The following is a 144,179-nucleotide window of genomic DNA, read 5'->3' as shown; positions in this document are numbered from 1 at the left end:
GCAGCACCCCCTGGGCCTCCTGGGAGAGCAGGAGACGACAGCCTGAAGCTTGTCCCCTGATTCCCCCAGTCCTGGCCCAAGGAGCCCTGCGGCCAGCTGAGATGCAGCCTGGCCCCACCCCATGGTCTCCCACAGCCCCCTCCCAGACTACCAAGCCCATCTTCTCTACTCTGCAACGGGCTGGGACCAGGTGAACACTTGGGGATGGAGGCGTGACAAGGTGGGACAAGTAAGCCAGGCTAGCAGCAGGGAAGGGCTCCTTCGGGAATCCAGTGGGCAGGAGAGAGCTGCCTTGCCAGCATGGGGCCCAGAGGGGGGCCTGCCTTGACTCCCTCCTCAGCCTCTTCTCCACCCCAGGCCTTACTTCCCCAAATACCTCTCTGCCAAGCTCCTCATCCTGGGTCTCTGGCACCCCTGGCTCCTCCCTAAGGAAGGCTCAGTGCTCTGGGAGGGTCGGCCCCAGCACTGTCAGCACATCCTCTGCTGGGCCCCCGCCCAACTTCCCAGCTTCCTCCTGCCGGATCCCAGAGTTCAGGAAAAGGAAATACCTCCCCCACTCACACTGGGGCTGTAGCCGCCCTCCAGGCCCTCCTCACCCCTGACCTGGGACACGCAGGAAAAGTCCATGCAGAGTGTCAGAGAGTGCACAGAGGGGAAGGGGCCTCTGGGAGGGGGCCAAGGCCCAGGTGAAGAGGGCTGCCAAAGAATTTCCAAGGTCTCCCTGTGGGCCTGCACACAGAGAAACGGGAGCCCTCAGAAGGGGCAGGAATGACTCAGGGCTCCCGAAAGTGTAGGCTAGGCAAGGGGGTGCGTGTGTACTTCTCCTGGCCCTGTTTATGAATGTGCCTGTGGTTGGCATGTGTGGGGGAATGTGTGTGTCTGTGAATGAGTGTAGGTGTGTCACAGTGAATGAGTGTCCTAGCGGGGCTGCGGGTGGGGGTCGGAATGGAGTTGGGAAGTGGCCGTGTGTTTGTGTGTGCGTGTGTGTGCACGCGTGCGTGAGCGTGTGTGAAGGGTGGGCACGTTTGGGGCCGTGGGTCACGTGAGGCACTATGGGAATGTCCGAGGTGTATGCGCGCGCCGGAGCCCGCGTGTGCGTAGGAGAGGGGGCTCCTGAGGTGTGAGTTGAGACAGTGGGGTCCGCGACCTCCCAAAGCCGGGCAGCAGAACCTGGGATGGAACGGGCGCAGGCCCAGCCCCGTTCCTGCCCACCCCCCCCCCGCCCGCCGCCCGGCATTAAGTGACAGGGAAACGCGTGTGACCGTGTCTGAGTAAGGAGTGTGTGCGCCTGTTTGTAGGGCTGGCCCCACCTTTAACCCCTTCCTCCCAGGCCCATCCCCTCCCCCCAGCTCCGCTGGCCAGCTGTCACCACACTCCCCTACCCCAGACCCCCTGCCTGCCCCCTCGGGCCCAACCTCACTAGCGGGGACTCAGTCCCTTGGGCCGCCCCGATAACTGTTTCCTTCCTCTGCATTCTCCCCTCCGCTCAGCCGCCCCGCGTGAGAGCTACAGAGGGCGGATGGGGAGGGGGTGCCTTCTCGGCCCCGGACCCCTTCTGCGGCCCCTTTAAGAGCCGCCCTTTAAACCCCTTCAGCTCTGCCGACAGAAATTGTCGCCCCTCCCCTCTCGGAGGCTGAGACCATACAGCCCCCTCCCCCGCTGCTGTCCGGGCCCCGGGTCCCCCATCCCCGAGACAGGGAAGGGGCTCCGGAGGCGGTGCGGCCTGAGGAGCAGCGGATCAGGGCGAAAGGGGAGGATGCGGGTGGCGGACGCCGGACCCTTCCGCTCTCCGCCAACCTGGGCCAACTGCCCGCCAACCTCCCGCCACCCTCTCCCCGCCCCCCCTCGCCGCGACCCCGGGGGGGCCGGCCCCGGGCGCCGCTCCCCTCCCCCGATCAGCCCCGCCGGGGACTCACAGCTGCCGCCGGTTCCTGCTTGTAATCGCAGCTTATCCCCTCCGCCTGCTCCCTCCCCAGACGGGCACCGGTGCCCCCACCCCCCTGGCACCGCGCTCTGCTCTCGCCCTGTCGCCGCCGCCGGGTCTCTCCCCACCCCCCACCCCTCCCCCCAGCCCCCCTCCCTCCCTCCCTCCCGCCCCGCTCCTCCTCCTCCGCCGCCGCCGCCGCCGCCTCCTCCTCTCCGGCTGCTCCGGGTTTCTCCAGCTGGGAAGGCGCCCCGGACCCCGCCGCTGCCACCACCACGTGGCGAGGGGCGGCCGGCCCCCGCGGTGCGGCCCGGCCTGGCAGCGCGCCCGCCGCCCACTGGCTCCCCGCCGCGCCGGACCCGTGCTCGGGGGGCCCCCCTCCCCGACGCCTCCCTAACGCAGTGTGGCGTGGCTTGGGGTGCTGTGTGTTGGGGGCCTCTGCGGACCATGCCAGGGGTCAGGTGCTGGTTTGAGATTTGCTTCGGGGCTGTACATTTTGGGTGAAAGTGAGGTTATTTATTTGGATTTTTTTTTTTTTTTTTTGGACTTTGCTCTTCTGGGAAGGAAAATATTAGACCTACTCTTCATTGCTGTTGGGCATTGCTCTGACAATAGATACACACCACAGAGTCCAGTCGGAGACATGAGAATTAAACCAGTAACTACTTCGGAAGAGAAAGTGAACTAAGGAGGTCAAAGGTTCAGTAAGGAAGGGGACAGCTTTCCTTCCACACACACAATCCCCTTCCCCCAGCACACAGAAACATCCACAGGCCAGCAAAATGAAGAAACAACAGATTTCACCCTTTCCACATAGATAATTTGAGCACCTGCCGAACTGCTGAGCAGGAGATGCAAGTTTGTCCGGGGGGGGGGGCGCGGGGGGGGGGTTGGTTTCTTTGTTTGGCCACTTTCTCACTGTGTGACCTTGGGCAAGTTACTTAACCTCTCTGAATAAATTTGGAGATAATTCCCAACCCATGCGACCATGGTGGAAGAATGGGGATCAGAGCTAAAACTGCTGTGACACTCAAGGTGTTACTGAGTCATTTTGGTCAGACTGGTTGCAGGAAGGGAATGGTGCGCGAGGCTCTGGAGGACCCTGGCTAAGCCCTGACAAGCCAGCCCTGGAAGCAGGTGGAGGCGGAGGCGGCTCAGCATACAGCTGTGAAGCTTCCAATCTGGACAGAGTTCAGGCTGCCAGGGACCTGAGTCTACCTTTTTGGCTCCTGGCAGGTGGAAAGATGAATCTGGAAGGGGGAGAGGAGGAAAGAAGAGGTTTTATCGCTTGCTGGGAACTTTGAGAACCAGCAGCAGCAGCAGCAGCTGCCATCTTGCCCCACTGTAGGGAGATGGGACTGAGGGGTGAGCTGCTCTCCCAGGAGAGCCAGCAGGGCCTTGGACTCTTTCTCTTCAAAGGGAGTCCCACTGTTTGCCTTCCTCCTCCTCCTCCTCTGGGTTCCTTTTATAGTCCAGAACAGGAAGGCAGGTCATCCACTTGCTCTCTGAGGCACTAGCTTTCTCTGAGCCATGTGGGACAACCCTTCTGCCCTCTGGATGTGAAGGCTACCTAGCTGGGACATCTATCACCCCACTAATCCCAAAGACTAGGCAAGTGTCACCTTCCTTAGTGCTGCACAAGTTCTCTCCTGAAGCAGACGACCAGGCCAAAGATTGGAACTAGCTAGAAGGTGTGGGGCTCTCTGGGGCCTTGACTGTGGAGTTGGCCACCAACTAGCAAAACTGACTAGCAAACGCTCCCTCACTGGAAAGAGTAATGGGTCCAGGTGCCGTCTGAGCACGCTTTCTAGCAGATGAGCCGTCAGCCCCTGCTGCTGCTGGGCTGCTCAGGGAACAGGCCTGAGTCACAGCCAAATGGTTTGTCCCCGGTTCTTGGTGGTTGGTAACCTAGGCCTGTTTTAGGTGCCCCCAAAACACCCCTTCACCACCCCCAATCTGGACCTGATCTCATTGCGCTCCCTGTTTTCTGGTTCTGATGCTCATACAAGACAGTTCTGAAAGCAGGGACTGCATCTCATCCATTTTCACATCCCCAGGTGCCTTGATGCTACTTGTTCACTGTGCATTAATTCAGCAAAGATTTCTTGAACATCTATCAATGTGCTGGATCTGAGAACACAGTGATGAGCATGTCTCTGAAGAACAAACATGCCCCTCTTGCCCTCATGGAGCTAATACTCTAGTAGAGGAGTCAGACCAAAAACAAAAAGGTTAAAAAATGAAACAATTACAAATTGTGATAAAGGATAAAAAGCTAAGGGAAAGAAACAGAGAAAAATGGGGGGCAGCATATGCTTTAGATAAAGAAGTCAGAGGACGTTTCTCCAATGTGGTGGCATTTAAGCTAAATCTTTTTTAAAAAAAGTGTTTATTGATGTTAGAGAAGGTGGGGAGAAAGAGAAACATCAATGTGAGAAACAGCTATTGGTTGCCTCCCATATGCACGCTGACCAGGAGTCTAACCCTGAAACTAGGTATGTGTCCTGACCAGGAATAGAACCCCCAACCTTTTGGTGTTCCAGACAATGCTCCAACCGAGCCACACCAGCCAGGGCTAAGCTAAATCTTAAAGGGTAGGGTGTGTTCCTAGTTGAGTGAATAAATGAATGAAGCAGTGTGACTTTGGATTAGTTATTTCCCCCCTCTTGACCTGTTTCCTCATCTGAGAAAGCTGGAGGCTGGTCTGAAGTTCTAGGAACCCCTGATACTATCAGGGCTCATCGTGGTAGAGGCAGAACACAGGAAAAACCAGAGGCATGGTCAAGGGGAAGTGAAGTACGAGCTAAAGTGGGAGGAGAGGAGGGAAGGTGGCAGACAGCTGGTCGGGCAAGAGTTGTAAACATTTCTAGATGGCACTCACAGGCACAGTAAGAGAGGGAAGAGAGGGCCCGCCTCCACTAGTTATCGGTAGCAGAGACAACCCGAAAGCAGGGCTCAGTTGCTCCTGCATGTTTCCTCCTTGGGAACCATCAGGGAGAGATTGTCTCCCACTCCAGGACTTTTGCTCTGGAGAAAGACTTTTGTCTTTCCAGTCCTGTTCTTGCCTGAAAAGAGTAGGAGGAGATGATGTTTGTTAGCAGCCGGCAAAGAAATTGAATCAAAATAAAACTCAGATGACTCAAATAGAACCAGGCGGGCAGGAAAATTGACTAGACACATAGGATAATGCAGGATCCAGGTGCCACCTCAGTCCTCCAGTTCTAGACCTTAGAAAATTGGGGTTTGTTGCAGAACCATTCTGGGACTCCAGTGCAGCCTGCCAGTCTTCCATCAAATCAGAGATTTGGGCAGTGGTAGAAGGACCTTTATTTCTTCACCAAATCCTCACACACCTTTGGAAGAAATGCATATCTTCTAATCCAATTAGCCAGGTTTGGGTGGAAATTGTTTTAATAACTTTTTGTTTCATGTTCTTCACAACCATGTTCATTTCTGCTGTCTCCCAAACAGAACTTTGAAAAAAATTACAATTAGTATAATATTACAATTTTGAGTAGTTACAAGGTATCCACTAGAATGTGACTTCCATAGGATGGAGATTTTATTTGCTTCCTTCTCTAGTGTCTTGAATGGTGTCTGGTACATACTCAACATTTCTTAACACATGTGCAAGGCCCTGTGCTAAGAACTTCATACGCATTTTCTTTCATTGGGATCCCTACTTTACAGATGAGGAAACTGAAGATCAGAAAAGTTGAAGAATTTGCCCAAAGCCATACTCAAAAGACTGTACAATATCTTGAAGGGCAGAGCTCAGAAAAGAGCAAGCATTGCTTATTGCAATGGAGAGCTTATACAGAGCCATTTCTTTCTTTAAAAAAAAAAAAATCCTCACCTTAGGATATATTTGACTTTATTAAGAGAGGGAGAAAGGAACATTAATAGGTTGCCTCCCGTACCAGGAATCGAATCCACAACTTAGGTATGTACCCTGTCAGGGAATCAAACCTGTCACCTTTTGGTGCGCAGGAGGATGCACCAACCAACCGAGCCATTCAGCCAGGGCCAGAGCCATTTCTTAATTCTTTCCCCAGGACGGTGACAGGCTGCCCCTCTGCATCCAGAACTCAGGCAGGTGCCAAAGCTGAGATGTACTTTCCTTTCAGAAAAGAAGGTACATTCCACAATGAGAATAGCTCAGCTCAAGAACTTAGGGCCTAGGAGCACCTGGGAGAGGGAACAGCACAGGCTTCAAAGGCCTCCTGCCCACACTGCACTGCCCAGAATCAGCTGACAGCACTGGGGTAATTCAGACACAGATCTTACTCCGTAGCCCCGTGGCCACCAGGCACCAACATCCACCCTGCCCTCAGCCCTGGTTTGCAAAAGCTTCTAGCTCAGAGGGAAAACGGAGAAGTGCAGGGAGATGACCATGACTGGAGTAGCTCAGTGGGTTGGGTGTCATCCTAAAAGGTCATCCTGAAAGGTCACCGGTTCGATTCCAGGTCAGGGCACATGCTTGGGTTATGGGGCAGGTCCCCAATTGGGGGTGTGGGAGAGGTAACCAATTGATGTTTCTCTCCCGCTCTCTCCCTCCTCCCTAAAAATAAATAAAACCTTTAAACAAAAAGTTCAGGGAGATGGTTCCAACCCCAACTGGGAGGGAGGACTTCATCCCTGAATAAGTTTGACAATTGCCAAAAGGTTAAGAATGGACCTCATAGTGAATTAAGACAAAAATCGCTTTACTATTTAATTTCAAAAACACTTCATCCAGGGCTCTCTCTGCTTCACCACAGACCTAGCTTTTTGGGAGCAGAGACCCATCTGCTCCTCCTACCATGCAGCTATGCAACAGCCCGGGGGGACAGCACAGTCTGTGGTCAGCGCTGCTTGCCTGGCCCACGACTCTGAGCAAGGTGCTTAACCTCTCTGTGCTTGTTTCTGCATCTGTAAAATAAACCTAAAATGATGCCTCTGTTATAGTGTTGGCGAGGACCATTTTTATTCCACTACCTAAGATGCTTATTACAAGCCTGGCATCTGCATAAAATGGATGCCATATGACGACTGTTGACTAATCCTGTTCCCATCCCTCCAGTTAACCCATGGTTAAGAGGCTAGCCTGGCCCTGGCCAGGTACCTCAGTTGGCTAAACCGCTGTCCCAATACACCCCCAGTCAGGGCATACAAGAATCAACCAATGAATGCATCAGTAAGTACAACAAATCAATGTTTCTCTCTCCCTTCCTCTCTCTAAAAAAACAAACAAAACACCAAGTCTGGCCTGAAGACATCCAGCAAATCAGAAGCAGAAGAGCTGAAGAGCCCAAGACATCTGAGGCTCTGCCCTTCAAAGGCTAAGTAATGCCATTCTAGAAACTCCCTGAACTGTACTGACATGTCATTAGTTCAACAAATATTTATTGAAGGTCTACTATACTTCAGGCGCTGATCTAGTCTGGGGATACAGTGGTAAATAAGACAAAAGGGCACCACGCTGAAGAGCTTACATTATAGTTGAGAAAACAGGCAAAAAGAAAAAAAAGCAAATTTAAAATATACTCTTGTAGTCCTGTGAAGGAAATATATGCATATTACATGTACAACATGGACTCTTGAAATGATATTGCTAAGATGCTGACAGCATCTGTCTAGGGCAAATGTGAGAAAAGCTTGGGTTTTGTTATCTGCTGGACCTGAAATTGAATTTGAGCTCCATGTGACCTTGGTCTGGTAAGTCAATCTTTCTGCCTCTCCTTCCTCAACAGTAAACGGGAATAGCAACTGTTAAAGTAGTCCAGAATAAGATATAATGAACATATAAAATCTTCCCAATGCTTTACTATTTTTCATTTCAGGCTGGAAGCCTTGCTAAGGCTAGGTGGAACTGTAGCTTTGTTGTGTTCTTTTTGGGTATTTGTTGAGGAAGGGAGATATGGAAACGGGGAGTTACCTTATGAACTGTTTAAATAGATTTTTGAGGGGGAGCAATCCTTCCCTGCCATTTGATAATGAACCAATGCCATCTTTTTCTCTAAGCACATCTTTCCTGGAGAGACATCCTTGGTTGGTTACCATCACTCAGGATTTAATACAGTCGGTAAGAAATGTTACCCTCTATAACCTAGTAATCCAAAACTGGACGTAGAAATAAAGTATTAGAACTTCTGTTTGTATTTACTTTTCATATAATTGTTTTTTAATTCTATTTTTGTGTCTTATTACATAATATATGGGTACAGTAGTACAGGTATGTAATTTATAAACATTTAGGGCATGATCAAAATTTCTTAATGAGAAGTGTGTGCATCCAGAAAAGGTAAAAGGCCACATGGAGCCTAAGGGAGGAGAATTAAGGTTAGCCCTCATTTTATTTGCGCAACATAAACTAAGTACGTCTTTCCATAAAGCAGCCTGTAGATGCCACTGATATGCTAGTAAGCAGGAGGGTGAAAGGACCCCGTTCCTTAAGTTCTAAATTAGTGTTCTTTTCTCTTTAAGTTTCAGGGGGCAAAAGTGGAAGTAGAAATTAAATACATGCTGCAAACTAAGTAAAAAGCCAACCTTTGGATGAGCCTTTAAATAGCCCAGAGCATTAACCTGAAAAATACGCACAAGACAGGGGACAATCTTTAGCAGCCTCACAATCACTCCAAACAGGAAACCTCCTTCATGTAGCACTTTTGCACTATTTCATTTGTAGGAAATACTCATTTCCCATTACACTATATACAGTCCATTTTTAAGACAGATGTCTGCCCTTCCTCTCCCCAACTCACGCACACATCACCACCACACGCTCCAACTTCTTTCAAACCATTCATTTCACCTCCAAGGAGGTGACACCATCTGGAACCAAAAATGAAGCAGCAAAATGTTCAAAATAAAAATAAAGCGGACTTTATTTAGAAGATAAAGGTGGTGGTATCAGTTTTGGTTAATAAAGTTGGGCTCAAGTGTTTTAACAGGTCTTTAATGCCATCACAGACTGGCATGCCAAGGGCATTCTAAATGCCAATTACAGATTGAAATTGTTTCAAAAACCAAGATGCTATCAAAAGCTGATGGAGTTTGGATTTCTCTTAAAGTCGGACTAACACACTTCTTAAATATGAGTGACTAGATTACTTGGTTTTGAAAGTGAAAACACTACACTGAGCAATTCCCCTCCCTTTCTCCTCAAGTCCCTAAGGCAGTATTACAGTTGCCTTTAGACAGCCAACATTTCAACAGGGGAGCTGAGGGGAACTTGGAGAAATGAAAAGCAAAATTAATAAATGTAATTGTAATTGATATAGGCAGCTGCCACTTGTGGCAAACCAAAGCCTAGTCTGATGCCCATTTTCTTCACGTTTGCATTGACATCTTCCCAAGCAGACGGTAACTACATTCTTGAAGGAATGTGCCAAGACTAGGGTGGGGAAGGCCCAGGCAGAATGGACAGAATGCATTTTGCATCCAGTTGCCTTAGGTGGTACAATCGATTAAGGATAAATACCCAGACTATGGAAAACCCACTAGCCAAAGGTAACTAGCAAAGATTAAATGCATAACCAGTGCAGAATAACTGCGAGGCACCAAGACCACAATCCAGCCAGCCAATTCTCCTCTCCATCACTGAATGGATCTGGGAGAAAGCATTAGTAACAGCACTTATCAACTGCTTCCCTGGAACAAAACATGACAAAACACACGGAAGGTTTTGTTTTCATTATGGTTCTTGGTGTACTTTATTCTCCTGCTGTCTAGCTAAGCAGCCCACACAGGACAAATGGGTAGCACTGAGGAATGATCATTTTTTTTTCTCCCCAATATTTCTGCCCCATCCCTAAGCCCTGACCAAACCCTATCTATCAGGAATGGTTAGCGTATCCTCCTCCTTTTCCTCAAGGAACTAAAATTTAAACAAGGCATTAGCGGGCCAGGTCTCTTCTTAGTAGGGCTTAAGAGCTGGTGCACTCTATTCACAACAGAGCGCCTTTTCTTCAAACACCTGGATTTTTTTTTTTTTGTACACTGGTTCATAGATCGGCACTTGACTTTGAACCTGGCACCGAAAGGCACAATATCTGATACCCTGTACAAGAGCTATTAGAGATGCTGCCATATGGATGGGTAAAACTGAGCCAAACCCACTTATGAATGCAAGGCTTGGATAGGGAGGGAAAAACATGGCAGAGAAAATATGTAAGCCCCTATTTTTTTTTTTTTTTGCTAGAATGAAAATGAAAGTGGGAATTTAAGGTCTTATTTTTTAATCCTCCAAATATTAGGAAGCATTTTTAAAAAAAAATTCTTCCTTGGTGTTTTTCAAAGTAGCATATTCAAAATGCCAGCAAAAATTCCTAGTAACTGCAAAACCAAAGAGGATCAAAGCTCACCAACATCCCTTATTGCTGAAAGAGTCTAAAACCCAAATTCGGGGTGCCCTGTTCCCCGTGTAAAAGGGAAAAATAATTAAGTCTGATTTATGGTAATCACAGCACATCACACTTTTAAAAAAATATTAAAGCGTGTGACCAGGGGAATGTTTGACACCATTTTATTAATCTTCAACTTCAGTGGAAAAATATAACCTTTTTCAAGTGCCACTTTCATCACAAGAGTTCTAGTCTATATATATATATTCTTTTTTTGTTGTTGTTGGTTAGTTGGTTTTGAAGTGCAGCAAGAGACCAATACCGCATTGCAGTCAATCAAATAAGAGAACAGAAGGCCAAGCAGTTTCCAAATGGTTATTTTATCAGATTGTTCGAACATTAAATTTATCCTTGTTTGCAATCCAAAATAGTTACCTGAAGTTTGCTGTACGTATTTACTTTATTATGTATTTGTTTTCTAAACTCTTTGGCACAATTTTCTGGGGGCATTCAGACTGCCTTGATACATGTCAGAAGAGAACTTTTGTGCTGCCAATCTGAGCATTTAAATTTTGGTTTGTTTGGGTTGTGGCTTTCTTGTTTTTGAAGTCTGCGTTCTTTATTTGTAACAATTGTATTTTTATTTTTTCTATATCCTCTAACTCCAGAGTTTTCTTTTTCCCCCCTCCCCCCCAATTCTACATTCACAGTTGAACCATATTATTAGGAAAGGCGCCTTGATGAAAAGATCAGGATGGGAGCTCTGAACATTCGTCAGTGTTTTCCCTAGAATTTAAAAAAAAAAAAAATACACAAACCTAAAGAGCGTCTTTCCCTTTTTTCTTTTTCTTTTTTCTTTTTTTACATCTCTTGTGCTGCATCAGTAGACCAAACTTCAGTTAGTTTTATGAAATGCAATGTCTAACCCCTTTTTTTCTGGGAAAAAGAAACTGCAATGACGAAGTTGAGAATGTGGATACCGCCTCACTCACACACACTCATTCTCAGACTAGACTGTAAAGAATCCCTCACCCTCCTTTTAGCCAGCACGTATACAGTACCATGTGGCCAGGGACACCAAAGGTGGGCTCAAGACCCAGGCTCCATCTTTCTTATCAGTAGCAAAGGCCAAGCTGCCTTTTACAACAAAGCACCACAGCTGAACCCAGTCCCTCCTCCTCTGCCGAACTAGTCATTCCACTCAACACTGGCCAAAAGACAGAAAAGCTAGTTCTAGCCTCTGCTGGGAAGAGATAACTTTCTTTCTTTTAAGCAAGTAAATCCATCGTTTTTTTCCTCTCTTCCAAGATGGCCGACGTTATGGTTTTCTACGAAGTCAGTGCTTACTTAGCTCACTAACAGCGTTGCTGTTGGCGGCTGCGGCTGCGGCTGCTGCTGTGGCAGGATTTTCAATGTGGTGTGTTTTCAAGCCTCACTCACTCATCCTCTCATTCCCAAACATTCAGCATCCGTGCACACTCCTCACTTCCGGGTTTTTCAAAAGATTGGAGATTTCCAGTGGGGGTCTCAGGTTATCATCCCAATGGTAACAGATCTAGAAACAGATGGGAAAAAGGTGAATCTTTGAGATCACATATACTCAATAGAGCCAAATATCTCTCTGATTCCTACAATTAAGTACTCAGAGGACTGAATGAAATGTGTCAGCTTTTCAAGAACTGATTATTTTTCTTTTCTTCCTATGTGCCTTCTACCTGTTCTTATTAGCACCTACATCAGAGGGTAGCAGGGAAAGTCAAGATAAAACTCAAAATAGCCACTTTTACTGAGATCTGTGAAATAAATGTGTATGTGAGAGGAAAATAAATTAAAACTACATTGCCAAGCAGGATCAGACACCTCTGACTCTGGCTATCTCCTTGAGAGGTAAGCAATGTCTAAAAGTACTGTAGTGAAGAATGAAAAATTGGTTGAGTGTTGCCCTGCAAATCAAAAGGTCTGATTCCCGGTCAGGGCACAAGTCTGGGTTTTAAGCCAGCCCCGGTCAGGACGTGTGTAAGGCGCAACTAATTGGTGTTTCTCTCCCTCTGTTCCCCTCTAAGAATAAATAAAAGGAAAAGGAAAAGGGCATGGGGAGGGGAACAGAGAGTAGAAAAGAGAATGATGGGAAAATGCCATTATCAATTTTAATTAGGGCTCAAAAAATGAGGGGACTTCAGTGAATTCTAGTTATGTAAATATAAGTTGTGTTCTTCACCATGAGGAATCAAGTATTTGTCTCAAGGAAAGACTGAGGTTGTCTGACTCTTCCACTAACAAGGCTTAAGAACAAAGGCCTGGCTCAGAAGCACTTAAATGGGCAAGAATACGAAACAATACCAAATGAAGGGCCGCCTTGTCAGAACAATCTAAGTAAAACGCTCTTCCTCCCCAAGAAAGCAGAAGAAGGCAATAAACACAAGCTCTTACCAAGCTTGGTTCTTCAGTTTCCTCAGTTCTTTTGTTGCCCACGTAGCGAGGGTTTTTGCTTTGTTAGTCTTCGATCTCCGTCCTTCAGTTAACAGTTCATGGATCATTGGCCTAGCTTCTACTAATTTCAGTACATCCTTCCCAAATGCTGTACATAAGTCCCTGTGCAAAATAAACACACCTGAAAATGAGCTCTTGACCTGATACCAATATTATGTACTGAGCCTCTCAAACAAGTGCTAAGCTGAAAGAAAAAAAAAAAGTAAAGACTACTTATTTTTAGACAGAGAGGAAAGGAGGGAGAAAGAGGAGAAGAGAAACATGGATGTGTGGTTGCCGCTTGCACGCCCCCTACTAAGGACCTGGCCCACAACCCAGGCATGTGTCCTGACTGGGAGTCAAACCAGCGACCCTTTGGTTCGCAGGCCAGCACTCAATCTGCTGAGCCACAGCAGCCAGGGCTCAAAGAAAAATTTTAATTTCTCCTTTTCTAAAATTTCTTGCGTAAAGTTAAAACTTCTTGGTCTAGCCCTGGCTGGTGTGGCTCAGCAGACTGAGTGCCAGCCTGTAAACCAAAGGGTTGCTGGTTCGACTCCCAGTCAGGACACATGCCTGGGTTGCGGGCCAGGTCCCCAGTAGGGGGCATGGAAGAGGCAACCACACATTGATGTTTCTCTCCTCCTCTCTCTCCTTCGTTTCCTCTCTAAAAATAAATAAAATCTTAACGCGCACACACACACACACACACAAAACTACTTGTTGGTCTACATACAAGTGTGCGCGCACATGTTTGCACTTAAGTTTCTTTGTGCTGCAATCTGGGCCTTTAGTTGTGAAAAATCTCTTAGTAAACTGAAACTCATTACAAATCCATTCAATTGTATCACCTTGAGGAAGTCTTTTCTGGGGCCTCTGCCTATCCTGTCTGCTGCACAGCTGGTGCCTTTGCCATCTCTCTTCTGTTAGATACTGATACCTGGAGAGCCTTCCTGGTTTATTCACTCAATATTGTAGAACACTTCTTCCAGCTGGGGGTGGGGGGGGGGGGATTACATATATGAATGATACACTTTAAAGACACTGCATTTGGTAGTGAAAGAAATCTTACGAATAAAAAAGTCTGCCCGGGCTGGTGTGGCTCAGTGGATTGAGTGCCAGCCTGCGAACCCAAAGGTCGTCAGTTCGATTCCCAGTCGGGGCACATGCCTGGGTTGTGTGCCAGGTTACCCAGTAGGGGGAGTGTGAGAGGAAACCGATCGCTGCATCTTTCATACATCAATGTTTTTCTCCCTTTCTCCCTTCCTTCCCTTCTAAAAATAAATAAAACCTTAAAAAAAAAAAAAAAGTTTAACATCTGCCCTCAACAGATAAAAAAAAAAATAAGGTCTAGAAGTAAAATGATTTACTCAAGTCATCCCACAGCTAATTCGCAGTACGATGAAACTAGAACCCAAGTCTTTGAGCTCCTCAAGACCAATGCTTTTTCAAATGATGCCTCAGAAACCCTCTATAGAGACTACAAAGGCAATTTGTTGCCCAACATCAGAATATGGCATAGACATAGCTCTGATGCTGCTTCTATACCTGAGAATTCACATCTTTAAGAGTTCAGTTAATTGGAATAGTAGTTAATACAAGGATATAGTATCATCATGTTAAAAGCCTTGGAACGAGCATAAAGAATGGCTATGTTCACCAAAGGAAATCAACTGCTTCTGTATGCTGCCTCTGCACAGCACCTGTTTTACTATAATATTTACATTGAACTTTTGTATTGGTAAAAAATAAAATAAATTTTTAATAAAGCTTTTAAAATATTAAGTGTCTAGAGCTAACATCTTGAATGATATCATTTGTGAGAACTCAAAACAGGATACCATCGGTTCTACTGGAGAAATCTCTATACCAAAGTAATATATAATTACCATCCAATCCACTCTCAAACATTTTCTTTTTTTTTTACATGTCCTGTCACTTTGCACCCAAAATTCTACTCAGGTACATAACCTACCCTATCAGTCCAGCAGCACAAGCTACTACTCCGTCTGTATGATCCTCATCTCCAGCAATGTGGTCAATGAAAGACAGAATAAATTCTACTCTGGGTTGTACGAGCATCACATCCGCTATAAAAGAGAGAGAAGGTCTGATGAACTTATTCCACATCTGGCAGGGCTACATTCCATTTCAAAACTTCCAAATACTCTAACCCCATCAGGCCGGTATCAGGCTGCGAAAACAGCTGCATATAATTATACCAAATTATTCTTTCTCAGATTAAGATGTCATTCAAGTCAACAGAAGGCAGATATTCCTCTTCTTTTAAGCTGATATAATGCAGAAGAAACAAATGGTTCCTAGAGGAACCATTCCTCTAGGCCCATGATATCAAACAAGTAAAGAAGTATCTCCCCAGCCAGTAACAAAACCATCAGGTGATAAAAGAAATCTGATCCCCCAATTCAGTTGCACAAAGTGATGTATGTGGGTCAAAAATTGCCATTCAAGGTTGGTGCACATGCAGCCAGCATCAATAGCTTTGCTGTATCCCATCCCTTGCAATGCTCAAAAAGTGTGATACAAAGTAGCAAAAGGGGGAGCAGAAATAATAAATGTATGCCCTCCCCCAAAGTTACTCTCTTCACTGGGCACTCTTCCTTTCTCCCCCTCCCTTTAGGTAGTAAGTGTTAGTTTACAAGCTACAGAATGAAAGACACAGCCCATTTGGCTAAGTGCACACTGAACTAAGTTTGGTTGTATACTCAACGGTGTACGTTCTCCTGGTCTCCCTTTAATCCCTGGACAATTCCGGTATAGGCTTCCAAGCAGCCTTCCCTTAGCTCATTCAGATAATCCACCATGTCATAGTCTGACTGTAAGAGACAAAGAAAACAATCTCCATCATATTGATTGTTTTTATTATGTTTGTCAAAGTTTTGCTCTTCCAATCAGGGCCAGACTAAAAGAGAGCGTTAAGCTTACCTTGTCCACCTGGGCTTGGGAGGCCTGCTGAAGAGTGTTCAATACAACCTCTAGGTATTTTTTAAACTCTCCACCAATAGCAAGGGCAATATCGCCAAACACCGACAGAATCTGTGGCTTCACAGACCTGTGGACATTCTCATTCTGACAAGGATAAAAACAGAAAAAGCAAATTATTAAAAGCCATAATTTGTTCTGTCCAAAGACTCAAACCTTTTTCTTTCTTCTTCTTTTTTAAATAATAAGCAACTAGAAATATGCTGGGTCTAGACCTTAAGGCCATACACACAAATTAATGGTGGTTATCTCTGAATAGAAGGATCATATATTTTATTTTCCTTGGCATTTTACTGGTCTTCCTAAGTTCCATGCACTGAGCACACATTCCTTTAACTTTATAATCTTTAGAATCATCTTGTGAAAATGAACAATTCCCTCCTTCACAAACCCACAGCCAACATGGGAAATTAAAGCCTCCGTCACGGATCTTGATATTTAACCATGTTTCCAACCAATGAGTTCTTCAAATACGGTTGAATGGGGGGGGGGGGTGTGGACACTCACCCCCAAGTTCTCCAGGAGGAGCTGCATCACCTCATCACAGAAAGGTAAGATGTTGGATTGCAGGGCACGACATAGGTCTCCCACTAAGCCCACAGCTGCCAAACAAACCTGCAAAGAAGCAAGGAAATGACCTATCAAACAGGAAAGGCTGCCTGCAGGGAGGGCTGAGGCATTATTTTTTACCTAGCTGCTGATCCTTTACCACTTGAACCTGGAGTCCAAGAAAAATAACCTATGTCCTAAGATTTGTTCATTTTAACAAATAATACGGCAGGAAGAGAACTAAGACCATCAAAGATATCATTAAGAAAAGACAATATTCACCAGGGATTGTGGTAGCTGATGCACGTGGTTTAAGAAGAAAAAAAGCCCTATTAGGATGCTACTACTTTGTTTTGATGTATCTAATACCGTTCCTCACTGACTACTTTTAGTTCAGACACTCAGAGCAACAAATAAAATAGCTTAACACTTGGGTCAATACACAGGGAAGAACTACCTGCACCACAGGAAACTTGGGTTTTTATCACAATGACCATCAGGTATGAGAATATAAATGTATTATAACTGATCCTTGAGCAACGTGGGGGTTAGGGTGTCAACACCTGCGCAGTCAAAAATCTGTGTAACTTTTAAAAAAGATTTTTTTTAATTGAAAAAAAAAAAAAAAAATTCCGCATGTAACATTTATCCACCACTCACGGGAGTACACATCACAAGGGCAGTAGGGGGCTATGAGATTATTGCAGTAATACAGTACATGCTTCAGTTATTTTCATATACTTATGATTTACTACTGCATTTTTACATTTGTTTACATTTCTGTTGACGAATGGCACCATGTCTGACCTACGTTCGTGTTATTAAGTTTTGATAAATCTTAACTTTTTGTAACATATTTGTGCCACTTTTGACAATATTGTGTAACATTTATGATAATGATAAAATAAACTAGTATCTACATGTATTTTATGTATTCATGACATATCTAATCTCTTAATTTTTCAATTTTCTAGTCTATAGGGTCCATGTGTGCAAATTTTTTCAAACTGTTGCAAATGTCCAAAAAATTTTCCAATGTATTTATTTATTGAAAAAAAGAATCACATACAAGTGGACCTACACAGTTCAGTGGTCTACTATATTTTTAAATGCATAGCCTACCTGATACTCAGCATAATTTTTTAATCCAATGCCCAGGAAGGGTTTAAAGGCCTCCATGTACTTTAGGAATTCACCACCCAACACTGTAAGGAAACAAACTATTACCACCACAGAGTATCACAGAAGTTAGCAAAAATAACCATCCTAGCTTTCCCAAAATATGTTCACACACTCAACAGTTTGGTGGCATATGAGTTAATTATGGATTCTATCATGAAGACATTCAGGTTGCCTTAATCAAAGCAAATTTATAACTCTTGGAAGGGCCTAACTATTAGGTCCTGGAGATGTCGTCACATCCCCAGAGTAGGATTTCACTCTGGCTCAAACAACCAAGTGGTATGGCCCTCATGGAATGTCAAGGTTAATCTGAATTGGCTGAACTAGCAATACTGCCTCTTGTCTCCCTCTTCATCTGACTACAACCATGTCCTCTTTGGAAGCCAGCTTAAAACTGGGTCCCTAGCAAGTCCATCAAGGACAGACTGAATTAAGCCAAAGCAGACTGGGCTTCGTATCCAAATTAGCCATTCCAGGAGCCAAGATGAACTGTTGTGCTGTTAGGGTGGCCACATGTCGTCCGACCAGGTAGGACACCTGCTCTGTAAGCTAGAAAGAGGTCTTGTCTGCAAGGGAGTGGCTCTCAGGTAACCTTATGGGCCACCCCTGAAGCAGCATTCCGGATTTCTGAAGTGCTCCTCTCACTATCCGAGTGCTCATTAAGTCAGACATGGCTTCCCCAAAGCAATTTTGCATAGTCAGACAGGTAACAACTAGAAATTCCTAGAATTCTCTGTTTCAATCCCTTCCATACCAGGCACTGTGATGTGTCAACCCAAGCCCAAAGCATTACAACCCAAACCAGGGGGTACCAAGTTCCAGGAAAGAAAATACAAACCTTTGCTTCCCCCATCTTGAAAAAAGAAACCTGATAAACCTGAGGTAGATGATAACACTCCCCTTCCAAAGGTTGCCAATCTGAGTTGTGAACTGGCTCCCCATTTACTTCAAGGAGAGTAAGTGGCAAGGCAGTGATGTACAAATTATGGTCCAATCAACTCTGAACCAACTCATGCCCCAGTAAACGAGGAAAGAGAACTCTGCTGTCTGTACTTGAAAACTTTTCATGGCCACTGTAACTCTGGCATTCGCACTCCCTGCCCAGTTTCGGCTCCTTACCTTCCACCAGTGTGCTAACTGCCATTAGGGCATCCTCCTGAACTCCCCCAGACCCAGCCGTGCTTTGGAACATCCTTAACAGGGAGGCCATGACGACATCAGAGATCTGCAAAGCATCTTGGTGTTGCACTTTCCGTAAGACATTCTGTGAAATGAACAAGAGTTCAGGATCTGTGGATTCGAAACCCTCCCATCAAATCCCTGTAGCATGTTAAAATTAGTTAAGTTCCTTGAAACTTTTTCTTTTTCTTTTTTTGAAAAGGCCGAACATAGCTTTTATACTCAAACATTTTGACAGTGCGAATCATTTGCAACATCCATTCTAATACCCCTTCTATTCCCCAATTCAGGACAAACACAAGATGACTTTCCACAGTGTACTGAATCATCTCTTTTGCATTTCATTTGTCTGACAAAAAACCATCAGCAGCCTCCATATCCCAGACATACTATTTCAGCTTCAAAGGACATGTCACATTAGAGTTCATACTCACAAAACAAACCAATAACTAACCCTTCCTATATCCTAACTCATGTACAGATAATGGTCAAGAAGCAGTCTTAATAAACTTAAGACAACCTGAACTTTCCTAATATTCCTCAAACTCCCCTCCCTTACCCTTTAAAATTTGTTTCAACTAATGCTACTGGATCATTTCTGTATTTGTCTATTGAATAAGGAAGCACCACTTAACAGTCATAGTTTAAAAAATTAAGTTGGTGTGCTCAGTGGACTGAGTGCCAGTCTGTGAACCAAAGAGCTCCTGGTTCGATGCCAGTCAGGGCACATGCCTGGGCTGTGGTCCAGGCCCCCAGTAGGGGGCGCACAGGAAGCAATCACACATTGATTTTTCTCTCCCTTCCCCCCTCTAAAAACAATTACATCTTTATAAAAAATTAAGTTTAGAGTAAGGAAAAGAAGGGAGTTCACAGTTAAGATTACCTAGTAAGCATTACTCAATACTAAAATCTAGTACCTACCTAAGCATCAGATAAGTTCCAGAGTTTTCCTGCTCTTTGGCAAAAAAAAAAAAAAAAAAAAAAAGAGGAAAGAGGAATACCTTCTCTATCTACTGCATGACTCCAGTCGGGAGGAGTGACATATACTTTTAATTATCCCATCCTCTCAGAAAAACTCTACTGTGAACACTAGGTACTATGAATGATGTAAATTATACCAAAGTTCCCAACAACTGTTGTTTCAAAATATAATGGTACAAATTCAAGGTTTTATTTTTAGTTGGGTGAACTACAGCTAGAAACCATATCTGACTGGATAACACTTGGACAGCCCAATGAACACCAAGACTGAAAGTTGCCACATAAGAGTTATAAAGAAGCAGTCTTATCAGTCTTCTAAGATCTTGCTTCCAGGTGTATCCTGTTTAACTCAAATAAACTCATAAAATTTCGAACACACACAAAAACAATGTACAGAAGTTTGGACCATCCTTATGCTATGCAAAAGATAACTTTCATCTTTCTGGACAAAAGAAAATGAAAAATTATTCTCCCAATCACAGACCAAGGCCTTTGGATCAGAACTTCTAATAAGCATCATTTCAGAGTTATGTGTGTACATAAACTTGTCATATTGGGATATGACTCTCTTCCTTAGAACTATTAAGTGATACGACACCACCATACCTGAAGAGTTGCGCAGAGTAATGACTGAAGGTCATTGAACTGGATCCTATCCGATGTGCTCTGGATATGTGACTACAAGGAAAAAAAGATCATTGTATTCTGAATAAATACCTTTTAAAGGGGCTCTAAACTCCCTCGTGTTTCCACTTTTGCTGGGTTTGCCAGGACCATTAAATAAGCTTTACTGATGCTAATTTAGGAAAGTAACTAAAATGTAACACATGCATGAGCAAACTGTGAGAAGCAATGCAAACTTTGAGTTACAACATTCTTTTTGCATAAGCTTTACATCTTTCTGAGAAAATTTATACATAAACACCAAAAAAAGAGAATAGCCTTTGCCCTGCGAACCAAAGGGTTGCCAGTTCAATTCCCAGGCTAGGACACATGCCTGGGTTGTGAGCCAGGTCCCCAGTAGGGGGGGTGTGAGAGGCAACCACACATTGATGTTTCTCTCCCTCCCTCCCCCTATCTAAAAATAAATAAATAAATAAAATCTTAAAAAAAAAAAACAACAAGATAAAGGTATGTTAGAAGTACTACACCCTTCCCACCAATAACCAGGAAAGCTCTAAGTCTCACCTCCATCTGAAGCACTTGTTGAAGTCGTTCCATGATGACTAAAGTAGTTTTCTGAACTGCAGGGTAACAATCCTTGGCACTGTTTTTCACAATTTCCATCAAAGATTCATATGCAGAACTCCTCAAGTTGTTCTGGTGTCCATCAGGTCTGTAAGGAAACACAGCAAAAACCTTAAAAGTCCCAACTGAGAAAGAATAGAGAAGTTGTTATAAGGTAGACATTGTCTCAACAAAAATAAGAACTCTGAAACGTGATGGCAGACCTGATTTGACTTTGGCAACAGGATACAACCAGAACTAAATTTTCAGCCTTTGAGCAATGGCTGTATTCATTATGGTCTCCAGACATGGTTAAACTTTAAGATGACCCTTTTGGAAATGGGCTAAAATTACAGGGAAAAATTAGATTAAAATGATGAAAATCTATGTAGACAATTGAAGAGGTTGCCTGAGTAGTTAATTTTCTTCATTCATCTGTGAGAGGTGCCATTATCTTGAACAGAGAAGCAGAAATGAACTAGGTGAGCCTGGAAGAATTAACATAGAGCTTTCTTCCTTGATGATTTCTTTTGAGTATGGCTTTAGTTAAGTATAGCTCACACAAAAACCAAGATAACTCAAGGCTGTCCCCAACTTATAAGCCTGTAAAACTGTATTTAAAAGCTCATTTACAAAACAACTGCATTTAATGCCAAGTTCTTCATCCAATATCATAAATGGCAATTAATAATCTTGTGTGGCAACTAAATTCCTACGAAGGGCTACTATTTCCCTTATACCATAATCAAACACTCCTGTTAACCATAGGCACTGTGAAACGAAGGGACCCCTCTAGATCAATTACTACTCTCTAACAAAGGAGACTATTTTCTGAGTTTAACTGTAAGCCAAACAATTCTAGTCTGCGTTTTTTCCTCTTATTTAAAAAATCCATTATTGAAATATTTCTATGATTAGTCCCTTCACCCCACCAAGGCAGGAGTTAAATGCAAAGACACCTAGTATGCAGTTACCTGTCTGTGGTCTCGAGGAGCTTCTGAACTATGAGTTCAAAAGACGACGACAAGCAATAGGTAGCTGGTTCTTCCTGATCATCAGCTACGTCTGCAGCTTCATAAGCAGCTTCAGCCAGACTAGAAAAAGCCTTAAAACCAGAGAGAGTTAATACTAGTCCCAAAAAGAACCCCATCGGAGGATGACCTCATTTTTCCCTAAGACACCTTGGGCAGTGTTCCTCTCCGATTGATCTAAGAATACATCACTGCTAGGGAATCCTCAACTTTTTTCTGTCAAGGTCATCTCAAAACGTTTTATAGGTATCCTTAAATACTTACTTATTTCTATTTTGTTTGTCCCGCCCCAAACTCTCTAAGTAGCAGAGTACTTTCACCTACTACAAACACCTGCCACTTCTATTTCTAATCACAGAAAGGCTTTTAGTCCCACCCCGTTCCTTATTTGAACTTCCTCCCCCACCCCCAAATGTCCCCAATGAACCTCATTCAGCGTCTACTGACTCAGCACTTACACCGCCTACCTTCCTTTCCTCTTGCCCCCATCTCAGCAATTATACTTTTTTGTAGCCAGAAACTCTCTACTTTAATCAAAATTTCTTGTCCCCAAGCAACTGAAGAAAGAAAACAGAGTCCAGATAGTTTTCCCACTGGGTTAGCATGACTGTTCGAAATGGTTCAGGAACCAGTCAGCATGAGTCAACAGCACCTACTGGCTCATGCGGTTGACATCTCCCCCACATTTTAATTGAAGAAATTAGAAAGGAGATGTTATTCAGAAAAAACCTTCCAGAAATGGGCAGACTCATTTCTCCCCCACACCTCATACTTCCTTACCAAATGGTTCAGCCAAGACCCTTATCTCATCAGGAAGAAAAATCCCTTACCCAGCACACATTTGAAGCCACTCTGGGTTCAGCACTGAGGCCCTCGATCAGACACTGCAGCAGGGGAGTCAAGTAGACATCATTGATGGCGGCTTCAGGGAGCAGTTCACAAATTCTGCCCACAGTCCATGCAGTTGTATCTCGAACAACCACACTGGGGTCTTTCATTAATTCTATTAGAGTGGGCATAGCCTGAAAATGCAACAGTTATTAGCAAGGTAAAACAAAGAATAAAACTCACGCTGGCTAATACCTAAGAGGAAAGTGTGATGGTTAGGTTTTAACTCAAAGCATCAAGATGGTTTTGTCATTTTAAAAGGTATGCTCATCAAATATTCAATAATATAATAAAAAGAAATAAAGTGAAGAATGAAAAGTCCTTCTCTCTTCATTAAATTCCAGTATAGAGTTTTACGTAAGGGTCTGGTATGAATTGTTGCAAGCAGTCCTTACTAAATTACTTAGGTAGAGATCCCAAGGTGCAGATGTGATGGCATTTGGCTATATCCTTAAAGGCTGAGTTCTATGTGTACTAAAACTCAATTATAACGCACTCTCGTCGTTTTTAATAGCAAAATACGTCCAATACTTCCTAAAGAGGTTTCATTATGTAAATGTCATTGTGTTCTAGGTACAGAATAATACCATCATTAAAAAGGAAATGTTAATGATACAGCATTGAGAGAAAAAACAAGTCAGAAGACTATTTGCCCAGTAAGATCGCCATCCTGTTGCACGTATATGCACGTAGAAAAAAGCTCCACGAATAAATACCAAAAGTGAGAATGTTAGCCCTGGGCAATGGGATTATAGGTGACTTTTTCTTTTGGACTTTCTCTGCATTTTTCAAGTCTTGTATTTTACAAATAAACAAATAAAAGAAATATTATACCCTTCAGTGACAACAAATGGCTATCTAGGAAGAATGTTTGTGGATGACTACTTACAGCTTTGTGTTTAAAATAAAGGCACGCTTTCCAGCAAAAACTTTAAACAAACAAAGAGCTCACTTTCCACTACAAAACTCCCTCAGCTTCACCTGTATAACTAGTGGTTTGAGCTGATTGGGCTCCGGTCCTTCCAATATACAGCCGAAGGCCATCACTGCTGCATCCCGGTACCGCCAATCAGGGTTCTTGATGTGTTCTTTAATGAAGGGAAGGACGTGTGGCACAATGTCATCTTCACAGCAGGTGGCCAGAAGCATGAGGCACACTCCAGCTGCTTTGCAGGGGTTCCAGTCATCATCATCATCATTTTCATCCTAGAAAAAGAATGTAACAATAGTTAAATTGTTAAAAAAAAAAAAAAAAAAATCACTTTAACTCACAAGGTACTCTCTTCCCGAACGTCAGAACTTATGCTTTGAAGACATAAATAAACACAAAACCTTTATACTTTATTCTCTTCCACTAAGGTTCATCACAGCAGACTTTGTTAAAATAAGATCTAGAGGGAGGGAAGAGTCCACTCAGTACTATACAATGAGATGAACAAACTTCAACTACATGTAACGAAAAGGATGATCTTGGACTTACGGAGTAAAAGGCAGAGCAAAATTGTATACACTATATGATTCTAGTTATATACATTAGAAAAACCAATCAGCCTGGCTGGTGTGGCTAAGCAGATTGAGTGCTGGACCTGCGAACCAAAGGGTTGATGGTTTGACTCCCAGTCGGGGCACATGCCTGGGTTGCAAGCCAGGGCCCCAGTAGGGGGAGCGCAAGAAGCAATCACACATTGCTGTTTCTTCCTCCCTCCCTTCCCCTCTCTAAAAATAAATAAAATCTTTAACAATAAAATAAAATAAAATAATTTAAAAATCAATCAAAATTAATCTATGGAGCTACTGACTAGGAAGACTATATGAGGAAGGCCTCTGGTGTACTAGTAATTGTTATTTCAATAAAAACTTAAAACAAAAACAACAACTAAGATTCCATTCAGAGCTCTCATGAAATTAAGAGTTTCAAGTTTTATCTTCCTTACTGCGGCCATTCACACACATGGTAGTTTAAAGGTATGATGCCCATGCAATTTCAGATAATTATGTACGTGAAAAATGATTTGTTCCCAAACCAGAAAAGCACAACCAAAAATATACAAAGCAAAGATACTAAAGTCAAAAGATAAAAAATAGCAACCATAAACCTGAAAGACGAGATGAAATTTTAAGGGAACATCCAGTTCATTTCAAACCAAATACATCTTTACGTATCTTCTGAGATTGAAAGAGCCATGTGCTCTCCTAAAAACAAATTACATTCTTGTGTACAAATACATTTTGCAGTGCTCCAAGTTATAGCACTGCTGCCTCAAAGCACTGCCAACTCTTTGGTAACAATTCACATGCACCAGAAGAGATATGGCAACAGAAAGACTATTTCAAAACACCTCACCAAGAAAAACTATTATGTCCTGGTTGGTATGGCTCAATAGACTGAGCGCTGGCCTGCAAACCAAAGGGTCGCCGGCTCGATTCCTAGTCAGGGCATGTGCTTAGGTTGCAGGCCAGGTCCCCAGTGGGGGCGCGTTGAGATGCAACCACACACTGATGTTTCTCTTCCTCTCTTTCTCCCTTACCCTCTCTAAAAATAAGTAAAATCTTTTTAAAAATTAAAAAAAGAAAGAAAACCTAAAACACAGAGTCAAAAGGGAACAACTGTAACAAAGATATATTTCGTATAAAAGACCCACATCTTCATGAAGTCTTATTGTTCTAATAAAGGATTGTCCTAATCTCATTAATGTTAATAACCATGAAGGATTAGATATTTCATGGGTTGAATTCCATCATTAGGATATTCATTAAGAATAACTCTTATCCAACCACATCAGTATTTTGAAAGTGTATGTATACCACAAACTCATAAAAATGTCCCAGATATTTAAGCAAGTATCTGAGTAGCCTAAAACTTGCACCTTTCTTCCTCCAACCTTTTTTTACTGCAACTTTTAAAAAATTCTCATTCATGGACATGTTCATTACTTTTTAGAGAGAACAGAGTAAAATATCATTGGTCGCCTCCTGTACCAGGATCACACCAGCAACTCCTTGGTGCATGGGACAACACTCCAACCAAGTGAGCTGCATCAGCCAGGGCTTTACTGCAACTTTTACAGAGCCTCTCCTGCTAGTTTGAACATAGCATTCAGGAAATCAGAGCAGTGTATGTGCCTTATTCCCGATCAAGACTGAAAAGTTCTCTTAACAACTGAGAGCCTAGCCAGGGGTGTCCAACCTTTTGGTGTCTCTGGGCCACACTGCAAGAAGAGTTGTTTTGGGCCACACATCAAATACACAAACACTAATGAAAACTGATGAGCAAAAAACGGTTTTAAATAAATTTATGATTTGTGCTGGGCTGCACCTGTAGCCACTCTTGGCCACATGCGGCCTGTGGGCTGGACACCCCTGGCCTAGAGGATCCTACAGATCCAGCTCAGCTGTTCCCGAGTCATCTATAACAGAGCACCAACTAATTGAAGAGCTGCTGAGTTCCTTCATGGAAACTGTTCCACAGCAAACCAACCCTTAACAAATTTTCATAGCTTACTTGGCTAGATTTGAAAGGTAACTCACCTGTTTAGTTAGTGTCTGTGTGAGGATTGGAACCAGGTACTGTAGTGCTCCCTTGGCATAAAACTTGCTGGTGTGCTCAGGGGGCCGTCCTTGTTCTGCTGCCTGAGGACAAACATAATGCAAATTCTGGACAGTAGCAAATAAACTATGATATTAAGACATACAGTGAGAACTTCCCAGGGGTCTGTACAGAAATATATGGAGCATATGGTAGCATTTGCTATATCTTTGAAGACATTTATTTTTTGGTCTATTTCAATGAGATTCTTTTAGGATTTAAAGGACCAAGGCAACCTCAAGAATTACATTTTTTTCCACAAGCTCAATTCACATCAAAAAGCTGTCATCTATAAGACCTTAAGAATGACAAAAATAAGATTGTAATTCAAAAACTGAAAGCGCAACACTAATTCTTTTTCCACATCTAATTTCTTCACCAAAGTCAGTAAACTATCAATTATATATGCCATACTTGCATCAGGACTTTCAAAAGGAAATTCAGCACCAGATGTCACTTCGTTGAACTGTGACTGCCTGCTGCCCCCTTGTGTTCAGAGAACTAATACAAATATTTACAATAAATTATACCTGACTGGGAAAAACATGAGATGCCACCTTATTGATCTGTCTCCCTCATGAGGGTTTTGGTTAATAGAAAAATGAAAATTTATATAAATGGAAATACACTCTAAGTCCAGTCAGAATAATGCTTTCTCACATCCACAAAGAAATTAAGTCCCAAAGCCCAGTCAGAACAGCACTCCCCTCAGCCCGACTCTCTCCCAGGCTCACCTCTGAAGCCTCAATGGCCAAATCCATTTCCTCATCACAGACATTGGACCAGAATTCTATCCCCTGCAGGGCCACTTCATCAATGTCACTTTTCATTGCTTCGATTGTGATCTTAAGAGAAAAAAACACGACACCCCAGGCCCCAAGTAAGTGCTGGTTCAAGTTACACCCCTCCTATAACCAGATGTTCAAGTTGCAAAAATGTAGGTTTATAAAAGCTAGGTCTGAAAGGAAAGCTAGAAAAAGGAAACATCTTTATTTTAATTTTAAAATGTAATTAATCTTTTAAAAATTTTATTTATTGCTTTTAGAGAGAGAGGGGAAAGAGGAGAGAGAAAACCACTGTTTGTTGTTCCATTTATTTATGCATTCATTGGCTGATTCTTGTATGTGCCCTGACCAGGGATCGAACCCACAACATTATACCGGACAACGCTCTAACTAAAACTGAGCTACTGCCCAGGGCAGAGAACAAATTTTAAAATACACTCTTTTTACCAGCAAAGATACTACTACTCTTGGCATACTACTTAAGCACTTAAACATTTCGTTGATTTCATTACATAGAGTAAAAAATTAACAGTTGACAAAAAGCACACTACTTAAGAACTTAAACATTTCCTTGATTTCATTATATAGAGTAAAAAACTAACAGAGTTGACTAAAAGCAATTAAAAATGATGCGCTTTGCAATTATCTACATGCTCAAATACATAAACTAGAAAGTACTTACTGCAAAAAGAGCAGGACCCATATATGTCTCCATGTACTGATAATACAAGGACATTATTTTCACCAGATTCTGTAAGGCAGCCACTCGTACCTTTCACAAAGGACAGGTAAAATGTTTCACCATTCAGTTTAATAACAAGGCAATCTCACAAAAGTAACTACTTCACTCAGATGGGTCAATAATCTAAAGAGTCAAGTGCAGTACATCTGAGTTACATTCATTTCCCCATGGAAGCCACAGCAGGACAAAACTCACTGATGCGGCTCAAACTAGATGTAATTCCCACCTGTTTCAAGGGTCAAGGTTTAGGTTACAGCAATAGCAAAGCTATTTCAATGGCTGTACTGGAAAACAATCACTTGAATAAACTATAGCAATTACATAGCAACACGGATCAAAAACCATCTCTCCCTTAAACCCTTTTAAAGAGATCAACTTCTGTTATGTTAATTTTCCAAGTCCTGTTCTTCTCTCTTCAATTTGCTGGAGAAAAATTCTTACTGGTCAAACCTTATTTCTGAAGCTTCCTAACATTTCAAAATACTATACTAGAGTTGGCATTTCCTAGGAAAGATGGTGACAAATTTTCAATGACCTCATACTCACCCTCGTATCTGGACACTGTGTGGCTTCACAGACCACCTGCATAATAAAGTGCCTTTCGGACTGCAGAAATAAAAGAGAATTAGAAGAGTGTAGACCATATATAAGAAGACTGCTAGCCTATACCTTTAAGAAAAAGCTTACTCCCTTAGGAACCCACACAATCCTGGACCAATCAGGCAGCTCTATGTTGACATAGTAATGGCACTATGAAGGCTATGAAGAGTTTCCCCCAGTGCCTACTGTATGACCTATTCTCAAAGGAGGTCCAGTGTCTTTTAAGCCCCAAAGTGACCTTCACTAATAAGACTTCAGAAAGAAGGTAGGAAAATGTAGGTCACACACAGGTTTTAAATAAAGATGGTTACTTCAAACAACAACAACAACAAAAAAAAAACCCACCTTCATTAGGAAAAATCTGTTCCTTTGTATTTAAAAATTAAGAGATTTAAAAATACCTGCTTTATTTCAGAGACAAAACTGGTTTGCTGGGAGGTGGCAAATCCACATCAAACGTGGCAAGATATGAGAGAATGAATTTTATTTGCTACCACCCCAGGTCTTCTGAAATCTAAAAGGAAAACGCTTATCTTCTAAGCAATTAGGATTTCAGTTTGCCTTAGCCTTCTTTAGACCTCCCACTTTGTTCACTGTAAGGCCAAGACGTGGCAAAAAGCCCAGCTGAAGTGTCAACATATATACAAAAAATACTTGCAGATCATATGATCCAGAATTCCACTTTTGGGTATACATCCAAAATAACTGAAAGCAGGGTCTCAAAGATATATACACCCATGTTCATAGCAGCATTATTTTCAATAGACAGAAGATGGAAGAAAGCAACCCAAATGTCTATTGACAGATAAATGGATAAACAAAATGTGGCATATACATATAATGGAATATTATTAATCAGCCTTAAAAAGGGAATTCACATATGCTACAACATGCATGAACCCAAGACATTACGCTAAGTGAAATAAGCCAATCACAAATGGGCAAATCAAATACTGTACGATCCACTTACATAAGCTATCTACTGTAATCAGAAACAGAAAGTCAAGTAACTATAGAAAAAGAAACTAGAAAGGTTGTTGCCAGGAATGAGGAAGGGGAAAGCAGGCAGTTGTTTAATGGACATAGTGTCAGTTTTGCAAGAGTTTGAAAAAGCTCTGGAGCTTGGTTGCAAAACGATGTGAATATACTTAACACTACCAAACTGTATGCTTAGAAATAAGATAGTAAATTTTATGTTATTATCTATTTTAACACAAAATAAATAAGGAAATACTTTTAGGCAAAATAAACTGTTTATAGCTTAATTTTCAAAAGCATCTTCCTCAGGAGGTATGAAACACAGCCCAATTTCTTAAATTTAAAAAAAAAAAAAAAATCCCAAAGCAGACTTTGGACTGCAAAATGAAAATCCTAAGCTTAGAAACTCTTTAGAGCACATTATTTCCAAAAGCCTGATGAAAAATGGCAACCACCTATGCCATGGCCACATCTCACACAAATCTTAACTAGATTAGACATAAATGCTTCTAAACAAGACAGTCCTTTCTAAATCATTAAAACAAACAAACAAACAAAAAAACCCCTTTCATTTAACTCTTACTTCTCACCCCCTGAACCTACATTTTTGCCAAAAGGCACTCACCTCTTTGTCAAAGTTTGCTTTGGTGAACTCCAACGAGTTCAGGAGTGCATTCGTAGCTGCGAGCTTCACATTATTACTAGGCTCTTCTTTCCTCATCCCCTGGATTATGGCAGTCAGAATCTCATTGGATTTATCTTGTAGCTGCTCTGGGTCCTGAAATGAGCAGGGAAGTGCAGTGACTGTATTAATGAAGTCATGACAAATCAGCAGTCTTTTTAAGTGTAAAACCCAATGGAGCAAGGATCATGACTTTTTCTGATCTTTCTCCACATATTTCCATTTAGGGACAAAATATCCCAGGGTCTGGTAGCCCAAAATTGAATGGGAACAAATTAAACTCATCAATTTCATCTGTTTTCCTCCACTTCTGTGAAAATGGAAATGGCAGTGTGATTTATTTTCCAGGCCACCTGTACCAACTGAAGGACAACTTCAGAACATCTGGGGGTCAAGGATCAACACCTGGACACACAACTAGGGAGTCTAAGTCCATGTCAAGTGCTATGGCATTCTTTGTTTCAAGTTGGTGTATCAAAACTGACACCAACACTGGTAAGCTCAGCAGCAACAGCAGTCCTAGGAGGGCTGCATTTAACATACTGTGTGTGGCTCCAGTGGCTAAACCAATTACAGCAAGAGCTGGTAAACTGTTTTGTAAAATAGCCAATGAAAATGAACCACAGCATCCATGTTACACAAAGAATCTTGAGAAAGGGATCAGACGAGGGATTCCCCAGGATAGAGAATACCCTTAAAAGTCTAGAATCCATGCCTCTCCAAAACATATGGATTTCCACTTTGAGTTTCTGACCCTCAAGTCTCTTAATTTTAGGGCATGATTAACAATGTGAGGGTAAGCTAATTTAGAAGTCTAAATTAACAAACAAAGCATTCTACTTTTAAAACACTTTGCAGAAGCTTGTTTTTCTTTATGATATGGTAAAGATAATTCAAATACCATGCATATCACAACTAGCTGAAATCATAGCTATATATGTTAGATAACATGAGGCAGCACTTACTATATCTTGGCAAATGTAACCAATAGCTTCCAATGTCGACTCTTTCATGTGCTCTGTGCTGTTGGGGTTTGTGACGTTGGCCACCAATTGAGGAATGAGTTCTGGCCACTGGTTCACTGGTATCTCTGCACAAGCAATACCAGCCACACACTGAGAGGCAGAACTAGGCCGGTAAGTTTCTGTGCCCAAAGTCTGCAAAACCTGCACGCACACACACACACACACACAAAATAAATGTTTAAACATCTCTTATATTCGTCTGAGTTTTCTGTAACACAGAAAAGTAGAAAAAAGGCATATACAGTATAGGTCAATTGTCAAAAAACAAACAAACAAACAAACAAAAAAAAACGGCCAGCCTCAGTACTGACACCAACACAATCAACATTGTTCCAGACCCCAGGGCGGGGGGGCGGGGGAACAAACCCCAACCACCCCCTACTTCCAATGGAATTCTCCAAAGCCAGACACCTCACTTCAATGTTCAATGAAAGGTAGAAAAGTTAGGAGGTAGCATTAATAAGGTGAAGGAGCCCTGCCTGGTGCAGCTAAGCAGACTGAGTGCTGGCCAAAAGGTTGCCCATTCCATTCCCAGTCAGGGCACATGGCACAGGCCTGGGTTGCAGGCCACGTCCCCAGTTGGGGGCGTGTGAGAGGCAACCAACTGATGTATCTCTCCCATAATGATGTTTCTCTCCCTCCTTCTCCCACCCCTCCAGCTCTTTCTAAAAATAAATAAAATCTTAAAAAAGAAAAATAAAAGCAAAGGAGATGACAAAATTCACCTTCTGGGTTCCTTGGTGGTGTAATGGAAGGAAGCTCACACAACCTTGTTTTGTGGAAAGTGTGGGATTTTAGGATGAGGGTAATGAACTCTGGGGCATTCAGGGGGGTCTGATTCACAGATCACAGTCTAACCTGAATCAAGGAAGACATGTTCCCACTCATGAAATGTGGAACACACCTTCTGCCTTCTGGTCATTGACAATTTAGCAGCCTGGGTGACTTTCATAAAAAGACCTTGGTCAAGTAACATCACTAGATGTGGCTACAAAGTTAATAACTATTTAACTTCCAACCTGCAATGACTTGTTCTGTTTCCCCCCAAATCAAAGAACTGTTCTTTCCACCATCAGCAGATACCAAGTACAGATCAGATATGCCAATTAAAACGAGACCTGCTTATCACTAAACATGTCTTGTTTGAAATAGTAATTATACAAGCATTTATGTAAAGGGTAAAGGCACAGGTACAGATAAAGGATGAAGCCACAATGGACCCAAGGTTAATCATAACCACGATCAGGTAATTCAGTCAATGAACTAAGAATCGTCAGTCCACTAAAAAGGCAAACAGTTAACTGTCCTTGGCATGAACACAGGACGAAGAATAGCTGCCAAATATTCAGGCCAGCTTGCTGACTAGGTCAGGTCACTTAGTATCATGCTTTGTAGCTAATAATAATGAACTCTCCATCTTTCCCCCTTATACAGTGTATCATCAGCCCTGGCCGCCCTCACTCTCAACAGCTCTACCCAATGTTGTAACAGTTCTGATTGAGTCTAAATAGTTTTTGCTCTCTAGCGGTACCCAAGCTACAAAGGACTTTAACAAAACTGTACATCAAAAGCTTAAGGGAGGAGGGGTCAAAATGAATTGTCCAAAACGGCAGGGGCTGAACAGGCATTAACCTGAGTCTAAGAGTTCCAGTCCAGAGTGCCTTTACATATACTACACTGCACCATCTCCTAAAACATATGTAGGTAGAGGATACTAAACCCAATCTATCTTTATCTTTGTTCCTTTTAAATTGTTCCTATAATCACTATTACTTGAGGTGATTGAGAGACTACCAATGTCCAATTCTGGAGGACTGAAAGTTTTTGCTGTTTTTTTATGAAAAACTAGGGGTGCCCTGGCTGGTGTGGCTCAGTGGATTGAGCGCCAGCCTGTGAACCAGAAGGTCACAGGTTGGATTCCCAGTCAGGGCACATGCTTGTATTGCGGGCCAGGTCTCAACTTGGGGGGGGGGGGGGGGGGGGGATGTGCATGTTAGAGGCAACCAATCTATGTTTCTCTTCCTCTCTCTAAAAATAAATAAAATCTTAAAAAAGAAAAAAAGAAAACTAGGAGTGACCCTAATGATAATACGTAATGATCTAAAATAAGAATAAAAAACTAACCCTCAACTGTGTCCAAGACCCAGATTTCAAAAGAGAAATAACCACCAGCACTGACAAAATATTAATTACCGTATGTGCTATGAAAGAGAAAAAGGACAAGATAATTGCTATTTTTTTCTTTATTCACACAGGCTCAACAAATTCTTATTTGAATCTTAGAAAAATTTTGGTGTCTAAGAGTGATGTGCCAAAAAAAATAAGTCAGTTACAGTACCAATCATGTATTATTTCATTTTGGACACTACAATATAGGTATCAAGATTGGCAGTGATAATATAAATGATAAACTTCATTTATATCAAATTGCTGAAGGGAGGATTAAAACGTTATTCTCTAAGCAGACCCAATGTGGACAGAAATAGCTCTATGTATTTCAAAGAAGATTCAAAATAAGTTGCCTTTCATAACCTAGTTCCCTGTCGTAAAGAGATACATAACTAGAAAGAAAATTTATTGCCTAAAGGAGCACTAATTTACCTAATGCTGACACCTAGAACCAGGAAACAGCAAGTGTATGTATAACCACACCTACACAAGTACACACAAGAATCTCCCATTGGTTTCCCCTAAAATACCAGGGACCAAAGATGCTTGATTTGCTCTCTATGCCTTATACATGTAGGACAGGAAGTTAAACACTTCATTTAAAAAAAAAGTCTAAGCACATCTCTCCATATATTGATTCTTTACTGCACCTAGAAATCTGAATTACTAATTCAAAATTTTAAAAGTCACAAGAACTCCTTAGTGCAGCAAAGTATATTCAATTCTCCCCAAAATTCATCAGCCCACTCTAAATGCCTTGATTAAGCCCTAGCTGGTGTGTGGCTCAGTGGATTGAGCACCAGCCTGTGAATTGAACGGTCACTGGTTCGATTCCAGATTGCAGTGCATGTCTGGGTTGCAGGCCAGGTCCCTGATTTGGGGTGTGGGAGAGGCATCCCATCCAAGTATCTCCTGCACATTGATGTTTCTCTCCCTCTCTTTCTCCCTCCCTTCCCCTCTCTAAGTAAATAAATAAAATCTAAAAAAAAATTAAAAAAATAAATGCCTTGATTAAAAGCCACATGTTTCTTAAGGAAGCTTTTCACTATTTGCTAAGTATTTGATAAAAGTACCATTAATGTCAATCTCGTATCACAAATTCTTTGGGTTTTAAAGGCTCAAGATAGGATTTAACTCCCTCTCTGACTTCAGATAATAGCATGCCTAAACCACAAAACAATGAGATTTACAGCAGAATTTCAACAAGAGCTGAGTGCTACCTGACTGGAAGGATCATTTGGGAACAGAGTTTAAAAAATACCCTCAAGCCTCTCACTGCAAATCAAAATTTCTGGAGGGAGCTTGAAAATATATTATTAAAAAATTCCCTAAGTAATTCTGAAAACCCAAGTTTGGGAACCATCAATTTGTATACTACCCCAATTCTCCAAAGACTGTACAAATTCCAGCATCTAAAGTTTCCCAAACTGCTTCAGTCTTCCTCAGTTATGTGAAAAGAATTCCAATCCATTAATGGGATTGGATAAGCTGAACTTAAACCAAATACAATTTTTTTGTCTTCAAGTGAAGTATAGGTAGGTATCAGAAACCTATTATACCATCAGCTCTATCCCATGCAAATGATAAAAGAACTGACAAAGATTTTTCTTGTTCCCTACGCTATATGATCAAAAAGAGATGAAAATTACTTACATAATTCTTGACTTCCCGTCGAGCATTAGCATCAATAGCAAGCCACCTCTGTTGATACTGTGCCTTGATATCTGGATCTTTAGATGTCAAAGAGTTCTTGATTTGTAGACCTGCGGCAACTCTGGCAACCTGACTGTTTCCTGGATTTGCTAGCACTCTGGACAGTTCCACAAGGAAAGTGGGCTGTTAAAAAAAGATGCATTGGTGAGTGAAAGTATCTATCTCTTGGGAATTTCATGAATTGAGGATAGCTTATGGAGCACCAAAAACACTGGAGAAAACCTAAATTTTTTAGAACATATGTCTCAGAAAACTCCACAATATCTACCTCAAGACTCCTGTAAAATTAGTACATTAAGGAAGTCATCCATCTTCCCATGAAGCTTCAGCATTTAACAAGAGCTTAGTGTCCAAATTTTCATATTAGATCCCCCAGAATTAAAGAAAGTTTCACAATCTAGTAGTCAAAGAAATTTTTTAATGTACCTAAAACAGTACCTGGTACTCAATATTTGTTGAATAAATATGTTATGACAAGGTAGAAAACAGAATATTTTTCTAAATTAAAAAACCTTAGTCCAAAAGGAATGATACTCAGACTGGCTTCTGATCTCAAGGAAGCAGGTAATCTTGCATGAGAAGGAAATACTTATAAACCTAAAACACAGATTTAGGAAGCGGGTCCTTTCTATTTTGGTTGTTAAGTGTTCAGCAAGTGGGGAGCAATGAAAAAAGTAGATTTGTAAGGGGAAAAAAAAAGGATACTTAGAATTAAGGGACAACTGAAAAGATAAAAACATCAAGGCAAATTATTTTCTATTTAACAGCCTAGAGTTAACACACTAAAGGCTCCTATGCATTCTGGACCTGAGCTGTCCACTAAACATAGTGGATTCCAGAAAAGCACACTCAGTCTTTTGTAATGCAGAACTCCAAAACTACTCCCTTTGCTTCAAAATTTTAACACACACTCTTCAACCTTGAAAAAGCTGTCTACAATCTCTTATCTTCCTGAAAAATTAACAGGAAAAACCAAAAGCAGATTGTTTCTTACCACTAACAAATTCTGCAATCACAGCGAAGATAACTTTTAAAGAGTTTTATTAATTATGTTCTACTAAATGTTAGGAATAACATAAAAAGACTTCTTGCAAATTAGCAAAAACAGAAACAGGAATATACTCCAAATGGATATATCATCAGCTTATGCCAGTGGAAAAAAGTCTTTTCTATAGAAAGTTAAGGATAAGAAGATAGTATAAAACCTAGCACATTTAAGGGCAAAGTAAAAAAAAAAAAAAAAAGGAAATCACTCAAAGGCAGTTTGTATAAAATAGGCCTTGTCACTATTTTTTGCTTACATTATTTGCCTAATTAACCCGAAGAACACATGTGGTTCGTGTTATTTAGACTTATTACCTACTACCTTTAAAAGATGTCAAATATGGTCTATCTTTCCCTCTGCTCCCCATTCCCCCAACAGGAGAGGGACACCAAAGGGAGACATTGCTGGCATAGGCCGTTTCAATCAATCCATCCCACATTACTGTGCAAAAATCTAGACTCTAGCAGACTTATCTTCATTTGTCCTGTATCCCTTAAATTTGAAATTATGACAAACGAGTAGCTTTCCTGCTTTCCTCTGTGATCTCATCTGGAAACAGGCCCGATGTCAAGGAAGAGCCTCAGTCTGCTGTCTGGGTACAGATTCTCTACTCATCGAATTAAAAACACCCGGGAGAGGAATAATCAGGCAGGAAAGGAGAATACTGCCCGGAATGGGTCAAGAGGCATTCGGGTGTCAGGCCTGTCTGTGAGCACAGACCAAGGGAGATAGGAAAGAGTACAGCTCTGAGAAGTAGTGAAGAGAATCACAGGGCCACGGGACAGGGAGGAGAAGCCTGGCCCGGTCAGAACAGAGCGGGCAACCGGGCTCGGATCTTCCACATGGCCCCTAGGCCCGGCTCCCCCACCCCCACCCTTGCTGAACACGCAGCGCGGCGCAACCTAACTTCCCTTCCCTTCCCTCCCACTTTCTCCCTCCCGCTGCACCGCCGCCCTCAGGCCGCGAGGCGATTGGGCAGCAGTCACCCCGGCGCGCCGCGCCATTGGCCAGCTGCCGGGGCCCGGGGCGGGACACACCCACCGGCTTCCCGATGGCGGGGTTAGGTTGGACTGGGTTGGGGGGGAGGGGGACGGGATGGGGCGGGGTAGGTTCCCGAGGCCTGGGCCTCCGGGAGGGCGGGAAGGCCCGCAAGCAGGGGATGGGGAGACGGAAGGATGGGGGCCGGCGGGATGGCACGCACCAGGTTTTCCACGGCAGCACGCTCCAGGAACTTCTGCGCTGCTTCCAGTTCCAGCCGATCTGGGGGGAAGGAAAGTGGGAAAGGGGACAGGGTCAGAGGGACCAGGGCTTCCCTTCCCCCCTCCCAATCACCTCAGCCCGACCCCCGGCCCCCGCGTCCTACCCGGAGACACGGTCTTCTCGAGGATGGTGATCAGCTCCATGGCGGAGGTGGCGGCGGGGACTCCTAAGACGACGGTCCGGCCTCTGGGGCGGCGGCTCTAGCTGGGGATGGGGGTTGGGGGTCGGGTGGGAAGGGAGGGTGGGGTGGGGGGCGGGGGTCACCACCAGCCCATTCACCGGCTCCCTCTTGTTAGTCGCTCTGGCTCCCCTTCCTTCCTCCTTTCCTTCCTTCCTCCCTCCCAATTTGCTGCTTGGCGGCGGCGGCAGCTGCTCCTCTGGCGGCGGGGGAGGGACCCCGGGGGCAGCTCACAGCGCGGCTGGTGCTCGGGTGGCGGAGGGAGAAAGAAGGAAGGGAGGCTGTAAGTGAACGACGGCTCGCAGGGAGGGAGAGAGAGGGAGGGAGGGAGGAAGGCGGAGGGATATTCGGGCCGGACCTCTCCGCGGCGGCACCGCGCTCCACGTGGATTGGTTGCCGCCGTGGCCACGCGGAATCACCAATTGGTTAGGTATTCAGCGTTGAAGGGTCGTCCTTAGTCCATTCGCCCACTGGTTTCAAGGCCCGGGTTGGTTGGGCGGGCAGCGAAATGGGGCGATTGGATTGGAGGAGGAGAAGTGAGATTGGGTGGGCTGGTGACTGGATTGGCCTGGTAAAGGCCTTGGGCTCAGACCGGCTGAACACTGGGAGGAGAGTGGACCGAAGGCAAGGCTCGGGGCCCGCGTGATTGGCTAGGATACTGGTCGTTGATAGGATAGGGCGCCCGGGAGAATTGGGGAGAGGAGTTCGGGGTCGAGGCCGCGGAAAGGCGGGAGGCGACGCGCCTCTTTAGGATCCCAGCGCAGGGCACGATGGGACGCCCCCGGGAAGGGGCGGGGCCATATTCGGGCTGCGGTTGGGGAAGCACCGTCACCCCGAGGGGCGTGTTGAAGAGGGTTTCGCGGGCTTGAGAGGGGGTGGAGGGACCGTTAAAGCCCTGCACCGCGCCCACAGGAAGTTGCTTTCACGGCTGGGCCTTCTTGGTGCCCGGCCCGCGGCTGGGAAGGACCTTGAAGACCATGCGGTTCAACTTTTCAATTCACAGATACGGAAACTGAAGCCCAGAGAGGGTATGCAGCTTGTGCAAGGTTACACAGCCGGTTAGTGGCCTGCTCGGGACTGGACTTGAGCGTTTCTCACTGCCCTTGGCCTTACACACAGCTTCCCCCCTCCAAAGGAGGTGAATGCTAATCTTTTTTTCCCTTTGGACCTATTTATAGGCTGTGAGGCCTGTGCTGTTATAATGTCTAACTCACATGGGGTAGGCATTTGAATTGCTCTTTGCCCTCCACCCTAGCTACCACCTGGTACTTAAAGGAATAGAAATGTTTCGTCCTGCTAAGGTGCTTGTATAAAGACACAACGGCGAACCAGAAAGAATCCGTGTACATGCGTAAAGGATCGTGATTCTTAGTTTTTCTGGAAGAAACTAATGAAAAAGCCTTTTCTTAGTAAAATGCACGTAAAGAAAATGTGCATACAGTTTCTTGACTTCCCCTGACATTGGTACTTGGGCTCAATGTGAAGAGTTTTCTGAATTGTTGCATTTTCATATTGCTGTAGGGTTAATTGGATGTAGGTAGCTTAACCACGAAGCTTGAACTTGTGGAATTGCCATACTGGGAAAACCTAGGAGGACCTCTGTCCTCACTGAGAAGTGCCGCTCAAGAATTGGGAAGGATGGGCCAGCTACCTTTAATCCTTAAAAAAAGGGAAGAAAAAGACTCTGCTAAAGATAATGTTGCAGTTCTAAAGCAGAAGGATGGTGGATCGCCATCCTCACTCCATCTTGTAACTAGTTGATTTCCTGTGGCTTACCAGTCTAACCCCAGCCTTTTGCTTCATCTGTCAACTGAGGAAGAACTGCCCTGTGTGTGTAACTTTATTAGGAATCAGGAAGGTTAAGTGAGATGACGTCCTTGAAGATCTTTGAATTGGCCTTAGGTGGATTACCCATACTCCAATGATCCACAGTTTTGTCTCATTCAAAGCCAACTTTCTCCTGACCACTGGGCAGTTTGCTGAGCCACCTCTTCTGCTCAACATAAATCATGATAATACCAGAGAAGGCAAATGGATTTCTAAAGTAGCTGAAATGAAATGCTAGGAAGATAAATGTTTTGCAGTAGATGTTCCAGTCAAATGTAAGGTCTTTGCCAAAGCCCAAGTGAAATGATTTTTAGTTCAGCTGAAGTTACTATGGTGCTGTCTAGTTCCTATCAGAATCACTCAACACTTGCATTCAACAGATAGTGAAGAATCAAAGTGTGAGTGTTTGCACATACTAAAAACTGACTGCCTGAGTTCATTGTATCCCAGCTCTGCCACTTAGCTTGTTGGACTTGCTTTGCTTATGTAAAATGGAGCTAATTACCTACCTCAAGGGTTTTGGGAAGTTCTTAAGTGAGTTAATGTTAAGCGCTAGGTATACTGCCTCGCATGGCATTGATATATACATATTGGCTCTCTATTTAGCATGTATTTTGTACTAAGCAAATGATTCTTGGTCCTTGGCTGATTAGGGAAGGTAGAATAATTCATTACTCTCACAAACAAATATAAAGTTGTCAAAGTGACAGATGTCAAGGAATCACACAGGGGCTCAAGGAAAACTTAGCTGAGAAAGGGAATAGAGTTGTTCAGGTGGAGAAGGAAAGAACAGCTTGGACAAAGGCTGTGGGTAGGAGGGAGCTTGGGGATTATAAGGAACTACAAAAAGGCTGGGGCCTCCAAAACAGAGAACAAGGGGTTGAGATAAAGTCTTGAGTGGAAGAAAGGCCACATGAAACCTTGCATGCCATGCAAGTGGTTTTATCTATGTCCTAAGAGCAAAGAGCAGATTTTGAAAGGTTTTAAGAAGGATGAAGATTAGACTGGAATGGGGAAAGAGTAGATGCAGGGAGACCATTGTAATAATCCAGGTAAGAGATGATACTTGTAGAGAGCAGAAGGGTAGGAAGAATAGTGGAAATAGAAATAGATATCAAAGTTAATTCAACTTTGTGACTGATTGGAAGAAGAGGGAAGTGTCTGGGGTACCTATTATGATCTCTGGCATGTACTCTGGAATGGATAGTGATGCCATTTGCAGTATTTCTCACATGAGAGGAATCGAAGGCCACATTGTTTAGCAGAAAGAGGAGAGGTACATAGGAGGCTTCAACCTGTATTTGGGCTCTCTATGGAGTATGTGGGGTTTGATATGTTATTCTCTAACTCTAAATGTCAGGAATATTCATGTCCAATTAACAAATTACGAAATTAAAGAGAAACTGAGTTTCAGTCTTAACTCTGCCACTTCGTGTTGTATGATCCTGAGCAAGTTACTTAACCTTTTGGACCTGTGAAATGGGTGGTCTGGGCATAAACAGGAGCCTCTCTGTGAGGCACTTGGTGCAAATATCTTGTGAGGGGAGGTGCTCACCAGTATCTGTAAAGCAAGTGAACTCATGAGCAGATGAGATCAGCACTAAGTTTCCCCACCCAGTGTTGCATCCTCCCGTCACCCTCCATCAAGGGGAGAGACAGGCTGAGACTGGATGCTGTTTTTTCCTGAGCAAAAAAGGCTGACTGACCTGGTGAGGCATTAAACCTTGGCCTTGTTAGCAATGAGGGAGGATAGGAGGTGAATATGACATCTGGAGGACTGAGTGCCCCTTGCTTAGTGATGGAGCAAAACTCATGGCCGTTTTCCTGAATTCCTACACAACACTTCTTCCACATAGAAAAGAGAAATATCCACAGGAAAAGAGCCGAGATGTTGCTCTTCATCTTAGCTTCCATAAGCAGAAAGACTTACCGTAAAAGAATTCTCTGGTTTTCCCTGTCCCTTCCCTTCGCTTACTAGGCTCTAGCCTTCTTTCTGTTCCTTGGACACAACATGATGTGTGTGTCTTAGGACCTTGGTATTTGCTGTTTCTTCTTATCATGCCTACCTCAGGGTCAGATGTCAGTTTGTATGACCTTCCCTGACCAACCCATCTTAGGTCCCACATATACTCTATGACAGGACCCTATTTGATTGTGTTCAGAACACCTCTCAGTACCTGGCATCTTTTTTTGCTGTCTCCCCACACCCACTAGAATGCAAGTTCCATGAGAGCAAGGATCTTGTCCGTCTTGTTTGGTGCTTAAAACTGTGCCTCACACATAGTAGGTGCTCACATTTGTTAAATGGATGAAGCATTCATAACATGCAGCCCATCCTTGTGGCCCATGAGAAGTGACCATCTAGCCTTGCTAAAGGCACTTTGTAACTTCACCTTCTTTTCTAGTGTTATCCGCACTAGCCACTACATGCATCCTTGGTTCTGTCAAGCCAAGCAGATCACTGTATCCTGAAGCAGTGCCCGTCACTATCCAAGGCATGTCCCCTGCCTAGAATTTCCTCCTTATACTCTGTCTTCAAGATCGTACTATTGTTAATTTGTTCACTCAACTACATCAATTTATTGTTTCCCCCACCCTCCAGGGCATTTCAGATATGACATGGGAATGATCAGTAAACAGGTACTATTTTTTTTTTTTTTTGATCAGAAAAAGTAGTTTTTCAAAATCCAGGAAAAGAGAGGAGAAAGTTCAAAGAAGGATTTGTAAGCTCAAGGGCAAGAACCCTGCAGCACCTAGCACAAGCAGACCTCTATAAACAATGTCCTGCCCTGGCTGGTGTGGCTCAGTGGACTGAGCACCGGCCTGCGAACCAAAGGGTTGTTGGTTCGATTCTCAGTCAGGGCATCTGCCTGAGTTGAGAGCCAGGTCCCCAGAAGGGGGAGAGTGAGAGGCAACTGCACATTGAAGTGTCTCTCCCTCTCTCCCTCCCTTCCCCTCTGTCTAAATAAGTAAATAAATAAATAATAACAGTGTCCTGAATATATAGGTGATGATTTTTGTATCCCTCTCCCCGCCCCCCACCCCACCCAAGCAGAAAGGGATGCAGTACTGGGGACAGAGAGAGAAGAGTGAAAAATGTAAGGATGTAGAGATAAGAGCTTCTTGAATCCTGAGTTAGGAGGTCCTCTGAGACATGTGAGGGAAGTGCAGCAAATTATTTAATGAGTCTTACTCCTGCCCCTCCCATTTTTACCAAAGAGCCTAGAGATAGACTAGACACCCTTAGCTGCTTTCTCCTTTCATTTACTCAACCCTCCTTTATTTTCTTCCTTTGTTCTTTTCCTGATTATCAAAGCAATACATACTTCTCATTGGCAAAATTTTGAAAAGCAACAAGAGTTAAGAAATCACCTGTAATCCCAAATTATATCACCATTAAAATAATTGGTATATTTTTACCTGACAAAGGCCAAATTTAAATGAAAACCAAGGTATTACTATGTAACATTTTTTCACACCTCCTCAAAATATACTTTTAAGAATTTTAAATTGGTTCAATTTTTTATCACGTTGCATTAAAAAATAGGATGTAGGAAAGAAACATTTGGCTCCAAAAGGCTTTTCACACAGGTAGTGCAATGCAGAAATAAGTAAAGCCTTCTAACTTTGACTGAAGCTTTTTTAAAAAGTACCAACAGAGCCCTGACTGGGGTGGCTCAGTTTGTTGGGTGTCGTTCTGCAAAGCGAAAAGTTGCCAGTTCGATTCCCGGTCAGGGCACATGTCTCAGATGCATGTTTGGTCCCCGGTTGGGGCACATATGAGAGGCAACCGATGTTCCTCACACCAGTGTTTCTCTCACTCTCTTTCTCCCTCCCTCCCCTTCTCTAAAAGTAAATAAGATTTTTTTTAAAGTACCATCAAGAATAAGCCAAAAATGGAAAATTATCGCAGTATGTCCACTGGGTCACCAAACCCAAAGCTCACTAAGGCCTGGCTTTCTGGGCAGGTGTAACAGGGAATCCTGTACTCTGGGCTAGGGCTCTTCTCATACATCTGTTCTGTTCTTCTTTATTTAATTGGGTACATACTCGGTTTCCATTATCTGCTCTGTTATTTTTTGGGGAAAACCCAGTTCTTCCTATGTGTTTCCTTTATTCTCACAACACTTCTGACACAAGATATGTGGGGCTTTCCCTCTTTAAACAACTCTCTTATATCAGCTGTGTGTCTTAGAGTTTAACACAATTCTGGGACTACCTGGAGATAGCCTCAGATCTCAAAAGTTAAGGGCTCAGTCCCTGAGATTGCCCCCCACTTCAGATGCCAATCACAAGTAGCGGGCCCCCAGGTTACCCACAACTCCTGTCTGATTTGGTTACAAATGAGAGGTTCCCACGACCCCTTCCTTGGGTTCCACAAGAGCGGCTCACAGAACTCAGGGAAGGAGTTACTTAAATTTACCAGGTTATAAAAGGGTATGATAAAGGATTCAGATGAACAGCCAGGTAAAGAGTTATATAGGCTGAGGTGTGGGATGGTCCGTAGCACAAGAGCTTCTGTCCCTGTGAAGTTGGACTGTACTGCCCTCCCAGCTCATGGCTATGTTCATCCACTGGAAGGTCCCTGAACCCGCTACTCTTGGGGTTTTTTATGAATGCTTGCCTCTCCCCTCTTTAGAGAAGTTGGGGTTGGCAGGCTGAAAGTTTCAATTTCTAATTAACCTTTCTAAGGATGGTGACCAGCCAACATCCTGGACATTAGAACAGAAGATGTTTCTAGTGCTCTTATTACATGGAATGTACAAGGGTTTTAGGAGCCCGGAGTGAGCAATGGAGTTCAGGCCAAAGATCAGATGAAGAGATGCTCCTACTGCTCTTACCACTTGGGAAATAACAAGCGTTTTAAGAGCTCTGTGCCAAGAACTGGGGGCCAAGACGAATATATATTGTTTATTATTTTACATTTGTATCTTTTGTAAGCACACGTATCTTTTATCCCTATAGACTATAACTCAGGGTTTTCAACATTGGTGTTGTGGGGGCCCGTCTTGTGCATTGCAGGATATTTTTAGCCTCCACCCACTAGATACCAGTAGTACACCCCTCTCCTGACAATCAAAAATGTCTCCAGGCCTCGCTTATTGTCCTCGGGTGGCAGAAATTGCTCCTGCGTCTCCTGCAGTTGAGAACCACAGCGATAGCTTCTTGAGGTCAGAGGCCATGTCTTATCAATTCATGTTTCCCCTATAATGCATAGCACATAGTAAGCAGTTTTGTTGTCCAAACAGTATCATTGCCTCATTAAAACAATAGCTAGTATTTGTAAAGCTCTTACTCTTTGTACTGTTATAAGCCCTTTACATAGATTAACTCATTTAATCATCACATCCCTATGTGATAGGTGCTATTATTATGACTTTTTACAGGCAAGAAGCTAAGGTTCAAAGAGGTCAGGTTAGTTGTGCAAGGTCGCCTAGTTGGGAAGTAACACTTGGGATTTGAACCCAGCTGTAGATTCTGGGCTCTCAATTGTTTTTGCTATCTATTGCTTTTAAATACAAAACAAAAAAACTAAAAAAAACCAAAAAACAAAAAACCCACCTTGTAGAAAAAGCCAGACAATCTCCATCGGTTTTCAGAATTTGCATAGACAAACACATCATAAAAATAAAATTTCCTATTCTGCCTTTTTGACAGAATATGATATAGCAAAGCATTTGCCATGTTGCAAAAAAACCCTAAATTGTTTAAATGGATGCGTCATATTCTCTCAAGAGGATAGACAATAAACTAAAATAACCAGTCCTTTATTGGTCATTTTGGTTGTTGCTAATATTGTATTTGAAACATCATAAGCAAAAAAAAAAAAAATTACGATATATTTATTCATTTTTAGAGAGAGGGAAGGGAGGAAATAAGAGAGGAACAGAAACATCATTGTGTGGTTGCCTCTCACCCCCAGCTGGGGACCTGGCCTATACCCCTGACTAGGTTTCAAACCGGTGACCCTTTGGTTCACAGGCCAGTACTCAATCCACTGAGCCACACCAGCCAGGGCTCCAATTATTTTGAGGTATAGCTTACATGCAATAAAGGGCACCCATTTTAAGGATACAGTTGGATAAGTTTTGACAAATGTGTAAACCCATGCTATCACCAACACAATCTATACGTAGAACATTTTCATCACTTTTCTTCCTTTCTGTAGTGGTGTACTAAAGTTGGCTAGTGTCCTAGTACCAGCTTGGAAGAATCAATTATGTACATTTCTCAAATCTGCATTTAGCAACATTACATTAGTAGCTCAAAATTGGTCATAGTGGGAGTATCACACCACAGAAATTGATAAATTTAAATTAGTGCCCAAACCAGGGCCTTGTATCCGTTTTTTCTTTCTTTCTTTCTTTCTTTCTTTCTTTCTTTCTTTCTTTCTTTCTTTCTTTCTTTTTTTTGAGAAGAGTTTACCAGCCCAACTTATTCTCCTTTGTGATCAACCCTCTATCCTGCAATCAGAGACTGCTTTCTGACTTCATATTTTTGTTTTTAAAGAATTCTACATAAGTAAAATCATGCAATACAAACACTTTCGTGCCTAGTCTCTTTTACTAGCATATTTTTGAAATTCATCAACATTGTTGCACTTACTAAAATTTTGTTTCTTTTAATTGTATTGTATTCCATTAGATGGATATACAAGGTGGCCAGAGCCTATGTTGTGGTTTCCACAGGAAGGAACAGATGAGGCAGGGATGCAGACTTAGGATGGGCTAGTTTAATAATTTCAGTGGACCCTGGGGCAGAGGGACAGACTGTCTGTAGTCTGGTACCTGGCCCTGGAGTGATTAGGGCAGGGGAATAGTGACCTACGGGTGAGAGCCTGATAAAGTAGGTAGTTGGGTTTTGGATTGGTTGGTTTGTATGTAAAAGGTACACTAGTAGGAGAAGAGTTTACTATCCCTAAGAATTGGCTAGCCCTGGAAGGGGCAGTCTCTCCAGGGCCAGCAAGGCCCCAAGATGTCAGAGTATCAGAAAATGTTTAAAAACATGATTAATACATCTTGAAAGGTTAATCTAGAAAAACTCAGCACTCTGGGATACTAAGCAGAGTTGAGACAAGGTACTATAGTGTAATGAAAAACAGAGTTAAGTAAAAGAGTGCATACCAAATGGTGAGACTCCCTGGCCCCCTTTGACCCTTGACCCTAAGATTTTCCCAGCCAGGCTAATACCCTCCAATCAATAGACTGCTAGATCCTTCTGTGGGAAAACTGACCAGCCAAGAGGAAATTCCTATGGATCCTGTGTTAGTTTCCTGGGGCTGCTGTAACAAATTACCAAAACTTAGTGACTTAGAAAAAATTTATTCTCTCACAGTTCTGAAGGTCCAAAGCCTGAAATCAAGATGTCAGCTGGGACATGTTCCCTCCCGAGGCTCTAGGGAGAATTCCTTACCTCACCTCTTCCAGCTTCTGGTGGCTCCATGTGTTCCTTGGCTTATGACCGCATCACTCCAATCTTCCTCCTCGTCATATACTTTCTCCTTTCTCCCTCTGTCTCTCCTCACTGTTTCTTATAGACACTTGTTGTTGGATTGAAGGCTCACACAGATAATCCAGGATGGTCTTATCTGAAAGTCCTTAACTTACATTTGCAAGGATCCTTTTTCCTCATAAGGTCACATTCACAGGTTATGGGTAGTAGGATGTAAATGTATTTTGTTCTACAGATAGTAAGACCTGAGAGTTCCCAGGGAAAGTCAGCTCACTATGGCAATGCCTACCAACTGAGGAGCCCTGTTTCCTGGACACAGAACTTCCAGACAATTTTAGAGCCTCAGTCTTTTTTTTTAAATTTATTTTTAATTGAATTTATTGGGATGACATTGGCTAATAAAATTATATAGGTATCAGGTATACAACTCTACAATACATTTGTATATTGTATTGTGTGTTTGTCACCTCAATAAAGATTTTTAAAAGCTAGAGGTAGCCTAGGAGGACTAACATTCAACTAAGAAGAGTTCCAGAAAAAAAGAAAAAATGGAGGGAAAGCTCTCATTGAAGGAGTAATTCAGAAACCATCCCAGAACTGAAATCATCTCCAGAATGAGAGGCCCACATAGTAGATGAGAAAGAAAGAAAATTTCATTGAGTAAATAGAGGAAGGTTGCTAAATTCTTCCAGAGAGAAAACACAGGTCACATTGAGAGGAACAATGGTCAGACTGGCACCATCCTTCCCAGCCACCATGCTGGAAGACAGTGAGGAATGCTTTCAAATTATTTATGACTTATAATGGAAGGAATTAGCCAAATTGTGAATTCAATAAAGTAAGCCCATTTTCAGATGTGTGAAATCTTAAACATTTTACTTCCTACCCATGTATCTTTTCTCAGGAAACTACTGGAGGATGTGGTGCATCAACGTGAGAGAATAAACTAAGAAACAGGAAGACGTGGTCTTAGAAACAGGATATTCAATATAGGTGAGACATGAAGAGAACCCCCAAGATGACGAAGAAGGGAAACCCTCGTGTGATGGCCAGCCTGGCGGCGGGCTTAGAGAGCAATCAGTCCAGATTGGGGCAAGAGGATAGAAGGCACCAGAAGGGATGTCTCCAAAAAGAGAATGAGAGGAATAGAGGAAAAATGTACACTTTTGATGGTCGTAGAGAATAAACCCATTATAGGGACATGGGAAACTAAGCAAATAAAAACCAATGTGTTTTAATAATTCCAGGAAATTAATATTTTAAAAAACTGAAAAAGAAAGAAAGCTTATAGTAGACTAAATAACTTGGTTGTGAATGATATTTATGGAGGCCCAATTGTGTAAACAGTTTATGGATCGCCACCAACCTCTGCATTCTTGGGCTTCCGCCTTGCAGGCTGCATTCCAGCTATGCTGGGGGTTTTTTGGTTAAACAGGAATTGTGTTGACTAAATTCAACTGGTAAATTAATCCATTAAGAAATTAATTGTTGAGTTAAAATATCAGTAAGAAAAATGAGTCTGCCCTGGCTGGTGTGGCTCAGTGGATTGAGCTCCGGCCAGCGAACTAAAAGGTTGCTGGTTCAGTTCTCAGTCAGGGCACATGCCTGGGTTGCAGTCCAGGTCTCCAGTTGAGGGTGTGTAAGAAGCAACTGATCATGTATCTCTCACACACTGATGTTTCTCTCTCTCTCTTTATCCCTCCCTTCTCCTCTCTCTAAATTAAATAAATAAAATCTTAAATTTTGTTTTAAAGAAGAAAGAAAAATGGGCCTAAGCAAAAGTCTGTGGATGAAAATAAACACACTTTTTTTCTTTGTAATACTAAACACCAGTAAAGGATTATCTGAAGCTTTAAACTCATGTAATTAATTTGAGAATTTTGATATACCTAAACTATATATCATAGTTTATACCCAACCTTCATCTTCTTATGGGGAAGTTGTATATATATTTGAATCTAGCACATGGTAGATTGATGCTTAACACATTATATTTTAAGTTTTATTTTTCTAGTTTTGTTTTTATTCATTTTTTCACTATGCTTTGATCAGTTCAAGGGCAGGTTCTTGTTCTTTCTTCTGTAATGTCTGGCACCTAACACAGACCTTGCCCTTTTTTTTTTTAAGATTTTATTTATTTATTTTTAGAGAGGGGAAGGGAGGGACAAAGAGAGGGAGAGAGAGAAACAATGTGTAGTTGTCTCTCATATGCCCCCTACTGGGAACCTGGCCCACAACCCAGCACGTGCCCTAGACTGGGAATCGAACCGACAACCCTTTGGTTCATAGGCCAGCACTCAGTCCACTGAGCCACACCAGCCAAGGCTTCTTTTTTTTTTAATCTAAGATTTACTGAGTCACCACAGAAACCACAGGTTGAGATGATGACCACATCTGATATTTGCAGAGCATTAGGTTACTCAACCCAACACTATCACATCTGTGTGTGCCACACTGAGACTGGTGTTTTTTATCATCTCTTCCACTCTCACATTTTGCAAAAAAGGACCTGAGCTCCTAAGAGTGTCCTGCCCAAGGTCACACAAGTCAGTTTTGGAGCCTCTAGCAGTATCCAGGTCTTCTTACTCCCAATAATGCGTTTTTATATTTTAGTTGAGCTTTTAAAATGACCATTTTAACCATTTTTAAGTGTATAGTTCTACTGAATTTGTTTTCACATGATTGTGCAATAGATCTCCAGAATATTTTTTACTTTTTACTTTTTATTTTACTTTTTTGTTATTTTTATTGTTGATTTTTTTATTTTTTATTTTAAATATTTTTACTTATTCTTTCTTCTTTAAAAAAAGATTTTATTTATTTATGTTTAGAGAGAGGGGAAGGGAGGGATAAAGAGAGAACATCAATGTGTGAGAGATAGATAGATTGGTCACCTCTCACATGCCCCCAACTGGGGAACCTGGGCCGCAACCCAGGCATGTGCCCCAATCAGGAATCAAACTGGTGACCTTTCAGTTTGTGAGATGATGTACAACCCACTGAGCCACACCAGTCAGGGCTAAAAAAATTTTTCTTTTTAATGATAGTTTACATACAATATAATATTAGTTTCAGTTGTACACTCCAGCGAATAGACACAGATTTAACTTAAAAAATGATCACCCCAATAAACCCAGTACCCATCTGGTACTATACATAGTTATTACAATATTATTGACTATTCCAGAACTTTTTCATCTTACAAAACTGAAAACTCTATTAAACAACAACTCCCCATTTTCCCCTCACCCCAGCACCTGACAACCACCATTCAGCTTTCTTTATGAATTTTGAGTAGTCTAGGTACCTTATGTAAGTGAAATTATACAGTGTTTTGTGATTGGCTTATTTCACTTAGCATAATGTCCTCCAAGTTCATTCATGTTGTAGCATGTGCCAGAATTTCCCTCCTTCCTTTTTTTTTAATCCTCACCTGAGGACGTTTTTTTCATTGCTTTTTTAGAGAGAAAGGAGAGATAGAAATATTGATGTGAGAAACATTGATTGATTGCCTCCTGTACACACTCAGACCAGGGGATGGAACCCCCAACTTAGGTATGAGCCCTGACTGGGAATCAAATCAGCAACCTTTTGCTTCTGGGACGACGCACCAACCAACTGAGCCACACTGGCCAGGGCCTTTCCTTTTTAAGGCTGAATAATAGTCCATTGTTTGCATGCACCACATTTTGTTTAGACATTCATTTGTCTACGGACATTTGGGTTGCTTCCACCTTTGGGCTATTGCTACTGTGAGCAGGACTTTGAGATCCTGCTTTTAGTTCTGGGCATATATCCAGAAGGGGGATTTAAATTCTCCATCTACTTCTAAAAACGACTTGAGGCCACTGTTCAAGCACCTTCATAAGTATTTTAAAAAAATGTTCTGAATCTTGAATGAATGAATGAACGAATGAACAAAGGGTCCAGAATGGAACAGAGCAGACAATGGAAAGGAGTGACCTAACAGAAGTCTTTGATGGAAAAAAATCTTTTCACTGCTACCCTCGGGAAGTACCTGGAAGTAAACATAAGATTCATTAGAGATGGACTGGAGTGACCATCTACACAAAGGTGTCCAAAACATTCCCAAAGTTACATTCAAACAGAGTAAGCCCTGTCCCTGTGAAAAGGTCACAAAGGAAGGATACAGTATTCGTAAGACTTGGTGTACATGGGGGCAGAGGTACAAATTCAGATATTCTGGGCTGGTCATGGGAACTTCATGAAGGGACAATGTAGGCAGAGTGGTGTCTGTAGCATAATATGCTGGCCATTTGCCATTATCCACCTCCAGACATTTTTATGCCAGATTGAATTTTCCAAGAAAAATTGGAAATCTGGATTTCTATGTGAAATATCTTGATTTAAAAAAGCTGGATTTTAACTTTCAAAAAGATTTGAAAAGCATCGCATAGGTCAAAGAGAAAATGCAAGTTTGCGACATTTGGTGTGCAGCAGTGTGGAGCATTTATGGTAGTCAGTGACCTTCAGGGAGGAGTTATACCTGGTTTGTTTGAGGAGAGCTGGGAAGGCTGCAATCAAATGCTTACACCTGCCAAAGCTGTGCCCTTCTGCACTTGGGGAATGTTTAATGTGTTGCAGGCAGAGAGGAAGTGGCCCAAAATGAACCATTAAGTTCTCCATGGTAGTATATCAGTGCTGGTCACATTGGAGAAGTAAACCCCTCGTTTCTCATCCATTCTGAGACTTGGTCGTGCCTATTTCATAGAATCATTGTAAGATTCAATTGTCGCAGATTTGCAAAGCTGATGAATTTTTCCTAAAATGTAATGCAGATGCTAACTGGGGTATTTTGCCATGAACAGTTCAGAGGAGTGTAACGTTTCTGGAATGATGGCAGCTTCTACAAAAGCTAATGTCAGAGAGCTGCTGGGCCCAAGCTCTAGCTGGAAGAAGTCAAGAGGAAAGAATGTGTTAGTGGTTCTTCTCTGGGGGGTTTGAGAAGGAGGCAGAATACTGATCTTTTCTGGAAGCGGCGTCGGGAATCAGCATGGAGATAATACACATAGCCATAAATGGTGCGGTGCTGCTCTGAACAGCTGCGCTCGCCCTGCAGCTTCCTGAACCTCGCACTGGAAGTTTCGACTGAGATAAACTTCTGACGTTTCCATTGGCTCCTTTGAGTAAGTCAAGTTTTTATAGACTACTTCATATTCTCACTTAGCAGATTTGAACTCTCACTTCTATTACTTAAGAAGACAGCATAGCTTATAATTACTGCTAATATTATAATAGTAGTAATGTCCCTATAATGCTTTATAACTTATAAAGACCTTTCACTTGTATTCTTCTCATTTTGTTTCCTAGTAACTCTTTGAGAGACCTATTATTATTCTCACTTAACAGGTGAAGAAACTGATGGTTTCCCGTTATCCTTTAGTTAATGTTTAGACTCTAACGTGGCAGAAGTCCCTCCCCAATCTGGCCCTTGCCTTACCTCTCCAGATCACTCTTTTATCACTTTCCCAAGACCTGTCTCATTTTTCAGGTCTCCACTTACATCCTGTCTTCATGGGAGCCTTTCCTGAACATTAAGACTACATTGGACTCCCTAATAATGTCTTCATATACCACCCTGCACATCCCATTCCAAAGAGTCATCACCCTGAAAATTATTTATTCAATATTTCCTGTTCCTGCTAGATTGTAAGCTTCACAAGACAGAGACCAAATCTGCCTTATTTGATACCCGTTTCAGTGCCTAGTGCAATACCTGTTGCCCTGCAAGCTTCTGTAACCACTGTCTGCTGTCTGAATTCCATGGAACTAATAGCCATGGAACCAATAGTCATGGAACTAAAGAATCAGAATCTTGCCCTCACGTCCAGTGCTGAGGGGCTTTTCAGACAAGCTTCTGATAATTCAATAATCAAGTCCTTTTATTAGTGACCAAAATGCATGCCTCTCACATCAAACAGCGGATTGTGAGGTTAGAGCACACAATCCGCTGCTGTTATTTTATTTGGGAACGACTGGAAAAGGCTGGCTGGAAAAGGCTGGCGTTCTCACCTCTTCTGTTGCCTCTGTGAAGGTTCACATAATAATGAGAACCTTTGCCCAGTACCCTATTTGGGGTACTCAAGGGTGGATCACAGATGACAGGAACATTTAAAGCTACCCAGCCTATTCCTGTCTCAGGTCTTTCCTTGGTTTGGCGCACACTTGCGTCATTTACAGATGGCTGGTACATTGATTTTTTTGGAAGCAGTGATGTTCAGTCACCAAATTAATGGTGCAAGTATAGGAGTGGAAGTAACACAGTTGTTCAGGCTTGCACAGCATGCATTCAGCAGGTAAGCAGGGCCCAGGGGAGGAACTGGTGGCCTCATTTCAACAAGCACAGCAAGCTGAAGTCCCTGCAGGTTGCAATCTGTCAATAAGACACTTTTATTTTTTTCAAGCGAACTACATCTCTCCTCACCAAAGCCTTTATGAAATCCATCACCATATAACTTCCTAAATCCAGTTAATAGTGATAATAACTAAAGTTTGTAGCTAAACACCCAAGCAGCACTGTATAGGGTTGTAAATGTTCCAGATACAGCGCAGTTCACATCTCCGTGAGGAAAGAACATTGAGTGAATTCATTACATGAACCACTTCAGCTGAGCCAGGAGCTTAAACTATATTCCTCAAATGTGTGCACTCCACAAAATGGGCATTTAACATCAGGCATCAGTGACCAGTCAGGCTAGAAAACTTCCATGAACCAATTATTCTATTTTTTTTTTAATTTTTTAAACAGATTTAACTTAATTTTTTTTTTTTTTGGCGGGCGGGCAGGGGGGATGGAGAGAAACATTAATGCACGAGAGACATCAATCACCTTTCAGTTTGCGGGCCAGCGCTCAATCCACTGGGCCACACCAGCCAGGGCTCACGAATCAATGATTCGAAGCAAGAAGTACTTCTCAGGGTATACGTTTGCCAACTCTTACTTTTCTCCAATCATTTCTGGAGATTAGCTTCATGAGAGAGCGTGATGTCAGGGTTGCAGGTCTGAGCCTGGCACACAGCTTCATGAGGCAAAGACTGAAATGTGTGGTGCTGGTTACAAAGGGGAATAAGCAAAGCGGGCACAGCCTATCTCCATTACTAAAAATAATTGAATGCTAAGTTAAATTGTAAAAATGTAACTGGAAGAATATGCTCTGAACTTATCTGTTCATCATGACTGTCTTTGGGAGGTGGCTTTTTAAGAAGGGATAGTCACTTCCTATTTTTTTCCCCCCTTCAAAATTTGGAAAGTGGAAGTGTATTATATTGGTGAACAGACATGAATAAAATTTAAAGTGGATTGGGGTTAGTGATAGTGTTCTTAGATAAATTGAAAATTACAATGAGGTTGGTAAAGAAAACATGTAACAATTTTCTACTCTACACAACAAATACACTTGCATTTGCTATGTATGGAACAGGGTAGGTAGTCCAATAGAATGTCAGTGATGGATATGATTTGTATCTGTGGCCCAATATAGGAGCCACTAGCCATATGTGGCTACTGAGTACTTAAATGTGGCTAGTCCAACTAAGGACCTTAATTTTTAAATTTTATTTAAACTCAAATAGCTGCGTATGGCTATGTTATATATACTGTTTTTGGACAGACAGGTCTAAAACCTTTCATTTGCTGGGAATAAGAGTGTCAGCAAGGGCAGGGAGAGAAGACCAGACCTGGAAGCCAAAAGATTTACATGTCATGTACTGTTTCGCTGTCTATCCAGTAGAGATAGTCTGTGTACTCTTTTTCTGTAAATGAAGTGAGAGGAGACACTAATTTACACTTGTAAAGGCAACAGCATTAACTTCAACACCCCGTTTACATCCCCTGTAACTTTCAAGTGCTCCACTGATAGAAGAGGGAACTGACCTACTAGAAAAGCAGTGATCTCATTCATCTAAAAAATTTTAAATGTCTTGTAGTTCTTATAAACTCCCCTCTATTATCTTGTTTTCAATGTTCTTGTTTTGAGACTTCTCCCATTAAACAATCAGCCATTCGGTATATAATTTTCTTCTCAACTTTTTTAGAATATCCGTAAGATTAGTATATGTAAGTTCCCTAATACATGGGACTGGGTTGAAATTGCAGTGTAATGTAATATACCTGCACAATTTGTTAAGCTGATGATAAAGGTTAAAGTGGGTTGAGGGGTGGGGTGTGAGGGAAGGCGGGTGTCTCAAGAGAACCGTACTGGTATGGTCAGCTAAACTACAGCAAGATTTTTTTTCCCAGTTGTCATCTTGACTGGTGTATAATGTCTGTCAGCTGCTGGCAACTTTTCCAAGAAAGCCGATTATGATAGTAAGCTATGCCCCTTATCTTGCTAATTTCACCCCAATGTTGGAACCAGAAGTTCAATAGCGAAAGCTAGAGCTGCCAGATACCAGCAATAGAATCGCAGGAGCAATCAGAGTCCTTTACAAATGGCAGTAACAACCCCATCGACTTTTCTTCCTTCAGCAAGGCCATCTATCACATTTGCCCTCAAACGTACTGGTAGAACCACCAATCCTCTGATTTGGCTTCCCAGAGAAAGCAGTTGTTTGGCCTAGTGATTTATTAACACCAGGTTGTCCTGTCTTACTCTTGCATTTGAACCCAAACACCTTGACCAGTTTGCATGCACTGGGGTTGGCACAAGAAGGCACAGTCCATTTTGGTTGGATATTTTGCACTCACAAAAGACAGTTTTATAAATAAATCAAAAACAATTCTGAAATGCTAAACGTACATTAGGTAAGTTATTATTCAGCCAAAAATAATCAGCTGTCTGTAAGTATAGATTCAGCTCTATATATTGCCAAAAGCTTGTTTTTCTGACTTGCTGAGAAAAATATCACTAACCCTACAAATATTGCTCCAAGTCTTTCTCATAACATTCTAGGACCTTTTTGCATAATACAATAGAAGGGATTTATTTGAAGCTATAGAACTCCTCTTAAAACTCTCAAATTGCACACTAGAGAGCCATATTTAGAAATTGTCAGTTAAGGATTCATCCACCACTGCCCACTGTTCCCAAAAGGCTTCATTGCTTTACATTACTAAAAAATAATAAAATTCTCTATAGCAAGTGTGAACACATTCATCTTTTTATCATTCTAATTTCCACTAAAATTTTAAACCAAGAAATATTAGGGACAAGGCAAATCATTAAATATGTTTAAAGCCTTTGCCTGGGTAGAGGCTGACTATATGGTCTTCTAATTGTGGAAACCTGACAATTAGCTGGCGGAACACAGGTCTTGGACACTGTCAAGCTTGGGTTAACCACTGGTTCTGAATGTTATTTGCAGTATTAACTATTTTACCTAATTTTTCTGAGCCTGCTTTCTCATCTGTAAAGTATATTACCTATGATAGGGAGCTATTTGGAAGACAATAAACTAAAACACCTGACTCAAAAAAGTTTGGATTAAGACCTTTAAAGATCAGGACTATGGTGCCCAAATCAGTCAAGATATTAGTAGAAAAAAGAGAACACACTCAAACTGGGTGACTTGAAGAAGGTTTAATAAGAGACTATTTACAAAGACATGGGCAGAGTTCAGGGAAACCAACAAGGAATATATGGAACAACCCAGAGCTAGTAAAAAAAAGTCATCTTTTCTGTCCCTGGATTTTAAGGGGCAAAGAGAAGGAGCTAGAAGCTAGAGAGGGCTGCTTAATAGGAGTCATGGTCTTTGGTAGAGGGACATAGATAACCCATGTGAGCTAGCCATGAGGAAGGCAGGAGAATAAATTCCCTGACCTTCCTCTTCTCATGCCTTTTGATCTTCTGAGGGTGTTACTATGGTAATGGGATCAACACAACTTAAAGTGACAGAGCAAAGGAGCCTGTTAATGTCATCCATGTGGGTCAACTCCTGGGGCCCAGAAGAGGATGAAGTAGTTCTGAAGGAAAAATGGAAGATATTCGGCACAACCTCTCCCTCAACATAATTCAAACTACTAAATTATTATACACAAAACTTGCATGTATACTGAAACTAAAATATTTTCTTTCCAGAACTTCCCTACCCCCGGGGGGGACAGGGGGAGAAGAAAGGTGGAGGGAGAGAGAGAAGGGGAAAATAGATAGAGAGGGAAGGAGACTCCCCAGAAATTCTGGTTAAGTTCTTTTATTAAAGCAGAATTCTTCTCAGTTTTGTCTTTTTTTTTTTTGTGGCTCTGCTTTGCAGGCACCTTAAGCACATGCCTAGACAGCCTAGCAGGGGTGTCCAAACTTTTGGCATCTCTGGGCCTTACTGGAAGAAGAGTTGTCCTGGGCCACACATGAAATATATTGTGAAACATAATCACAAAAAAATCTCAGAACATTTTAAGTAAATTTATGATTTTGTGTTGGGCCGCACTGACAGCCACCCTGGGCATCACGCAGGCTGGACACCCTGGACAGGAAAGCCCCGAGCGCAGCTATTCTACAAGGAAGCCTCGATGGTCTCAACTGCTGAATGTCCACTCCAAGGAGTTCTAAGGTTTTTGAGAATCCAGAACTAATTTAGAAGGAATCTTAGGGTTTTTCTGTTTAGGTACTATTCATTAGGAATTTAGGAACTGGATTTTCTTAGATTCGAAAAATCCTATGGTAGTAAAATTTATAATCCTACTGAATGATAGGAAAGTTTTCAGTTTCTTATCAAAGAGATAAAAGAAATCAGGACATCAATTTCACATTGACATTTTTATTAACGCCAACTGTTTTTTTAATTATTATTTTTTTAAAACAATAGCACAAAAATGTTTCAAGGAAGCAGTCTCACAATCTGATGACCTTCTGAAATACAGTTAAGCCACACCAAATATGAATTCCTGTTAATAACACAAAAATATTTTTAAAAGAAAAATAAAAGGAAAAGGGAAAAAAAGGAAGAACCATAGGGACAGAGAAAGGAATGAGACTTAGAGTTAAAACTCACTGGATTAGATAGGTGAGGCTTGTTAGTAGGATACACTGTTGAACCAAAGAGTGGCACACCACAGGCTTATAGTCTTTGTTGCTGTTTTTTACCAGTTACCACTAATATACAGGCCCTATAGCAGTTACCACTGACTTCTTACATGCCCAAAATGAACCAGAAGAAGCCAGTGTTGATACTGTCATAAAGAGGTTTCACAGTTGGCCTAAGACAACTAAGACCATTTTCAGCAGAATAACTCCTTCAGAAAGGTCTGGCTGAAAACCTTTTCATTTCTATTGTCTCACCTATATGCCTTTCAGGGTTCTTAAAAGTCATTTAAAAAGAAAGAAAAATAATAATGTATATCAGTTTCTCTTATTTAATGTGGCTATAAAAGATGTTTCCTTATTATTTATCTCTGAGAAGGACACCGGGGATGGGTGCTGGGGGTGGAACTAAGGGGAGGAAAAAACCCAGACCAGGATAGGTCGTTTCTTTTGTTTTTCTTTTCTTTCTTTTTTTTTTTGGCCAAGGGGTCACACAGAAGGGAAGGCAAGGAGGAAAACTACAATCCTTGGTTTGGATTGAGTTATGCAGGAAAATATGTCTTCCTAATCAGTCCCCATGCCAAAAAAAAAAAAAAAAAAAAAAAAAACCCAAAAACAAAAACCCAACCCACTTGGAATTATGCACAGATTCTGCCTATGTTATACCAGCTATCAGCCTTTCGTGTTTACCCATTCCCCGCAATGGACACTACCCTTGGCGTGTAGGCTGCTTGCAGAACCCACTTCACAAAAATCCTTTTCACCCAGAAGCCTCTAGTTTCCTTTTGGTACGTTATAAAAACAGAACATCTGTCATTAACAGGAGAGTGTTAAATACTTTTAACCACTGACAAGGCTTCAGGAAGTTTCACAGTTTCATTATGCTCTATTTTATTACTATCATATTTACATTTTTATTTTTATTATGTTCTTTTTTTTTTTTTCTGAATTGCTGATTTTCCTTTTTCAATAGATTTTAATTCTGGAGTGTGAGCAGAAACCAGTTAACTACATTCATTGTCCAACCCCCACTGGTTTGAAAGAAGACTCCAAATTCTTGGTATATGAATCAGCTGTTCGGTAGCTCCACCTTATCCCTGCAGCGAAGCAGCAGAACCGCAGTGGCGGCATGCTCAGGGTTCACGCTGTGGGTGGCGAGGACTTTCGCTGAAGGAGGTACTGGTGGATGCTGTCAGCATCTCGCTTTAGCCAAGCAGCATTTAGTAGGATATTTTCACAACACTGCTGGATGGTACGCTCAGCTGAAGGAGCTGGATGACTCTCGAAGAAAGCCTGATATAAAACAATTCAGAATGTAGGATCATTACTAGCAATGGTAAGAGGTTAGCTCCACAGGTCATGAAAAAACACCCACTGGTCTATAAAGGATTCATAAGCTTCACTCTTGACAATTTAGCACTGCGACTCCTAGGCAAAAAGAAAAGCAGCAGCTCCTTGAACCTGCCTATGGGAATTCTCCCCTAAGTATTATATGCTTAAAACCTAATCAAAAGTTAATAGTAAAGAGGCAGCACTTAACAACCTTTCTTTTAGGCTCACTGACCAGTGGTTAATCTAGTCTTTGGAATAAGGCTAGAGACTTGAACCTAGGCTCGATCATGTACTACTAGCCTATGACTTTGAGTTAATTAACTGCTCTACGTCTGTTTTCTCATCTATGAGAAAATATTTAGCCCAGAAGATTAAAGAGACAACCCATATAAATGACCAGCATAATACTTGGCACAGAGTAGTTAGGACTCAACATATTTTGGCTGCTTCAAATAAGGATTTGTAAGGGATGATAAAACCAAGAAGCTTACATTGCTGCTATACCCTAATAATTTAATACTCCACTGACTCACGTTTTTCATACAATAAAACTATCCCTGATTTTATTATAATTTATTACAATGATTACTGATTCAAGATTGAATTCATTTTCTAATGAAGTCTATCTGGTTTCACAGAAAACAAAGCCAACTCTTAAATACCAACCAGCAAAAGGATGGGGTCTTTTCTTTGAACTAGCAGTTACTAAAAGAGAGAATGACTAATTCATCAGATTAAGCCTAGACCTTTAAAAATCAATAACCTTATTTACATAGATGACAATAGCTTCTGCTCCAAGGCTCCTTATCATGGTTAAAATTCTTAGGGCCCAAGTAAGATACAAGACTCACTTGTGTAACAACACTACCATTTATACAAGAGAAACCTGGGAATTATCCTTGACTTTCTCCCCAGCCTCCAGATATGTGCACAACACAGAGAAACCACTCAGTAAATATTTGTTGAATTAAAGATTAACAAAATTAGGCCCCTAAATCTCTCTAATTACTCCACCTCCTCCAAGCTACTATATATCATTCTTGCTTGAAGGGTTAGCTTCCCAACATCTTCTTTTTCCCCTTTTCAAACTATTTTCCACGCTGCAGCCAGGCTGAAATTTTTATAATACAAATCAGATCAAGTTGTTCCTTTGTTTATAAGCCTTCAAGGCCTTTCCATACTTTGGAAAATTTTAATATGGCCTATAAAGTCCTCCATGGTCAGGCTTCTACCTACCTATCTTACCAGCCTTGGCTTGGCCATTGCCTGCCCCTCCAAACCCATTATATGTATTTCTCCTTCAGAGTACTTATCTTGACAATAAATTGGTTCCATAATACAATGCACCATACTAAATGAAGGCAGAGATCAAATCTTTCACTGTTTTCTCAAGATCTGAAATCTTCCAACCTTATTCCTGCCAATGACTCAGAGAGTGAACCAGGTGTGGAATTTTCAAATCCACATCTGATAACCTCCTTGCCTTTGAAAAAATGAGAGTGAAAATGACACTTTATATAAATACTTCATAATTAAATGCAACGGAAGGCTTAAAGTTAAGATTTCCTAAACAGTGTAGATTCTCCCCCAAATGCTGAACTTTACTACCATACTGATTATTAATCTTTTAAAGGCTAACAGGGAGAATTCCTACATAGCCACTTAAATAGATTATTAGAAAGAGAAAAAGAACTACTATCAAGAACCTACTCTGTTCCAGCCCCATAATGTTACTTAATCTAAGTAACAATATTATCATCACCCCATTTTACAGATAAAGAGACAAACTCATAGGGGTTAAAAAACTTGAAGTCAAACAGCCAACACAGAGCAGAGCAGAGCTTTACACCCAGGTCAACTGATTCCAAGTTTCACATTCTTTGAACCATATTTCAGCTCCCTCAAAGATGATTCCAACTCTAAATTCTTCAGGCATTAAAGAATCAACCTAAGCTGTCTTTCTCCAAGCAAAAAAAAAAAAAAAAAAAGGAGACACTAAAGTACATTACCCCAACATGCTATGATTATAGCATGGTTAGTGCTTTTGTTTACTAGATTGAAAAGTGAGAAGTTAACAGTAGTTTCCTTACCTTAACCTCTCCAGCCATTTTATCAACTGCAAACCCCTCAACTGATAGCTGGAAAAAACAATGGTTTAAATAGTAAGTGCAACTAAAAGAGGCTTGGAACAAACTTCATTCACCCTAAAAACTATTCTATTTTCTCCCAACTTCAGTTTGTTCTAGAGGGTGTAGGATGGGTGATGGAGAAGCCCTTTAATAAAGCTAATAACTAAGTAAACTCTTAAAGAGCAAAGACCATAATCTATGGGTCTAGTGAATCATGAAGGTCTCTCAATAATATCCATGATGAGCAAGTTACTCGAAATAAAAATCTTCACATACCTTTATTAGTCTGGATATTAAGAATCCTCCCTGGTATCGATTATAAAGTTCTTCCCAGTTGTCCTTTATAAATTTCCAAGCAGCCTTCCTTCCATGCTTGCTGCCTCCAGCTACTCCACCAATTACTGATACAGTGTCCTGTGGACGTACATCTTCCTAAAAATATAAAGAGAACTAAAAGTCTACTGTATCCAAAACACCTTCTGGTGCCAGAAATGGCAAATGTTGTTGAGGTATCCAAGTAGTTGCACTGAAGATACTTGTTCCCTGTTTTAGGAATAACTGGCACTAGAAGCTTCCAACAAAGGGGACATTTAACCTAAAGATCATCCAACTTGAGAATGAGGCATTGAGATAAGTACAGACAGGCCGTTCAACAGATACTTCCTTGGGCTTCTTCTACAGGGTAAAAAAGGGAAGAGACAGAAAGTAGGCACAGGAATAAGTCAGCTTTCCAGTATATTTCCTCTCCCAACTATTTTGACTCTCACCGTTAGAGGAAAATATAGAGATCAGTAACAAGCTCATTCCAGTTTTCCTAGACCAGCAATTTTCAACTGATGTGCTGCAAGAATTTTTAAAACATGCAATACCTGACTATTTATTTAGTCAGGGGCACTGACCTCTTTTCCCTTAGATTGTCAAATAAAAAAATGACAACAGTCAAATACAACAATAGACACCAGTGTGAATGAAACAAAACTATACCTATTTTTTTTTTTTTTGCCAAATTGGCAAAAAATATATTTTTGGTGTGCCACAAAATTTTAGTAATTAGCTATGTGTGCCATGAGGTGAAAAAGGTGGAAAATCACTCTCCTAGACTAAGAGGAAGCCTTACTCTCTGGTTAAGACAAATCAAGAAGATACTGAATCAAGGACATCTGCCATACATCAGTGAGTAACAATTCCCTCTAAAAGTAGTTTTCATTTTAACTTACTGAAAGTGCAAATGTGAGGACTTTTTGAATCAATTCAGGTGAAGAAGTAGCCCCAAGGACTCTTTCAATTCTGTTTTTCTCTTCCTGCATATCTGCTTGTTTGTGAAGCTACAGTGAAAAAATAAAGACACAGATAGTTAATACTCCGGGAAGTTATGCATATGCTTATAAGACCTTCTTCCCCAATATGATGAAACTTTTGCTCTACATTCTCATTGGCTAAGATTGCAGGGTATGAAATTAACATAAGAATACTTTTCAAGTGAAAAATATATGATGCATTATTGAAAATAGCATTTTAAGAATGTTTGATGACATAAACATATTCTTGATATATTAAGTGAAAAAAGGAGAGAAACAAAGAAAAATTATTTTAAATTAAAAAAAAAGTAATGTGAAGGGGGAAAAAACCCTGGAAACATGTCAAAATGATAGCATCAATTAATACTGGTTTCTGATGAGTGGCATTACACATCATTACATTTTTATTTCTTTAAAGATTTTATCTATTTTTTAGAAAGAGGGAAAGGGAGGGAGTTAGAAAGGGAGGGAAACACTGATTAGTTGACTCCTGTACATGGGTCAACTGGGACTGAACCTGCAAACCAGCCATGTGCTCTGACCAGGAATTGACCCAGAACCTTTCACTTTGCAGGATGATGCCCAATCAACTGAGCCACACTGGCCAGGGCTTTCACTACATTTAAAACTGCAGTTAGCAGCACATGCCGAATATAGAAGAAAATAGAGAAGCATAAAGAAATAAAACCAAGCCCTGGCTGGTGTGGCTCAGTGGACTAAGCACCAGCTTGTGAACAAAAGGGTCGCTGGTTCAAGTCCCAGTCAGGGAATATTCCTGGGTTGTGGACCAGGTCCCCAGTAGGGGGCACTCAAGAGAGGAAACCATACATTGATCCCTCCCTTTCTCTCCCTCCCTTTCTTACTCCTTTCCCCTCCGTCTAAAAATAAATAAAATCTTTGAAAAAAATCGTTACTACTATATGTACTTTATCAAATCAAAAATAAGGTATCATATGTGCTATTTTTGTGACCTCATATTTTAAAATTACAGGTTTTGTTTTCTTCTTCCTGCTTTTCTAGTCTCTAAATCATTCACAGTTAATATATAAAATCTTTCTTCATAACCAGAAACAAGATTATATATTTTTAAAAATTAGAACTACAAATGTATATTAGATACCTTGCCAAGACAATTTAATTTACAAACTCTCAATCATTTTCACCCCCTGATGATTTAACACTGACTATTGTCTGGAGACCCCATCACAGCTACTAGTTTCCTCTTCCTTTCTTTTGGACTCTTGAGCAGCAGTGTAGTAAAATAGGTAGGAAGTCTTGGGAGACCTGGGTTCTAGTTCCAGTTTGCCTCTAACTAGCTGTGTAATCTTGACTAAGCCCTTAACCCTTCCAGGTCTCAGTTTCCTCATTTGTAAAATGAGTGGGGTGGACAGACAATTTCTAAGGTCCTTTTCAGGTCTAGTACTCTCGGTATGAAAAATGCTTTCAGGAAGCATTTTTTTCCCCCAAGGAGAACCTGTTACACTAGTCCACTAGGTGGCACCATAACACCCATTTCAAATATACTTTGAATTAAAGTTATTTTTTATCCTGCCTGTTTCCTAAATTACTAAAAAAAAAATCCTCCTCCATCTCTCAACAACTGTTTTTTTAAAAGAAGTCTGATTCTCTTTTCATGAGAATTCTTTCCATAGTAAAAGCTGAATTATTGTGAGCTCCCTTGTGTTAAACAGGTGCTAATTCTCATCAAATATACATATTAGTATAAATTCTTAAAAGTATGCCATGACATGAAAATGTCAAGGTATCTATCATGAAAATTTCAGAACCCCTACTTTGTCTCATACCCTTTATGAAATAGACAAAATGCACAAAGTATCTCATTTTGTATGCAAAGAAATATATGATTTATAGTGTGCACAGGTTCACAGAATATTTAGAATGAGAAGGGACCTTAATGTCATTTAGTTGAAAAGAAAACCCAAAGTATGCTTTTACATTATTAGGAAGGAAACCCTTATACAAGATGGTTAAAGGAGTGCATTTTGAGATACAGTGTCTTAAATAGTTAATATTTTTCAGAACATTTTAATCTTTTAAACAGGATTTGCTTAAAACTAAAATATTAGAAATTAGACTTGCAATTCTGATCTACTTGGGATCAGAAAGTATTCTGAATATATTTCAAGTTGAAAGTATAAAAGCACATCCCACGCCTATCCTATTCATCCCCGAGTGGAGATCTTTCAATAAATGGGCTTTATAGGTCTGATAGATTATTTGAGTATTTAGGCACATTTTGCACATTTTATTTTTATTTAATTTTTAAAAAATATTTTATTTATTTATTTTTAGAGAGGGGAAAGGAGGGAGAGAATTATCAATGTGTGGTTGCCTCCTGTGTGCCTCCTACTGGGGACCTGGCCCGCAAAACAGACACGTGCCCTAACTGGGAATCGAACAAGCAACCCTTTGATTCACAGGCTGGCACTTAATCCACTGAGCCACGCCAGACAGGGCTGCACATTTTATTTGATGGTAATAAGTAGACTCAGCTCCCTTCACCTCTAATGCAACCAATATAGTCAAGTTATTTCTTAGACTAATAACTGCATGGACAGGGACTAGAAATATCACCCGTTCCACAGTATCAGAACTTTCAAACAGGTCACTGCCATTGTAAGTACATGGAAAGTTCTGCCCATAAATTTTTTTAAGCCAGAGTTTAATTCAATGCCAACCACCCCGGGAAAACTACAGAGGCTATGCAGTCAGGTGAATTAATTTCTTCCCCATTCAATAAGAGGCACTTGCATAGTTCAAATCCTTGAGATACCTAATCATCTATCCCTTTTCTAAGCACAGAAACAAACCTTTGTTTAAAATAGGCAGCACACCAAGTAAGTTTACACTGAAGGGGAAAATTTTAAGAACTTCACTTGTTAATCAAAATTAATAAACATTTCAGTGTTAAGACTGAAGATACAGCCCTGGCTGGTGTGGCTCAGTGGACTGAGTGTCGGCCTGCAAACTGAAAGGTCACCTGTTCAATTCCCAGTCAAAGTACATTCCTGGTTTGTGTGCCAGGTCCCCCGTTGGGGACATTCAAGAGGCAACCGAGCAATATATCTCCCATCCATCAATGTTTCTCTCTTCTCCCGCTTTTCCCCTTCTCTAAAAAATTAAAAATTTTTCTTTACAGATTGAAAATACATAAGTAAAAATAAGTTAAAACATTGGATTTTTTTTTTAAAAAAAGGTTTTAGTTATTTATTTTTAGAGAGGGAAAGGAAGTGAGAAAGAGAGGGAAAGAAACATCAATGTGTGGTTGCATCTCACAAGCCCCCTACCAGGGACCAGGCCTGCAACCCAGGCATGTGCCCTGCACTGGGAATCAAACTGGCGATCCTTTGGTTCACAGGTCGGCACTCAGTCCACTGATCCACACCAGCCAGGGTGGATTTTTAAAAATATGATTTTGGAAGTATATATGAACAGGCTTTATATGGGGTATGTCCAGAAAGTATCCAGCCACGTCACATGAAAAATAAGGACATTTATTGAAGAAGATACAAGAAACACTGTATGCAGGACAATGACACCTCAGTCCCCTTCAAAGCAGGCACCTTGGGACCTCACACAGTTCTCCCAGCATCTCTCTTCCACTGTTCAAAACACTCTGCAAAATACTTTGTTGGAATCGCCATCCGTTGCCCATCGTATTTTCCCGAATCTCGCTGACAATCTGAAATCTCTTCTCTTTCAAAGATGATTTTAGTTTTGGGAAAAGCCAGAAGTCCCAGGACACCAAATCTGGGCTGCAGTGGGGCTGAGTCACCTGAGTGATTTGATGTTTCCCCAAAAAAGTCTGCATGATAGGGGATACATGAGTGGGCATGCTGTTGTGATGAAGCTGCCAATCACTAGCTGCCCATAGCTGTGGCTGTTTTAATCGTATTGCGTCTCTCAACCAAGAAGACCATTGAGGTAGTACTCCTTATTAATTGTTTGGCCTGGAGGGGTGTATCCATGATGGACAACACCTCCATAATCAAACAACACAGTTAACATGGTCTTGATCTTGCTGCAACTTTGCTGCACCTTCTGCGGGCAAGGAGAACCAGCCAAGTCATTGGGACATTTATTTCCCAATGGGTCTTTATTTCCAGAATATAGCCACTGACCCATGATTCACCTCCAGTTATGACCTTCTTAAGGAAATCTGGTTCATTGGTAAGTGGTTTGAATCAAGTCATTAGCAACTGCAGCATAATGTTCCTTCTGCTCTGGTAGCAGAAGCTGCAGAACAAATTTTGCCATGACACATTTCATGCCAAGATCCTGTGTCAAAATCTTGGACACAGTAGGTTTTGGAATCCCCAGATCAGCTTCTATTTCTCCCATTGTCAGTCGATGATCTCTGTTGATTACAGCCCCTACATGTTCTACATTCTCAGGTGTTCTGCTTGTTGCAGGCCTTCCAGAATGTGGATCACTTTCAACAGATTCTTGACCATCTTTGAAGTATTTGTGCCACACTTTTATTTGCACACTGCATCATTGCTTCGTCCCTGAAAGCCTTCTGAATCATCTGAACAGTTTCCACGGAGGAATGTTCAAGCTTGATGCAAAAAAGGACTCACTCAGTCCTTTTGAATGCAATGGCCACACAGTACACGTGCTCACTCAATAGCTTCTACTGCCCCCACTGACTACTACAGTGAAGTCAGCATAGTTCACACATGCGCATTCCAAGTCCACTCTCCTTGGCTGCCAGGTTACATGGATGTCACACAAACTGTTCTCATTATATTAACAATAGATAAGATTTTTTCTGGACAGACCATGTATATTTCTCCCATAGTTTTTTAATATGTGGTGTCTGAAATATGCATACCTGCATATATTTCTTTTGCCAGGACTTTTTTTCTAACCACATAAAGCTCATACTGTCTGTATTAATCCAAGTTGAAAAAGAAAATGCGAGCCCTTTCCAACTCTACGCACCTTCATCATAACGTCTAAGGTAGTGCCATCACCATGCTTCAAGACCGTCAGATAGACCTACAAGAGAATACAGGAAAAAAGAAAGGGATCTGATTAAATGTATCTTGTTCCAAATATTCTAATGTTAAGAAAAGACAGAAAGCAAGTTAAAAAAAATTGTAAATAGCTACATGTAGATGTTACATACAAATTGTGGCAAGGTGCTAAGAGCCCACATGAACCAGAGAGGTAGATGGCATGTCGTCAGTAAAAGCAGAGCACACCAGCTTCCTATAGGGAATGTGCACTGATAATCACCTTTCAGCACCATAACACGGACTGAGAAACTTTAAACAAGTGAGAAGCTGGCTACAAACTACCTATATGGAATATATTAAAATAAGGTCTAACATGATTTTCAGGTGAGTACTTAGGTCATTTTTAGTTACTATGAAATACATTCCACACTACACAGAATGATGCAATCACCTAAAAGTCAAGGTAATTCATTATGAAAACCTACAGGACTCCTCAGATCGGCAGAGAGAATCTGTTTCCCTTCCACATGGTCCTTAAACCGACGGCGGGCTTCTTCTAATGTTGCCTTATGTCCTGCTTTTCCTAGTTTGCCCAGGACCAAGCCCCTCAGGAGTGCATCTAGATGACCTGATTGAGAAGTAAAAGAGACACAGAACTACTTAAAAAGCCTACTTTTACAAATATGCCACCTAGATATCTTATAATTGTGTTATACCATGTCTAAAATCTTGAATAAACAGAATCAATTATCTTAGTACTTGAAAGAATGCCTGATTTAAATTTATCAAATCATAAGAGTGAAATGAAGTGCTAAACAGACTAAACAAGCAAATAAATTGCTGACTTTGTCTATATTCACAAATGCTAACTATCTGAATTTAAATGTTCATTCCATCTAGGTAATTACACAATTAAGGATTATGTGTGAAAGAACAGGCTTAGATCATGCAATTGTAATGCAAGATACAGAAAGTCCACATACAGAATTAATAAACTATATATAAGAAATTGAAATCTTAGATTGTTAAAATTAAAATTTGATGGATCTTTTACTCCAAAGATATGCAAATTGCCAATAAGCACGTAAAATATGTTCAACAGCACTGGTCAGCAGGGAAATGCAAATCAAAACCACAATGAGGTACCACTTCACACCCAACAGGATGGCTAGTATAAAAAAACAGACAATAACAAGTGTTGACAAGGATGTGGTGAAATTAGAACCCTCATACATTGCTGGTGTGGCCACCGAGAAAACCAATCTGGCAATTCCTAAAAACATTAAACACAGAGTTACTGTAGGACCCAGCAATTCCACTCTTAACTATATACCCAAGAGAAATGAAAGTACATGTCCACACAAAAACGTGTATACAAATGTTCATAGCAACATTCATAATAGTCAAAAAGTGGAAATAATACAAACATCTATCAACTGGTGAACACAGAAACAAAATGTGGCACTATATAGCCATACAATGGAATATTATTTTGCCTATAAAAAAGAATGAAGTGATACATTAAGCATGGATGCACCCTGAAAGCATGCTAAGTGAAAGAAGCCATATACAAAAGGTCACAAAGGGTGTGTTTCCATTTATGTGAAATATCTGGAATAGGCAATTCCATGCAATAGAGCCCTGACTGATGTGGCTCAGTGGGTTGGGTGACGTCCTGCAAAGCGAAAGGTTGTCAATTCGATTCTAGGTCAGGGCACATGCCTGGGCTGTGGGCCTGGTGTGAGAGGCAACCAATCGATGTGTTTCTCTCACACATCGATGTTTCTCTCCCTCTTTTCCTCCCTTCCCTTCTCTCTGAAAATAAATAAATAAAATCTTAAAAAAAAAAAAATCCATGAGCTAGAAAGCACATTAGTGGGTTTCCTGGGACTAGGGTTACCAGAGAATGGGGAGAGACTGCCAATTGGAATAGAGTTTCTTATGAGGGTAAAGAAATTGTTCTGGAATTAGATGGTGGTAAAAGTTGTGCAACCTTGTGAACATACTAAAATACAATGATTGGTATTTTTAAAGGGTGCATTTTATGGTATATTTGTTATATCCCTAAAAAATTACATTAACACACAAATCTGAGGAATTTGCAACAGTACAGTGGCCAAATAAGTTGTGGTATATTTGCGCTTGCTTCAGCAGCACATACACTGGAATTGGAACAGCCCTGGCTGGTGTGGCTCAGTGGATTGAGCACCAGCCGGCAAACCAAAGGGTCACTGGTTCAATTCCCAGTCTAGGGCACATGCCTGGGCTGCAGGCCAGGTCCCAGGTAGGGGGGCTCATGAGAGACAACCATACAGTGATGTTTCTCTCCCTTCCCCTCTCTAAAAATAAATAAATAAAATCTTTAATAAATAAATAAGATTAGAACAATACAGAGAAGATTAGCATGGCCCCTGTGTAAGGATGACATGCAAATTTGTGAAGTGTTCCATTATTTTTGAATGTTCTAAAATGTCAAGGCAGTTGCTTGTGTTTAACTGTGAAAAAATAAAAATTTATCATTTTGCACTAAAAAAAAAAAAAAGGTATATTCATACAATGAAATACCATTCAGCAATAAAAAGGAATAAACCTGGATCAGATGGAATGACAGAAGCCAGATATAAGAACAGAATAAATGTGATTCATTTTATATAAATTTCTGTAAGATAATATTAATCTAGGGTAGAAGAAGTCAGAATAGTGTTTGCCTCCCAGAACAACACTAGTCAGGAGGAAATACCACTTTTAGTTATTAGCAGATTGTAGAAAATAATTACATTTATAGCCCTGAAGTCACCACTCTCAACCTTCTCTCACAGAGGAGAGCACACATGTAGAAGGTCAAATAACTTCCTTAATTCAGAAAACTGACCCATGTGTCTCTTAATACCTTTGCAAGTTGTATATAAACTATTTATGGTCATAATAAAAAAAATAATCTAAAATCCCTATAGCTTTTTTTGACTATAAATGGGCCTTTGGAACTCACAAAAGACTTTTATGTCCACCATTTGTTTATGCACAAATCATATTTGGCGATGTATGCACCTAACATAACCACCACTGTTTTTATGTCAGTGACCCATGTAAATTCATAAGTAGGCGTAAAGACCTAAGTCTTAATTTCTAGCTAGCTGAATATATAGTGACAACTAGCAGATACAAAGATGATGCCGCTGCCATTGTTAACCACAAGTGAGTAAAAAAGAACAAATTTTTGGTCAATTCTTTGCCTATTCAGTATATCCCTTACCTTCTCCAGATTTGGGGTCCCAGCCTAGTCTCTCCCCTATAGGTGAAAAGATATCTTTCACAAACTCCTGGGTTTCCTCATAGAAGTCTGTGTGGGACAAGAGAGTTGAGAGAATCCCCAGGTTACAGCTCAGGTCGCTCCATACAGTATAATTGGGCTCATTCACAAAAGCCTCCATGACTTTTAGAACCTCTACAGTGCTAATGATTCCAGCTCGAGCCTGGGATAGGAAAAAATATAAATTAATCTAGTCTTCAAACAAATACAAAACAAAAAAACACAAGCATGCATTTTTGGCATTATCGACTGGTAGTCATCTCTTTGGTTTATAGGAAATGAGCCTACATAAGCTCAGAATACTAGACTTTTATAGAATAATAATCCTATATGCCAACATTCCTTATTTGCTTTTTCTTTTTGCTCTTTATAAAAGAGCCACTTAAAAATATGCTAAAATTCCACCAATTTGGAAAGAATTAAAGAAAATAATAAAGAAAATAGCTAACTTTCTATTTCTATTCAGTTTCAGGGGCCTTGGGCTTTTTCTTTTGAAAATTTTCATACGTTTAGAAAAGTTAAAATATTTGGGGCTTTGGTTTTTGACAGAGGCTCTTTCAAAACTGGATCTGCAAACTGTGTCAACTTTAGCCTGTCCTTTACTCAAAGAACGCATACTGGAAGGCACTACAAATTCAGAGTCCTTTCAGAATTAGCTAAGAGAGTTAGGAAAAAGAACTTCTGTTACAGCAGCCAACTGCACAAACACACCACTCTCCTGGGACAGGTCTCTTTCAGCAATGAGATCAGCAGATGTGAGGTTTTGTGCATCAATGCTAATCTGTGTTTATACAAAGGAGGAATCCAAAACCAGTCACTGCAGAGGGGAGGGAAAACTTCAAGTCCAATTAAAGGAACACTAGGAGGACTCTAACAATTTTATCACAGTCAAAGACATCTAGAAATTATCTAACCTATGTTGGCGTCATAAAGATAATACTACTAACTGCTGCTTTAAATCTCTTCTGGAACAAAACGAAATATAAATATAATTCTAAAGGTAATGGGTTAGTATACTTGAGTAGTAATGGAATGTTAAAAAATTCTAGACTTTCCCAGCCAAGTACAACCATTATTTTAGATAAATACAAATCACTCTGAATCAATTAAGTTTTTTTAGAAAAATCACTTCAGTAGGGAAGTTTCTTCAAGGTTCATATCTATTTCTATTGAAAAGAATTTCTGTGATACAAAAGATAGTTTAAGCACAGTTGTAAAAAGCTGGCTTAGGAGTAATGAAATGGGATATGTTTCTGGTAAATTATATAGGTTCAATTTTGTCATGTTAATTAATAATTAGTCATTTGCTCTAATCCCAAAGGCATTTAACCTTCAGGAAGAACTACGAGTGTATTCTAATTATGTTTCACTTAGACACACTCCAAATAAAAACAAAATCCTTTAATCGACAAAATCCATCATACTACTTGAGAGAGGCTCACCAAGGAGAAGAGGTCATTCTGTAATCCAAGTCGATCCACAGGGGGCAGAGAAAGGTCACGAATGCCTGGTAATAAACTTTCCAGCATGGCTGAGCTATACTGGGTCCGATAAAACCCAACTGTTCCCAGGTTTAACTGAAAAGATATCCAGTAGACATTATTAAAACAGTTGCATTTATTTTTTTTAAGCCAATCTTTTGTAGGTGTGAAAGGAGCTCTGGCTTCTGTGTATCTGGATGAAAAACAGCAAAGGTCACATATGCCAACAGACAGGGATTAAAATGAAACAACACATAAAGATAGAAATCAGTTATCAAAAATGAATACAGAGGCAAAAGGAAACAGAAATTTGATGTGGTAGGGGCCCAAGTAAGGGACAGCAGGAAGAACATGACAGGGAGAGAAGAAATAATATGGATAAGTGTCTATTTCTAACTTCACTATATAGTTTTACAGAAAGTATTTACTATACATAAAAACACTTGGACAATGGAATCCCTGAGGAAGGCTAACCCTTTACAAAATTGATTTATTGAGCCCAGAGCCTCAAAAGAGTAATAATTGTCAGGTCCTAAATTTTAAAGAATTACATGGACTTAAAAAGCAGTTCATATGATTTTTTAAGTGTGGTTATCACTGACTGTCATAATCTTTGATTGCCAACAATCAAAAATATTTGTGATAGCATTTACATGCAAAATATTTTAAAGGTAAAGTAATAGTATAAGATATAAATATTTTACTATTTATATATAAATAGTAAAAAATTACCTCACAGATCTAATTTAACTATTATTTTATTGATTACTTTTATCTTTTATGGTAGGAATAACACCTTTATTTACTTAAATACAATCATAGTATACATTACTGTATTCTCTTATAAGATAATGTTCATATTGCTATTTAATCTTTCAGGTTATAGAAAGATTGTCCTGGCTGGTGGGGCTCAGTGAATTGAGCGCTGGCCTGTGAACCAAAGGGTCATGGGTTTGATTCCCAGTCAGGGCACATGCCTGGGTCTCTCCCTCTCTTTCTCCCTCCCTTCCCCCGTCTCTGAAAATAAATAAATAAAATCTTAAAAAAAAAATTAAAACAGAAGGAGAAATGGCTCCTTTCAGAAAAGTGCAAAAGTTCAGCCAATGTGTAATTCCTATTAGGAAGGTATAATAGGGAGAAAGGTTTGTAGTAGATACTTTCACTATGAAAAGTACAGAATATAGGATAATGAAAAATAATATTTACCAACTATTATTTTTATAAAATGGTTTTAAAACATCAGCTAAAGGAATTTCACACTTCTGTGTGACACAGAACTGATTATTATATATCTGCTCTCACTTGATTACAGTTGTAAACATATGATGACAACGTATCATTTGAAGTTAACATGCCATTACAATGACAGGACAGTTTGAGATTGCAAGACTACGCATGTTATGGTTAATGTGACTTTACACATAGTCTACTATTTTTTTTCTCTTTAATCCTATCCCTCTGTAACTGCTTATCTACCACTCTCTTACCTGACATTAAGGCAAATATCTACACAATACTATTTGAAAACTGGCCCAAAATTTCACACAAGAAAGTTTGGAAATGTTTTTTTCTTTGCCAAGTCCTAGTATAAACTGAAGCAGATTTCAGAACCAGCCATAAAATGCATAACAGAAGTGAGAGAAATAAATCAATTTAGATAAGATAAAAATGGCCATGCTATTTCTGGACTCACCTTTACCCATTGGTCTGGTTTGACATTCTTCAAAACCACATTCATCTCTGGCTTGTCCATTAGAATTTTCAGTTTGGCATGGCTGGGATCTTCACTAGTAGAGATTGTGATAGGGACCATCCACTGGGGACAATCTTCTCCTTAAACAAGAGAAGAACAAATAGAAAACTTTAAAAATAATTTGTCACTGTAAAAATTATAAGGGAAGGCTCAGAGACAGAAGTGGTATTCCATGCATGGGCTTGAGTCTAACTATTAAGCCAATAGCTCATTTTGTTAAAAAAAAATTTTTATTTTACCCTCACCTAAGGGGGCATGCTGAGAGAGGGAGGGAGGGAGGGAGAGAAGAGGAGAGGAAGAGGGAGAAAGGCAGGGAGAAGGAGTCGGGGGGGTGAGTGGGGGGGGGGAGAGAGAGAGTGATAGAAACATCAATGTGAGAGAAACATCAATTGGTTGCCTCTTGTATGTGCCCTGGCCTGGGATGGAACCCAAAACCTAGGCATGTGCTCTGATGGGAATCGAACCCACAACCCTTCAGTTTATGGGACAGTGCTCTAACCAACTGAGCTACCCTGGCCAGGGCAATAGCTCATTTTTAATGGTACAACAACTCTTTTAGGTGACCTGAATGATACTGGTGCAAAGGAAGAGAGATTAACAAAATCACAATAGTCTAATTAAAAAAAAAAAAAAAATCACTTACTTGTAGGATAACAAATACAGTGATTTTAATTTAATTGTTGTTTTCCCTTTACAGAGCAATAAAAGACAACAATGACTTTACTGTTTTAAAGAAATTTTGAGTGGGTGAAAGCCCTCACATAGCATTTAAAAACAGATACTCAGGTGCAGTCTTTAACAGGTATATACACTACTGAAAACACTAGAGGGTTGGTTTTTATTTTTCTGATAAACAGGATATACCCTGGGAACCACTGGATCCCATCATGAACAAGTCATATCTAAAAGGCAAAGCTTTTGTAAAGTAGATACATACTCCTCTTTGGTATCAGACAACAAAACTGACTTTGTATTAAGATGACAAACAAAAGAGAGTCACTGCCCAGTAGTACATTAAAGGAAATATTTTAATAAGCTGTTTAGCTTTATGCTATCACGTTAAGCCACAAATTAAAATTTCCTCTTGACACTGGGATATTTCAGGTTTTAACACTGCCTATATTGGTCACAGAGTATTAGAAAAACCTGCAAAACCTATCAGTCCTACAATGCAGATTACAGGTACAAGGCAGAAAATGGCAAATGTGACACTTAGGGATTTATTTGGATAATACACCTGTCACCTAACTTATCAGGCATATTTATTAAAAGAGTAATTCTAAATGCTAGGGAAGGTTTTAGGGTGGAAGGCTGTACCTCTTAACATTAGTAGGGTGAATCCTATTTTGGTGGGTGAAACATGAAAAGTCATTGGTGATCCTGATATACACCTACCCCTGTTGCGACCTGCTATTTATTTATTTATTTATTTATTTATTTATTTTAAAGATTTTTATTTATTTATTTTTAGAGAGAGGAGAAGGGATGGAGAAGAGAGCGGGAGAAACACCAATTGGTTGCCTCTTGCATGCCCCCGACTGGAGACCTGGACAGCAACCCATGCCTGTGCCCTGACTGGGAATCAAACCAGTGACCTTTTGGTTTGCAGGCCCGCGCTCAATCCACAGAGCCACACCCCCAAGGGTGAGACCTGGTATTTTAAACTAAGACAAAAAGGTGTAGAAAAACAATTTATTTTTTTGATTTTTCAATTAATCTTTCATTTTCTGGGTAAAAGAGTCTAATGACATGAAGAAATACTGAAAAAAAGCAGAGGTAAGTGGTATAATCTCATGCAACCCAACTATTTTGTTAGAATACTTATACTTTAGCTCATTAGAGAATTAATTCAAGGTGACTTTGAGCAATTTAACTAACCTACATATGCCTCAGCTCTCTCATTTGTAAAATGGAAATAATTTTACCTACCTAATAGGGTTGCTGAAAGTACAAAATAAGGATCAGTTATACTGTTTAGCACTACAATACATCTAAATAATCATTGGGCTTTATTTATTTACTTATTATGCCTAAGGATTTTTAAAAAATATTAGCCACCCACACAAATATGTATCAAGTCTGCGTTTAGGGATTAAGGCTAGAGCAACATCACTTCTTGGGTGTTCCTATCCTTTTTTATACACAGACACAGGGAATTTCAAAAATCTAAGAAGATGACAACACTACAAATACTTCATGAATCTCCTTTCTTGATTTTCTGGATTTCATTTGTATTCTATTACCACTTCCTTGTTTTTATTTAATTGTATCAAAAATATTTAAAAATGGCCCTGGCCGGTGTAGCTCAGTGGATTGAGTGCCAGCCTAAGAACCTGGGGGTCACTGGTTCAATTCCCAGTCCGGGCGCATGCCTGGGTTGTGCGCTGGGTCCCCAGTGGGGGGGGTGTGTGAGAAGCAACCACACACTGATGTTTCTCTCCCTCTCTTTCTCCCTCCCTTCCCCTCTGTCTAAAAATAAATTTTAAAAAATCTTTGAAAAAAATTTTAAAATGGATTATTATTTCCTATTAGTTGGAACACTATTGGTATGGTATCCAAATGCATTGATTGGCTGCCACTTATAGCCATTTGCTTACCAGCATATGGTCCACTGGCACAGAACTTCCTTTGGGACAACTTCAGTAATCTGTCATCTTCTACCTAGAGAAGCAAAACAAAGGATATTATAGTATAATTTTTTTTTTCTTTTTTGGAGGGAGCAACTTTTCTGTGACAAAGGAGAAGGTAAAACCAGTGTAATCAATGTCGCATGAGTACATGAATGGAATGGTGATGAAGATGATGATGCTATAGAATAGTGAAAATTCACTATTTCTTATTTTGGCTTCAAAATAACAGTAGTCTAAATAAAAGAACAAGTTCTATGTAATATAAGCCCTAGGAAAAGATATGCAGCCAGATAGGAACTTAAAAGCATTAAAGTTTTTCAAAGGGATACATAACAAAATAATACTATAGCAAGTTATTTTAGATTAGCATGTGGACTCAATATTCAGAATTCAAATTATCAGATGACTGAGAAACATGAAAGCACACCCCTTGCTTTTAAAGGGTGAGTTTTGCAATAAAACAAGTGGGGGGAAAAACTAAAAAGAAGCAACAAAGTACATATTTTTAAAAATACTTCAACAAAAATGCAGTCATTTGTTTCATTTATTATGAGTTACTACACCCCAGAACATTTTAAAATAACAAAAGATATAAAAAAATTTAAGACCACCTAAATCAAAATTAAAATTGGGCCAATGACTTTATGGATAAACTGACTACTAAAGATAGAATTGAAAAACTAAAAAATTTGAACGAGAAAGCAATGGCCACTTGGATGACAGAGGGAAACAACTAATGAAATTAAATAATACATTATTGATTAGTTACATAACATCAATTTCCCTGAAAAAGTTCAAAGGTGATATTTAAATTCAGAAGTAGCTCTGGCTGGTGTGGCTCACTGGATAGAATGCCAGCCTGAGAAGCAAAGGGTCGCTGGTCCCTGATTCCCAGTCAGGGCACATGCCTGGATTGCAGGCCAGGTCCCCAGTTAAGGGGTGTGCATGAGGCAATCACACATTGATGTTTCTCTCCCTCTCATTTTCCCTCCCTTCCCCTCTCTAAAAAATAAATAAATTCAGAAATAAAGCAAAAATAATTAAATTTAGGAACTATAAAATGGGAAATTGATCATGATCAAAATATTTTGTTACAGATCTCTATTTTTAAAAGAATTAGGAGCCACAAATAGAGTTTTTATTGTAATGAAAAAGAATGAGTTTGGCTATGCTTAAAAAAAAAAAGTAAATCTGTGAAAGTAGTTTGAGGTACAGTTAATTGAATCTCAATAATATTGGGGGGAAGTGAGATACTAGTATCCTCTGTATTCTGCTTGAAGATAAAATTACGGCCTAATAAGCTTTTTGTGTAATTATTAAATAGTTTAATAGTTTTGAGGTGTTGATAGTTTTTGAGGGAATAAAATTCCCAGAGGTGAAAGGAACAATCATCTTTGTATGTTATTAATTCTTAAAACAAATAAAATGAAAAACTACTTGTCTATATAGAGTGTCAATGTGAAGGTTGATCAGATATCTCTTATGAAAGTCTAGTCCAAAATGGAGAGAGAGGACTGGAAAGAAACAGACGTAAGTCACTAAACTTACTGATATTCTTTTCAACCAAATATGACTGATTACATTCCCTAAATTGACTTTTCAAATGCTTGCAGCAAGTCTAACACACAAGGTCCTCCAATATGTGCACTTTATTATAAAATACAATTGTGCTTAAAGTTGAGATGTGGCTTCACACGGTTAACTTACACTGTAATGTACCATGTAAATTTGGGTGTATTTTGAGAATACAAGGGCTGATTTAAATGTCACCCAGAATTCTTGAAGTACAGAAAAGCAAAATTTGATACCATTGACTGAATTTTACTTAATACAATATCAGACAAATTGAGGGACTTTTTATAAGTTTACCTGTTCTGCCTCCACATAAATGAGGGGGAATCCCATTTGTTTGGTCCAGGTGTTCATCACCGCTGCTATAGGTTTACCACTAGCACTTTCTAAACTTTCCCAGAGATCCTCTAGGAGATAAACACAAACATCAAAAATGTAAATGTTTACATTTTTATTTTCCTAAAAAAACCCACAAATTTTATGACTCTTGACATTGCAGACCAACTCTGGTTCTTTCACGTTCAGGAAATAAACACTGAGCCAAATTAATGTCCTCCTTGCCCTCCCTGTTACGCAAAAACTGGTCTTATACTCTAAGATGTTCTTAATTGTTCCAATTTATTAAAAATTACAAATTACAATAAACAAAAGACAAACAGGTGAGTTTGAACAAGAATAAATAGAAACAAATAGAAATATATTCAAGATCACTACTAAACAATCATTCACAAACATAAAATTGTTATACCCATTCAATTAACAGAGTTAAAAAAAGCTGAAGATAGAGGACACATGTGTGGGACCAATGGGCAATGAGGCTATAAAAGAAGGCAGAGCCAAACTGCTGAAGACTCTGTATGGCTTTCAAAGTACTGACTTTATCATGAAGGAAATGTAGCATCCCAAGTATTTTTAATCAGTAAGGTGATGCAATCAGAAATTCACTTAAGAAAGACAACCCTAGCTAGCCTAAGAATGAGAGAGGAAATTGAAGAGTCAGGGAGGCAAGTAGTGAGCTAACAGACAACTGCAGAATTCAGTGAAGAGATCACAAAGGCATGAATTAAGGTAAATGCAGTGAGATTAGAAAGAGGGCATTGTATGAAAACAATGGGTGAAAACTCAAGTGTATTTGAACTGCCAATTGTCATCCATAAACCAGAAAACAAACCAAAAAAAGGTACATGGTAGGCCTTGTTATTCAAATGTGGCCTATGAACTAGTAGCACTGGCTTTACCTGGGGGCTTCAGGCCTCACCCTAGACCTACTGAATTAGAAACATTTTAATAGACCCCACATGATTGTATGTCCACTGCAGTTTAAGAAGTACGAGGGCATAATCAATAAAATATAATTTTAAAAAAAAGCACAAGGTTCTTTCCTCACATATTATATACACGCATACCTTGGAGATATTGCAGGTTCTGTTCCAGACCACCACAATAAAGCAAGTATCTCAATAAAATAAGAGACACAAATTTTTTGATTTCCCAGTGCATGTGAATGTTATGTTTAATATATTCTATTATCTATTAAATGTGAAATATCAGTATGTCTAAAAATATACATACCTTAGTTAAAAAATACTTTATTGCTAAAAAAAATACTACCCATCATCTGAGCCTATCTGAAAAATGGCACCGACAGACTTGCTCAATGCAGCGTTACCATAAACCTTCCATTTGTAAGACACAATTATCTGCGAAGTGCAATAAAACAAAGTATGCCTGTATATGAATGCCAAAGACTCATAAAACTTGGAAGAGCATATTTTTCTGTAGTGCTTCTTTGAGGAACAGAAGGCCTATTTTATAGACTAAAATGGAAGTTTAGGAGGAAAGGGGATATCAAGATTATATCATGTCCTTAACAGAAGAGATACTATATTATTAAATCCCAGGTCACAAACAGGAACAGCTTATGGCCAGGACTCTGAACTTTTGTCATTCTATTAGACACTAATGACATTACATAAATCTTTTTTCTAAAAACTATTTCTGTTCACTAAAGAACTCAAAACTATGCATCTGGCTCTTCTTCATATCCAATCAACGCTTAAGCCTTTATTCATCCTTTTGAGGATGATAACGAATATACTGTAGCCCATCATGTGCTAAAAACTTTAAGACTTTATTGAAACTGCAGTTTCACAGTTCATTTCTAAAATTAGTTAATTTGAAGCTATTTTAATGGCCAATGATTAATTTGGGGCCATGAAGCCAACAAATCACCAAAAAGAGTAAGTTCTGGTAGGTAAACAGGAACTGTCAGACTCCTTTAAGTGGCGAAACAATGAGCTATGGAAAGCTGATTACTGAAAGATGACCAAAAGAGTAATGGGCCCTGATTTAACAAATGGCATCAAGTAAGTCAACTTTATTTCCTGTCCATCACAAAGAAAGTTAAGCAGTTAGAAAAAAATTAAATGTCCCCCTCTCAACAGAGTGCCAACACCTTCCATTTCTATCTCAAGCTACTAAAGATTACCTGTGGCAGCATTCTTTTGCTGGAACTTGGTTAAATACATGTTCATTCCTTTCTTAAAGTCCTGAGAAAACACAATTTTTAAAATCCAGGAGAGTCAGATCTCAGAATTTACTGTATATTTATATATTAATACTCAAAAGCAACTTTACCCAAATTCTTGAGTACGAGAGTTATTGAAATACAAATGTCTACTTCCTTTGAGAATGCATACTCTGCCTTCTATTTAAGTTTTATACCAGCCTCCCACCCACTCCCAAAAATATTTGTACATCATTCATCTAAGATATCACATGAGTCAATATTAAAAAAATAATAAAGCTAAGTCAGAAAAAAATTATTTAGGAACTTCATCTAAATAAAATCTGATAATTTTCCATGCAAAATTCTATGATTTTACCATAAAAGAACGGAAGACTTTTAAAATTGCTTTTTTTACCTTATCCCCAATGTAGTCATGTAGCATTCGAATGACAGATGCACCTTTGCTATACGATATAGCATCAAATATCTCATCAACCTCAGACGGATGGCCCACGCTGACCTGGAAGACAGTACGATAAAGGTTATGACAGGGAGCAGACATTCTGTAATACTGAGTTACATAAAAAGCTTTCTATCCTGACTGCTGTGGCACAGTGGTTTGGGCGGCATCCCACAAACCTAAAGGTCACTGGTTCGATCATGCCTGGGTTTCGGGCCAGGGTCCTGTTTGGGGGCGAGCAAGGGGCACCTGACCACTGTTTCTCTCTCATTAATGTTTTCTCTCCCTTTCTCCCTCTCTTTCCTCTTTCTAAAATTAAATAAATAAATAAGCCCAGGCTGGTGTGGCTGGTGTAGATTGAGTGCCTGGCCTCTAAAACAAAAGGTTGCTGGTTCAATTCCCATTCAGGGCATGTGCCTGGGTTGCAGACCAGGCCCCCAGTTGGGGATTGTACAAGAGGCAACTGATTGATGTGTTTCTCGCATGTTGATGTTTCTCTTTTTCTCTCCCTTCCCCTCTCTCTAAAAAGTGAACTGCCCTGAAAAAATAAATACATAAAATTTTTAAAAACAAATAAAATCTTTAAAAAAAAAACAGCTTTGTAGGAAAACCCTTCTAACTAGTAAGGTTCCCTTCTGCCTTCAGCTCTCTCAAAATGTGTAACGATGATCCTTAAAAAGTTATAGTAACATTAATAAAGTGGAATATGGTAATCTTAGGGTCCAGCCTTGGCTCTGCTTTTGCAGGGAGGCAAGTTACTACAGATCTGTTTATTGGCGGTGGTGGTGAGTGGGGGTGAGGAAGGGAGAGATGAAAAACATGTGCTTTCTTGCACTAGTTGTAATGGCTTACAATTATATAGGATCTTGGTTAAATATGTCAAGGTAGACTGTAAGTCTAGTTCTTTGGAGGCAAAATTTATACATATAAACTAACTGAATTATCAATCAGCTAAGTAAAGAGAATCAAAGTATATATAAAAACAGATAATGACAATAAGAAAAGAATATGTTCAGAATTTTCTTTGAAACAAACAATGGAATGATAATATTCCCCTATGCATGTTACCCAACAGGTGTGGTTCTCCCATACTATTCAATAAAAATGCACTTAGTGAATGCTATGGGTATACAGTACTTGCCTCTACAAAGATCGATTTTTTATACTGCCTAAGAAAAAAACATAATTAGACCAGTTTTGCTACATTTTCAAGACTGGAAATATAAACCATAAAAACAAGTGAAAACACCCATGCAATTTTCAGAGTCCTAAGTTCAATTATCTCTATAACAAATTATTTCATTAAAAATGAGAACAAACGGTTGATATTATTGCTCACTTCAATAGGATGGCTGTTATCTAAGGCATCAAGCTCCTGGGCGCGGGTATAATCAGCAGAAACAAACTGAGTCCAGATATCATACTCTGGGAAGCAGTGATCTACACACAGATATTCAATCCAGGATGCAAAACCTTCGTTTAACCAAAGATGTGTCCACCATTCCTAAAAACAAGAAAAAAAATAGGTAAAGAAAAAAAATGCTTGTCATTCCGCTAATTTGAAAAACTCACATATCCCTTTCATTATACTCTGAAACTTAACAACCTAATGAGCTAAAATTTAATTCAAAACAATTAATAAATAATTCACATCTCTGAACAAAAGAGATACCTAAAAGAGGTTCCAAGGAAGGCGAGTGATATTAAAATTATGCCCCAGGGACATTTCAAAACATTAATAAGTAATATTTTATTGCCAAAGGTAGAAAAGGAGGAAGGAGGGGAGAGGGGAAGGGAAGCCCTTATATGGAAAAGGGGAAGAAAGCGGGTAAATGTAGGCTTTTTTCCTATATTATTTCCTATATGGTCATATAAAATTTAGTTTAATAAAGATTTCTCTTACAAACAAACACAGAAAGCTACAAAGGTAGCAGGACCAAGCAAGGAAAACTGGGAACTATTTCCATAACGTCAGAGATAAATCATAGATACATAGAAAAGCAGTACTGTTAATATAAGGATTTGGTGAAATTAACAGAAGTGCCATGGCTGTAAGTAGTTCAGTAATGAATGGTATTTAAGAATTAATAGTGGAGTGGGGAAAAAATAGAATGGGCCATACATAACAACAACTTAAAAAAAAAACGCAACTTTTTATAGATTTCAATCTAATTTTCATTAAGGCTGATTAAATCTCTTATAAAAAGAAAGCAAAATATGAATCCCAACATAAATGCTAAAGGACTAATGCAATGGTAAAAAAAAACAAAAAGGCATTTTAAAATTCTGAAAAGATAAAAAATTTCCAATATTAAGTGATAAATGGCTATTTGTCCAAGTGCTTTGTGTACTTATTTAACTAGTAACCTCCATTAAGATAGCTGGTTCAAAGCTATTTATTCTCCAACCTATCCCTAAGCCCTTGAATTTCAGTTAATAAATAATTGGTATCTACTAACTAAAAAGTTGTTTAAAAGCAATATAATAAATGCATACATTTCCCCTACTAAAAGTTATTACTGGTAGTTTCAAAATAAAATCATAAAAAAATAAAGTCCACTGAAAGCTGAGCAAAAAAAAAAAAATTGTTTAGTTGCAACAAACTTACTGCATTAAGTAGAAAAGAACGTTTCTGTACATATTTGAATACAGGTACTAGCATACTTAATTCCACATAAAATTATATTTAAAAAAACCCAAAAAACCTTTTTCACCCCTAAGTAAAACTTTAAACATCCGAAGCAAAAGGGAAGTTTTTGCTTTCAAGGGCTGCCTCCCTTTAGAAATGCTCTCAAACATGCCATTGTTGCCACATGTCTTGTTTTCTTGCTTATTTCTGTGACGTATGGTCTCAACTACATCCAACCAACCGAGCCACACTGGTCAGGGCTTAAACAAGGATTTCAATGGGACAATAGATAGTTTAATAAACTTTAAAGCACTTCTACAGTCTCTTTGCTTTCATTTCTATCAAATTTCAACATAACATTTTAGACAATGAAAAAAACTGACCCCTAAAAACATTTCAACCTAATCGAATATCAGTATTATTTAGCAGGTTACTTTTCAACTAGGGAACTACATATCAAACATGACTCAGGAAACTACAGTTGACCTAGAATCTCATTGCATGGAATCTCTCCACCTAAGATGAATCTCTTTCTCTCACCCAAATTAGTCATGACTTCCCCCATTAGCAGGCCAATTTAGAACAGCTGAGGAAGTATTTTCTGTTGAAAAAAGAAGTTGTCCACATGCTCTTGATCAACAGAGATTATGATAAACATTTTTCAATGTGGACCTTTTGAAATAAAGTTTTTCTATCATTCAATTTTTTTCAGCACAATGTTCCAGGCAACCCTGAAAAACTATGTAGCCAAAATAATGGGCAGCAGGATGAAGATAAATATATTTGAGCACTTAAAAATATTAAATACCATAGTAACAAGATTTCCAAACCATTGATGGGCGAGCTCATGTCCCACAACCAGAGCAACCCACTGGCGTGATGAAGAACAGGAATTTTTTGGATCAATAAGCAATGCAGTCTCCCTGTGTTAAAAAAAAAAAAGAAAGAAATTATACAATAAAAGTATTGCAATAAAAGCATGTACAAGTCGGGGAGGGAGATTCAAACAGTAAATAAGATGGTCAAGTTAGGCTTTAGAGATGTTATTTCCTTAGAGTATACAGGATTGAAAAAGTTCCAGAAGTTTGAGACTATGTCAGGAGAATTCATACGACAGAAGGTAAAGTTGTGACACAAGTTTAATTATCAGTTTGTTGATAGGACAGCTGCCTGAAATTTTAGAAAAACTCTGTCTAAAGGACTTAGGGATTATTGTGCTAGATAGAGAAGACAGTTCTGCCATTAAAAGAACATGCATGCCAAGTGGGCAGAAGATGCATTCCACAGTCCCAAAAAGAACACTGAGCAGGTTGTCTAAAACTCAGCTCATTGAAGAAGGCAACTGAAAGTAGAAGGGAAAACTTGTTTACAGACCCTGCTTCAAAAATTATACAACCCACAGGTTTATATTGTGGTGACAGACATATAAACATTTGGCTATAAATATTAAATCAGGGAAGGTTCTTCACACTGGATAAATAACTATGTAACTACTGGGAGGAAGAGAAGGCACCAAAATGAGAAACTGAGCCAAAAATATACCTAAAAATGTTACTAATGCCAGATGCTCACTTTAAAATCTTACACTCTCAGAGAGTAGCACCAGAGGGTGTTCATCTGCATTCTTGAAATATGCACAGAAGTGAGGGGAAGTAGGAAAATTTATGGTAGGTCATAAAGCAGAAGATACTCAACTGTGATTAGAAGTGAAGCTCTTATGAAATCAGTGATTGAAAAGATAAGGCAGGGTAACGCATCATTAACATACCTATAAGTAACAAGGCCCCAGTTCTCCATGGCACCTTCATAAAATAAATATAAACATTTATTGATATATATACACACTTCTTCCTCAAAAATCACAAAATTCAAAAAAAGTTATTACAATTCAGCAATAAAATGAAATTTACTTTACCAGCTGCAAAGTCTGCAATAGCAATGAGATCAATTTTAGGTAGAGGATAAGGAACATTGAAGTAGTCCTTATAAAAAGGCAGGGTTTTAGCAGCAACCTATAAAAGTATAAAAAAGAACCATCTGATAAATATTTTACTGTAATTCATATAGAAGTCCACAAAGGAATCCTGTTGCAAGCCCAAATATCTCAAGTTACTAGAAACCAATCCCGGGGAGCCCTACCCCAAAGACTGCCTTAGCCCCAAACTTTGTACATGTTGGCCAAACTTTAATCTAGTTATAGCTTGGTATGAAAAAATACAATTACGTATTTTCCCACTCACTCCCTCAATAAATAAATTCCACTCTAATATTTTTTTAACCATTATCTCATAAAATGTTAGCGCAACACCAAGGCTGGTGGTTCCAAAATTCTATCACAAATAAAACCAAAGTAGCACAACAAATTTCAGATTAAATTATAAGTAATTGTACTAATAATTGATCAGAAATGTAAATTCCCCAACCTGGAGTTATGGACTGTTGGAACAATCCTCTTCAAGTACATTTACCTCTAACGCAAACTTTCCTTGCTCTGCTTTGCCAACAGGGGTATAAACACGGACACACACACCATCTTTTGACCTTGTTTCTACAAAGTCATATTCACCCACAACAAAAGCCACCAGATACGTAGACATGACAGGTGTGCGGGCAAACTTCACTTCCACAACATTTTCATCATCAGGGTATGGTTTCCGATCAATTACATTCTTTAAAAAAAAAAAAAAAAAAGGAAAAATTTAAACAGATTTACAATAAATAGAAAGCAAACACTAGCTCAAAACTGTAGGCTTTGTTGCCTCTCCTTCCCCTTTTCCAGAGCTTGCCTATTCCAATTCCTTCAGGGCTTTTATGTTGTCAAGATCTTTCCTATTAAGGAGGAGAGTGATTTGATCATGCGTTCAACACACTAAGTTCAGGACTAAGGTGTTAAAACTACCAAAAATTTGTGAGTAAAAAGAAATAACTTTTCTGGAATACCTATTATATGCCAGGCACTGGGATGCTTTAAGACAGACCTCAACGCTTTTTAAGTGAAATAAGGATAGGAGACAATAATTACTAATAAAAAAATGCAATTGCAGAATCTACATTTTAAAGACTACAAATTTCTCAATTGAGAGCATTCTCTGTACCAAATTGGCTCTAAGAAAATTTGTGACGAAGTCTCCACTTCACCTTTGGCATCCCTAATTTCCCTTTGGTGTTCTCCCTCTTTTTCCTATTCAGGTTTGTAGTTTCCTCAAGCTCGCTCTCTTCTTTCTTCCAAGAAGACTTATTCAAGAACAGACTTTGATAAGTTCATACTAAATTGTAAATGAGTATTTTAGTTATATGTATTAGCTTCTTCTCTAAGAATATTTGCAAAGAGAATAACATTCTATCTACAGAATTCTTTCTCCCAATAGAGGCAAAAGCCAGTCACTTTCAGGTGCAGTAGGGTTTTCCAGGTTCCCCAGGTTCATATTATAAGCTACAGGCTACTCTAGGTCATAAAGCAGTCCTAGTCAATACACTTCAAGTGGTGAATGCTTACACTATTTATGAATGAGATAATGACGTCAGTGAAGGGAGCACACTTCAAAAATGCGATCAGCCAAAAACCTAAATGCACTTCATTATGTGGTTATATCTTTTAGTATTTAATAAGAAAATCAGATTTTTCTGGAGGGTGGTGAACACAATGCAATATACAGATGATGTATTATAGAACTCTACACCTGAAACGAATATAAATTTTATTAACCAATGTTATCCCAATAAATTCAATTCAAAAAAAAGGAAGTCAGATTTTTTTCCTTTCAGGTAATATTTATTAAACTCAATACTTATTTTGGCTTCTAAATTAAAAGAAGTAGATAATCTTGTTGATATAGTTTACAAGGAATTTCTCCCATGAGGTGGGAAACTCTCCAAATAAGGCAATTAAGAAAAAGAAGGCTTACTAGAAATAAAGAAAACTAAGATTTGTGTTCCTACTATGTATCAAGCACTGTTAGGAGGTTTCATGCTATCCCATCTAATCGTAAACTAAATATGCTAAAAGCTTATTAAAAATTTCAACATACTTACAAATGCATACATACCATGTTTGATAAAGCTACTCTGTCTTTAGGAACAACCAATGAGATATCAAAAGTTGCTTTGATGGCAGGCTCATCCCAGCAAGGAAAAGCCCTCCGAGCATCAGTAGCCTCAATAAAAAAATAAATAAGTAAATAAATCAATCACTGATTTAACAGACTAATTCACAAAGTAACTGTCATCTGTTTCTGAAGTAAATCATTCATTTACTTGTTTAAATATTTACTTTAAAAATATATTTTATTTATTTCTAGAGAGGGGAAAGGAGGGAGAAAGAGAGGTAGAGAAACATCAATGCGTGGTTGCCTCTCGTGTGCCCCCAACTGGTGTCCCCAACCAGCCACGGCTCAAATATTTACTTTCTACTCAGGGCCAGGCAACAAGCTAGGCACTGTGTACAAAGAAACACAAGGTTTACTATCATTGCCATATAGTAAGGAACTAGTCTGCTATAGATTTACAATTTATATGTAAATTCAATGCTTTTGAACTGGTGTGCCACAAGAATTTTTAAAACATGCCAATAAGCCCTTGGCTGGTGTGGCTCAGTGGACTGAGCATCTGTTTGCAAACTGAAAGGTTGCCAGTTTGATTCCCAGTCAGGGCACGTGGCTGGGTTGTAGGCCAGGTCCCCAGTCAATGTTTTTAATCATACATCGATGTTTCTCTCCCTCTCTTTCTCCCTCTCTTCCCCTCTCTCTAAAAAATACATAAATAAAATCTTAAAAATAAAAATGCAATACCTGACTATTTGGTCAGGGTCACTGACTTCCCTTACATTGTTAAATAAAAAAATGACAACAGTCAACACAACAACAGCTGTCCGGTGTGAATGAATCAAAATCAGATCAGCAAAAAATATAACATTTTTTGGTGTGCCACAGAATTTTAGTAATTAGTTTATGTGTGCCATGAGATGAGAAAGGTTGAAAATCCCTGATTTATAGTATTATAATATTTATAATTATATTTTTAATAAAACATTTAAAAATTTAATGCAAATGGCTTCATTAATAATGTTAACAACACAGAGCATAGGAAGGTCAATGGTAAATTGTAAGAATTCAGAACTGGGAAAATATGACAGGTTGCTTCTCTGGCTTTTATTTCAAAAATAAAAACATTTTCAGAATCTTTGATATATTTTGTCCTTTATCTGGAATGGTAGCAACAGGAATAAAGACCAATGCTCTATCAATTCTAAGCAGGTCATTTGTTTAATGGTATTTCTACACATAAAACTGTCACCACTTGACCTACTTAAAGAGACCTCATTCTTTCTTTAAAAATAAAAAACAGAGCTCACTTGTTAAAGCAAAATAAAATTCAGTGGTTCAGTTACAAAAGGAAGAAATTAAATAAAAGAGAACAAAATAGAAAAAATAGAATGACAATATTCTGTCTCATGAAAAGAAGAAACAAAATATATAGAGGTAGAGGAAATACATACTTCTGAAAAAAGGGTTTCTTAGAGGAAAAATGTTAGATGGCTTATTGCACTCTCAAAAAAAATAAATTATAAATTCTATCAAAGAATAAATAAGACATTTGAAAAGTAAGTAGAGTGTGAGAAAAGAACTTAGGAACAGAAGTAGTACAGAAACGAATTTATACTGGAGGAGATGAATGATACGAGTAACAAGACTGAAAGGTTTCTAAAATATTCAAAGTACAAAGTGATAAAAGCAATCAAAGGCACATTTGAGGGACACACACTAGAGCCACATCTATTGTGAAGTGTTCCTGGAGATTAGCTCTGAATACATACACACACACAGGTAACACATTTGCAATACCTGAATTGCTTTTATACTATATAGTGTTCTTAATTAAAATTATCCTCTTAGTATTTGACACCTGTGGCTTTTCTTACTAAATTAGTAGTAATGCTATTATATATATACATATAAAATCATTCCCTAACCCACACTCCTAACTCCCTCCTACCCATAATGAAGATCACTGGCTAAATATAAAATAAAAATCTAAAATCATGAATATAATTATGGCCAAATAGTCATATAAATAATAGCATAGACACTTGTCAGAATATCTAATTTAAGATCGTAATACTTCAGGAAAAAATACCATACCTCAAACTGTGTGACAGCAGCATAGCGTACCTCTCCAGAAGGGGTAGTATATTTACTTCTATAGAAACCTTTCATTTTGTCATTCAGCTCTCCAACAAAATCTATCTTTAAGGTTCCTGTACCTGTGATTGAAGATAAATAAAAACCACTTTTAGGGAAATGTTAAGTACAAGTTATCAAAAGTATGTCCTTAAGACACTAATTTGGCTAGTATTTACAATGTTTAAATCAATCCTCTCTCAAATACTCCTCTTGGCAATGGAGAGAATACAGTATTTATTACAGTACATGTCAGACTAATCCTAAAGTAAATCCTAAAGTCATGTTCAGGGCAGGAAACTGTTTAGAGAGTTCTTTAACTTTATTAACTTAGTCTCAAATTACTAATACATGAAAATAAAGACAGGAATGAGCATTTATTATTAAATGTATAACATGCTACTGTGCTTTAAAAGTATTTATAAACTTGGAATTAGGTACTGTCTCCATTTTTACGGATGAGAAAACTGAGGCTGAAAAGTTAAATAACTTGTCCAAGGTCACACAGTTAAGTAGCAAGAATGAGATAAAAACTTGGGCCTGTTTAATCGAAAATTCATGCTTCCTGCCAATTTTACCATGTAAATTTGTCCTTTTAGACAATTTCATGCCAATACCTCTATCATTAAGACAAGACACTATCTGTTCAATCCAAAAGGAACACTGATTCCATACTTTTATAAGGAACTATAGGGAATACCAATGATTTTATCATCAAAACAGTATAAAAAAATCTCTTATGGTCACCTCAATCATTTGAAATCTGGTATTAAAGAAATGCACTTAATAATTATTAAATATGAATAAAAATGAGTATTTATTCAACCTGTATATTCTATTCTGTTCAAGAGTAAATCCAATTCAGACAAAATGGGACTTTTTGTGAGTATATATACTTTCATAACGGAAAAAAAGTTATTGTCTAGTAGTCAACTACTAAATTCAGATGCACGACAAAAACAATAATCCCATCCCACATTTTATAAATAAAGTCACAAAAAAACCCAGAAAAATGTGTCTTTGTAAATGATCCTTTTAAAGTGTCTATATATAATAGGATCTAGAGTATGAGTGTATAATGAATCAAAGACAGTGGACTATAAAAAATTAGTCACTCATACCCAAACTGTTATATCCTAAAGTTTTAAATTGTTATTTTCGGAATGCTGTGGAACAATGACACTGACATATGCTCTTGGATATTCACTAAGTCAAACCTTCACCTTCCAAAAATGAATTTGCTTTTCGGAAAGGTCCAAACGTCATAGAGTCCAAGTCTACAGTATAAGTGAATGACAAACTGCAAAGCACTTCTAGACAAATATTAAGTGTATCTATGAAGTAAAACTGATGATTTTCTTACGTGCCACAAACAGGTTCTGAAAGTAATTTCAAGTGGAAATTTCAGACCTTTGCACAAAAGTCATAACTAAAGAAAGTGCTACATTCTTAAAATAATCATGCTGGAAAAACAGAACTCAACTGAAGCTCAACTGAACAGACATTATGTTTTAAAAAGCAGACATTCTGTATGAAGGGAACAATAAAAACTTTTTCTTTTAAAGAGAATGAGAGCTTACTGGGACAGTAAATATGAATCAAGTAAAAGAATCTGAAAGAATTCTAAAATGACTGATAGTAAAGCTTTAATTATAAGCAATACAAAATTTCTCTCTTTAGGAATTTACTTATTTTTTTGAAAGCAGACATATTCACATTTACAAGAAATAGCTAATAGATTATAAAAACCCACTCCCTTTTATGCTAAAATTCCATAAATAGAATTGGTAAGTCTGTTTTCACTAAGTTAGCTGTTAAGGTGTCTTTTATATAACTCATATTCCACAGTAAATCTACTTTCAACTTTTCCTATTTGGAATAAAACTCGTAACTAAATAAGAAAGGCTGCTTACACTTTTACTCGGTTTTAAATCTCCAAGGCCATCAAACCATAACAAGATATTGACAGTGACCACTTCCAAAAGTGGCATACTAAACAAAATACAAAGTATTGGGAAGGGTTATTACCTGAAATTCAAACAAAACACAAGTTAAAAAAATTTTTTTAAATCATTAATAAATTTAGTGTCACATTGTACAATACTAATTACAAAGTATTTACTATTAATATAGTAGAATTTTAGGGCAAGAACAAAAGAAAAAAAGGACTTGATTATTTTCACTTATCAAATTTATACCATATTGAAGAACTGAATGCCAGGTTATCTAAGTTTATACCTATTTATACATTTAATTTACAGTGTTTCCTCAATTTATATACAATATTTCAATATCCAGTATTTATCTGCTTGGGATGGTAAACTTTTAAAAACATACAACGAGCTCATTTATAAATTAAACAACTGAAAAATTGGGACTTCAACCAAAAAGCTTTACTCGATTAACATTTAGAAGAGTATAGTTGTTGTAAAAACTGAGGTAGATCTTGAAACACTAATAAAAACACTAGTAAAAATTTAATGAGTCTACTAAATGCTCTAAAATCAAAGACAGACTATTCAAAAAGGGAGTAAAGGTCTTTGCCTTTGTGTCACCATTTCTTATGATCCTGTTTTTTACTCTTCAAAATGTTAATATCTTCTTGTGTTTTTCTACATAAATGCCACTCTACAGGATCCTTAACCATAGATTCCGAGGCTGTTAGGTCTTATGAAGATTACAGTAACTTAACCACTATCCTAGAATGGTGCCAATTTCAGAAAAGATGTTTTACTTAGCTATGTAATAGCTGATATGACTACTAAGTTAGATGAGGTTGAACTTAAAGGTTATTAATGTCCTAATTCAATATTTACTCCATTACCAGAAAATAGACTACTTGTACAACCTGTAAAATTTTTAACAGTAAGGACTTCATTCTTAAAGCAAAGAATGACTGGGTAACTTTGTCCAAGGGAATCTTGGGAAAATGTGAAAGCCAATGATTTTCAAACATTTATAGATATTCAATATAGTAATATCTACAAATAAGATACTTTTAAAATTCTAATTTATATCAGTTATTCATACAGTTATATTAGCTAAAAATCTCCAAAACTGTCAGAGTATAGTATACTAAATGTCATAACCTTCCTTGACTTGTTCAGAATGCTATGTGTGGCATGCTGACTTCTGTGTTTTTAAACAGTATTTACACGACTGCTGATAAAAAGCATGGTATAGTTTTGAAAGGGTATATGGAAAACTGATTGCTTCTGAGGCGTGGAGCTGAGAGATGAAGACAGGGATATAATGGCAAACAAATTTTCACTATATAGCATTTGAATTTCAAACCATGTTCATGTATCATATATTGCTTGAGTTTAAATCCAGGCTCTGCTGTTTACTAGCTGTGGACCTTGGGCAAGTTATTTTATTTAAACCATTTCTGTGCCTTAGTTTCTTTATCTATCGAGTGGAGTTAACACAATATATCTCAAAAAGGATTTAAATAAATTAGTATTTGTGATGCACATATGATAGTACCTAGTAGTACAGGTTAAGCATGCAATAGATAAATACGTATATTATATACATACACATATATACATATGCACATATCACACACACACACACACATCAACTAGGAATTTCTGTCTATTCATACCTGGTAAATTCTAACACATACATTCTGGCTTCTTTTGATAAGTATGGCATCTTTAACTTTTTTGATTTAATAAATGGTGGTGTCATATCTCCTACTGCTGAGCAACGACTGAATCTATGGTATCTTTTTTTTTTTTTTAACTACATCTTAGGTTTAGATATTTTCTTAGACTATTTTAAAAACCAGTTTAAATATTTTTGCTTCTCTCTTCACTTTTTATTTCATTAATCTCTGCTCTTAAATCTTTATTTCTCTCTTCTTTCTTGAAGTTACCTGTTCTTTTTGTCTACCTTTGATCTTGAGGCTTAACTGATTAATTTTTAGTCATTCTTCTTAGCTAAGTATCCTCTCTGAGTAATATTTTACCTCCATCCCATGTGTTTTGATATGTAATAATTTCATTATTCAGTTCTCAAAATTTTCTGATTTCCATAACAAGTCTTCTTGACACATTAATTTTCAGATATTTAATTTTTCTAAATATGAGAAGTGATTTTGTTTCTCTTTTGCTACTGACTTTAATCTGTTCACAATGTGAACACAGAATGTAGTCTAAAATGATACAGACTTAAAATTTCTAAAGATTTCATTTTATATCTATCAAAGTAATAATTCATAGCTTAAAACTCATATAGCACTACAGGCTTACATATATAACCTGCAGACTCCTCCCCAATGGTACCCTACTCCTCACAACACTGTCCTGAGTAGCAACTCTGATTTCTAAATACCTTGCTTATATAGCCATTTCTTCATTGTTCGATTTTATACATTATTTTCTTCTTACTACTGAAAGTGAAGTTTTTGGCTAAATTATACCTCCCACTCCTACACCTTTTACAAAGATCTAAATTTTCTCTGCCCTTGCAAATCTGAAAATATGTGTATTGTACCCTCTTTAAATTCAGTTTGGCTAAGCATGGAATTCTAGGTTGAAAACCACATTCTCATAATTTTGAAAGAATGGCTTCATTAGAGTCTAGTTTCCATTGTTCCAGGTGGCAAGTCTGCTACTTTTGATTTTGATCCTCGAACTCTGAAGGTAATCTGCTGGCCTCCCCTCCTTCCTCCCAAGCCCTTCAACATGGGATAGAAACTGTTTGAGAGCCTTACTTTATCCCTGACAGTTCTAAAATTTGCTCCAGTGTAGGACTTTTTACATTTATTGAGTTAGTCCATCTCAATGTTGCACCTTCTTAAACTGAAGGCTCCTGTCCCATCAATTCAAAGATATTTCTTGTTTTGTGGCTTTAACAATTTCCTCTTCCCATTTTCTGTGTCCTCTCTTTTACTAGATGATTGCTGGATCTGCTAGACTGGTTCTCAAATCTTCCTTCTTTTTGGAAGATTTCCCTATTTCATCTTCCAAAACTTCCCCTGGACTTTTTATTTCTATTGTATTATAACTTCCAAAATATTTCTTGCTCTTATTCTCTTATTCTTTCTGTTCACAGGTATTGTGCCCTGTCCTTGTTTGATGAATGTAGTATTAATAATGTCTAAGGATATTAATTCATTTTGGTTTTTCTGAGAATTTCATTTGTTTTTGCCTCTTCCAAGTTCCTATACTTCTATTATACTTATTGTTTTGTTTTTTGTTATTTCATATTAGAAGTTTTATCAAATATCTGGTAATTGTTGCCCCAGTGACTTTGGGCTTGGCCATGCTACTTGCTTTGGTGAAGAAAATGTGAATGGACATCATGTACACCATCCATGCAGAAGCTTTACATGTCTTTGTGATTTGGCTCTGTCCTCATCCCTGAACTTCTCTGATCTCTGCCATGGGAGAGAACAGCATATTACTGATAGTTGCTGCTCATTACAGACACTAGAATGAGAAGATCTGTGAGCCCAGTGGAGCTCAATAAAGTTGGCAATATGGCTGCAGATGATCACCAGTCCTCACAGGGCCATGTATAAGCAAAAACATAGGTGTTGTAACTACTGAGATTTGTGATCCCATTTTTGGGTTAAAATGTACACATATACTTATAGATACATAAAATATTTCTAAAAGGATCCACCAGACAATGGAAGTGAAGGGTCAGAGAAAGGGAATATCAATTTTTGTTATATTCTTAGGTACTTGCTAACATATGTTTATGGAAAAACATTTGTCTTTATAATAATGTCACATAAAAAATTCTAGTAAGAAAAAGGCAGAATGAAAGGTCATTAAGAGCCCTGAGTAAAAGAAAACTTGTCCAATTAAAAGTTTTTCTAAAAATGCTTTTATATTAAGGCAATATATTCTCAGTTTAAACATTATGGAAACCAGAGAAAGGTATAAATAAGAATAAAAAATCTCCAATTATGCCAACAACCAGACATACAATTTTATTTGTACCATTTCAGAGATATGATTCATCACCCTGTATATGTAATTCTGTACTCTGCTTTTTAATTTTATATTATAATAAGCACTTTCCAGTGTTAAGAATTCATGAACCTCACTTTTAATTACTACATATATCCCACCATACAGATGTCATAGCTTAATTATTTCCTTAGCGTTGGACAAACACATTAATTTCAGTTTTTTACTACCTTCAGTAATGTCTCAATAGACATTTCCAGGGATAAAGCCTTTCCTGTATTTATGATTTTTCTTTAGGATGTATTCCTATTACCAGAATTGCTGGGTCAAAAGACACGAATATGTTCAGTCTTTTGATACATACTGCCAGACCGCTTCTAAATAAATTATATGTATTTACACTCCCACCAATAATATCAAGGCAGTCATATCATTGAGAACTCTTATAGGACAGGCAAAAACTGGTACATCAGTAACTGTTTTGATATTTCTCATTCCTAAGAAGCTGAGTATCTTTTCACATGTTTATCAGACATTTCAATTTTCTTTCATACAAATTCTGTGTTGTTTTTCATTTGTTTATTAATCAAAATCTTAGTGCTTTACCAACAGATTTGAAAATAATAATTTTTCTCTCCATATTAAGCTTGGAAAGTCTTCCATTCTTTGTGGTTTTATACCTAATAATAACAACATATCAACAAACCCTTCCTTCCATGCCCTCGCTAACATAATATCTATCTAGTCTCTAGCCGTACATCAAAACATCTGTGGGATATTCATCTCAGAGATTTTAATTCAATTAGTAAAAGACAGAGCTAAGTAAATGTATTTTTAAAATTATATTTATTGGGAAGACATTGGTTACTGAAATTGGTAAATATATTTTTAAAAAGATGAGACTAGAAAGGTGAAAAACAATGCATTATGTTCTAGGATAGAATGGGAATTAGTTTTAGGTCTTTTCTGTCTCTCTTTTTATTCCCTTGAGGTCCAAAAGGTGCAATGACTCTGACTCTAATCTGCTTAAAACCTGAGGGGAGGCCCTGGCCAGGTAGCTCAGTTTCTCAGAGCATCATCCTGACAGGCCAACGTTGCAGATTCGATCTGCGGTCAGGGCACATACAAGAGTTAACCAATGAATGCGTAAATACAAGTGGAACAACAAAAATCAGTGTTTCTCTTCCTCTCTCTAAAATCAATTAATTTTTTTTAAATGAGGGGAAAAAGTGGCATACAATAAATTTTTGGGGGGGGAAAGTAAGATGCCACTATTCATCATGGGACTTTACAAAAGCCATGTCTCTTACCTGGTTGGAGAGTACTAGGAAAAGACAAGGTGACCTTTTCATCTTCATTCTGATAGTTAAATCCTGTAGCATGTATTTCTGGAATGGAAAAAAAAAGTTACAATAAATCTGAATGAACTAATAAGGGCAAATGTAAACTACAACAATTAACATTTTCAGGAGCAATATCTCTACTGAAACTATATATTCTTAATTAAATAAACTAAGTTCCTACTAATAAGAGTGTCATTTCAAACTAACCTATTAAGGATATGATGTGATTACATTAAATATGTGCCTTAAAAACAATCCCTGCATGTCCTATTATATTAATTCTAAAACTTTATGATACAATGGAAATGGGGCTTATACATGTGAAAAGGTTTTCTACCAGATTCTTAGGCCTGCTTCATTTTTCCCTCTGTGTGTCAATATTACTGTCTATGTTTCAGTCTTATCCATAAACATTTGCAGATGGAGAAAACTGCTGAGCTCTATCCCCCACCCAAATATAGGTAACAATTCTAACTAAGACATAAATCATAGTAACTTCCAGTAAAACTCTTTATACATTTTACAGAAATAAAGTAGGTGAAAACAGGCGTGTGGGGTTAAATTAAGGCCTTAATTTACTCTCTACCAGGAGTGAGAAAAGACTGCTTATTTGACTACAACTTCAGAAAACTTAATTGACACTTTAGGGAAAGAGCTAAGCAGATTAACTTCCAATCATTTTACATCCCATCCGAAATGAAAATCAGCAATCAAAAAGGTAGCCTTAATAAGCACATGAAAAGATGTTTAACATCATTAACTTTCAGGGAAACGCAAGTCAAAACCATAGTGAGATACCACCTTACAACCACTAGTATGAAAATAATAATGATGATTATGATAATACTAAGTTTAAGGGAGGGTGTAAACAAATTGGAACCCTCACATACTGCTTGATGGTAATGTGAAGTACAGCTGCTTTGGAAAACAGTCTAGCAATTCCTCAAAAGATTAAATACAGTGTTACCAATCTGACCCAGCAATCTCACACTTAGGTATATATCCAAGAGAAATGAATAACTACATCCACACAAAAACTTATACAAATGTTTATAGTAGCATTATTCACAATAACCAAAGCGGAAACAACCCAAATGTCTATTATTTGATGAACAGATTAAATATGGTATACAATAAAATATTATTTGACAACAAAAGAAATGAAGTGCTGATATATGCTACAATATGGATACCCACTGAAAACATTATGCTACATGAAAAAAAAGAAACAAAAGGCCACATATTTATAAGAAATGTCCAGAATAGGCAAATCTATAGGGACAAAAATATAGATTAGTGGTTGCGTAGGGCTGGTACATTAGTGGCTGCGGGGAAATGGGAAATGATTGGTCATGGGTGCTTCCCTTTGGGAATGATGAAAGTGTTCTAACACTGATTCTGGTGATATTTGCACAACTCTGTGAATATACTAAAAACCACTGAATTGTACACCTTAAATGAATGCATAGTATGGCACGTGAATTATATTTCAATAAAACTATTATTGAAAGAGAGAGGTAGTCTTATCAGCCACAGGCTTGGTGTGTTACAGGTAACAGTGACTCAGATTTAATAACATTTTATGAGCCAGACAAGATGCCCACAATTCATTCTTTTTTTATGAATCACACAAAGATTGAATTTCCAATGTTTCTAATATCATTATGGTTCAAATGTCTTTATAAAGCCAAAATCGTTACAAAACCAATAAGAAGCTATAATTTCAGATTTTAAAAGAACTCCAATCAATGACTCCTCATTTCACAGATAAGAAAATGAGGTATATAAAGTAAATGACTCTCCTAAACTCACATAGCTGGACTAGAACTCAGTTTCCTTCCTACTCCTATTGCCAAAATTCTTTCTACTAGCATAAGATAGCTCCTAAATTTGAATAGAAACTCAAGATTTGGCATACGCATGATACTGATGAACACTCTACTGAAACAATGACTTTTGCTGGCAAAAACTAGATCTTTGCTCTGATTCCCTAGAATTACACTTAGCCTATAGGAAAGCCAAGAATCACCTCAGCACTGAGTGAGGAACATACCTTTCTCCAGTGTGGAACACAACTAATCCTGAGAAGCTGGTCAGAGAGAGTTCTCTTATTTGTGTGAAGGGGAGGGTATCCTGGAATGGGCTTGCCCCAAAAGAAGGGCCCATTTTTAAATACACACGCACATACATACATACATACATACATACATACATACATAGAACGTAGCTTTCTAATATATAAAACAGTATTATCGCAACTCTGAATTACTGTGATCCAAGACCATCTCTATAAACGTTTACTAAAGCTAACTTGTTTTTACAAATGCACAAAAAAGCTTGGAACTGGTAAAACAAAACAACGGCAGTTTTAAAAATGAAATAATCAAGTATTGTATTGCTAGATCCCATTTTACAGCACATGCTTCCAAATGCACACATCAAATATATTACATGAGCACAAAAAAACAGCAAAATTTTCTCTTAGGAAAGATGGAGTAGCCATATATTTGAATTCTTAAAAAACCTCTTGTATTATGGAATACTCTTCCAATTATTTTATACTGGACAACATACCACTTTGCAAACGTACATTATAGTTTTCCATGGTCAATCATAGTTTTGGATATTCTGTAAATGACACCACCATTTACCCAGCAGCTCAAGCCAAAAATACGGAATCATCCTAACTGCCTTCCTCCTTGTCTGTCTATCTCTCATACCACACATCCAATAAGCAGATTCAGTAGCTTATCCCTTTAATCTCAGATTTTTCAATGTCTCCACCTCTACAACCCCAGTCCAATGTACCATTATTTCTCTCCTAGACCACACTACACAATAGCCTCCTGTTTCCATTTATGCTATGGTCTATTCTTCTTCACACAGTAGCCAGAGTAATGAGAGAGCAAAGCCTCTAATGGAGTGCCAAAATATTCAGAATGAAAAGCTAAGCCTGTTTGAGGCTGGCAATTATTTCTTAGAGATGGGGCGGGAGGGGGGGGGAAGCACTAACCATAAAAAGAAAAAACTTGACAGATCAGATTTCATTAATATTTAAAACTTGACTATCAAAAGACACCTAAGAAAATGAATAGGCAAACCACATGTACATGTTTTCTTTGTCATATATACATGCATTATCTATTTGTCGTATATACATGACAAGGAGCTTGTATCCAGATATATATAAAAACTTCAACTCAATGATAAAAAGACAGACAACTCAATTAAAACATGGGCAGAAACTTGAACAACTTCATAAAGGAAAATATACGAATTTTGCTGAATGTCATTTGCTAAAAAGCAAATTAGAAAGTACTCAACATCATCAGTAGGGAAATATAAATTAAAACCACAATGACATACTACTATATACCCATCAGAACAGCTAAATCTAAAAAGACTGGGAACAAAAATGCTGTCAAGGATGAGGAGCATTACCTAGAACTCATATCTTGCTGCTGGTGCCTCTTTGTTCTTCTTCAAAGAATGCAACCATTTTCCAATGTCAGGGTTTCTGCAAGTGCTTGGAAAATTCTTTCTCTAGACAGCTACACACTTTATGTCATTCGGGTCTCTGCTCAAGTCACTCCTTTCAAGATCCAGCCTACCGTTTTAAAGAATACTCCTCACTCTGTATCTTGTTATTGTGATTTCTGAGCACTTATCACTACTTTACATTACATATTTGTTATTGTACATCTTTCTAAAATGAATATATGTATCTGGAATGTTAATTCTTGGTTTTGTCCACCACTCTACCTCCTATGCTAGAACAGTTTCTGGTACGTAGTATGTTCTGTAAACATGAGCAGAATAAATTAATTACTTGAAAAAGCAATAGATTAAGTGATTATGTCATGGAGGTCATCAATACTACCCATACAAGATAGATTAATGAACACTACCTTTACTAATTTCATATGAATGGGGACTTATGGCTAAAATTTCCAGCTACAGCATAATACTATATTGATTCAAAAAGGGATTTATCTCAAAAACCTTCAAAGATAATATCTGCTCTGAAACTGACTCTTCAAAAATTGAAAAGCCATTAATATGAAAGATACATATGAAAAGTCTGAATAAATATGCTTCACTGACACTGAAGTAGAAAAGGCAGTATTTTTAAATTAATGTTTATATTACTTCAATAGTAATATACCAATGTAATAGTTTATATTAACATATTTTATCATTTAAAATGTATAGATATGACCTTATTAAATAGACATTTGTGCATAAGTAATAAACTTAAACAAACTTAAGTCTGAACAAAAAACTTTTTAAAAAACCCCATAAACAGAGAATAGGAGAAAATCTTATCATCAGGCATATATGGTATTAAATTCTGAGCTTGTTTTAAAATTAAAATCATTACTTACAAAATTAAAATCATTACCTACTTCTCAGTTATTTAAAGATTATATAAAATACTCTGTATAAAGTGCTCAGCATAGTGCCTAGTTATACTCATTAAAAATGCTCCTTTCTAGGTAACATATCTAACACAGTACTTCATTGATTCAACTATAACTAATATATTATACATGTATAAATAAGGACTATTACTGAAATTACTTATCATGCTACATTTCAGAAAAAAATTTAATAAAATTGTCATTTTCAAATCTATGGATATCAACATACATACTTGGGTATAAGCATGCATGTGTGAGTGGCATGTTACTAGTCTACAAAGTAGAAGCAAAATTTGAATATAACCATACATGCATAAAACCATGACAAGAAAAAATCTCATATTCCAAACAACTGCAATAGAGACTCACTTTGGTCTACAGCTATACCACCGTCTGACCTCGGAAGCTAAGCAGGGTCAGGCCTGGTTAGTACTTGGATGGGAGACTCACTTTGACTATAACAGTTTACTCATGACAATACAGACCTACAGATTGCATAACAATATAGAACTATATATTGGATTTTAAATGCTTGCTTTAAAAAGTAATTAAGATATCATTCTGACTATAAGTTTGAAAAATCAGAACTTTCAGGCAAGATAACAGCACAGGTAAACATGGCTCATCTCCTCACACAACCACATCAAAATTACAACTAAAGTATAGAATAACCACCACTCAGAACTGTCAGAAATCGAGCCAAATGGAAGTCTGACAACTACAGAATTAAAGAAAACACATTTGAGAGAGAGATCTCAGGAGCAAGGAATCCCAGACGCTCACCAGGACCCCCAGCCCAGGGTTCCAGTGACAGAATGGTAAGTCCCCATTCATTTCTGGCTGCAAAAACCAGCAAGGGCTGAGTTGGTGGAAGAAACTTCTGAAGTCCCAAGCAGTTCCTCTTAAAGAACCCACACATGGATGTACTTAGACTCACTGCCTTTGAGTTCCACCACTGGGGTAGCAGCTTGAAAGGCACCAGTGGCATACAGGGAGGAACTGAAGTTTCTAGTGTCAAGGCATGAGCTGGGGAAGAACTTTCTCCCAGACAGAAAGGTGGGCAGAGGACACTGTTTCTTTTCTGAACCCGCCCCTGACACAGCCCAAGGGCCAGCAGACTGGTGCAATATATGAGACTCCATCAACCTGGCTAGCCCTGGCTGGTGTGGCTCAGTGGACTGAGTACCAGCCTGCAAACCAAAGGGTCAACGCTTTGATTCCCAGTCTAGGGCACATGCCTGAGTTGCAGACCAGGTCCCCAGTAGGGGCTGCCTGAGAGACAACAACACAGTGATGTTTCTCTCCCCTACTCCCTCCTTTCCCCACTCTAAACAAACAAATAAAATCTTTAAAACAGATTTCTAAAAAAAAACAAAAACAAAAAAAAAACCTGGCTAACACTGTTTGGTCCACCCTGGAGATCCCCAGAGACTTTGTCCCACCCAACTTCTGGGCCCACCCAAGCTGCTTTTCCATATGAATGGCTGGTCTTGGCTCATGCTTCCTAAACTTTCTAAATCCTCTCAATCAACAGTCAGCCTCTGCTAGTCCCCAACCCCCATACCTCTTGCTAAGGGGCCACAGGCCAGGCACTAGCAGCAACTAGCCTAGATTCATAGCTTGGCTTCACCTGGGAATCTCTAAGCTCAGCACAAGTAGCAGGCATTTCACATTACTTTATATCTCAGGCAGGGTGGCCCTGGGCAAAAAATAAGCAGGGACTGACTTTGGCCTGCACCACCTGGAAAACCCCAGGGCCTGCACTCCCAGTGGACAGCTACAGAGCACGTCAGAGCACCGTCACCCTGCCCCCACACAGCTGACCATCCATAGAGCTTGGTGGTCGGTGGTCACAGCCAGTCCTTACAGCTGACCAGCCTGGGTAAATCCTTCCCATTGATCTGCCAACAGCAACCAATACTCAACTACAAGAGGATGTACTCAGCTCACACAAAGGACACACCTCTAGTACTCAGCCTAGGTGAAAGGGGAGGCTGTGCCACTGGATCCTACAGGAAATCTACTACATTAAGCCATGCTACCAAGACAGGGAGTCATAGCAGCTCTACCTAATACATAAAAACCATCACAGAGAGGCTGCCAAAATGAGGAGATAAAGAAACACTGCCGATCTTTCCAGAGGGTAACATTGTGCAAAATGGTCTAACTGTGACTAAAAGAAGATAAGCACTCTTAATCTTTGTACCACTTAGTCTCTACCAAAATTTTAGGACCTCTCTCATGTGAGTTCTTCCAGAACACGAAGTTTGCTTTCTGTTCAACGTTTGTGCAGGCATGTTTCCTTTAAATTATCTTATTCACTTCCATAAAGAATATCAAAGTCCTCAGGAAACAAAGGGTTCAGCTTCTACAGCCCCTTCATGAATCTATCTTACATCATTGTAATTATCCCCTCTCTCTGCTGGTCTTTATCACAATACTTTGTCACTTAATATGTTAATTCTGGTTCTTCTCTTCTGCCACAAAAAGCCTCAAGGGGGATACAATGCCTTTTCTTTAGTAGGCACATATATCTGTAAGGGAGCCTACTATTATTGTAAAAGTCAATTTGTATTATCAATGAATAACCAATCAGTAATTATAAGATAACTCCTTTCCTTATAAATTTAAATCAGAGTTTCTCCTAAATGAAAGTTCGCTAACAATATCCGTATGCACTTACAATCATATACTGTCTCCATTTAATACTTTATTCAATCAGGATAATTATTATCCTACATATAACAACAAATGTAAAAAATAAAGAATAAACAAACAATATTTTCCTCTCTGTGAACCACAGGTTTCCTGTAGGTTTCACTGATTCTCTGATCTCTGACATTAATGATATGAACATAAAACATTATTTAGATACTGAAGTGTCTCACCCTTTTCTCCAACGTAAATAGTATGAGTAGTCATAAAAATCAAATCTATTTTAAAGTACTACTAACCTCATAGAAGACTGACCAAAAACTTAATCAATAGATATTAAAAATATGATCACTATGATGTGAACCAGCAAATGGAGCACTGCGTATGAGTAGGAAAAGCATAATGTTCTAGTAAGTGGTACTAGGAGAACGGAATTCCAACTGGGGGATAAAAACCAAGCTAGACCTGCACTCACACCATACCTAAGAAGTAGATCATGAAAGTCAAAACAATAGTTTTTAGAACATATATAGGAAGATAGCTTCATGATATTGGAAAAGAAGTTTTTTAAAGACATAAAATGCGGTAACTATAAGGGAAAAGAATGATAAACTTGACCCCATGAGAGCTGAGAACTTCTGTACATGAAGAGGCACCATTTAAAAAGTGAAGCTGCAGGTTCTGGCAGGGTAGCTCAGTTGGTTCGAGTGTCATCCCAATATGCCAAGGTTGTAGGTTCAATCCCTAGTCAGTATGCATACAAGAATCAACCAATGAATGCATAAATAAGTGGAACATCAAATCGATGTTTCTCTCTCTTCCTCTTTTTAAAATCAATTTTTAAAAAAGGCAAAGATGCAGTAGATATATGGAACACATTAAGTGACAAAGAACCTATATCCAAAACATGAAAAGAATTCTTTTAAATCAAAAAAGACATAGAACACAGTAAAAAACAAAACAAAACTCCAACACATCACAATAGAGGAAATACATATGACCTATATACATATATATTTATTTTTTAATGTAATCAACCTTATTAAAATAGAAAATAAAAATTAAAACCTCGCCCTGGCTGGTGTGGCTCAGTGCATTGAGCTCCAACCTGCAAACCAAGGGTCACTGGTTTGAATCCCAGTCAGGATATATGCCTAGGTTGCTGGCCAGGTCCCCTGTGGGGGAGACGTGTAAGAGGCAACCACACATTGATGTTTCTCCCTCTCTCTTTCTCCCTCCCTTCCCCTTACTCTAAAAATAAATAAATAAAATCTTTAAAAAAAAAAAATTAGAACCTCAATCAGATACCACTGCATTCCCACCAGATTAACTGTGTGGTTAAACTGCGAAGAAAAAAAAATAACGAACAGCTGAGGAAGGGAGGTTGGGGGGAGGACTATGTTAAAGAAACAATAGCCTAAGAGCTGACTTCTCAAAAGTAACATTGGAAAGAAGATGACAGTGGAATAAAACAATGTACTGAAAAAAAATTGTCAATCTAGTATTTCATAGCCAGCAAAAATAATCTTCAACAATGAATGTTTTAACACTGGTATATGTAACTGTTGAAACTCACTGAAACACAGAAGACACCAAATATTAATACATTTTATTGTATGTAAATTATATAAAGTAGGAATTTAAAAGGCAGGTTAAAAAATAAAGAAATAAAAGAGACTTTTCTATCAACAAACCCATACTAAAATTTACAGGTGTATTCTTCAAACAAAAAGAATGGTTCTAGAAAGATTGCTGGAATGAAGACCAACAAAAAATAGTAAATATTTGGGTAAAGCTAAATGAACACTATATTATAGAACAATAACAATTTCTTACAACTTTAAATAAAATAAAAACACATATGTAAAAAATTAAGCTGCCCTGACTGGTGTGGCTCAGTGGATTGAGTGCAGGCCTGTGAACCAAAAGGTCTCTGGTTTAATTCCTAGTCAGGGCACATGCCTGGGCTGTGGGCTGGGTCCCCTGTAGGCAACCACACAGTGATGTTTCTCTCCCACTCTTTCTCCCTTCCTTCTCCTCTCTCTAAAAATAAATAAATAAAATCTTCTTAAAAAATTAAGCTAAACTACACCACAACAATAGCACCTAAGTTAGAGGGAGATAGAGAGTAAGTCCTCTAAGATCCTTGTATTATCCAGGAGAAGGGTAAAATAATTAACAATGAATTTTTTTTTAAGTCAAGAATGGCTGTTGTAATTCCTGAGGTACTGACACACATACAAGTAACAACAAAATTTTTTAAACCGTTCTAATTAAGAGAATATGGAAAGCACATTAAGAAAATGGCAAAGTAGGTTAATTCCCTCTCCGAGGGGCCTAATAGCGCCCCTCTTTAGGAAAGTAGCAACTTGGAGTAAATCTGGTATGTCTCAGGTTTCCTGGGAGAAGGTGATACGTAATTTCCTTTGCCTTCCTTTGGCGGCCTACATGTAAAAAATTTATCTGTATCTATAATTTGGTCTTTTGATGAAATATATGCTGGGTGTGAGATAAGAAAATCCTTGTGCGCCCTGGCTGGTGTGGTTCAGTGGATCGAGTGCCAGCCTGCGAACCAGAAGGTCACCAGGTGATTCCCAGTCAGGGCACGTGCCTGGGTCGCAGACCAGGTGCCAGTTGGGGGTGTGCAATGGGTACACCCAGATTGATGTATCTCTCGCACATCAATGTTTCTCTTCCACTCTTCCTCCCTCCCTCTCTCTAAAAATAAATAAAATCTTTTTTTAAAAAATGCTTCTTTAAAAAATAAAGAAAGAAAATCCACATGCATATTATTCTTCTTTTACTTGGATCGATTTTGGGAAGATAGAAAATGAAAGATGCAAGAATGGCTCACAGTAAAGCTCTCATCTTGGCCATTAAAAAAAAAAGGTCGATTTAAAGCCAAACAACAGCAATTACACTAAACCTAGATGGATTAAAAGCTTTATTTAGAAAACAAAGATTTTCAGAGTGGAACTATAAAGGGAAAAAAGTACAATAAGCTAGTTATATGAGATATATGTAAAACATGGATTCAGAATGAATGAAGGTAAAGAAGATAAAAAAATATGACATGCAAATATTAACCAATAGTTTATAAAACAAGATAAAAGGGGAAAATCAGTAAAAACAAAGGTTTAAACAAAATTAATAAATATGACTTAATAATACATACACAAAATATTAACAATTACAGAATCATACTCTTTTCAAACATATGGAAACATTTTAAAAATTGACCATATCTTGGACCACAAAGCAAGTCTTTAAAGTCCAACATATTGAAATCATGTAGTGTGTTCACTGACCATAACACAATTAAAACTAGAAAATCTCCAGGTACATCTAAACATTCCTTGGATCAAAAATCAGGAAATATTTTGAACAAAATGATAAAAAATACTGCATATCAAAAAATGCGGAAGCAGATCAGTGGTTGCCTGGGGATAGTGGAGAAGAGGAGGAATGGATTACAAAGGGGCATGAGGAAATGCAGGTGTGGTGAATGTGCATTATCCCACATTGTACTCATAGGTCAAAAGTATCAAATAAATTGTACAAATAAATATGTACAATTTATTCTATGTCAATATTGCATACACCGTCATATGGCTATTAAAAAAAGCAGAGCCCTGACTGGAGTGGCTCAGCTGGTTGGAGTGTCATCCTGTAAACCAAGAGGTCATGGGTTCAATTCACAGTCAGGTTGCAGATTCAACCCCCCCTCCCATGTGCCCCGCATTAAGATACATGTGAAAGGCAACCTATTGATGTTTCTCTCTTGCACAGATCTCTCCTTCTTTCTCCCTCCCTTCCCCTTTCTCTAAAAATAAATAAAATCTTTTTACAAAAACAGATAAATAACATTATATTTTATTATAAGGGATAAGATAGCTAAGATTCCTTATAATTCCTATAATTTGGAACTATTTACCACAGAGCTTTCCCAGTGTTTTGTGGCAATTTGAAATATGAATTATAGGTTTGCCAAGATATTAATTTCCTTGATCCTTATATCAGCCAGATAGGGCCTGAGCAATGAGAGACCTCTGACAACCTCCCCGTGTGAGCTTCTTCTTTCCAGTATTCCAAGGAAACATTGTTATTTTCTATTATTTAGAAATAATAGGGGGGAAACATTAAGAAACATTGATTTGAACAACTAACTCTCCCAGCCTAGCATGTATGTTATACTTAGGTTCCTTTCATTTAAAATTTCCTTATGAAATTCTATATCATATTTCAGTACATTTGTATTAGAAATAGATCTTTACCTTCTCTCTCAATCTCCCCGATTTGAGGGCTAGCACTTAATCACTTCTGTATGTATTTGGAACTCTATTGCAAAAGAGTTGGTGGTTTATTAATGTTATTATTAATCCGCACATACCTGTATGACAGACTATATATTACTAATAGTTGGGTGAAGGCTTATGATCAAGTCTCAGGAACCATTCCTTTTTTTCAAGTTAATAGTTTTGTTCTAAATTAGATTATTGTTTGGCAATATTTTTTCTGACTAAGCTGTTTTATCCTTTTATTAAACACACATGTACAGAGGCATACACTGAAAAATACAACCCTACTTCAAGAATAAACCTGTTGAAGTTTACATGTCTTATATGGATAAACCAAAGTGATACTGTTAGATCTGATTAGAATTTTGTATGAAATATTGTCACTGATGAAAAATGTTTTTCTTATACAGCCAATTCTACATATACCTGACAGAGTATACTAAGGGAAAAGTTGGTACAAAACTTTCAAGTCATCATTTCCATGTGGCTATGCCCAAGCTATCTATTAATGATAAGTTAAAAGACTCTTTTACCTGTCAGGACCTGAGTTCAGGCACTCAAAAGTTTCGTTATTTCTCTTGCAGAAGCTGATGACAATACTAGTCCCTGCACTGTGTAGGGAGGTGGTTTCCTTGCACTGGTTTAAATGCTAGTGATTTCACCAACCCTTGAAGTGCAGAACAGTAAAAAAAAAGTTTTCAGCTGTTTTTCTTACTGACTTATCATTTTTTTTAATATTATAAAATAAGATCTCAAATAAGTTTTAAGATAAATTATTTCTGTTTAAAAAGCAGTGCCTTACTGAAAAGAGACACATGCCAATAGGCGTTTCTGGGTTACTGCGCATATCACAAGAAGGCCTTTTTCATCAATTAAAAACTTACACAAAGAAGGCGCAATTTTATGCCTTCAAATGATTTTCTGATTTTACCTTAAAACACCAAAATTTGGTGGCTACAGATAAGTAAATCGATCTTACAGAAGGAACTCAGCAGTATTAATAGGTACTACATGAGATTAGCTGGGTTAATAAATGTCATCTCTGCTTTAGACTCATTTGTTCCTTGCCATCAGCCTACAGCCTTGGATGGAGTTGGCAGTCAAATTCACAACTACTAGTTTGTAAAGAAACAACATGTTATATTCTCTCATAAGACAAAAATTAAAAAAATGCTACTATGTCCAAGGAGAAAACGAAGTTTTATATACATATACAGACATATATAGATATACCTAGAAGGCCAAATCTATCTTTGTTTCTGACTGAAACCTTAAAATGCCAAATTCATACAACATCCATTCCCTTATACTCAAAATAAAATGGGCTTACCACACAGCACTCCAGGATTTTCCTGTTACTATAGGAGAAACATTGAGAAGTATACCTTCGCTAGTTCTAAAGAAAATATTCTATGTATCTAAAAAAATGTAATATTTTATCTGAATTCTCTCCAAATCCTCTTCACTTCCTCTACATTTTCATTTCTCTTCTGACCCTCTTAGTGAGAGCACTAACACTGCTTCCTTGAGATTCAGATCATTACAAGCTTAGCACCATTCAATTATGCATATTCAAAACATTTAAGTTCTCAAAATTCTTAGTTGACATTTTAAAAGAAGAAGATAGAAAACACACCTGAGCCGAAATCATGCCAGCTAGATGGTGCACATCTCTTATACTACCTCTCTGTCTATACTAGACACCATTTTAAAACCCTACACTGAATTTAAATGTTCTCTACCTAGAATAAAGAAAGCTTGCCTTGATGTACTTGGCTGATGTACTTCCGTTTGCCTTCAGTTAAAGAAACTAAATAATCTCTTTCTCAATTACCAAACAATTTTTTAAAAGTTGGCATGCATTCAAAATCCATCTGAAGGATCTGTTCCCCTAACTTAAAATCGCAGCAATTTGATCTCATTTACATACAGTTGAACATAAGTATTTCTTGGCAATAATATGCTCAACTGCTACTTACTTTTTTTTTTTTAAGAGATGGGGGAAGAGAAGGAGAGAGGGAGAGAAACAGCAATGTGTCGTTGCCTCTCATGTGCCCCTCTACTGGGGACCTGGCCCACAACCCAGTCACGTGCCCTGGCTGGGAATCAAACCAGCAACCTTTTGGTTTGCAGGCTGGCACTCAATCCACTGAGCCACACCAGCCAGGATGCTACTTAACTTTATTTTGTCTCTCTATGGATAATTTAAGAAAAATTCATGAAATAAATATTACCAGGCCTTAAAATTTTACTTGTATGCTTCTTTTCATTATAAAGGAGAGGGGAACTAGCAATACAAAAATTAAATTAAAAGGTCAAATTTCTAACTTATTTTATATCAAATGAGAAGACTTTCTAAGAGAAAGCTTCAGAGTAATAGCGACTAACCAATAAACCATTCAGACAAGGAATGTTAAGATGAAGTCAAAAGTTAAGCGCAACTGAGTTCCAATATTAATATATGTGTCAGTTTATGCCAAACTTGATAACTTTTAGAAATGCAGCTTATGTGGAAATGAGTTAATGCCAGAACTCACTATTAAATTTAATCCTCACTGTAATTACGAGGTCTAAAATAGTTCTCTTTTTAAAGATGTGCATTGAATTCCTACACATTCTATACCATGTTTCTTTTAAAACTATTTTCCCCTGTGACTAACTCCATCATCTAGCTTCTAACTCTCATATTTGATCTCATAAAGTAAATAGTTTTCTCTCAGTTATGAGTAAGACTTATCTCAATCTTAATCTATAGTTTAAGAGAAAAAAGTACTTCAAGAAAACCACATATAAACTAAGCCCTCTTGTTAAACCTTTTGTGTTCAAATTGCTTAATTTTTAAAATGTCTTCAGCTTTGTATGTATGGTATTATATTCATTTTATATGTAAAGAAATGTGATCTGTCTAAAATCACAAAATAAGTTAATGTTTGAAGTAGAATTAAAATTGGAACATTTCCTTTATTCACAGGACAATCAAATTATATTCAAATGTTTCTCACGAACTTCTGAAGAATCTTCCTATTTCTAATGTCACAAACATTGCTATCTTAACCTACAAAGGTATATTTATATACACATAGAAAACACAAATACGGGGTGGGGCAAAAGTAGGCTTACAGGTGTTCATATAAAAAAAATACAGTAATTACTAAATAATATATTAATAAACTCTTCATGTAATCACAATTGTAAATACCTACTTTTGCCCAACCCTGTACATATCATACACATACAAATAAGGACAGCAAATTAAAATGAAAAACAGCTCTTACCTTCATCTCCTTCTGGTACATATGAAGCTGTAATAATGTCAATATCAGCACAATTCATCACAATCTGATTGGTTGCCTGCCTCACCTAAGGGGAAGAAAAACCAGCAGCGTCAGAAACAGCTTGAGTAATAATATTTACATCTTCATTTCAGCCTAATGTATGTCACAGACAATGTTTCTTTAAAATATTTTATTTAGTTTTTAGAGAGAGATGAAGGGAGGGAGAAAGTGAGGGAGAGAAACATGGATCAGCTGTCTCTCACATGTCCCCAACCAGGCGCAACTGGCCCCAGCTCAGGCATGTGTCAGGACGGGGGATCAAACTGGCAATCCTTCGTTCATAGAATGGCACTCACCCACACAGCAACACCAGCCAAGGCCAATTTTTTAAAACCCCGACATCACTAAAATCTAAATTATTTATGCATCAGTGATAGAAATAAATGAGTAGTTTTGAGTAATTCAAAGCAATTCACATTATATTACAAATAAGTGCATAAGTATTTCACAAAATTTAGACATCTGACCAGTAAGCTAAAATAAAAGTTTTTTTCTACTGAAACCTTGATTATAAGTACTTCATAATTTTTTAAATTTCAAAAACATTTAATTAGAAAACATTTCTTATATGTTGCCATTAATTATGTATTACAGCCCATGAAACCCATCCTGAGACCTTTTATAAGGACAGAGGAAGAAAGCTAGTATTATAAACTATAGCAAAATGTCACAAAACACTCTTTAATTTTTTTCTTTTCCCGAAGAAATATTTTGGGTATAACAGACACTAACGACTCACTATCAAGACTAAATAAAGTTTTAGGGCTTTATCTTACTTGCTTCAGATCCAAAAAAATATAGAAATAATAAAAGCCTTTCCTCTCTTCCTTATTCCCTAGAGACAACCACTATCCTAATTTAGTTTTCTCATGTATGTTTAGTATATGTATAAAAATCAGCAAACAGTGTTTTTAATTTTATATAAATGGTATCAAATTCTGTATATGTAACCTTTTACAACCTGCTTTTTTCATTTAACATTGTTTCTAAGATAGGTAAATGCTGATAAAAGTATACTTAATTCATTCATTTTAACTCCTGCATAGTACTATTCCATTCCATAAATAAAGAAGTTACTCATCCATTTCCTTCCTGAAGGAAGTTAGGTTACTTCCGCTTTTTTACTGTTATTTAAAATAGTGCTACAATAAACATCTTGATCCATGTTTTCTTGTGCACATGTTTTCTTTACCAAAGAATTGCCAAGTCATCCTCCAGAGTAGTCTCAACCAACACTCCCATGAGCAAAGAATGAAGAAATCCCATTTTCAGCATCCTTCAAAAAAGCTTTAATCTGACAACCTGATAGATATTAAATGATATCCCACTGTTGTTTTAATAAGAATTTCCCTGATTACTAGTAACATTAGTTTATAAGTTTTTTTTTTTCTTTTGCCGTTAAGTTTTTCCTGTGCAAATGGCTTGTTCGTAAATCTTGTCCATTTTTCAATTTGGTTGTAATCTCGTTTTTATACACTTCTTGCATTAAACAAAACCTCAAATTAATTTTCAGACATTTGAATGGTCTAAATCTAAAATAACAAAAATGAAGATACCCTAAGTCACAAACAAATGCCTGCAGAGGCCAGCCAAGCAGGTGATTGCAGTAGGTCAAGTGCAAGGCATGCATAAAGGTGTGCATAAAAGGAGAGGAAAAGAGACACTTCTTGGAGCCAACCAATTATTGCCGAACTGAAAAGCAGACTTAGTGTTGGTAGGTCTTTCAATTTTAAAGAAGCCATAAGTTCAGATTTCATGTGCAATCTCCTTATTTTTAACTGATGACAACTAACTAAAAATTTCAATAAAAAACACTGTGTAGACCAAACAAAACCCTTATGGAGGTCAAGAGTGCCTTGAGATTGCTGAACAGACCACAAAACTAGGTAAGGATACAGGAGTAATGTAATATCAATTTTATAGGAAAAGCTATACCTAAGAGTAGTAATTTTATTAACAACCCATACATAAATAATATTATTTTTAAACTAAAATTATCTGGCCTATATTACAGACAGAATGTTATTAAGCCTATATATAACAGACTGTCAAAATCTCTAACCCACAAAGTATTGATTCATTATATATTTCTGCTCATTAAAAAAATAAATAAAAATCTGCCTTGGCCATTATGGCTCAGTTTGTTGGTGCATCATCGCATACACCAAAAGGTTGGGGGTTTGATTCCTAGTCAGCACACAAACTTAGGTTGCAGGTTCAGTCCTCAGTTGGGGCAAATATGGGAGGCAACCAATTGATGTCTCTCCAATTGATGTTTCTCTCTCACCTCTACGTTTCTCTCTCTCTCCCTCTTCCCCCTTCCTCTCTCTCACTAAAATCAATAAACATATTTTTTAAAAATCTTTCTCATAAATCAAATCTTCCTGTTCCTAAACAAAAGTGTCACTTAATAAACATGTTTTAATTTAGTAAGTGGTAAAAGTCCTCCACAGTATTTATTTCACCAGAACATACTTAAATAGCACTAAAACTTTTCTGTCTTAACTGGCCACTTATAGCAAGCACTACATTTGAACAAAAACAAACACACACACACACACAAAAAAAACCTGAAAATTTTCTTTTCAGAAAATGACTTTTAAAAAATTCAGAAACAGAGAAACGAAGCACTTACTGGGTGTTCTCCAAAGGGTAAAATGAATCAAAACATTCCGGAGTTTGAAATTTATGCCAACAGAATAATAACTGGTTTAGTTATGCATCTTAATCTTTATCTAGGCAACCATATTTTCATCCATCAACATCTACAGTGAATTTAATGGTAGCCAAGCAGTTAATCTACCAATGGCAAGATACCTATACAACATTATATATGCCAAATGATACTACATTTACTGCACTACTATTATAACATTCTGAGGGAAAGAGTACACTTTGGAAAGGTATAGTGCACTCACATCGATGTTTCTCTCCCTTTCTCCCCTCCTTCCCCTCTTTCTAAAATAAATAAATAAAATCTTAAAAAAAAAAAAAAAAAAAAGAACTTGCCCTGGTTGGTGTGGCTCAGTGGATTGAGTGCCAGCCTGCAAACCTAAAGGTCACCAGTCCAATTCCCAGTCAGGGCAGATGCCTAGGTTGTGGGCCAGATCCCCAGGTGGGCCCACGTGAGAGGCGACTGATCGATGTTTCTCTCTCCCTCTTTCTCCCTCCCTTCCCTCTCTCTAAAAATAAATAAAATCTTTAAAAAAATCCACTCAAATTTTAAAAATCAGTATAGTCTCATATTAGAGACGCATTTTAAACAACAGGATAATCCACAGAAAGTGCATTTTGTAGCATTTAGTGCCTGAGACACAGTAATCACTTAATAGACATTATTAAGGACACACACGAAGACCAAGATTAAATGGACTCTAATCATAAAGATGTTACTTTGAGTATCACCTAACAATATATAAATGCCTGAACAGAATGATACAAAATTTAAGAACTATGTACTATAATACATAGCACTTTGGATATCAGCATATATACATACTGCCCAAAGAAGGTAATTAAAATATCCATATAGATTTAAGTGTATGCTTGTTTGAATACTATACTATAATGCTGCTCTTTTTGATGCTTTCCCAACAATAGCACCAACCTGCTGATTCTGTATGTGATTTCTCACATATTAACATTATGTTAGTGCATATTACCTGTATGTTTCACAATAAAAAATAAAGCTAATATTGCAAAGGAACTTTAGCGTTAAGATCTTTAGTTTCCAAGCTCAAAAAAGAGCAAAATATTAAAGCAGGCATATAAAATTGTGTTAATACCAAGATCATGTTCAATTTTCCCATTTGATGCTATTAAAGAATGGAACGTTAGTGTATCTTCTTTGTTTCAAATCCAGGGTTAAGTCTTCCTGCAGTCTCACCAGAGTGCACTTCAACAGAACCAAAGATGAGTAACAGCTCTGCTGAAGAGGCAGCTTGACCATTTGTAAGAATTTTACAGAAGTTTCCTAAGAGCTAGGAAAGCAGCAATCTGAGACAATTTTTTTTCCTGAATGAGTCTTTACCACCACCACTCAGAAATACATCTTACATGCACTATGGTAAGACTCAAGAGGTTTTTTCCAATTGCCAAAGTCCTGATATTTTAGCAAAAGGAAATCTCCAGTGTGACAATCCCAAACAACACTCAGTCTGAAGCTTGAGTCACTTGGCCTAACAAGCATTTCCATCGTTAAAATTTTGTAATAATTGTTGTCTTTGTAGAACAGGGCAGTAATTTCTAAAGACAGGAGCAAATAATTAGTAAACACAGGTTGAGCCAAGTTTTCTAACAAAAGGGACACTGAAAAGGGCAAGCTGGACAAAGTCGTAATAACTGCCATTAACGTAAAAATGTTAAACATACAGAATATTGCTATTTTTTGTCTGTGGTTTCTTATATACACAACGAAACTTTTAAACTACACATAGGAATGATACTCACCTACCTAAAAGAGAGAAGTTACCTTGGGGGTGTGGGTGGGAAGAGATGGAAGTGGGCTTTAGTGATCTGCGACATTTGAAGCAAATGGGGCAAAATATTAGTATCTGCTAAATCTAGGTAGTGGGTTACTTTTCAGTATTTCTAAAATATGTTCTAATTTAAAATAAAAACTTAAAGTGATTACAAGTGGCCAAATAGACTGAGAACTGCATGTTCGTATGGTATTCAACATGAAGTCTCCAAGATATGGAGAATTTCAGTTAACAACAAAACAGCTACTAAAAAACTCAGTCCTTTGCCACTGACTCACATATAGATTAGAATAAAACTTACTTTACAATAAGAGCAGGCTCATTTATGTAGCAAAGTTCAGAAGTTTCATAGATAATTTACTACTTAAGACCACATTTATCCAGATTGTATTGAGCAATATCAATTATCCAGAACCAGGAAGTTAAAAAAAAAAAAAAAAGCCTGTATGAAAAGTCAGAATACGTGATACAAAGTCCATATTATAAAGCTCATACCCTTCATTCAGAAGAGAATCTACCAAAGCCTCACTTGGAAATTTCTCTTTAAATTCAAACAAGCTTGTTTGTCTGGTTACTTAGACTTTTCAGATCAAGTTCAATAAAATAGATTAGGGAAGGAAATTTCACAACAACAACAAGGCACAATAAGCAGCAAAAAATAATAACCTAGAGTAAGGAAAACAAAACTTTAAAGAACAAATATGAAATTAATAAATCATAGTACATAGTTCTGGGCAATCTATGGCTGTAAGTATCAATGACAGATGTTCAGAATGATGTCCAGTATTTTAAAAAAGAAGAAAAGAAACAAATCTAGATTATGAGGAATTAGAGAATTTTAAAAAATATACTTTACGAATATTTCCATCCTAATCAGAAAATATTTTTTAAATTCTAAATGCCTCAATGGGTAAGCTTCACTCATCTGGAAATTTCACTGCAGAATTCATTGCCAGATGACATTTGATAAAGCTTAACATACAAAAGTTTCTGAGGCCTACGGCTGGTGTGGCTCAGTGAATTGGGCTCCAGCCTGCAAACCGTAGGGTTGCCAATTCAATTCCCTGTCAGAGTACATGTCTGGGTTATAGGCCAGGTCCCCAGCTGGGGTTGTGCAAGAGGCAATCTACTGATATTTCTCTCACACACTGATGTTTCTCTCCCTTTCTTTCTCCCTCCCTTTCCCTCTCTCTGTAAATAAATAAACAAAATCTTTTTTTAAAAAAATGTTTTAGGTGTTGCCTCATGAATATCTTTCAAGAAACAAAATAACAAATCTGAAGAAATTCAATTCCTTATCATTGACTTTCAAATTTAATTTCTTAAGGCCATTTAGTGATCTAGCACAATGCTGGACAAATTGTTAATTTTATCATTTTTAAAGTAATAAAAAAACTACCAAAATGACAGCATAGAAAATATGCAAAATTTGAGCAGAAAATTCCGTAACACAGAGTTGACAATAATATCCATTTAGCCAAGTTTTAGTCTGCCAAACAAACAAGTGCCAATTTAGTCATCAAGAACATGAATATTTTGTTGGTGGAGGCCAGGGATTCTCTAGTATATCCTGACTTCTTGGCCTTAAAGGATTAAGTTAATTTCTCTGGCACAGGGGAAACAGTTCCATAAGAAATCCAATTACTATATAAACCACTATACAATCATTACAAAAAACTATAGCCACTCACGTGAACTTGTAATCTATTTTTTAATTATCCACAAAGAATGTCAGAATTTGAAATAGCTACAAAAATCCATTGCTCTCAAATATTCTGATGTAAAGGGAGGAGGGAAGGAATCTCCCATTTCTCTAGGTCACTGATTTTCAACCTTTTTCATCTCATGGCACACATAAACTAATTACTAAAATTCTGTGGTACACCAAAAAATATTTGCTTATCTGACAAAAAAAAAAAGGTATAATTTTAATTCATTCACACTGGATGGCTATTGTGTTGGCTGTTGTCATTTTTTAATTTGACAATCTATAGGAAAAGAGGTCAGTGCCCCTGATTATATAGTTGGGTATTGCATGTTTTAAAAATTCATGCAACACACCAGTGTGCCTGCCACGGCACAGCAGTTAAAAATCACTGCTCTAGGCCCATGATAATACCTTTTAAAGCTTACTGAGTTAGACCACACTCACTTGTGTGAAAAACAACTCCTTTTTAAATTAGCGCACATTGGTTAAATTTCTTCACCTTCCCCAGGAGTCCACACCCCAGACCAGGTTAAAAATCCACCAAGTTTCTAATATATAACCTGTACAAATACTCCAGGCTTATCATAAAATTCTGCAACTAAAGCAATCAGGCAACTTGCATACTTTGTGTAATGTGATTCCAACTCTTAGGAAACTGACCCAATACTAATTATAAATCTAGGTTTGTAGAGATGTAATTTTGTCCACATTTTTAGATTTCCACTATACCACCTAATGCCACAACTTATGCTCCAATGCATGGATCTCAAAAATATTAACATATGCTTTTTACTAGTAATGTTAACTTTTTACTAATGTTAATTCCTCTTTACACTTCCAGAGGCGGCAATTCAAACAATTAAAGAGTCCAACTGTCCTTTAATAACACCTGTTAGAATCCACTATAATGCCACCTTTCATTTGCGTTGCCACCTAGCCTGAAAGGATTTCTGAAGAGAAATGCTTTGAAAAGCTCAAGTTACTGAAAAAGATTCATTTATTTCCTTGTATCAAATTAACAAGTCTCTGCTAATATGGAGCACAAGTCCCTCAATGGCCCAAACCAGTCTTTAAATATTTCTCATCTCCTTGGAAAAGCAAGTAGAAAAGGGATAAGAAGTATTGGGTTGGCCAAAAAGTCCATTTAGTTTTTTCCGTAAAATAGAAGATATATGTTTCATTTTCACCAATAACTTTATTGATTTGGATATTTTGAGTGTATCAGCTATCTCCCGCTATTGGCTTCTAGTGGGCAAAGGCCAGGGGGCTGCTAAACATCTTCCAGTGTGTAAGGCGGCCCCACAGCAAAGAATCATTTGGCCAAAATGTCCATGGTACCAAGGACCTTCACAAACCACTTTCAACATGCTCAATCAGTCACAGCATCTTCTCCACACATGCATAATTTTTTTGTGTGTTTCAGTTGCATTTTTCACCTTTCTTGAAATAATATAGCATAACACACCAAAAGTGTTGCGTATTCTTCTGTCTTCAATATTTAAATGGCTGCAGAAAAATTCACCAATTTTGATAAGCTTTTTTTTAAATGCATACTGATATGACAGCTGTCACAATACAATCTAACAAAATTGTTGAGAATGAAGCTAAAGATAACCAAGCAGTACTAGAACCATCATACGGAAAAGAACTATACAAACTTTTTGGCCAACCCAGTATACCACCGCTTGTTGTTCTATCCGGACACTTAAATAAAACTGTCACTTCCTAATAAAATAATCATTTAAAAATATTTATTGACAATTATCTTCTGAAAAATTTCCCTAAATATGTATTTCTCTCAAAATTATGAACCTATTATGCCAAAAAATGAGGTAAAGAAACCAGTGATTTTTTTAAATGTTAGTCTTTTCACATAATGCGAACTCATTCATCACTAGGTCCTTCTTCCTTTGCCAAGTCACAAGACACTACTGTTTACAATCCCTCCCATCTGCCCCCTGCCAATATATATCAAACACTCTAGTTACTTGTCTTAAACAAACACCATCTCCCAAATAACCCTCTGAAATCCTAATTTAGACCCCAGATGCATTCATCCTGATTCATATTCTTCATGGAAAAATTCTAAATCACCTGACTTTCACAGGGTTAAGTTTTGCCTTTTGATGCAGCCAGACCCGGGAGCCCTCATGCTTTCACACAAGTGCCCCAAATCTGACAGTATACTTTTTAATTCTACACTTTTAGACATATTTTTAATCTGAGTACTAAGCTTTCAAAGGCAACTGCCAACTTCCAACTCATTCAAACACCAGTCTACATTTCTTTCTTTCATTTGGCTGCTACATACACACCCTATTCTTTTAGGTTGAGGCCTACTGATTTTTCCTCCTGCCAGCACTGGAAAGAAAAATGAAACAAAATATTTTTACCATCATTCTTTTCCAAGATAACTGCTAAACGTTCCCATTTTTCATTACAGATTTCACATAACATATATGGTATCACAAATGTCTACTGTTCAGGACCTTTGTAGGGCACCAACAGGAATGGTCTCCGAAATCAAGCAACACTTTAGATCATGCTGCGAGGGGGTGAGGGGCGGTGGGGAGAACATGATTCACCAAAAACTGCAATGAAGAGTAATGGAATATTTTCACCAGTGGTAGGCTAAAACTAATAGCTTCTTTCAGAGAAGGGCACTGCTAAGCAACCATCGCTATAGCAATAAATCCACCTGCTTCAAAGGCTGCAAAACTAGAAGATGGAAGGAAAAGCGGAGATGGGGTCCTCCTTCGGCTTCTCTAGGGGTTAGCAGAGAATCAAGTCACTGCTGCACTGTCACTTGAGGAGAAGGGGAGGGGGGAGGGGCGGATCATCTTTGAAACCCAGCCCCTGGGCCGGAGCAGGCGGGGAGAATTCAGCAAGGCTGCCTGGGATTAACATTCTCCTCACCCTCTCCCCCCTTCCAGAATGTCCCCTCCTCGCTAACGCTCAGCGGCCGCAGGAGTCCCAGATGACCGCCCCTTCCAATGTGTCCTCCGTGGGGCGTAGGTAGAACCATAGAAAAGAACTGAGTCAGGAAGCTGAGACAGAGAGCGGACTCTGATGACCCCTCTGGCCTCTCCCAATACCCTCCAGCCTCTTCCAAAGCCCTACCAAGCCCGGAAGGGCCAGGGGTCAGTGGAAATACCCCGCACAGGTGTGCTCGCCCCGGACGGCGCAAGGGTCGGGCCTGCCGGCTTCCGCAGCGCTCCCCGCAGCGCGGCCCGCGCCCCGGCTCAGCAGGGCAGAGCACACCAGCCCAGGCGCCCCGCGGCCGCCCCAGAGGGGCGCGCCCGTCCCGGAGCCAGCCTCCCCAGTCCCAGGCCCGCAGCGCCGAGGCCCTCCCGCCAGCCCGCGCTGCCGGCCGGGCCCCCAGCCTAGCCCGCGGGCGCGGCCTAACTGCTTGCTCGGCAGCTCGCCCCCGGCGCCCGAGGGTCGCCGTACCTGGGCGGCGGCCTCCAGCTTGCCCTCGAAGGTGAAGTCCAGCAAGTCGGGTTTGAGGCAAAGACTGTAGTTGATGGGAGAGACATCGGTAGGCAGCCTCTCGAAGGGCCTCTTCTCTGGCATCGCGGCGAGGCCCAGGCTGTGGAGGCGGCGGCGGCGGCGGTGAGAGGAGCGGCTGAGGAGGAGAAGGAGGAGGGGAGGAGGCGGAGGGCCGAGAAAGAGCAGGCGGCGAGCGAGGGAGGGGGCGGCGGCTGCCAGCCACATCCACCGAGCGCGGACGACCGCCTTAGGAGAGCTACCGGGGGAGCCTGGGGGGCTGGGGAGAGACCCAGCCCGAACACCAGGGGCCAGGAGGGAGTCAATGCGGGCGGGTTGACTGCCTACGGGGAAGGGGGCGGAGGGGAGGGCAGGGGAGGAGGGCCTGGAGGGAGGGAGCGAGGGAGGGAGGCGGTGGCAGCGGCGGCAGCTGCGTGCGCGGCCCCGCCGGCCGGGGCGCGCCCCCGCTGGTGTGTGCGCGCGCCGGGGCAGGGGCGGGGCGGGGCGGGGCGGAGAGGCTTTGGGCGGAGGGGCGGAAAGGCTCGGGGTCGCGGGCGCGAGCTGTGGGCTGAAGGAGGCCCGCGGCGCTGCACCTGTCGGCGTCGCTGGGGAAAGAGGAAAGCCTTCTACAAGGAGCCCAGAAGGATTTGAGAAGCGGAGGGAAAGGTGTGAGGCCCCCCCACCCCCAGCTGTCTTTGGAAATTGAAGCCTAGGTAGTTTGTCAGTGCTATCAGGGTTAAATGTTAAAATATCAACTTAGAGCAAAAAGCTAAAATAGATTTTTACCTCCAGATTAGTGGAGAGCCATAACCAGGGGCTCTTTAGCCATAATTATTCCTATTACAAGTATCAACTTCCAAGGGATGATATGAAAAAATCAGTCAGAAAACCTTTAATAATCCATGTTATCTAGACCAGCCTATTTGGACCTTTGAGGGAGTGATTTCAAAAGTTAGAAAGATATTTGTTTCTATGATTTAATGGTCAAAATAAGAAATGTTTTATCCTTTTCCATTTCCATTGCTTTTTTTTTTTTTTAATCCTTTACTAATTGTGGCCTCTTGAAAGGTAAACTAGCTGTGGTGGCTCCCTCAGTTCTGTAACTATCTTGCAAATTGAGGTATATACATATTCTTAAATAAAGATATATATTAATTACATACAAATATGTATATATTTTAAAATATTTTAAAGTATTAAGGGCAAGGAGATTTATCTATAATCCCCATATGCCTTTGTAGAACCTTTTCACGTAGAACCCCTTAATTTCCAAACTCAGTAATGAATGTTGTACTGGACCAGCCCTGTACAATAGAAATATAATGTGAGCCAACTAGCTTTAAATTTTCTAGTAGCCACATCAAAAATCTAAAAAAAGGAAAAAGGAAACAAATGACATTGACATATCTTATTTAACCTAACATATCTAAAATATTATCATTTCAACATGTAATCAATATAAAGATATTAACGATTTTTTTCCTGTACTAAAGCTTTGAAATCCAGTGTGTATTTTACATTTACAACACATCGCAATTCTGACTAACCACATTTTAGATGTTCAGTAGCCCCGTGTGACTGGTGGCTATTGTATTAGCACAGTCTGGGACACTGGGCTTGCCTTCTTCATCCTCTGAATCCTATACACCTTTTTCTTTAAAAATTTTTATTTATTTTTTTTTAGAGAGAGAGAGAAAGAAAGGGTTTGAGACATACATATGAGAGAGAAACAGGGATCAGTTGGCGATCAGTTGCCTCTCTCACACAGACCAAACCCACAATCCAGGCATGTACCCTGACTGGGAATTGAACCGGCAACCTTTTGCTTTGCAGAAAGATGCCCAACCAACTGAGCCACACCAGCCAGGGTCTTACATACCTTTAAAGATAGATGGAAAACCTGCAGTCCTTTCAAACTAACATGTGAGACTGGGCCTTTTTTTTTTACATGGATACACTTCTATGACTGCTCCTTAGTCATAGAAATAATAATAGAATGATAATCTAATTAACTGATAATTGAATGATAATGTATTGAGGGTTTGCTAAACACTTTTCGTGTATTAATTCATTTAATCCTTTCAACAACTCTATTAGGTGGATACGATTTTCCACATTTTACAGATGAGAAAACAGGTACACAGATTTAGTGACTTGCCCAAGGCCATAGCTAGTTAAGTGGTAGAGCCGGCATTAGGATCCGGCTCTTTCCCCATCCCCCCTCTCCTGGAAAAATTTACAACAGTTTTTCTGTTTTTCTAAGCCTCCAGTTTTGTTTTATTCTAATATATCTGTATCTCAGTCTTCTTAAAAAGTTTTCTTCAAAGAAAAGGATTTTATTTATTTATTTTTAGAAAGAGGGGAAGGGAGGGAGAAAGAGAGGGAGAGAAACATGGATGTGCAGGAGATACATGGATCCGTTGCCTCTTGCACACCCCCAACAGGGGCCTGCATCCAAGGCATGTGCCCCGACCAGGAACCGAACCCGCAACCTTTCAGTTCCTAAGCCAGCACTCAATCCACTGAGCCACACCAGCCAGGGTGAAAAGTTATTTTCATTATGCAAGAACCCATAAGGCTCTCTTTTGTCAAAGAAAATTCAATTTATAACCACTTTAGGCTCTCTGTGAACTATCTTTACCATTTTGGTTTTTTGTTCGTTTGTTTCTTCTTATCCTTTAGTATAGATCCTCCAGTCTTAGCAAGCTAATCTGTTTACAGTTTGGCTCTTATATCTTGGCCCATTCTCTCTTCTCTACCATTGCCCATGCATTACTGTGGGAAAGATCTGATCCTTTTCAGCATACCCATGCCTCTCCCTTCCTTTAAAATTCATCTTTTCCAGGTGGTCTTCATTGACTAACTCTACCCCATCCTAACCCATTTTCCATCAGCTCCTAAGTACTGGCTTTTGCTGATTTATTTGTACTTGTTTCTGTTGTTCTGTAGTTGTATTTTTAATTTGTTTTTATATGGATATCTTCTCAAGATGTACTGCTAGCAGGAGATTGATTTCAAATTCTTTTATAACTGTCAGTACTGAGCCCTGACCAAAGTACAACTCAGTTGTTATTGACCTAATTAACCAATCAACCAAAAGAGAATATTTTTCCAGTCTGTAGCCTTTCCTATATGTACAAGATGTGTGGCCCATTATGTGAACCTAAGACAAGAGGCAACCTTATTTTATAAAATCACAGAAAATGATTTTAAGACCAAAACCAAAAATATACTGGGGCCATATAGACTTTATGGCACCAGTAATCATGACCTGCTGAGGAAAAAGTGGAAAAACATAATTGGCCCCATCCGTAGTCCGAAGACCCAAGAGGTTCCAATGTAACAAGTCAAGGGTAAACTCAGCCTACTACCTACGACTTGATATAGGGGAATTGAGGTTCTCATATAGTCCCATAAAAAAAGACTAGCTAACAGTCTCACATATGCTTGAGGCAGGCTTCTCTGGAATAACAAATGAAGAACACAAGTACTCTTGGAAATTCATTTCCCTCAGAGAGGAGGGGTATTTTGAGGGACTGGGTGGAAAAAGGTGAAAGGGTTGCCCTGGCCCATGTGGCTAAGTTGATTGTAGTGTCATCCTGTAAACCAAAAGGTCGCAGGTTGGGTTCACGGTCAAGGCACGTGCCTAGGTTGCAGTTTGGTCCACATCGATGTTTCTCTCCCTCTCTCTCTCCTTCCCCTCTCTCTAAAATCAATATGTATGTCCTCTGATTAGGATTTAAAAAAGAGAGAGAGAAAGATGAAAGGATTAAGATGTACAGATTGGTAGTTACAAAATAGTCACAGGGCTGTAAAGTACAGCATAGGGAATATAGTTGATAATATCGTAATAACTATGTATGGTGCCAGGTGAGTACTGGAAACACCAGGAGGAACACTTTGTAAACTATACGAGTGTCTAACTCCTATGCTGAACACCCGAAACGAATACGAAATAATATTGAATGTAAAGTGTAATTGAACCACCCCCCAAAAAGAACAAGGTTGAACCCTGACTGGTGTGGCTCAGTGGATTGGGCGTCATCCTGCAAACCAAAAGGTCACCAGTTCAATTCCCAGTCAGGGCACATGCCTGGGTTGCGGGCAAGGTCCCAGTTGGGACCTTGCAAAAGGCAACGCATCAATGTTTCTCCCGCACATCGATGTTTCTTTCCCTCTCTCTCCCTCCTTTCCCTCTCTTTAAAAATAAATAAAACCTTTTAAGAAATAAATAAATAAAATCTTAAAAAAAGAACTAAGGTTGAATATGTTCTATACTTAGATTTTTGTGGTTGTTGCACAGCTCTGTGAATGTGCCCAAAACCAAACATTACAGGGGTGAATTTTATGGTATGTGAGTTATATTTCAATCAACATTCTTTAAAAATAAAATAAAATTATAGTGGATACCCAATACTGTAATATGATAATATTAGGTCCAATGAACAGCCTTTGATTTACAAAAAATTTCATCTCCCTCCATGGTACTTCAGAAGGAGAGGGGAGGTCAGTACTGGGTCAAAGTCATTAGTTCTGCCTCTAACAGATTTCTAGGCTTCTTTATGCAAGCTGGAAAACATATGTAAGTTGGAAAACCTATGCAAGTTGTATACTTCACTAAAAAGTTAAGAAAAAATGAATCAAAGTCGCTGTACTCTTAGGCACTTTTGTCTTTAGTTTTCAAGCAGCAGTCTAAGTCTGATCACATAGTCCCAATTTCATCACTGACTTGTCTATGACCTAGAGCAAGTCTTACTAATTTCTCTGCTTCAGTTTCCCCATTTGTAAAGCAGGTAAGGTGCATAATGTGTGTTTTTCTTAAAAAAAAAAAAAGTATTATTATACCTGTGGTTTGGGGATTTCTTTGGGAAAAAAAAAAAGACTATCATGTTCTTAATGTCAGAATGGACTTCACAGCAAGAGTGGTAGATAAATAGTGTAAAGGATATATTAAGCAAATTATTGAAAGAGGTGTTTCAAAGCAAAGAAAATATAAAGGAGTTGGCTTAGAGAGCCAAAATATTCAGGCAGGAGAGAAAGACACACTGGCTATGAAACATTAAAGAGGGAAGATAAGATGTAGAAGAGTTTGGAAGGCTGTTATAAAACCCACCACATTAGATGAAAATAAAGCATTACTATTATTATTTAGCCTCCCTGACTTAGAAATTGTGGCCTCCAATGTCAATTTCAAGCATGGAAATTATAACTCTAATTTCACTAATATAAATCTTACATGCAGAAGATGGTAAAGAGGTTCCAAAAACCAGCAACACAAAAAGTTGACGAGCAAGCCATAGGAAGCTCATGCCCCAAAACCCCAACCTCAACTCTTTTCTGTGACTTAAAATGGCTGTTGGGATGACTGTTGGAAATGTGGGGAGTAGATGGAATGTTCTTCCCATCCTGTATTCTTTATGGAAGGGAGGTAGTATCCTATTCTGGATAATTACTATATGGTATAGCAAGTGATATATATGTGTGTGTGTATATCTATATGCATATATCTGTATATAAATATATACATATATGAAGTTGGCAATATGACATTATATGCATCCAAGTATGGCCAGAGGAACTTCCTCAGAGGTGGAAGAGTTTTATTTCTCTTGGTATCTTTCCATCAGGAAGTTGAAAAAGTCATATGTTTCCACCTGTCTTACTTCCTTTCTAGCTTTTTTGCCCCTCCCTTTTTATCTCAGTACTCTTGCTTCCTTTTTCATAACACTACCCAAGATTATTTACCAATCCCAAATGACTGGCAACTACATGACTCAACCCAGGCTCTTTGCTGGTGATCTTCAAATTGAAATGAACCTGCCTGGCTATACCCTGTTATAAAGGGTTAGCCACTAGAGTCTTACAGAACGTGAGTAAGGGAGCAGAGCCAACACCCCCTGTTACAGGCAAGAATGCATATGTCTGTGTCTGATGCGTGGGTCTCTGGAATGCTGCTACATTTCTTCTGGAAACCCGAGTCTTTAAAGGTTACAGTTTTGGGAGCTTTCATTCTGAAATTGACTTAGCAATGATGTTGTCTTGACTTCATATCCAAAAAAATAAGTGAGCGGCTGAACCAGACCAGTAGAGTAGGCAAGAAGATTAGAAATCTCAGAAGCTTGGCAACAGTCAGATGGCCTCAGTTTCTCCACCCTTGGCTCTATTTCTGTTTGCTTTTTAAATCCCTGACAAGAAGAATTTAAATCAGAATTAGTTCCGCTAAATCAATACCCAATCCTAAGCCTAGTGAAGAGAATAATTTTCAACCTCTGTGCAACCCCTAGGTTAAGGGCAGGGTGAAGAAAAGATATGTAAGACTTTGAGGCCTGCCAACTTGGTCAAATCACATCTTAGAGGGTGTTATTTTATGAAAGCAATTTGCGTTGGAGTTTTAGCCACATATCTTAAATAACAGTGGATGAAAATCTTTCTGCTGCCAGCCTCCCTAATTTGCATATGAGTCAAGGTTAATAAACACTTAAAAAATAAATGTAGGTGAAGCTAGAAATTGGCTTGCAGCCTGCTTATTCACAGGCCTGAACTGAAAGTCATCTTGTCATCAGTAAACAAATAATGCTGGTGCTGAAGAGAGACTATAAGGTAATCATCTAGGACCATTTCATTTTCAGATATTCTGCATTTTTCTAGGGAATAGTCTTGGTATGGAAGCTAGCCTCTGGGATCTGGTGCCTTTTTTTCTTTTTAATAAAACCTTGGTGGTAACAACTCTGTTTTGTGATTTGACTCAAGAAGAAACCAAAGAGATAAAAAGCAATTCAAACTGCTCAGATTCTTTAGTCCTGGGAAGCTGTACCCTCAGATTTCTAGATATGGTCTATTTTAGTTCAAAGTGAGATCACACTGTATAAAATATACATTCACTGAGAATGAAGCACATAGCACAGCTATCCTAGGGAGTAGACATCAGGAATTAGGGCATGCAAAAAAAAAAAGAGAGAGAGAGAGAAAGAAAGAAAAAGACAAAACTCTTTAGGCAAACAGGCACAATTCAAACATTCGAGAGAGATTTTTCTTGCCCCAAACCTACATTAACTATGAAGCGGGAGCCACAGTTTTAGGAATTCTGCATCAGGGAACCCTGAACTCTTACTGGGCCCTATCCTGATGTGTGTCAATGCCAGGAGATGCCAAAATATGACATCTTTCTTTATTTTAGTCCTATTTACTTTTGCTAAAGTGATTCATTACTGTCTCATCTCAATGTAAGAGGATATCAATATGTGGAAGGGAGGGTGACAGGATCAAAGGAATTGAAGACGTGTAGGGGAGGAAAAAAAGTCACTGTTTTAGAGAAAATGCTATTGTTACCGTCTGATAGGGTAAATCAATTTATTCAGTTCATGAATCCCTTTTATTTTCTCTAGAACTATAACACCATAGTTCTATCCCAGTTGGGTTCAGACTTGAATTTTACAAATTGCAATCTTCAAAGCAGACACATTTCATCTTAATCAAGGAATTAAAATGGTCATTTCTTTTAAGGCCTTTGTTTTCCATAACTTCTACCCTCCCTGGTAAAGGGACAGGGAAGCCCAATAAGCCATGTTACAAACACTAGGATTCAAACTTAAATTTTAAGAATAGGCCTAGTAAGTTTAAATGAGTTCCTTTTGCTTTGTTCTTTTTGATTATTGTAATAGGGGACTTCAAATAAAAGAGGATCAGAAACAGACATAAGGCAGAGATAGAAGCAGTAATTTGCCCAAGGTTAACGGCAAAACAGTGGCTAAAGCCATGATGAGAAGAATTTCTGACGCCCAGTCCTGTCTCTTCTCCAAATACCTTTGCCGTTGTAGGTTACTGTCGGAGGGCAAGCGTTGAAATATTAGGGGGACTACTTGTCCTCGGTTTCACCGGGCAGTCCTGGTTTCACATTATTTCCCCACTGTTGTCATAGCCATGTACCTGTCCTGGAAATTCCAATATTCCAACATTTGAGTTTCAAGAAAATGAAAGTAGGATTGTGTGCCTGAGAGTCAAAGCAAAGAGGGCACATGATAGCTAGTGTCAAGGCCCAGTACCAGGAAGGAGACAGAAAGATCTGATTGCTAGAATACCCAGGCAGCTCAAATGAGGGTAATAGAATCCCATGCTGCAGAACATCAGCTGATGCTGAAAAGAATGCTCTCTCCATGAGCGCTTAAAAGAGACTCAGGGCAACATTGTTGTTTTCAACCCACCTCTGGAGCGCTAGTATTCCAGCTTCCATTTGAAGTAGGCTTCTACCTTGGAGATCTGACATAGTATAACAAGTCCTATGAAACAGAACCATGGGGACAGTCCTTTAGTGAAAGAGGTGGGGGAAGAACTTCATTAGAAAAAAAAATACATTTTCATGTATTTTGAAGTCCTCAAACTGCTTTACAAAATCAGGTCTGTTCATTCCTCACAAAGAACAGCAAATCTGGCCAGAGAGACAAGTTCTCTAGGTTCATCAATCTTTATGGTTAACCCTAGGCTCTTAGCCCCTGCACAAATGAACCTTAGAGATTCATTTGAAATATCCTCTTTATTCAGTACAAGTAATTCATTATGACTCTAAAATCAGGATACATTTAAACATTTTCCAACTATTTTTCAGTGTGAATGAGAGGGTAGAAATCCATGGAGCAGAACAAAGGTTCAAGTCCTCTCCTTTTACCATGACTATTGCTAACCTTGTAATTCCATGTAATAACCCTTTATATAAAGACACATTCTCATCAGCCAGGTGGGGCCTCTTGTACAAAACAGACTAAGTAATTCTCCCCTAGGGTTGCCAGATAAAGTACAGAACACCTAGTTATATTTGATTTTCAGGTAAACAATAAATAGTGTTTTAGTACAAATATGTCTCAAATATTTCATGGAACTTGCTCATATGACAGATATGCAATATTTGGAGGGGAATACTTATACTAAAACTATTCATTGTTTATCTGAAATTCAAGTTTTATTGAACATCCTGTATTTTTATTAGCTAAGTCTGGCAAACTGACCAGCAGTCTGCTTTCAGGTTTTGAAGATGGCAGCCAGTGGATTTTGAACTGTTTGATTACATGAAAGGGAATTTTAAATAGTTTTGTGTGTTTGTAAAACTTTTTCTTTTTTTAAAAGATTTTATTTATGTATTTTTAGAGAGAGGGGAAAGGAGGGAGAAAGAGAGAGGGAGAAACATCAATGTGTGGTTGCCTCTCATGCACCCCCTACTGGGGGCCTGGCATGCAATCCAGGCATGTACCCCGACTGGGAATCAAACCAGTGACCCTTTGGTGCACAGGCTGGCACTCAGTCCACTGAGCCACACCAACCAGGGCAACTTTTTCTTGAGAGTTGACTAGCATTCTGTCATGCTTAGTTTTTTAGGCTATGAAACCCCTTAAAGGACTCTTTGTTTTCTAATTTTTGTATACCTCAGAGTATTAACTTTAGTGGAAAACAGCATACTTTAACATCAACTGGCTCCATAAAAAAAATCAGCTTGTCTCTTCAGATATTTCAAATGCTTTAAATACTTTTTCTGAGATTAAATACCCATGTCCAAAATAGGGTGGTGATTGTACCATATTTTATAAGAAAAATTGCTTTGAGAGTGATGTTGGCAAGATTGTGTGGAGTAGCAGCCAAATGCTGATCTACCACACTGGGAAACCAATGGTAGTTTTTTATTTCTTTCACCACTGTTACTATATTAATACAGTTTAAGCATTTCCATTCACCTGCAAGTGATACAGTTAGACATTATAGACCTGATTCTGCCACTCCTGTACATATCAAAGCTTAGCCATTTTAATGGGGGAGCAAAGAAAACTACTGTGAAGAATAAATATTCACAGGATTTTCATCAAGGAATTTCTCAAGAGAATCTCACATTTTAACATAACGCAGGAAAAGGAAATCTTTTCCATAATTATTAATAATTTGGTCCTTTAGAAAAATCACCTCTTCATACTTGTTTCTTAAACATTTATTGGGCATCTAGTGTGTGATACTCATTATGTGTGTGTCTTCTTTTATACAATATAATGTTTTTGATCTACATGTGTTGTGTGTATCAGTAGTTCTTTCTTTTATATTACTGAGTAGTATTTTAGGTGTATACTGCAATTTTAAAAAGAATAATAAACACCTTTATTACTTGATTCAAGAGTAGGAGGGAGGAGGATTTATTTGCCTTTCTGGGCTTTCCCCACCCCCAGAGGGAGAGAAACATTGATTGGTTGCCTCTCCCATGCCCCGAGCTAGGGACCTGGCCCACAACCCAGGCATGTACCGTGATGGGAATTGAACCAGTGGCCTTTGGGTTCCCAGTACGTGGGTTAACCCACTGACCCACACTAGTCAGTGTGCCTTTCTGGGCCTTGATTTTCCTCAGGTAAAACTCCAGCTCCTTGCCGTCTACATAGCTATTTGCTTGGCCACCTTGGCCTGGCCTTGGAGCCATGCAAGCAAGAAGCTTGTGCTGCTGGATGTCCTCCTGTAAAAGACTACTGATTCTGGCATTTTTCTCCTTTCTTCTTATTCTGAATTTTTTTAAAAAGATTTTATTTATTCACTTTTAGAGAGAGGGGAAGGGATGGAGAAAGAAAGGGGGAGAAACATCGATGTGTGAGAGATACATCAATTGGTTGCCTCTTGAACACGCCCAGTAGGGGACCTGGCCCACAACCCAGGCATGTGCCCTGACGGGGAATCAAACAGGCAACCTTTCGATTTGCAGGCTGGCCCTCAGTTCACTGAGCCACACCAGCTAGGGTTATTTCTTCTGAATTTTTTTTTATTGTTTCTGTTTAAAACCCTTGTCTCTTCACAGATCAGCTTGGTCCCCCAAGATCAGCTTGTGGCCCAGGGGCGGTTGGCACCCACACCACTTCACGGCAGTGGAGTGTGCTAGCAATAAGCATGATGCAGTTCTTTTCTAGGGTCTTGATGAGGACCAGTTCACTGTTGGATACATGTGGACATCAGTGATCCTTATGTAACAGTCGAAGCCCCAGGAGAAGTTGCCCACGTTCAGCCTCAAGGCACAGTACTTCTTGCTGGCTCCCTGCATGCAGCCTATGTGCATATGTGGGGGCCAACCTCAGTGTTGGCAGCAGGGTCAACACTAAGCTCACAATTTCTCTTCTTGTGGTAGGGTTTTTCTCTTGCCCCCAGTTTTGTGGTACTTGTGCCAATTGTCCCAAGAGGTGCCCACAGCTCAGCGCCAGCTGGAAAGAGGCCTATACTGCAATTTATTCATTTTCTTACTGATGAACATTTGTGTTATTTCCAGCTTAGGGTTATTATAACTATGGCCACCTATGAGCATTCTTGTACAATTTTATGGGAATATGTCTTCATTTCTCTTTGGATGTACTTAAGAATGGAATTGCTGGATCATAGGCTAAGTTGATATTTAACCTTATTTAAAACTGTCAAACACTTCTCCGACGTGCTTCTACGATTTAACGCTCCCACCAGCAACACATGAGAATTCCATTTTTTTCACACTTCACCAATGCTTGGATTCGTGAGTCCTTTTTAGCCCTTCTAGTAGATGTGAAATGGCATCTCCCTGTGGTTTTATTTCTTTATTATCCTCACCTGAGGACATTTTTTCATTGCTTTTAGAGAGAGGAAAGGAAAGAGGAAGGGAGAGAGAGGAACATTGATGTGAGAAAGAAACATCGATTAGTTGCCGTCCGTCCACATCCAGACCTGGGATCAAAACTGCAACCTAGGTATTTGCCTTTACTGGGATTTCAACGTACAACCTTTTAATTATGGGACCGGCTAAGGCTCCTTATGGTTTTAATTTGCATTTCCCTGTTGATTACAGATGTTGAGCATTGTCACAGGTTCGGTTCCTTTGGAAGCCAACTCTGAGGAGGAGGTTGGTTGGCAAGAGGTTTTCTAGAGAGTGAGCTTTGGCTCAACACCTATAAAAACAAAGAGACAGAACCACAATTGAGCAGAGGCAAAAGTTAAATTGTGATACAGTCTCAAAGGCCTCAGCTGACCCTACAAAGAGCACAGAAACAGGGATGATCCTTTATGGAAAAAGGAAATCTTCATTCTCTCAAGATGAAACCAAAAAGTGATTATATTAACAAGACAGCAAAACTCAGAACACTCCCTTCTCCCTCCTTCTCAATGCTCAGTGCTTCACATATAGGACAATTATTTGAAGCTTCTCTCCCCACTAGCCCCTTTTCTTCTGTTTTCTCCATTCCTCTTCCCATCATCTCTTCCTCCCCAACCCCAAATATTCTGATAAATTCTTCTCACTTTCCTGTAAATATCTGTCTTTTTCAAGGTAAATTAAATTAAAGCTATATTTCATTTTCTCCAGGACCCAATCCCCTCATTTCACTAATCAAGCAGCAAAACATTCTTCTTGCCTTGTGGGAGAGAGAAATGCTGTGAAAACTCATACTATATTTCTTCCCATCATATCAAGAACTAACTTTGGATAAATACATAGATCTTTTCTCCCCCTACATTTGATTGTTTCCATAGGCTAAGTATCTAGAAGTAAAACTCTGGATCAAAGAGGAACAATTTTAAAGGCTCTTAATACACATTGCCAAACTGTTCTCCAGAAATGTAACAATTTACAATTTACACTCCTTTCAGCAATATATGAAGATACCTGCTTTCGCACCCCCGCCCCCAGCATTGCTAGCTTCATTTTCTTTTCCTTTTGATTTGGTAAGTAAAAGTGGTACCTCATTGCTGTTTATTTTTTATTTCTTTGATTTCTCGTTAGGAAGAACTCTTTTTTCATTTTGGCCATATTTATTGCTTTGGTGAATTGGTGTACACTTTACACTAAGCATTCTTTGCTTATTCCCCCAAGTACTGTATGGAGTAGATGTCATTATTTTCATTTTGGAAAACTGAGAAATGCATAAGTTAAATGACCTGCCTGGGCCCTCAGTGCCAGAACCCAGGTCAGTCTGACTCAGAACGGGCACGCTTTCCTTCTCAACACTTGGTCTTCCCATGATCTCTTTCTGTGAACTCCAGAGCTGATGTAATTTAACCCAAAGAATGGAACGAGACAAGGAAGAATAGAGCTTGAGTTTCCATTTAGCTCATCCCTAACAGGTGGTGCTTAACATGGCCTACTCAAGAGCAGATGAGTTTCCATCACCTGTTTCACTTAAATATTAAGATCTATTAAAAGATATTTTCTCTTGATGATCCTCAGAATTTCCTGACTTTCCAATAGTGCCACCCAAATCCTTTATCTGTCTCTAGAAACTTTAGGTGTTGGAGTACAGTACATAAAAGTCAAATTACTATGACATGCACCTGAAACTAATATAATATTGTGTTTACTATAATTGAAAAATACATTTAAAAGGAAGGAAAAATTAGATGTACTCAATCATCTTTGAAGTTCTTCTTAGATCTTAAATTATTTTTCTACTAATTTTCTGTATAAAAAGTTATTATATTCAGTTCTTGCATCCATCAGCTTTGACTAATGAGGGTTGCATTCAACAGTTTGTAAAGTTTAGGAAATTCCCCTTAAAAATGCTTTTTCCTTTCTGATGTACCTTTCCATGCTTCTCACTGTCTTTCCCTCTTTACATGTTGCATTATTTTCCAGAGGATTTCTCTCCCTCTCTATTTCTGTCTCTTTCTCCCATCTGGATTTGGATATCCCCTGGCCCCCCAATTTTGTTCCTATGTCATAATCTGTGTGTTTCTACTTCTCCCTTCTATCTCTCTCTGGATTTATTAGTGTTTTTTCATTTCATCTAATCTCTATGTCCATCTCTGTAGAAACTACAAGATAGCCACAAAGCCTGGAAACATACATAATAGCTTAATTTATTATAGATTAAACTCCCTTGATTACTTCTCCTGGGCTATGTAGGTTTATCCAGTGAAAATAAAAAATTAAAGATAAATTGCTTGAGACAAGGCATCACAGACTTATTCACAGAAATTGGTGGAAACTCTATAGCACTTCATGTCCTGTGGGTTGGTGCATCACATTGAACTAAGTATTCCTAAAGAGGAACATTATATCCATGTCATATAATGTCATTGAACATAGAATGTATTGTATTGTAACACCCGTAAGACTTTTGTTACAGATACCTATGTTTTCAGATTTTATGGCCACTTGTAGTTTATCAGTGGATTTTTGTCCTTGCTTTTTCTTCTCTTCGTGTTATATGTATTTCTTCATAAGTATGCTCTTAATTAGAACTGTCCCATGGTTTAATGATTTAGTTTTTTTAAATTATATTTTATTGATTATATTACAGTTGTCCCAATTTTTCCCCCTTTGCCACCTTCCACCCAGCACCACCCCCCCTTAGGCAATCCCCACACCATTGTTCATGTCTACATTGTTCATGTTCATGTGTAAGTTCTTTGGCTACTCCATTTCCTATACTGTACTTTACATCCCCATTGTTATTCTGTAACTACCCATTTGTACTTCTTAATCCCCTCACTTCTTCGCCCATTCCCCTAAAAGGTAGAACCAAATGTTTTAAGTGGAGTGTATCAAGAGCCAAAAGTTGACGAAGTTATGTTCTATTTCAGCCCTTCTATGTTTGTCAATGTCCAGAATTTCTGTCCCCAGTAAGAGGAGGAAGTCACTCAAGAAAGTCCCTAGCCCTGACTGCATAGCTCAGTTGGATAAGCATCGTTCCACTACACCAAACTTGTGGGTTCAATCCCTGGTCAGGGCACATAGAAGTATCAACCAATGAATGCATAAATAAGTGGAACCACAAATCAATGTTTCACTCTTTTCTCCTTCTTTTCCTCTTTCTCCTTCTTATCTTCCTTCTCCTTCTTCTTCTCTCTCTCTCTCCCTTCCTTTCTCTCTATAGAAAAATAAAATGAAATAAAAGAGGTCCCTTAGCAACTCTCAGCATCCATTTTAAAAACCACATCAGCCCTGTTCTTTTTATTTTTCTGGAACAGTCTGAGAAGTTATTAAAGACAATAAAATACATCTCTACAAAGCACTATTTCCTAAGCCATGAAATGTATATTTCTTATTCTTTTCTTTTTCACAAGATCAAAAGACAAGAATTTATGATTCCCACAGCACAAATGAGAAAGTGGATGTACAGATAGGTTGTGAATTTCCAAAGTTCACGGTAAGTTGGACCAGATCTGAAAAGAGAAACTGGGGCTCTCTGCTGGCTGAGTCTCTTGTCCATGGCTTTTTATCCTGCAAGAAGCTGTCTGTTAATGTAGAGGATGTGGCTTGCTCACTCATTGCTCTTGGAAAATGAACCTCTATCTTCCTCTTTTCCTTCCTCCCTACCTTCTACCTCCAGCGCACGCACACACACATACAAATAACCTCACTTTATTAAATGAGCAAGAGAAAAAGTACATAACAGCCTGCCATCTGGAATGGCTCAGGTGATAGCCAGCCACCTAGAAGCAGGGAAATGGCTGTGGTCACTGGTGATTTCAGTGATTTCTTTCCCACCACCAGCTGTCATCACAATTTCCAGAAAAGCTGCCAAAGAAAAAAAAAAGCAGTAATTAGCATTTCACAGAGCCCTCTCCCCACACACTGTTATGGATCTTGGAACTTTTTCTAACTGCTTTTTTGCTCACATACCCTCCTTCCTCCACCATTTTAGATACAGAGGCAAAGTATCTGACCTCAGCTGCAGTTGAAGAACTCAGTCCTCTTGAAGGTTCTTCCCTTCTGCCAGAAACCCTTACTCAAGCTGAATTATTATTCCTTTCCCTAATCTGGGTTGTTTCCTTCAAATCCAAACCCATAGGGATAAACACCTTATTTTTACTTTCCTTTTCCACTTTCTCCTCTTCAGCTCTCTCACTCCAAACAGTACACTCGGACCTCTAGCTCCTGTGGCACTTATCACAGTGTAGGTAACTGGCCACTGAAGTGTTTATCTTCGCTTCTAAGGAATGTGATTTATGTCTGTTGTATTCTAACCCAGCACGACACCTGGCCCATTGTTGAGACTCAGGCAAGCTTTGTTGAATAGGACTTGGCTAAATTGGCCTCAGGCATCTCCTGAATTTCAGTGTGCTGAGTCCCAGGGAAAGTAAGACTGAATAAGCCAACTGCTCCCTTCCTGTCTGCGGAGACCCACCCAAAGACCAGAACAGGGAGGCCACAGCTCTGCAGGTCCCTCCTCCCCCCTGCCCCTGTGATCCTATCGCACACTTTCTCCCAATGCAGGCTAAGGAAGGCAGTCCTCAAACTTGTTTCTTCCAACACTTTCATAGAGGCAGAGCTGCTAATAGAACAGGCTGTGGGCTAGGTAGGGATCAAGGTAGAGGCCAGAGCCTGAACTATATTGTAGAAATCACTAACAAAGTTAGGTTAGAATTTGACAGGGACCAAAGTATTGTACTAGAGTAATCTCCCAAGAGAGGTCTCTGTCTGTATGAGTGGATTAAAAGTGCAGTCTCTAGAGACCTGCCTTCTAGGTTCAAATAGTATTTGTATAATTTTTAAACTGTGTAACCTTGGACAAGTTACTTAATCCATACCTCAATTTCCTCACCCATGAAGTAAAGATAATAATGGTACCTGTGTCATAAGGTTGCTGAGGGGTTAACTCAGTTATTACACATTATTGCTGAATGCTGTTATTACTAAGAAGAATGGCTTTGGATGGCAGTAAGTTTATTATGTTGAGATTTTTATGTTTAAATACAAGGCTGAGGCAGAGTTAAAGAGTAGGGTCTGGAGATAGCAGAATTTCTTTATATAAATGAGTACAAAGAATTGGAGTTTACAATGGGGGAACAATCAGAGAAGAGAGTAAAAAGGAGAAATAGAGAGAAGGGAAAAATTAAAAGTAATTTCAAAATTACACTAGTATAATAGCAAGATATTTTTTAAGAGCAGGTATATTTAATTTGAAATTGCTTCTGTTACTGAGATCTAAACCACCACCAAGGTAAACTGCCTTGGAGAGCCATTTGGCACTATTAAAATTAAAATGCAGCCCTGGCTGGTGTGGCTCAATGGACCGAGTGCCAGTCTGTGGACTGAAAGGTTGCTAGTTCGATTCCCAGTCACGACACATGCCTGGGTTGTGGGCCAGGTCCCCAGCTGGGGGTGTGTGAGAGGAAACCTATCGATGTTTCTCTCACACATCAATGTTTCTCTCTCTCTCTTCCCCTCCCCTAAAAATAAATAAATACAATTTTTTAAAATTTATATGCACATATTTTTGACCCTTCAATTCAATTTCCAGGAATTTACCCTCCCTTGGTACTTGCAAACTGACTCATGGCCTCTTTGTAAAACCAGAAGTTTGGGAAACACCTAAATATCCATCAGGATAGTATACAGTGGGATACTATGCGACCATTAAAAATACTGAGGCAAAGTTATTCACATTATAGCTAAGCTAATAAAGAGAGTCATATCTTAGGCTGAGGAAGAATACCAAGAGCCAATAGGAGGAGCTATGCCAAAGTCCAAGCTAGAGTCTAACCACCTAGAACAATTTAGAGACATAATATTTGGAGTGGTTGGGGTGGGCGTAATGAGGGATAGGAACCACAAAGCCTCCCACAGATTTTCATGGAGGGAAGATCAGCATGAGAGCAGGTGGGGAATTAGCGAGGGGGAAGGTCCTTAATAATTCCTTTAAAAACAACGGGTGTTTGTAAGTCCTATACAGAAATCTGCAGTTGTGTGGTCCCTAGGTGGATTCAGTTTGCTTAATGGGCCACAGGCAGATTCAAGAAAGGTAGTAACGGAGGAGGAAGATGGGACTAGGAAAATGAGCCTGGGGAGCCGTGGGAGGATAATCACAGTTATGTAGATTTTTAACCAGCTTTTCAACTGAGTGCAGAGAATATTGGTTAAAAGATTGATATCAACAAAAAGAGGGGCCTCACTGTTTTACTAAATATTTTTTAAACCAATAACTTAAATTGGTGATTTTTAACCTCTTTTAAATCTCATGGCACACATAAACTAATTACTAAAATCCTGCAGCACAGTAAAAAATTTATTTTTTGCTGAGCTGTCAAAAATTACATATAATTTTGATTCATTCACACCGGACAGCTATTGTTGTGTTGGCTCTTGTCATTTTTTAATTTGATGAGCTAAGGGAAAAGAGGTCACTGCCATGACTAAACAGTCAGGTATTACATGTTTTAAAAATTCTATGGCATGCCAGTTGAAAATTGCTGACTTAGATGATGATCTAGCAGGGAAAGATAATGAATAGAATGGATGATAGAAGCAAGATTTAAAGTCATCTTGACAGATTAGAACAAAGTGCCAAAATCAACAAGAAATTTGACAGGGATAAAGTAAAGACCTACATTTAGGTTTTAAAAAATCAGTTGTATAGAAAGGAGTGGGACTGGCTTGACAGCATTTGACTTGAAAAAGGTTTTGGTCTCACTAAATCCAGTGCAGTCACAGTTTCATGAAAAGACACAATGTCAGATCAGGAGAGATAATAGTCTCACGACATTTTGAACCAACTGGTTCTGGCTGCCCCATATTAAAGAAGATATTGATGAACTAGTATATGCCCAGCAAAAGATCAGGTTGGAAAAAGATCCAGGAATTTTACTAGGTGAGGAAGAATGGGTCGAGTTTAGAGATGTTAAATATGGGGAAGAGAATACTAAGGTGGGTCAATAATAGCTGTCCTCAAATAGCTGATTTTGACAAGTATAAGGCTCACACTATGAAATTGCCAATATTCAACCATTTTGATATATAAAATGGCAATTTCATTTGGTTCAACTTAGTAGAAGAAGGTGCAGAAGACAAATGAGAATCATTGGGTAAAAGAGGGAAGCAAAGATTGGATCAGTATAGAAGGAGTTTGTCACAATCAGATGCTCTAGAGCAGACTGAGCTGCTTTACAAACTTCTAGATTCTTTGTCACTGAGAGAGCCCAGACAAAGCTGGGTGACAGTTGGGGACAGTTAGAATTTTCTGCGTTCAGTGGGAGACTCTTCATAATCCATCCTGAGTCTCCAGCCTCTCCAGCTGAATGCCACCGTACAAAGACAACACATTAGACTGCTGGGGATGCCCTGGCCTTCCTGTGTTGTCTTACACTGCTGTGTGTTTGTGCATATCAGTCCTAGAATTTCACATCTCCTTACATGCACCCTGCAAATTCCTACTCATCTTTCCAGACTCAACCCAAGGGTAGGCCCATCTGAATTCCCCGAATGGTCTGTCATACTCTCTGCTTTGCACCTTGTACCTTGTGCTTACTTTTGTAGTGGCACTTAATATTCTTTTGTAATTTTATGTGGATTCATCTCTTTCCTACTAAATGTGAGCTGCTTGTGGGTCAGAAATATGTCTTTTCTATCTTTAAAATTTATTATGTATGCACTTAAATGAAATACCAATCAATTAATCAAAACTGATACACTTTGATATTTTCTATTATATTTTGTTCAATTTAAAAATTGGAAGTCATGCCCTGGCTGGATAGCTCAGTTGGTTGGAGCATCAATCTGATATGCCAAAGTTACTAGTTTGATCCCTGGTTGGGGCACATATAAAAATCAACCAATGAGTGCATAAATTGGTGGAACAATGGATCAATGTTTCTCTCTTTCTCTCTCAAATCAATAAATTTAAAAAATTTTAATGGAAGTTATGATGCGGGTTCCAAAATTAATGGAGGTTTCTTGCCTTGTTCTGAAAAACGAAAACAAAACAAAACACTGAACTGCATGGTCGAGAGCAGGGATTTGAGTGGAACATCTAAGAACCTGATGGAAGCTGTGGGACTTCTTGCCAGAAATAGGCCTGTGTGCACTAAATTGACATTCAATTTCAGAGGCTCCTTGTACCCACTAAAGTCCTTCTGTACATCATGGTTATGAAAAAGTTCCTTCTAACTCCTGGTTTTCTGAGAAGCTCTAGAAGCTGTCTAGGAATGTTTAAGAGTCATCCATAGAAAGAGCACAAAATTGGAAGGGAGGCACTTAAAGAACAAAGAATAGAGGGAAAATTCTGAGGTGGGGCAGGCAGGAGAGTAAAGTACTTGTGGAAGACAAAGAAATGGGGAGCAAAGTAAATCCTGGCTAAGGGTAAGGAGGAAGGAAAGGTGTAGGGCTCCTGGGCCAGGATATTAGACCCGCTTTTCGGATACTCTTCAAATTCTGGAGTTTGGTGTTCCCGCCCTGTGGCTTTCACCTCCCTTCCCTATGGCTCACTTTCCCTTCCTCCCCTTTAGGCAGCTTTTATGGAAACTCTGAAACTCTTTTTCTCTTTTCTTCCAGATGGGGAGCTCTGGCAGAAAAAAAATGTTCTGGCCTGTGTGCAATGACGCTGTTCTCTCTGCCAAGGGATAAAGTTAAAATCTGCTTTCCTGGAAACCAGCTAATGTCTTTAGGAAGCGTGACCCCAATTAGGGAGGGATTGGGGCCTTTGAATAAAGGAGGGATAGGAAAATAATTTTTAGCATCCTCTGGTATAGTAACTCACAAGGATAGAATATGAACACTAACAAATAATTAAAAAATGGAATCTACTGTTTATGAGATCTAACTTCAGGATCACAGACTATAGGTCTTCCTTGAATCTTAGATAACGCCAGTCTTTTCAACAACATGTTGAGGAGGCAGCGAACGAACATGTATCTTACATTTCCACAGGGCACAGAGTGGAAGAGACATAAGCATAACACAATTGATTTCCTATTGACCCTCAGGAATTTGGGGGTTTTAAGAACTTGTGCAAAGTCCAGAAAGCCCAGAACATTATTATAGTCCATAATTAACATCGCTGAGGGACAGAGAATGGAATTTGGGGTGGGGTTAGAAACCTAAGTTACATGCCTAGATAGGCCCTGACTCACTGTGTGATAATGGCCAGTCACTTCCTGGCTCTGTGTTCCAGCCCCAGTCCCCACTATCCCCAGGCCCTTCCTCTGCCCGAGTAAAATAATGTAATTTCTTTCTTTCTTGAGAAAATTAACCCTGATTGTTTCTATAAATCGCTCTGGAAAATAGCCAGTCTCTGAGTGACTAGCAATGTGAGATGACTTTGTTCATTTTATAACCAATGTCCTGGGTGGTACCTAAAACCAGAAGGACTATATAAACTTATTTGCTGTCGGAATCCTCAGATGGGGTGCAAATACATAGGTGGTCCACTTTCCTCTTCTCTTCTGTCTCTTCTTTCTGGAATGACACTGTTTTGTTGAGAACAAAGGTAACAGCCAAGTAGGTCAGGGAATGAGTCAGGGCTCAAGGACTCGATACCAACCTCTCCCACTCCTGCCAGGAAGCCTCTCGGGGCGAGACTGAGAAGACAGTGAGCTGAGGGGCGGGCCTCACGGCTGCCTGCCCTGGGGCCTCTGGCTTGCAGTTTCACCCTCCTTTGCCCTGCAGCTGTACTGCATCTGCTGACAAGCAAGTCCTGACGTGCTCTCCCTCCCCCTCTCCCGAACCCCTGCTTAGTCCCAGAAACAGATGGCACATTCCACCCCAGAAGTGACTGTAGGAGAGATGAGAGGAAAAGGGAAGAACTGAACCAGGTGGAGATGTGTCGCTTCAGAAAACACAGAGCAAAATACAGAGACATTTTGTCCAGGAGGAGAGCAGGAAGTAGAAACTAAATTGCCCTGTGAGGCATCAGGATCAGTAAAGAACAGAAGAGCACCATGGCTGGGCTGACACAGTCGACAGAGCGGGATTGAGGGCTCTGGGTGAGAAGGACCAACGCACTAGCCTGCAAACCTGCACGACTGAAAAGCAAAATGGCAAAAAGTCACCTTTCTTGTTTGGAGGTCCTCAGCTCCTGCAAATCTCTCTTTCATCAACACTATTCCCAGTTTGTGGCAATTCTTAGAACTCCCGTTCAGGGGAAGACAGAGAAACAAACAGTTTCAGGCACCTAAAATCTACCAGAAAGCCTACTAGAAACATGTTTCCATGTATGATTTCACTTAGTGCTCACAACAGCTCTATGAGGTAAGTTTTATTATCCCCAGTTTACAGAGGGGTTCCCTGAGACTTAGAGGATTTAAGTGATCTGTTCATAGAGCTTGGAAGTGGTGGGGTCTGTATCAATTGCCAGAGTCCCCATAGATTGTACTATACCCAGCTGCCTTTGATTTGAAATCAAATCAAATCAAAATGATGTCAAAATAGTAGAGATTTCTTAAGCCATCCAAGGAGCAGACCAAGCAAAGAGCAATGAACAGAAATCTCTGAATCTCTAAAGGTAGATGTTTAAAAAACCTGGAATTGTTGGGTTTGCATAGACCTCCCTGCAGTCTGAGATCCCAGTGCAGCCTTGGTACCCTCTAGTGGAAGTTTTCTGCATTCACACAGCTTCCCTTTCACCCCAAAGGGCTACCGGGCATCCCAAAAGAAGGGTCAGCTGGAAGGTACGTGTTTAGATGTTGGGGTCCACGACATGCAGGCAAAAGAATACAGAGTAGAGTGAAAGTATGCTAAGCACTTGACTCACAAGGGGCCCCAAAGGCAGTCCTTTTTAGTGTATTATAAATGAGCTCAGGCCTTCCT

General features: G+C 39.1%; 3 protein-coding genes and 2 non-coding genes across 8 annotated transcripts in view; 2 read left to right on the top strand and 3 right to left on the bottom strand.

The window, feature by feature from the left end:
- The window catches only part of TBKBP1 (TBK1 binding protein 1), a 16,792-nt gene extending 14,765 nt beyond the window's left edge, over nucleotides 1–2,027 (bottom strand). Inside the window, exons 1-3 of one of the 3 annotated variants that reach the window (XM_054593807.1) lie at nucleotides 1,917–1,976; nucleotides 604–729; nucleotides 1–19 (exon numbers count right to left, since the gene is read on the bottom strand). The exon at nucleotides 1–19 is cut by the window's left edge and continues 241 nt beyond it. The gene's annotated coding sequence lies outside the window, so the exon portion shown is untranslated. Of the gene's footprint in view, nucleotides 20–376; nucleotides 445–603; nucleotides 730–1,916 lie in introns of those variants that run through there. The other 2 variants (XM_054593806.1, XM_054593804.1) reach the window with 2 other exon arrangements.
- A 6,114-nt stretch (nucleotides 2,028–8,141) lies between these two features.
- On the bottom strand, nucleotides 8,142–37,844 carry KPNB1 (karyopherin subunit beta 1). The gene is made up of 22 exons (XM_054593772.1): nucleotides 37,443–37,844; nucleotides 37,281–37,339; nucleotides 34,975–35,157; nucleotides 31,093–31,293; nucleotides 30,071–30,223; nucleotides 28,414–28,473; nucleotides 27,808–27,897; nucleotides 27,075–27,185; nucleotides 26,283–26,384; nucleotides 23,736–23,960; nucleotides 22,697–22,888; nucleotides 21,810–21,940; nucleotides 20,797–20,944; nucleotides 20,215–20,286; nucleotides 18,568–18,712; nucleotides 17,389–17,471; nucleotides 16,225–16,332; nucleotides 15,661–15,804; nucleotides 15,446–15,551; nucleotides 14,690–14,804; nucleotides 12,679–12,840; nucleotides 8,142–11,803 (listed from the first exon to the last, which is right to left on the bottom strand). Coding segments are annotated over exons 1-22 (2,631 nt in total). The 5' UTR covers nucleotides 37,483–37,844; the 3' UTR covers nucleotides 8,142–11,802.
- Nucleotides 37,845–58,369: 20,525 nt separating this feature from the next.
- NPEPPS (aminopeptidase puromycin sensitive) lies at nucleotides 58,370–122,076 on the bottom strand. Of its 2 annotated transcripts, XM_054593734.1 has the most exons (23): nucleotides 121,652–122,076; nucleotides 111,953–112,037; nucleotides 97,271–97,348; nucleotides 89,995–90,116; nucleotides 87,904–88,011; nucleotides 86,326–86,526; nucleotides 85,773–85,869; nucleotides 85,626–85,659; nucleotides 84,666–84,780; nucleotides 82,568–82,732; nucleotides 81,184–81,288; nucleotides 80,748–80,808; nucleotides 78,557–78,666; nucleotides 76,655–76,718; nucleotides 73,998–74,137; nucleotides 72,266–72,400; nucleotides 70,767–70,986; nucleotides 67,999–68,141; nucleotides 67,497–67,553; nucleotides 62,451–62,558; nucleotides 61,510–61,665; nucleotides 61,195–61,242; nucleotides 58,370–59,065 (listed from the first exon to the last, which is right to left on the bottom strand). In XM_054593734.1, exons 1-23 carry the CDS (start codon nucleotides 121,913–121,915, stop codon nucleotides 58,913–58,915), a joined length of 2,769 nt encoding a protein of 922 aa, XP_054449709.1. In that variant the 5' UTR covers nucleotides 121,916–122,076; the 3' UTR covers nucleotides 58,370–58,912. The 2 variants fall into 2 exon arrangements, with proteins under 2 accessions (XP_054449709.1, XP_054449710.1); XM_054593735.1 differs by lacking the exons at nucleotides 111,953–112,037; nucleotides 121,652–122,076 and adding an exon at nucleotides 91,947–92,061 and having other exon boundaries at nucleotides 97,271–97,309.
- LOC129087088 (U6 spliceosomal RNA) lies at nucleotides 69,866–69,969 on the top strand. Its single transcript, XR_008530871.1, has one exon. It is a non-coding gene; the product is annotated as a U6 spliceosomal RNA (small nuclear RNA).
- On the top strand, nucleotides 106,689–106,831 carry LOC129087094 (small nucleolar RNA SNORA67). Its single transcript, XR_008530877.1, has one exon. It is a non-coding gene; the product is annotated as a small nucleolar RNA SNORA67 (small nucleolar RNA).
- Nucleotides 122,077–144,179: the final 22,103 nt, after the last annotated feature.

This window comes from Pteronotus mesoamericanus, unplaced genomic scaffold (genome assembly GCF_021234165.1).
Source record: "Pteronotus mesoamericanus isolate MK-2021 breed Mesoamerican mustached bat unplaced genomic scaffold, CSHL_Meso_final scaffold_476, whole genome shotgun sequence".
Taxonomy (NCBI): domain Eukaryota; kingdom Metazoa; phylum Chordata; class Mammalia; order Chiroptera; family Mormoopidae; genus Pteronotus; species Pteronotus mesoamericanus.
This window is presented reverse-complemented; position numbering and strand designations above follow the sequence as displayed.

Bases quoted from the DNA above. Each gene is read 5' to 3' on its own strand.
- KPNB1 (XM_054593772.1), bottom strand. From the start codon at position 37,482: ATGGAGCTGATCACCATCCTCGAGAAGACCGTGTCTCCGG. The intron at 31,294-34,974 runs GTAAGTAATTTT...GTGTGCGTGCAG, and splicing joins GACGGGAAGTCAAGAATTAT to GTTTTGCAGACTTTGGGCAC. The intron at 17,472-18,567 runs GTAAGGAGCCGA...GTTTCCTTACAG, and splicing joins AGTTAGCACACTGGTGGAAG to TGTTGGGTGGTGAATTCCTA.
- NPEPPS (XM_054593734.1), bottom strand. From the start codon at position 121,915: ATGTGGCTGGCAGCCGCCGCCCCCTCCCTCGCTCGCCGCCTGCTCTTT. The intron at 85,870-86,325 runs GTAAATGTACTT...ATACTTTTATAG, and splicing joins AAGGAAAGTTTGCGTTAGAG to GTTGCTGCTAAAACCCTGCC. The intron at 61,243-61,509 runs GTATGTGAAGAT...TGTTTTTTCCAG, and splicing joins TAATATCCAGACTAATAAAG to CTATCAGTTGAGGGGTTTGC.